Below are 144,179 nucleotides of genomic sequence, written 5' to 3' on the forward strand. Positions count from 1 at the left end.
AGGTCATGAGGCCATTGAGGAAAGAAAACATTTTCAAATAAGGCATCTCAGAGGTCTGAAATGTATTTTTGACTTTTAATTATCCATGTATTAATACATAGAGTAAAAGAAGAAGATATAATTTTCAAAATCCTGTACAAGCAGAAAAAATTAAAATATGACTATAAATTAATAGGCGCAATACAGTTGCACAAATCAGAAATACTATCTGAGGTTAAAAAAATCTAAAGAGTTATTATTGTTATGATCATCTACCTTTCTATGATTGCAAGATCTCACAAGTAATTTTAGTCATTTATTTATGCTTCTTTTCATATATCATAAGCCTTTCTTTATTGTTTGCTGAGGGAAAATAGCAAAAGGATTGTACAGCATAAGCTTCTACATGATATTGACTTAATCTTTACACTGGTGGGGGCTGTAATTATGACCTAATTATTTTTAGTGAAGAACTTTTTCATAATTGAATTGCAAATTATACATATACTTAGTGGGTTTGATTTTCTCATTTAGAATAAAGTCATTTTAATAGATGACATAATTAAGCTAAGACATTCAGAGGTTTAAGAATAGATGCTGGCTCATAGATGTTTGTTACATGAATCTATTAATTTTATGTTTTAAGTCATAAATTTGAAGAATAAAACTTATCCAAAGATATATTTGAAAACATGTAAAAATAAAAATGATTGTCTCATCGCTTTCTTTTGCTGTTTTGTTGTTTTTCTGAAGACATGCCTCACTTCTGTTTTTTTTAAAGTACTGTGATTACCAATGAACAGTCAATAGTAAATCTGGCAAAATTTCTCTTATCAGTTTTAGAACTTTAATTGCTTTATAATTTTTTATATCCAGCCTATAACCAGACTTGCATACTCTTTTATTTACAATTAATAAGATTATATTATAATTGAGATCATATCTCATTTTTCACATATTTTAAAATTTGCTACTATATGCTTTTTATACCAATATAGCATGATTGTATATGTATAATGTGTGTGTTTTTGTTTTTTAAAAAATATTTTAAGTTGTAGATGAGCACAATACCTTTATTTTATTTATATGTAGTTCTGAGGATTGAACCCAGTGCCTTACATGTGCTAGGCAGACACTCTACCACTGAGTTACAACTCCAGCCCATGTGTGTGATTTTTTATCTTGCCATTTCTAAATTAAAACAAGTTAGAAGCATATAAAAATATAAAATGAAAACAAGGGTGACAAATTAGAAAATAAGTTATCATATTACTAATAAAATGGAGCTACATTTGACAAAATATATGTTTTTCCTTTAAACAGTCACAAATCCCCATTATATATTAAAGATGAGATTCATAGAAGTTAAAAGACTTGTTCATGGTAATTTGGGAATGGTATTGTGAAACCAAGACTAAATATTTAATCTAAAATACTATTGATAAATTATAACAAATAGGTGTTTCCAGAACATTCCATCCAACAGATGGAGAATACACATTCTTCTTAACTTTATATGAATACTCTCTGGAATGAGTTCTATGTTAATGTTATGCCAATAAATAAGTCTTAAGACATTTTTTAAAAATGAAAATAATATGGTATCTTTTCTGACCACAATGAAATGAATGTGGAAATCAGTATCAGGAGGAAGTCTGGAAACATAAATACATGGAAATTAAAATATATACTCCTGAACAACCACTGGGTCATTGAAGTAATTAAAAGAGAAATAGAAAAGCTTATGGAGATAAATGAAAATGGAAACACAACATACTAAAACTTATGGAATACAGTAAAAGCAGTTGAAAGAAGAAAGATATACAAAGCAATAAATCGCTATCTTAAGGAAGTAGAATGATCTCAAATGAACAACCCAACATTTACCTAAAGAAAATAGAAAAATAACAAACATAACCCCAAATTGGCAAAAGAAAAGAAAGAATAAAGATCACATCATAAATAAATAAATGGCTGCTAAAGAACAACACAACATATTGTTGGAACAGAGTTGGTCTTTTGAAAAATCAAACAAAATTAGCAAACTTTTAGCAAAAATAAGAGAGGACTCAAACAATGAAATCAGAGATGAAAGTTGAGACACTACAACTGATACCACAGAATACAAATAACTGTATGCCAAGGAACAAGATAATTCATAAGAAAAGGTGAATCCAACAAAACTGAATAAAAAAAAAATAGAAAACCTGAACAGACCAATAATGAGCAATGAGCCTGAATCAGTAATACAAAGTCTTCCATCAAGGAAAAGCCTAGGACCTGATAATGTCACTGTGAAACTGACTACCAAATACATAAAGAAGAATTAATACCAATTTTTCTTTAATTATTCAAAAAACTTAAAAAAAGAGAATGAAGTTCTTTCAAATACTTTCTGAGGCAAGCATTACCCTGACATCAAAACCAGTTAAAGTCCTGCCATCCCATGAAAGAAAATGATTTATTGCTCACTATCCCTGATAAACATAAAAAAAAAAAAATTCTAAACAAAATACTACCAAACCAAAGTTAACAACATATTAAAAAGAATCATTCACTCTGATCAAGTGGGATTCATCACTGAAATGCAAGGGTGATTCTGTATATGCAAATCAACTCAAGTGATATGCCACCTTAGTAGAATTAATAATAAGAAATAAACTTAACCAAACAGGTGAAAGACATCTGCAATGAAAACTACAACACAATGATGAAAGAAATTCTGGAGTATACAAATAAATGGAAAGATGTTTCATGTTCATGAATTAGAAAAATTATTATTATTAAAATGCCATATTACCTAAAACAATGAAGAGATCAAATACAATATACAAATTCAATTTTTCACAGACATAAAAAAACAACTGTAAAGTTCATACATAAAAACAAAAGACTCCAAATAGCCAAAGCAATTCTGAGCAAAAGGATCAAAGTAAGAGGCATTACACTATTTTATTAAAAATATAAAAAGGCGCTAATAATCAAAACAGTATGGTATTGACATAAAAAGACAAAGACCAATAGAACTGAAAAAAGACCCCAAAAGTAATTACACACATTTACACCCCACATATTATTGATAAAGGAGCCAAGAACCCACAATGAAGAAAGAACAATGTCTTCAAAAGAAAAAAAAAATTTTCTGGGAAAACTGATATCCTTGTGCAAAAGAATGAAACCAGATCCCTATCTCTCATAGTTCTAGTCAGTTTTCCTGCCACTGTGATCAAAAGACCTGATAAGGACAATTTAGAGGAGGAAAATTTAACTTGTGACTCATGATTCCAGAAGTCTCAGGGCATTGATGGCTCACTCCATTTTTCTGAGCTGGAGGTGAGGCAGAACATCATGCAGAAAGGTATGGTAAAATAAAGTAGCTCAGAACATGGGCATCAAGGAAGCACAGAGAGCTCTGCTACCAGAGAAAAAATATATTTTCCAGAGGCATGCCCTCAGTGACCTACCTCATCTATCCACACTCTACCTGCCTACAGTCACTACCCAGTTAGTCCATTCAAGTAGATTGATGCACTAATTAGGTCAAGGTTTTTATAAGCATTACCCTGATACCAATCATTTCACCTCTGAATGTTCTTGTATTGTCTCACACATGAACTTTTGGGGCTCACTTCATAACTAAACCATAACTCATAACTAAACCATAACATTTACAAATATCAACTCAAATAGATCAAAGACAAAAATGTAAGAACTAAAATTTAAACTGCCAGAAGAAAACATAGGAAAAATAATTCAGGACATTTTTCCAGGGATATATGAGATATATACATATATATATATAAATATATTTTTTTGATGTGACCCTAAATGCACAAGCAACAATACCAAAAGTTGACAATGGGATTAGAGCAAACTAAAAAGATTCTGTACAACAAAGACAGCCAACAAAGACACAATCTATAGAATTATGGAAAATATTTGTAAACTACATATCTGTTAATATCTAGTATATATAAGGAACACAAACAACTCAATAGCAAAACAATAAATAAGCCAATTTACAAATGGGCTAAATATATTAACAGACATTTCTCAAAAAAAAACATACAGATGAAAAAGTTCAATATCTTTATTTACTAAGGAAATGCAAATCAAAACCAGAATGAAATATCACCTGACTCCAGGAAGAATGCCTATTTTCAAAAAGATAATAAATAAATAAATAAATAGCAAGTGCTGGCAAGGATGTGGATAAATACAAATACTTGCACACTGATGATAGAAACATGATATGGAAAACAGCATTGGAGCTTTCTGAAATAACTAAATAGCATTGCCATATGATCTATCAATCCCAACATATGATCTATCAATCCCAATGTGTGTGTGTGTGTGTGTGTGTGTGTGCATGTCCAAAAAACATAAAATCAATATGTTGAAAAGACTCATGCACTTATATATCTATTGAAGTCATATTCACAGTAGCCAGCAGGTTATGGATTCATTTGAAGTGCTCATCATTAGATGGATAAAGAAAATGTTGTGTACATAAACATATACACACACGAAGGAATAAAATTCAGACATAAAAGCATGAAATCCTGTGATTTGTGGGAAATTTGTGGGACCCTACTGCTTCCCATTGCCAGAGATGCAAAATAAAATTTCTCTTGTATAATGACTCAACAAAAAAACTGAAAGAAGTATGAGGGAAAGGTTTCATAGGTTAAAGATGTTAATTTTTACTCAGGTAGCCTTTTGCTGCCCTTAAGGAATTGTAACTACCATTCCTGTGATGTCACCCAATCTTCAGCAAAAGGTAATTCTGTTAAGGGAGCTCATGACATTTGGCTTCCAATATATAAAGCACTGGCATAGACATAACAGCCTGATTTGAACCTAAAATAGAGTTCTTTTGTATTTTACTCATATATATTAGAAATCTAAAGCCCCAAGATCACTGTTGAAAGCCATACTATAAGAATCTTACACTGGATTTGTGCTACACTAATACTGGAACAATTAATTCATATAATTTTATCAGATTTAACATCACCATTTCTAACTATTCTGCTGGAATACAGTAGCCTTTTTTGTTTTTTAGCATTGATATCTTTCATTATTCATACATTGAAGGTCTTAAATTGCTGTTGTTGGGTAGTTTAGTTAAATGCTATAATTTTGCTTACATACTATGAATCATGAGTTAAATTATTCTAAATATTTTGAAATACAGGATTATAATCACATTGAATCATGATAGTTACATAAGAGAAAAAACTATCTTAATAATCAGACACTTTAATAGAGGGAAGGGAACAGGGCAGGAAGTGGGGGAAGGAAAAGAGATGTACTGGGATCTGAATTATAGCAAATTATATTCTGATTTTAAATTATGTCAAAATGAATCCTAATATTATATATAACTAAAAAGAACCAATAAAAAATAAAATATTTTAATATTCTACATGCTATACAACTGAGCAATCAACTCATTTGTTATAGTACTTCAAAAAATTTCTTCAGTTAAAATATTGGTGTATCAAAAAAGTCAGACACTTGATTATTAATATTCTTTTTCTCCTCTAGATTTTAGAACAGAGAGCCAAAGCTTGGCTCCTTCACTTCACAGCAGCTGCATATTATCACCTGTCTGCTCTTAGAATTCAAAGAGCATATAAAGTTCACATGGCTATGAAGAATGCTAACAAATGGGTTAATTCAGCCATTTGTATTCAGGTCAGTTTGTCTTTTGCAGAAAAACTATGAGATGTAACTTTCCTCTTAGAAATTTTTGACATATATTGAACAATTCTCAGATTCCTTATGGAAAGATCATATAATATGTAACACTTTCAGCATATAGCTATCAGAATGACTGTAAGTTTGGAAATCTTCTTTATGGAACAGCAATAAAGCTGTGAATTACTCTCTGATGTAATTTTACTCATTTATTATACTCCCACTAGTAAAGTTGGAGGGTACCTGTTCCTCTAAATCCTTCACAACAGTGGCATCAGAAGACACCCTGATTTTTGCCATTCCAGTGAATTGGAAATGGTATCTCATTTTGTTTTTCATTTACTTGATTGCCAGCAGTTCTGAAATTTTTACATTTATTATTCAAGTTCTTATCTGTGTATCATGTGCTCTTTCTAATCTTTCTTTTTAGGCACTTTGTCCCTTTTTTCTACTTGATGTTCTTTTTGATTATGGTTTATAGGAATTCTATATTCTGGATAATGTTCTTATTTGTATAATTAACATGCATGTACCAATAAAATATTTAGTGAAAAAATAATTTTCAGAATGTTGTATAGTTTGATAGAATTTATATAAATTATAAAATAAAGGTATTACTCTGCAGGATTAAATACATACGTCCACATATACACACATCCAGTGTGGACTGGATGAGTCTCTACGAAGTAGAAGGGGGAAATGATACTAGAGGTTTGAAAGGCGTTTTGACCTTCTATTTCTTTCTCCTTTAGAGTTTAGCATTGACAGCCAGTTTGGCTTCCCCCTTCACTTCATAGCAGCTTCATATTATCTGCTTTTATAATTCAAGGAGCATGTAAACTTCACATGGCTATGAAGAATGCTAACGTATATAAAATATGTATATAAATGTATGTACGTTTTTGTCTACTTTTAAAAATGTGTGTATTAAAAGTGAAAAAATCTTCACATTTTAAACAGAGATGGTTTCGAGCAAAATTAGAACGAAAGAGATTTATTGAGAAATATTATAGCATCATAAAATTGAGCATGAAGTTCAAGAATGTATGAACCAGAAAAATAGGGCTGCATCAGTAATACAGAAAGCAGTACGTCTCTTTCTCCTTCTCATAAGACAGGAAAAATTTAATGGTAGAATAACTAAACTTCAGATAAGTGAAAACTATGGTTTTTGATACAGGAATAAAACCAAAATTGAGGTTTTAGTTGAAATGTATCTGTTCATATCATATAAATTTACTGAAAATATTTATTTTGTAGAAATAAATGTATATATAAATTCAAAACAATACGGGCTGTAATCTTAAAATCATTCTTTTATCTCTTTAAGGCATTATGGAGAGGCTACTCTTGGAGGAAGAAACATGATTGTACAAAAATTAAAGCTATACGGTTAAGTCTTCAGATGGTTAATAGGGATATTAGAGAAGAAGATAAACTCTACAAAAGAACCACACTTGCACTTCATTATCTTTTAACGTATAAGCACCTTTCTGCCATTCTTGAGACCCTAAAACACCTCGGTTAGTTTGTTATAACAATATCTTGCATAAGATTAGGAATGCATTTTTTATCTTTGAATATTTAAAGAACATTGTGATTACACAGTATTAACTAAGACTTCATTTTTTCTTGGAGCATTGTAGTGGGGTTCATTTTGACATAAATGCAAATAACTTCATATGCTCCATTTCTTTTGGGGGGGCAGAGAGGTACCAGGGATTGAACCCAGGGGTGTTCAACCACTGAGCCACATCCCCAGTCTGTTTTTTATTTTTATTTTTTCACTTAGAGACAGGATCTTGCTAAGTTGTATAGGGCTTGGCTAAGTTACTGAGGCTGGCTTTGAACTTGGGAATCATCCTGCTTCCACCTCTAAAGCCTCTGAGATTATGGGCATGCGCCACCACACCCGGCCAGTTTGCTCCATTTCAATCCTTTGTACTTCTTCTTCTCCCAGTCCCTCCCCTGTCCTCTTTCTCTATTCAATTGGTCTTCTGTTTATTTATTTTTCTACTTATTACATTATAGTTATATATAAAATTGGAATGCATTGTTGTTACTGGAAATTAACGTGTCTTTTTCTCTTTCAGAGGTTGTTACCAGAATATCTCCACGTTGTTGTGAGAACATGGCTGAGAGTGGAGCAATTTCTAAAATATTTGTTTTAATCTGAAGTCGTAATCGTAGTGTTCCTTGTATGGAGGTCATCAGATATCCTGTACAAGTTTTGCTTAATGTAGCTAAGGTAGTTTTCCATTTTAATAATGAAATATTCATTGTTCAAAAAATGTAACTCTGCAAATTATTAGATAGATAGAATTAATAGAATTTATATAAATTGTAAAATAAAGGTATTACTCTGCAGGATTAAATACATACGTCCACATATACACACATCCAGTGTGGACTGGATGAGTCTCTATGAAGTAGAGTAGAAATGCTCTAAATTAGAAATTAGGCTGGGAATGGTGCTGCATGCCTAATCCCAATAGCTCAGGAAGGAGTCAGAAGGATTGCAGGTTCTAAGCCAGCCTCAGCAGCTTAGACTATAAGCAACCTAGTGAGACATTGTCTCAAAATAAATATTAGAAAAAAAAAGCTGGGGATTTGGCTCAGTGGTTAAGCACTACCCTTGGTCTCAATCCATGGCACCAAAAAAGGAAAAAAAAACAAAGTTTGAAATTAGGCCTCTATATTAAAATTCATGTATATGAAGAGTCTTGATGGGGAAAAATATTTAATTTATGAAGATAACTATAGATATGAATGCTATTTTGTTGTTTTATTTCTATTACTTTTATAATATGAATAATAATATGAATAATAGTATTATTGAGAACTTGTCAGTATTTTTGTACATTATTTAATTTAATCCTTATAATAATCCTGTAAAGTAACTCATATATTTCCCATTTTATAGAAAAGGAATGATAATGCTTACAGAAGTTGCATACAATCAGTGGTATTAAGATGAGACATTTACCTTCCTTGCCCACCCTCACAACCATGACTGTAATGTACCCAATATATTGAGGAATAGTGGTTAAGAACATAGACCCAAACTACTGAATTTGAATCCCAGTTCTGCAAGCTGTTATGCATTATTTGGCCTCTCTTTGCTTTACTTTCTTCCACAGTAAAATGGGTATAGAAAAAAATAATACTCATCTCAAAATGTTACTGTGAAGATTAAATGAGTTAATATACTTAAAAGTTCTTGATACATAAACATACCATGCAAGTGTTAGCTATTAATGGTTTCTTATTTTTATGTTAGAATGATTATTTTTTGAAATCATGCAAATTTCAGTATGAATGTAATAGTATCATTAAATAAAGCATGAAAAACTAATCCTAGAATGTAATAGTATCATTAAATAAAGCATGAAAAACTAATCCTAGATTTTTAGTATCAAATTTGTTTTATTCTAAAGTACATCTTCCTCTCAAGAAGGATGTAAAATAGTATAATTAGATCTTGCCTTACTCATTATCTTACCCTATGACTAACTGTAACAGATAAGTTCTCTTTCATGAGAGAGTCTTGCTAAAATGGTCTTCTCTTTAGAAGCTTGCTTTTATTTACTTCAAGATATTCTTTTTTATATATTTTAGCTTTAATTTGTTTTATGTGGAACTTTTGAAGTGGTTAGGAACTTTTGAAGATTAATATGCATATAAGATTCAAATATGATAGGAGTAACAAAAAATTATCTCATGAAGTCCTTTGTACCTGTGGCAGATGCTTCAAAGATTTGGCTCTAAGCTGTCCTTACGGTTGGGCAGTTTTAAATGTGTATGCTTATTACAACTTTTAATTTCATTCTGTTCTCTTCAAGTATGAGAAAACTACTTCAGCAGTTTATGATGTAGAAAACTGTATACACACATTGTTGGAGCTTTTGCAGATGTACCGAGAAAAGCCTGGTGACAAAGTTGCAGACAAGGGTGGAAGCATTTTCACAAAAACTTGTTGTTTGTTGGCTGTTTTGTTGAAGACAACAAACAGAGCCTCTGTAAGTATTGATCAGTTACTTTTCTTTGAGCTTATTTTCTGTGTTCTTTTATGTATAGATTTTATGTTTTTCCTTTAGTAACCATTACACTAAATAGGATTTTGCATGTGATCAAACTTGGGTTTTTTTTTTTTTGTTGTTGTTGTTGTTTTTTGCCTAGTATCAGTGTGTGTGTGTGTGTGTGTGTGTGTGTATTCATTGTTTCATTTTGATATTAAAGAAACTGAATTCTGAAAATAGAATTTATTTCAGTCATGTAAATAAGAATTTCCTACTTACTAGAGAATATAACAAATTACCTTAGCAGGGTAGGAAATAAGACACGTATAATTCTCTATCCACCTATCATAACCATAAATATGTCTCAAGCTTTTCTGTGCCGAGACATCTGAGTTATTCTCTCCAGGTATCACAATCAACATAAGAGTAACCAGAGCCCTGCCTTTACCCTGATAACTGTGGAAACCACTGAAGCATTTTAAGCAAGAGAATAATATTTTCCTATTTAAGTTTTAGCATCACCCTGGCTACTGACTGAAGAATGAATTTGGGAGAGCATGTATAGATATGGGGAGACCATTAAAGGAGGCAAATGTAGATGTGTAGTGGCTAGACAAGAGATTGTGCTTCACCTAGGGTTGTGTCAATGAGAGGTAAGTGGATGATTCTAGAAAGTTGGAAGAGGTAAAATTCATAGGACTTAGTATCTAGATATGACAGGTTATATTGAGTATAGTTCCTTTTTGCATTCAGTATCGAATTAAATTTACAATTTTTGAATATTTCTCCTCTTTATAATTGTCTTACATATTATTTCACAATTTAAAATAATTTGCCTGCTATACTTAGAGAGCCATGCTCTTGATTGTTAAAAGCTTGAAAGCCTACTGCATAGTATTCAAATGATTGATTTTGTTATTCTAGGAGAGATTGAATTTTTATTAGGTTTTAGTAAATGTACACTTTCTTTTTTAGGATGTACGAAGTAGTCCCAAAGTTGTGGACCACATTTATAGCATCTACAAACTTACAGCTCGTAAACATAAAATAAATGCTGAAAGAATACTTAATAATCAAAAGAAGAATTCTTCCATAGGTATTCCCTTTATTCCAGAAACACCAATAAGGACCAGAATAGTTTCAAGGTAAGCAGTTAATTGTATTCTATAATTTCATGTCACCATTCATTCATTTAAATATATATTTGTTAACACTATCATAAACAAGATATTGTTCTTAACCATAGAGAAAAAACATTTGAATAAGAATAGACTATTCCAAAAAAAAAGAAAAAGAATAGACTATTCAGTAAATCTAAAGGAATCAATTTCACTATAATGAAATAATACTGATGTAGCTTTGGGTATTTAGTAGCTATTCAACAAATTCCTTATGTTAAATAGTTCAGACCTAATGCTAAGAACCTTGTTATATCAGTTTTATTTTCCATGTTAATCTCTATTTTTATGTGGTGCTGAGGATTGAACCCGGGCCTCGTATGTGCTAAGCAAGTGCTCTACCACTGAGCCACAACCCCAGCCCAATCCAGGATGATTTTATATCAAGATCTTTTACTTAAGTATATCAGTAAAAAAGAAAGAAAAAACCTGTTTTCCTTTTTTCTAAATAATGTAACATCACAGATTCTGTGACTAGACATAGATATATCTTTCAGGGTCACCATTTAGCCTGTTATAGACCCATAAAGATAATTGTGGTTTACCTAGTTTATGTTACTTTTTTTTAAGGTGTGTTTGTTTATGTGGTTACTCCCCATGATCAGGGAGTACAAATCATATAGAGCTGCATCTTGAACTACAAAGTGCTTCAATTTGGTTGTGCAGCGTAAAGCTATGTGGTTCAGGAAGAATGACAATGAGCAAACAGATTAATGAGTGAAATAATAAAGATAGTGACAACTACTAAGATAAAGAGAATGGCCGAGAAATCATCATGTGATTTTTAAGTCCTGTAGGGTGAGTTGAGGAGAGGATAGCACAGAGTGGGCAGGAGTGTTGCATCATGGCATGGCTTTTGTTTTGAATAAACTTGAGAAACCTACAGCATAAATAAGAGGAAAATATAAATAAGCCATTGGAAAATCATGCCTATGGTTGAACAGAAGAACATTTTTTTAGATAAAAATTGGAGTACTGTTGGTTTGAGGATGTAGATAGCACTTAAGGCCAAAAGATGAATGAATATGATCATGGATTGAAATTTCACTCCTTTCTATCACTCCTTTCCATCGTATGGATACATACCGCATTTTGACCACTAACCAATGGTGAGGCATTTAGATTTTTATCAAGAAAGAATAAGAAGATGGAAGTGTACATAGTAGGGATTTGTGTGAGAAGATACATGAAACTCTCCCCTGATTGATACCGTTTTCTCAATGTGGTGTGATATTTTAAACTCAACAACTCAGAAGTAGCTTAGAGAGTATGGAAGGGATATTTGAAAAGAGGAAAGAAATAAAATAGTCATCTGGGAGAGCAGAAGCATACTAGGCAATTCAAATGCCCATTTGACATAAAATAAAAATGTATAGTTTCTTTAGCAATATCTGTATAGGAATGGAGAAAGAAGATATTTCTATTTAATTTGGAACCCAAACAGAATTTTCTAGACAAGTTTGAAAAGAGAAAGAAACAGAATGGAATAATATTGAGATAACTAAACTAGTTAGGGAGGAAAGTGAGAATAACATTCTAATGAACAATAGGTATGTGTTGAGGTCAAGTGAACTAGAGATCTCAGCAGGGTGGAGGAATTGGTTCAGTGACTGTATTAAAGCAGATAACATGGATAAATCAGAAGTGGTGATAAAGTCTAGAATGTAAACTATGTGAGAAAGGGTTGGTTAAGAAAGAATGGAAGGAAAGGGTTGCAAAAACTGAGAATGCTGTTGGTTTTTTAGCCATATGGATGTTGATATTAATGAGAATGGTAGCAGGAGTTGGGGGAAGTCCAAGAGCAGGTTCGTAATTAGGAGATGGTCAATGAGCAAAAGATGGTAGCAAAATAAGTAGTATAAGCTTCAAAGAAGCCAGTATCATAAGGAAATATTTTAGAACTTATAATTGGCAATAATATGAAGTTCTTCCACCTCTTTGAAAAGGTTGTAAGAGAAATGATGTGTCATGAATTAGTTAACACATAAAGATAAAAATTAACTCTTTTAAGAAATTAACTCTTTTAAGAAATATACTGTTTTAATACCATATTTTTATTTGTATTTTTTAAAACAGACTTAAACAGGATTGGGTTTTAAGAAGAGATAGTATAGAAGAAATCACCAATTCTCTGCAAGCTATTCAAATGGTGATGGATACACTTGGCATTCCTTATCAGTAAATATAAACATTTTCAGTGTGTACAGTATAAAGAAATATTAAAGCTAATTATGAATATGTAAAGTGCTTTTTGCTTTCTATGTACAATTTCTAAAATCTGACTTTGTATTAAAAATATGTATATTACAAATAACTAAGCTGTTTATTAAATTCTTCATTGTTTTTTATTTAATATAGCTGTATGCATATAACAAATAAATATGTCATAAGATGATTATAATACTGTTACTCATGTCTATTAAAGTGTTATATTAGTTTGAATGTAGTCATATTCCTAAAAGGAAAGGAATCAATTATTACCTGTTTTATTGATAAGCAAAAGCATTTTACTAAAACACATGTTGAAAGTCAAAGATTCTGTCTATTCACTTAGAAAATGAGAAGAGCATAAAATATTCCCACACATGTGTATGGATAATGTACTAATTTGTATCCTTCACTGGCTAAAGCATCCAGAGAGTTAAATGAGCTTCTCTAGGGAAATTATAAGAATATAACCAGTAAGTGTATATATACTAAAACCCCTTAACTTTGAACTGATTTTAATTTGTATTATAATTTATTGTGGGAAGAGAATAGTATTGCTTTAAAAGAAACTTGTTGTTCATTTACATACTACAAATTGGAAAGTTATTTAGTTTGAAAGTTACTTATTTTGTAAACTTTAGGCTATTGACATCTGTATCTATGTGGCTCCAGGGCCACAGAAGTCTGATAGGACCTCAAAGTTTTCCATGCATGGACACTATAAAAATGTTATCTGTTTGAAATAGTAAGTAAATCCTAACTAGCCTAAAATTGTCTGCCTATGTTATAGTTTGCATCTCAGGTGTCCAAAAGCTCTTGTGTTGATGCTGTAATGTTCAGAGGTGAAATGATTAGACTATGAGAGCTAATCAATACATCCTAGTTTGAATAGACTCACTCAGTGGTAACTGTAGGCAGTTGAGGCAGGCCTGAAGGAAGTGAGTCACTTCCCTGAAACCCCTTCTCTCTCTCTGCTTTCTGGATGCCATGAATGGAGCAGTGCTTCTCTACCACACCATTCTGCCATGATCTTTGCCCTCACCTTGGGCCCAGAGAAATGGAATTGGCTGTTTTTAGACTAAGACCTCTGAAACCATGAGAGCCAAATAAACCTTTCCTCTTCCAAGTTGTTCTTGTTGGATATTTTGGTCACAGTGATCCAAAGCTAACACAACTTATAATTTGGTTAAGATAGATCTAAACATATTGATGTGTTCAAAAGTATATTCAAATATAATGGAGATTTTTGTTTCCCACTCTTTATTTTTCCTCAATGAAGTGTCAGTACTAAGTGTTTTTCAAACCTTGTAATTTTTATTGACTTTCTCATTGTTTTGTTTTCCTTCATTCAACAGAGCTTTACTATAAATAATCTATTTACTTTGGTAAATTATATATACTTTTAGGATTTAATTGGCCAGCATATAAACGTTAATGGTGCTAATTTCTTATAAATATAACTATAACCAACTAGTAATTGCACAATAAATATTATGCATGCAAGAAAATGACTTCCTGATGTTTAAATAGTTTTTTTTTCTTTGTTGAATATTACACAAAACCAAAAATCTTTTGAAGGACATTTAACAGTATTACTGAGCCAGGGAGCGGTAAGCGGTAAGTGGTAAGCAGTCCTACCAGGACTTCCCCTTTGCCCATTCCCAGGGAGAGGTGTTAGATTTAACAAGTAAGGAATTATAGAGCTGTTCCTGCACAACCCTGTTTTACTATGTGGGGTGAAGTTGCAGCCTACTCTGCAATTTCCTTTATGGTTTATACACTGTCAAATTTAATGATAAGGATATTGTGTCTTGTGCATTACACAGAAGTACAATTCCTATCTTAGAACAGCTAGATAGGGTGAGATTTAAAAAAAAATAATTGTTGGTTCCATACTTTAGGTATTGTGAATTGAACTGCTATAAACATTGATGTGGCTATATCTCTGAATTATGCTGATTTTCAGTTCTTTGGGTATAAGCGAAGGAGTGCAACAGCTGGGTCAAATGGTAGTTCCATTCCAAGTTTTCTGAGGAATCTCCACACTGCTTTCCAAAGTGGTTACACCAATTTTCAGTCCCACCAGCAATGTATGAGTGTACCTTTTCCCCCACATCTTTAATAACACACTTATTATTGCTTTTATTCTTGATAATTGCCATTTGACTAGAATGAGATGAAATTTTAGAGTAGTTTTGATTTGCATTTCTCCAATTGCTAGAGATGCTGAACATTTTTTCATATATTTGTTGATCGATTGTATTTCTTCTGTGAAGTGCCTGTTCTGTTCCTTTGCCCATTTATTGATTGGGTTATTTGTTTCTTGAGTTCTTTATATATCAACAGATGAATGGATAAAGAAAATATGGTGTATATACACAATGGAACATTACTCAGCCTTAAAGAAGAATGAAATTATGGCATTTTCAGGTAAATCGATGGAGCTGGAGAATATCATGCTAAGCGAAGTAAGGCAAACCCCAAAAAACAAAGGCCGAATGTTTTCTCTGATAAGTGGATACTGATCCATAATGTGGTGGGTGTGGTAGGGAAGAATGGAGTAACTTTGACTTGGGCAGAAGGCAGTGAGAGGAGGGGATAGAAAGGATAGTAGAATGAGTCAGACATTATTACCCTATGTCCATATATGATTATATAATCTGTATAATTACATCATATACAACCAAAAGAAAGGAGTTATATGCCATTTATGAATGCTGTGTCAAAATGCATTCTACTGTCATGTGTAACTAATTAGAATAAATTAAAAATAAATTGTAAGGTGAAAAAATATAAAAAGCAGTGTAGTTGGGGCTGGTGTTGTAGCTCAATTGTAGAGCACTTGCCTAGCACATATGAGACACTGGATTCAATCCTCAGCACCACATAAAAATAAATAAAGTATACAATTTAATGTTTTAAAAGAAATACCCAATACTTAAAAAAAAAGCAGTGTAGTTGCATCACTACCCTGTAATTGCGTTGCATTCCTTGTTTTCACTTACCAGTCCTGCATGCCCTTCCAGTGGAGTCTCCTCATTCATACTCAGGTGTGAACATTTCATTTAATTAACTTGGCCAGCTTCCCATTTTATCCATCTCTTTTATGTCCATTTCAGTTTTCGGTAAGACTCATTTAAATAATGCAATATGTTTTTTGCATATTTATTTACATCAACAGCATCCTGAAGAGCACTTTTGCTATGGTCATGCATAGTTTTAAACACTCGAAATGACTAGTGCTATTTCATTGTGGTTTTAATTTCCATTTCCCTAACAATAATGATATTGAGTATTTTGGGGGGGGTTTCATCATTGAAAAAATTGTTCTAAGTTGTGAGAGATCTTTAAATCTTTTTGAACACAAGTCCTTTATAGGATATGAGAAGTACAGAAGTTTTTAGTTTTTATGAAATCCAATTTGTCTTTTTTCATTTACTGATTATGCTTTCGGTGATATAAAATCTCTGCTTAACCCAAAGACATAAAGATTTTCTATTACATTTGTACTGTTTAGTTCATTGATCCATTTCAAGTTAATTCATTTAAAAAGACTATTCTTTCTCCATTGAAATGTATTTTTTTATGATCTGGCTTCTTTGGTTTGCAAAATGTTCTTTGGACCACATGGCTATTGTTCCACATACATATAAAAAAAATATCCTGCTGTTGTGTAGAGTGTTTGACAAGCCCATTTCAGGCAAATTAGGTGATAGTGCTATTCAAGACTTCTGTCTACTTACTACCTGTCTTTTCTTTTACCAGTTATTGATAGAGGGTTGTAGTAATTGCAGATTTGTCTATGTCCCCTTGAATCAAAAACCAATTAACTGAATTTATTTTGGAGCTCTCTTATTCTGTAATCTTCAAGGTTGTTATGTTGTCTTAATATGTCTACTAATCTAATTATGGAATGATCTAATTTCTTAGTAACTTTTTTGTTGTAAAATTTTGCGTGATATTTATATAGCAACTCCAGTTCCTGCTCCCTTTTTCTCTCTGTCTCTGGCCACCACCCCCCCATTCCTATGCTTAAAATGTTTTAATTGTGGTAAAACACATGTAACATTTTAACCATTTTTAAGTGTGTGCAGTTTATTGGTATGACATGCATTCACATTTTGGGTATTCTAATTCTGGTTTGCATAAGCATGTGTATTAATTTCTGAGGGCTACTATTACAAATGATCACAAATTTATTGGCCTAAAACAGCAGAAACTTATTCTGTTTGGGAGATCATTGGTCTGAAATGAAGATGTTGGCAGGGCTGCAGCCCTCAGTGTTCAGGAGTGACTGTCCCTTGCCTCTTCAAACTTTGTTGATTCCTGGTATATTTCTGGGCTTCTGGCTACATCACTACAGTTTCTGTCTATAGTCTATTGCTTCTTTCTCTTTTCTTTATTTAATCTCCTTCTGCCCTACTTTTCAAACATATGTCATTGAGTTTTGGGTACACAATGGTAATCCAAGGTATTTTCATCTCAAGATTCTCAACTTATATCTACAAAGACCCTTTCTCGAAATAAGATGACATTCAAAGGTTCTAGGATTTGAACATTGAAATCTCTTTTGGAGGTCCCCACCCAATCTAATATAATATAGTATACCCATCCACATTTTACTTTTAACCTATCTGTGTTTAAGAGGTGTCTTGCAGAAGATATATGATTTGGACTTTATTGTTTAATTTACTCTAACAATTGTCCATTTAATTGGGGCATTTAGACTTATTATAGTTATTATGATTATTAGTATGGATGGTTTAATTCTTCTCCCTGTTCTTTGTTTCCTTTTTATCCCATCTGTTCCTTTTTTCTGTTTTTTTTTTCCTCTTTTGGATTGATTGAATAGTTTTTGTGATCACAATTTATCTACTTTGTTGGCTATTAATATTTGTCATGTTATTCTGTTATTCTGTGGCTGCTTCAAGGTTTTTAGTAAACATCTTTAACTTAACACACTATCTCTAATAATATTATACAACTTTATATACATTATTAAAGATTTTCCAATTTAGGGCTGGGGCTATAGCTCAGTTGGTAGAGTGCTTGCCTTTCATGCACAAGGCCCTGGGTTCAATCCCCAGCACCACACACACACAAAGAAAGATTTTCCAATTTATTAAATTTATTCTTCCCCTGCCTTTGGATTGTTATCAATAGTTTACTTCTAGTGTATTAAATAAATTATCGTTTCATCATTTTTACTTTAAATAATCATTAATTTTAAAGAGACTTAAATTTTAAAAATATATTTGTTTATATAGGTGCTATATTTGTTAATCTTCAGTCAATTAGTTAGTTGCATATTTCTATCTGGTGTCATTTTCCTTCTGCCTAAAGGACATTCTTTCAACATGATTCATAATGTAAACCAACTGATCAGGAATTCTTTCAAGTTATGCATGTCTAAAAGAACCTTTTCTTACTATTATTATTGTTATTATTTACTTTTTTGGCCTTCATTTTTGAAACATTTTAATTGATTATACAGTTATAGATTGGGAGTTTTTTTGTATTTTGTCTTGTTTTTATGAAACTTAGGATTTTATTTCTAAAACCACTTCTAATTTGTGTGTGTGTGTGTGTGTTTAAAGATCAAACTTTAGAATACTAAATTATCTCAGTACTATGTCTAAAATATACCTCAAGATTGCTACTATTTTAAAGTTTTATTTTTGAGATCAAGAGTTTTAAGTGTAAAACAAGTAGTGCTTTTCCAAACTCACAATCTGGATATTGAGATTATGAATTAGCTGAGCGACTCCAGTCTTTACTCCAGTATTACATTAATAATAAATAAGCAAACAAAACTAGTCAGAAAATTTTTGAAAAGATGACTTGAAGTGTGAAAACTAGATTCACATTATCTATCATAGTGAGAGTAGTGAAAATATGATACTAAAAAATCTAAAATAAATGATGAAATAGTTAGAAAAATCTAAAAATAGACCTAAAATATGTACATGAATTTAGTAAATTACCATGATGGAAATTCAGAACAGTGCAAAAACAGTGAATTATTTGATAAATAATTGGAATAAATTGGCAATTCTGATGGGGAAAAACAGTTACTTCTCTGATAACTATCCACAAAAGTTTTATGTTTAGTAGATTCTGCCTGGCCTCCCAGGCCTTCCTTGAAACATAAGTGGAAACCTCCATGATTCACTGAATCCATCATCGTGCATTCCTGCAGAAATAGCACCACTTGAATGCCATGGTCTACTGCCATCTTAACCAGTACCTGGGCCTCCTGGGACTACAGCTGCAGGAGTTCTGAGTGACTGGGCAGCTGAGCACAGTGAAACAACTGTGTGTGTAGGGTGCCCAGGAACTCCTCTCAAAAGAATTTTTCCTTTTACACACTTGAGCGTATGATGTAATGTGATCTTGTCAATTCCTGCCATGCCTTCAAGTCATCAGGTCTTGTGCCAATACTTAGCATCTCTTTAGTAGCTATAATGTCTTTAATAAAACAACCACAACTTTCTTTTTTTATAATTTTTTTTAGTTGTAGATGGACACAACACCTTTATTTTATTTATTTATTTTTATATGGTTCTAAGTTACACCACTGTACTACAACTCCAGCCCACAACCACACTTTTCTTTCTTTCTTTTTTTGGAGGGGGTAGGTGGGTACAGGGGCTTAAACTTAGTGGCAGTCAACCAGTGATCCTCATCCTCAGCCCTTTTTTTTGTATTTTGTTTAGAGACAGAAACTCACTGAGTTGCTTAGCACCTCGATTTTGCTGAGGCTAGCTTTGAATCCATCCTCCTGCCTCAGTCTCCCTAGCCACTGGGATTACAGGCATGTGCCACCATGCTCCCGACACAACCACATCTTTCTTGACCCCAGTTTTGAAAGCATTTTTCTGGCCAAATTGCAAATTTTTACAATGTTTTTGATCTAGTTTTGCTCTTAATTTTTAGAATAAACCTGGCTCAAAACTGCCAGAAATATCCATGCCATGGACTGAATGATGTCCTGCCTTGAAATTTCCTCCACCAGATTAATTGGTCTTTCACTTTTAAATTCAGCCTCACACAAAGTCTCAGGACATGAGTAAAATGTAGCCAAATTATTTCTCAGAATATAACACAAACATGCTGACCAATTTCCAATTGAGTCCCCATTCCCCTCTGAAACTTTACATGATAATTTTCCTTAATTCAGAACTTTTATTTATTAACATCTATATTTATACATATTTGGACAAATATATACTTGTGACTCTTCATGTATGCAGACATTCTCATTCACTCTCTAACACAAACCCTATTACAATAGGACTTTTAGTCCAAATGCTAAACTCATTCTTCTGCCTAAATGACACTGCTAACATACCTACTGTCCCTGTTTCACTGGATGTTGTCTTTTACACTGAAGTAACTGAGGTACGGGATCCTCTGCTATGGGGTATTGATGTCTACAGTACTTCTGTGCAGAACCTAATTCAACACTATGTATCAAAATCACAGGCCCAATGCCCTTCTATGTTTCAGATCTTACCTAGTTATAAATTTTCATCTGTACACTTCACCTATACATTCTTACAAATACTCCAATTTCTCAAAACAAATTTTCACCCAACAGAATGACTCCTAACCAAAATCGACCATGATATTAACCCTAACCATACTCTGCTCCCTCAATCTAATTTCACATAAGAGTAGGATCCCTGGAGAAGATGTAGGAAGCTATGTAAAACCTGAGAAACATAATGTAATCTTGCATGACAAATACCCTGGGATAAGCCTGAATAAGCCTCTCTCTTCTCAATGCAGGGAAGATGGACCCAATCAGGCCTGTGTGGATAGCTGATCCCGGGCTCCTATGATATGTATACATTTATAGATTTTGAAAATGTCACAGGAAGATGGGGCAGCCTCCATCTCATGGGACCCTTGGAAACAACTATTAGGACAAAGTGGTTGCAAAGGAAATGACCTCATTCACTTCTCTGAAGGAAGTGACCTCACCTCACTTCCTTGGTGATGAAAATCTCTTAACTTGGGATTCAGGTAGTGGGGCACCCAGAGCCAGTCCCAGTCCAAGTGGGTTCACTTGATTGGAGGTACAAAGGTCAGAGTCATTCTTTCTTGGCACCTTGTGATGTGTGGATAGACAAATTCCAGAAAGGTCTGAAGAGGGGCCTTTCCTGAGAAAGAAGTTACTGGCTCATCAGAAATGGCCAAGGAGACCAGAGCTGAGACAGGACAGGCCACTGCTGGGGAATATAGTTACAACCACCAGTCAGAGGATAGATGCAGGCCAACTCCAGAGGGGGTTTATGTGTCTTAGTGGATGTGTGTTTAAATTTGTGGTTTTGTCTCATGTTCTGAGAACATGGAGGAAAAAGGGTATCTTGGGTTTGAAACAGACTGTTTACTAGTGAGTCCTTTTGCTAATGGTGAGTGTTTCTATATCAATGGATCCCACTGGGTTTGTGGTTAAAGAGAGTAGAGAGAAGAATGCAGCAGTGAATGTGTCCTGTGTAGTGAAAAGCTTTCCAGCACTCCTCATGGCCAATTTATGAATAGACTGTTGCTTGCCTTGCAGATGGGCAACACCTACCATGTTTCTAAGTTCCTGTATTGTTCCTGAATGTTGGTCACTCTCTGAAGGGGCTTGGGGTTTTGCATCAAAGATGTTTACCACCTCCAAGCTCTGTGATGTGGCCATGGACTGCATTGCTGAAGGGAATCCAAGCATCTCAGAGAACTCAAAAAATAGTGGGACTGGTTAGGCTCTCTCTGGAGAATCTCTGCTTGGATAGATAGCAACCCAAGTAGCATGATCAGGAGCTGTCAGTGCCATAGTGTTCATCTTGTGGAAAAGTCTGTCCCCAGGCTTTTTTCTTACCTATGGTTCTGTTCCCCAGAATGTTAGGAAATTCTTTGGTTTAGGCCACCCCCTCTGTGAAACCTCAAGAAAACAGTTTCAAATGGAAATGAAGAGGCCTCATCTGTGGCTGTTATGTAAAGGGCTTTGTAAAAGACGTGTTTGAAACAGCCTCTTGGCCCTGTTTGAGGTTGTGGATTAGATTCTCAGCTCTCCAGGAGATTAAACAAATATGCCATGTGTCCATCGAAAACTAAAAGGTTAAAAACAAGAGTAATTTTGGATGAAGTCTCTTGCCTTCCTCTGCTCAGGCTCCTGATCCCTATGAAGTCAGAACAGGGATCCTCTGGGTCAAATGAGTTGTTGCAAGCCCTCCAGTAACTAGCACACAGGTGGTTGGATTTTTTCATGAGTCCAGTACACATAAAGAATCTCCCCCTTGCAGGCAGTAGGTCTCTAATTTGAGAAGCAGAGAAGTATTAACTATAGGCCCATTTTATCTATCCTGTTTCTCAGGAAGGGTTTCCAGGCCACCATCACTTTAGGCAAATGAGGGGCATGAGAGCTTACTTTGAATACCATCTTAGAGTGCTCCCCCTATGGAAAACCAGAGCCAGAATGTTATGATGAGTGTCTATATGGAAGAAGATGAGGGCCATGTGGAAGTTTTCTTTGCTTGGAATCATGGTCTTTTGTGTGGTGGTTGGAAAAGATGACTGGGTCTACTTTAGCTTGAACTCTAGTGTAATGCTCATTAGAGACTGAGTTCTGAAACTGTCCTCAGAGACTAGTGCCATGAATTGTATTGGGATGTTAGGAGACCAAGCATGAGAGGAACCTTTGGAAACTGAGATCTAGGCCCGGGTGGCTTTGTCCACATTCCTGGGAATCTCAGGAAGGATTTCACATCATTTTCTTGTAAAAGCCTTTTCAGGTATAGTTGAGAGCAAAAACAAACATGAACCTCACAATTTAGACCCCAATGGACCTGGATTCCTGTGACCTTGGCCACTCTTTGGAAGCCTTGCCTGCGTGAGATCTCCAGAGCTTATATTAAAAGGACATTTCTCACCAATTTATGGCTCCTAAATGAATCAAAACGCACAGTGCCAACTTCTTTATTCTTGAAATATGGCTAGGCCAATACCATGAAATATTTGAGATTCCCATGATCAGAAATCACTGGAGAACTTAGAGATCTCCTGTTGCTCATCATGACTGAACCAGACAGTGCCTTTTTTGACTGACTGGAATTCATGACCATAGTGAACAGAGATGCCAATGAGTTGGAGCCCTCTGTGAACTGGGCCTGTAGCAGTGGATTGCAGGTATGTGATCAAACATCTGTGGTGGGGCCCTGTGATTCTGTCATAGGCTTCCAAATGACATGTGATTGACATGGTGCAGCCATCAGACCCTAAAATTTAAAGGCATGTTATTGTGGGGAGAGGTTGTTGGGAGAGCTTTTGGGGTGATGCTCAGAATCAGGTTGCTATACTCAAGTGGGAAGTATATACGGGATAGCAGCCCAGTTGGTGTTTTCTTTTGCAGACCTTCACTCACCCCAAGTGACAGAACTCTCTCCAGCAGTGTATCCCAGTTGACTTTCTTGTATTTCATGGACAAACACCATGAAAGGGAAGCTGCAAGAAATGCCATGAAAACTGGAGGATGACCCAATATCTTCACAATCCACACAGGGAGACATTCAGATCCGAGTCACCACAGTTTTCTACTAAGAAAGGAATCTTCTCTGCTGCCTCATGTTTGTATTGGAAATATGAAACTACGTCCTCCTGTTCACATAAATGCAGACCCAGCATGGATGGTCTCACTACAAAGGAAGTTAATGCTGCTGACACCAACCTATATTTCAAGAGCACAAAGCTCATAGGCAGGTTTTCAAGAAGCCATTAGGCCAGCACAGCTCTATGTTTGTGGAATGTTGACCCTGTCCCCTACTTTTGGTATCTCTTCTGCCACCACCCAAGGTTGTGAGCTCCTGAGAATTTTCCATTCTAGATATATATTCACAAATTTCCTTCCACTTCTCCTATAATAGTATCTTATTTGGGATGATAGTAATGTCAAGGCATTGTTCTGGATGACAGTAGGAAGATTTTTATGTAGCATATGTTCCCACATATATTAGACTCATTTTCTTTTTTGTCATTTGAAACATTGAATCTCTGACATTAACCCATACCCTACTAGACTCTGACTACTTATACTAACATGGATAAAAATCATTCTAAAAGAAGAGAAGTACAGGCAGTTCATAGGAGGCTTGGTGTATACTGGGAATTGCCTTTTGCTTATCAAGGTTACGTTTTATAAAACCCGCCATGTTTTCCTTGTAATACTTCTCTATGCATTTTCAAGGTTAACAAATGTGTAACTTCCTGACTCCTTGTCTCTATTGCCTGGGACATAATATATATTTTATATTCATATATATTGTCTTATCTGCTATAACAGGTACATTCTTGAGAGTACTCTGACTTTGGCATAAACAAATTCCGTGAAGAGATCACACCCCCAAACACTGAGGGAACTGAAAATTCAAACTACGGTGAGCTTCATGCTTCAACAAGATTATACATAAAACCATGTAGAACAAAATGAATATTTTTGGGATATGTGAATAATATATATCCCCTTATGAATTTCCAATGGAATATGTACTGCTACTATTTAATGTATTGAATATATAATATATGTATTTTCCACGGTTTTGCAAACATGAAAAATATGTGTCATATATAAACTACCTTGATTCTTTCACGTTTATCTGTGTGGATTTATAATCAACTTTTAAGAAGATATTTCTCAGAAATATTTATTTTCCTGACATACATATTCTTTATGAATACTCAAAACTAACCTCAGTGAATATTTAGTGCTAACCGTACGATTTCTACAGTAACTAACCCAGTTTAATATCAATGCAAGTATATTCATATGGAACATGATGTGTATTTTCAAGTTAATTTTCATTCATGATTGTTATATTCCTATTTATTCAGTATATATACATCATACCATGTATGTTTTCATCCACAAATTTACAAATTTATATGCATATGATTCAGTTTCAATCACTTCCTGCATTAGAACACTTGTATTCCTCCATGTTTCTTTACTTGCTTTTTCATGAGAGTTCTTTTATAAAACATTACTTTTGATTTCCATTATCATGTTCGAAGGAAAACTCAAACACAATTTGTTATAAATAGTAACCCTAATATTACCACTAGATGTATAACTACTTGGATTGAATGTATCTATGTGAATACCAGATTCAATGTGTATATATTAAAATACCAATTCAATCCATTATTTAAAATAGTAATGTGTTACATTTTTTATTCACCATATGGTCTATTCAGGCATCATCTCTATATACACCTATTTTTATCCCCAAACACTAAATGATGGGGTTTTCAAACAAGCTCCCAGATAAGGTGAAAGAAATATGCATGCCACCTGCTCTATATATTCCTTTCATCACGTAATATTCTGGACACAAAATGCAAAACTTACACTTATGATTCTTCCAAAGCCTAATTTTAATGAGAGCATGGATACTTAAGTCATCCATGTCTACATTGCCTATTGTTTTCATATTTCAATCCTATTGGTGAGTATACATTTGTTTCTTCCTAAGGTAATGTATTCAACTGTCCCCCTGTTGAAAATATCCCTCATCTTATCAATCATTTTGTACTTTGCCTGATCTTCTAACTTTTATATTGATATCTATTTTCCCATGTTCCTTGTTGTGGCTGACACTTCATGTGTGCTGATATTCACATTGACACTCTAACAGAAATTCTGTCACAAAAGGCCTTTTGTATCAATCCTAAACTCACTCTTCTTCCTAAACCTATACTGCAATCTTACCTACTATCTCTATTTCACTGGAAGTTCTCTTTTATATTCAGTAGACCAGGTAGAAGATCTTATGCCATTGTATATTGATTTATAGGATTCAACTGTGCAGAACCTATTTCAAAACTATGTATCCAAATCAAGGGCCCAATGCCCTTGTGTGCTTCATATCTTACCTAGTTTTCTGTTTTCACACTTAACATTTCACCTTACATTCTTATAAATATCCCAGTTGCTCAATACCAGTATTCATCCAGCAGAATGACTCCTAACCCAAATCGATCATGATATGAACCTTAAGCATCCTCTGTTCCTTCAATCTATTTTCACATAACAGCAGGTCCAGAGTTGATGTTGCCATACAGGGATGTAGGGAATCCTACAGCTGCTCAGAACCACAAAGGTAGATGCAGAAATAATTCCTGGAGAAAATGTAGGAAGCTGGGTTGGACCTGTGAGATCTAAAGTCATCTTCCATGAAAAACAACCCTGTCAGGATGAAGGGATGTGGCTGAATCAGACTCTTTCTTCTCAATGCAAAGAAGAAGGACCCTCCCAGGCCTGTGTGGATAGCTGATCACGGGCTTATATGATATGTATATGTTTATAATTTGTGAAAACGTCAAGATGGGGCAGCTTCCATCTCATGGAATACTTGGAAACAACTGTTAGGACAAAGTGGTTGCCAAGGAAGTGACCTCATTCACTTCTCTAAAGGAAGTGACCTCACTTCACATCCTTGGTGATGGAATTCTCTGAACTTGGGTTCCAGGTAGTGAGGCACCCAGTGACAGTCCCAGTCCCAATGGGCTCACTTGTTTGGATGTACCAAGGCCAGAGTCATTCTTTCTGGGCACCTAATGATGTGTGGATAGCCAAATGCCAGGAAAAGTCTGAAGAGGGGCCTTTCCTGAGAAAGAAGTTACAGGCTCATTGCTGGCTCCTGACAACTACACACAGATGGCCAAGGAGACCAGAGCTGAGACAGGACAGGCCACTGCTGGGGAATATAGTTTCACCCACCAGTCAGAGGACACTGTGGATAGACAAAGACCAACTCCAGAGGGGGTTTGTGTGTCTTAGTGGATGTGTGTTTAAATTTGTGGTTTTGTCTCATGTTCTGATATCATGCAGGAAAAAGGCCTTCTTGGGTTTGAAATGGATTGTTTACTAGTGAGTCCTTTTGCTAATGGTGAGTGTTTCTATGTCAGTGGATCCCACTGGGTTTGTGGTTAAAGACAGTAGAGAGAAGAATGCAGCAGTGTATGTGTCCTGTCTAGTGGAAAGCTTTCTAGCACTCCTCATGGACAATTTATGAATGGACCGCTGCTTGCTTTGCAGATGGGCAACACCTACCATGTTCCTAAGTTCCTGTATTCTTCCTGAATTTGGCCACTTTCTAAAGGGGCTCAGGGTTTTGTGTTAAAGATGTGTACCACCTCCAAGCTCTGTGATATGGCCATGGAATGGATTGTTAAAGGGAATGCCAAGCATCTCAGAAAACTCAGAAATTAGTGCGACCAGTAAGGTTCTCTCTGGAGAATCCCTGCTAGCATAGATAGCAACCCAAGTAGCATGATCAGGAGCTGTCAGTGCCATAGTGTTCATCTTGTGGAAAAGTCTTTCCACAGGATTTTTTCTTACTGATGGTCTGTTCCCCTGAATGTCAGGAAGGTCTTTGCCTTAGGCCACCCCTTTTTTAAACCTCAAGAAAACAGTTTCAAATGGAAATGAAGAGGCCTCATCTGTGGCTTTTAGGTAAAGTGCTTTGTAAAAGATGTGTCCGAATTAGCCTCTTGGCCCTGGGTGAGGCTGTGGATTAGATTCTCAGCTCCCCAGGAAATTAAATAAAGATCCCATGTGTCCATCCAAAACTAAAAGCATAAAAAGAAGAGTAATTTTGGATGAAGTCTCTTGCCTTCCTCTGCTCAGGCTCCTGACCCCTATGAAGTAAGAATAGGGATCCTCTGTGTCAAATGAGTTGTTGCAAGCCCTGAAGTAACTAGCACACAGGTGGTTGGATTTTTTCATGAGTCCAGTACACATAAAGAATATCCCCCATGCAGGCAGTAGGCCTCTAATTTGAGAAGCAGAGAAGTATTATCTATAGGCCTATTTTATCTATCCTGTATCTCAGGAAGTGTGTGCAGGCCACCATGATTTAGGCAAATGAGGGGCATGAGAGCTTACTTTGGACACCATCTTAGAGTGCTCCCCCTATGGAAACCCACAGCCAGAATGTTATGATGAGTGTCTATATGGAAGAAGATGAGTGCCATGTGGGAGAGTTATTGTTGGAATAGTGGACTTTGTGTGGTTGTTGGAAATGATGAATAGGTCTACTTTCACTTGAACTCCAGTGTAATGCCCAGTGGAGACTGTGTCGTGGAACTGACCTCAGAGAACTATTGCCATGAATTGTGTTGGAATATTAGGGGGCCAGGCATGAGAGGAACCTTTGGAAACTGAGATCTAGGCCCGGGTGGCTTTGTCCACAGCCCTGGGAATCTCAGGCAGGATTTTGTATCATTTTCTTGTAAAAGCCTTTTCAGGTATAGTTGAGAGCAAAAACAAACATGAAACTCACATTTTAGACCCCAATGGGCCTGGATTCCTGTGATCTTTGGCAACTCTTTGGAGGCCTTGCCTTCAAGAGATCTCCTGAGTTTATATTGAAAGGAGATTCCACACTACTTAATGGCTCCTAATAGAATCAAAACCCACAGTGCCATCTTCTTCATTTTTGAAATATGGCTAGGCCAACACCATGAAACATTTGAGATTCCCATGACCAGAAATCACTGGAAAACCTAGAGATATCCTGTTCCTCATCATGACTGAAGCAGACAGTGCCTTTTTTGACTGACTGGAGTTCATGACAATGGTGAAGAACAGAGATGCCAGTGATTTGGAGCCCTCTGGGAACTGGGCCTGTGGCAGTGGAGTGCATGTGTGTGTTCCAAAATCTTGTGGTTCAGCCATTTGCTTTTAAATGACAAGTGACTGACATGATGTGGGAAGCAGACCCTAAAACATAAAGGCATCTTGTTGCAGGAAGAGGTTTTGGGATGATGCTTAGAATCAGATTGCTACGCTCAAGTGGAAAGATATATGGGATGGCATCCCAGTTAGTGTTTTCTCTTGCAGACCCTGACTCTTCCCACATGACAGAACTCCCCCATCACTGTGTCCCAGTTGACCTTCTTTTATTTTATCAAGGAAACAATAATTTCCCAGGGAATCTGCAAGAAACACCATGAAAACTGGGGGATGACCCAATGTCTTCAAAATCCACACAGGAAGACATTCATACCCCAGTTGCCACAGTTACTTACAAAAGGAGGATACAGCCCTCCTGCCTCATGTTTGTATTGGAAAATATGAAACCATATCCTCCTGTTCACAAAGACGTAGACCAAGCTTTGATGGTCTCACTACAATTAAGCTAATGTTCCTGACACCAACCTATATTTCAAGTGCCCAAAGCTCAGAGGCAGGTTGTCAAGAAGTCATTAGGCCAGCACAGCTCCATGTTTGTGGAATGTTTAACGTGTCCCCTACATTTGGGATTTCCTCTGCCACCCCCAAGGTTGTGAGCTCCTAAGAATTTTCCATTCCAGATATGTATTCACAGATTTTCTTCCTCTCCTCCTCTCATTGTTTCTTACTTGGGGTGATAGTCATGTCAAGGAATAATTCTGATTGAGAGCTGGAAGATTATTGTGTAGCACATGTTGGCATACTTTTTAGACTCATTTTCCATTTTTCTGTTTGAAATATTGAATCTCTGATACTAATCCATACCCTATTAGACTCTGACTACTTATACTAAATTGGATAAAAATAATCCTAAAAGAATAGAAGTATCGGCAGTTCATTGGAGGCATGGTGTATATTTGGACTTGCCTTTTGCTTTGTCAAGGATACGTATTATAAAACCAGTCACATTTTCCTTGTAATACTTCTTAATGAATTTTCAATGTTAACAAATATGTAACTTCCTGACTGCCTGTCTCTGTCGCCTGGGTCACATTATATATTTTTTTATACATATATAAAATCCTACTTGCTATCACAGGTACATTCTTGAGAATACTCTGACTTTGGCAAATAAAAATTCTGTGAAGAAATCACTCCCCCAGAACACTGATTGTACTGAAAATTCAAAATATGGTGAGCTTCATACTTCAACAAGTTTATATATAAAACCATGCATGTGTCTACTTTATCTTAAAATAGATTCTCAGATTCTTGCTCATGGCTTCCCCAGTAGTGCTGTGAATACGCTAAGAGACTGTGTTCTGGCATGATTGCTGACTTCCCTTTATATCTTGGATAATATTTTCTCAGCCATGGTTTTAACTATTCCTGAAGTCTTATGTGATATCCCAGCAGTGCAGTCCTCTAGGGTTCCTTTTGTGGCAGTATGGTTTGCTTGTGAGATGTGCCCAAAAGCTGGTGAGTGAGACCATGCAAGGCATAGAGGTGAAATAATTGGGTTATGAGAACTTAACCCAAACTGTGTATTTTTCCCTGATGGTGTTTAATGGGATGGTAACTGCAGGCAGGTAGAATAATGGCTTGAGGAGGTGGGTCAATGATGCATGTATTTGGGGTATGTATTTTTGATCTGGTGAGTGAGTCTCTCTCTCTCTTGTTTCTTGGGGCCATGTCCTGAGCTGCCTTCCTCTACCACAGTCTCCTGCTGTGATATTCTTTCTCACTTGGGGCCCTGAGTAATGGATCCAGCTGTCTATGGACTGCAATCTCACCATGAGCCCCCAAAATAAACTCTTCTTTCTAAAATTGTTCTTGTTGGGTCTTTTGGTCACAGAAGTTACAAAGCTGAGTAAACCAAGGGGCCCCTGGATTCCTGGCATTCTTGGGGACAATAAGCAGCATACTCTTAGTAATCTCACTGACTTCTTTTGAATTACTTTAAATACATGATTACATATGGCCCTTAGGATAAAAGAATTTTTAGGATGAAAACAAGTTATTAGAAGAAAAACAGATTCTTAAATGAACATTTCACTTTTTAAAACCTGAAATGAGAGAAGCGGGTTCAAATTCTTTCTGTGATAGTCTGTAGTGACTACCAATGGCTTCTATAAGAACTGCCTGATATTATTCCAATAAATGAGAAAATCATGGAATTTGACTTAACTCCATCTCAGAAGTGAGTCTTGTCCAGGGTGGCTGGAGCAGCAAGACCATGTCTCCCTGACTGAACTGGGTCTGGATTCGAGGTATGAGCACAGGTCTTATGTTTGAGAGACCAAGCAGGAGATAATGTCAATTTACTGCTGCATCTTTGCTGACCTGATGGAAGGGAAGGAGGCCCTCACCCTATATGAACACAAGGAGACACCAATGGGAAATGTCCATTCCAAAACTCCCAACTACTTCAGGAAGAGCATGCACTGGAAGTCTTTGAGCATCTCACTCAGGGTTCCCACACATTCCATAGCAAAGACATGACCTTTTAAAAATGCCTGCTTCCTGGAGAATGAAGGGCCAATGACCTTCATGTTCTCAGGTAGTGTGGCCACACCAAGCCTCTGGGGAGCCCTTCCACCAGGTGGTCAATGCCTTCAGGAAATATTGATCATGCATATGAGACCATCAAAAGCAAAGACTTTTTAAAGTAAGCCAAGTTATAGGATTAGCTCTGTAACATTCTTGTAGTTAGCTGTCCAATGGTGCTCTCCACCTTCAAGATGAAAGCCACTTTCTGTCCTGTGACAGATGTTTTTCTCCTAACCTCAATCCAAGTCAGTTTTTCTTACCATTATATTTGGCTGCAGTTCTTCTGTGTAGTTAAGGTATGCATCATTCATTCAAAGCCTTTTAGTGTAGTTTTTGAATCTCTGACATCAACAGAGATATCTGAAGTCTTTTGGTCACAGAAGAAACAAAGATGAGTAAAACAAGTGGCCCCCAGCCTTCTGTCATTCTTGGGGACAATGAGATAGAGAAAATTTAAAGTCTGAGGTCATTCTTGTTGCAAGGTTTAAAATTATATCTGTCATCTCAATTTGCTTAAAAGTATTTAAAGCTGGAAGTATTTGTAACAAAAACCTATGAAATTACTCTGAATTGAGGATTCAATAATTTGAAAGTATAGTTCTAATACTGAAACTTAGATAGTGCCACAGAGTACATGGATTTTATGCAGTGAGAATATATTGTGCTTCGTGGAATTTTCCAAAGATAGAAATAACTACTGCTTATTTTTTGAAGAAAGGAAGGATTTTGAAAAGTTCATGCAATTACCAAACTAAGAAGTTCAATGCACACACTGGGTTATGCCCTCCTGTGCTACTGGGCTCTTAAAGAGGCACAGAATGATCCCAAGAAGTAAGAGGATGATGTGACAATTTCACAGAAGCCTACAACTTCCTGCCACTGCTGTCACCAGGGGGCCCAAATTCCCAACCCTAAGGCCAACTGGCTTACAGAGCCCAGGATGGGGCACATCTCAGTGTGTCATGGCTGCAATGCACTAGTTTGGATGGATCCCAAGCTTCCATGAGAGGAACTTCTAGAGGCCTCAAGGGCATCTGCATCATGGTCCTCCTTGATGACTGTCATTGATTTGTGCTAAACCAGCAGGACCTGAGCTTCAGTCAGAGACTTCAAGTGTCTCATACAGTTTCTTCTCTGCATTTTCTTTTTACCCACATTAGTATAAATGCTATTTGCAAAAATGAGACTGGAGGGTTTTCCCCCCAGGGCTGCAAACACCCCAGCTACAGCATGTTGTTTCCCAGTCCCATGAGAGAGCTGGAGGTCTCTGTGAAGGCTTTGGGCACTTCACTACTTCTGTGGTGGGGAGGGACACATAGAGGGCAGCCCATGCCAATGAGCTGGGGAAAGACAGAGGACAGGCCACCTGCCCACTGCACAGGAGTATCCCTCAGATGTGTCACAAGGGTATTTCTTTACTCTTCAACCTGGGTGACTCTGGATTCTCTGGTGCCATCCCCAAGGCCAGATACTCTTGCTCCTGTGGGTATTGAGGATGGAACCAAGAGCCTTGCACATACAAGGTGAGTACTCTACCACTGAACCACAACCCCAGCCCAATGTTTTGTTCTTTAATTGAAACTCACCCCTGTTATTTTTGTGAAACTGTGACAGTAATCTTCAGATAGAAAATTCTGGTTTTATTTTTGGAGCTTCTTATGCATATGCTATTTTTGTAAAAATTAGTGTATACTTGCATTTGGAAACATGGTTAAATATGTTTTACCTCAGAATAAGGGTAAATAGAAAGATGGTATGATAATCTCCATATTAAGAAGGGAAAATGATTCATTCACCAATTGGATTTAAAACATTCTGGTGTATGACATGATTGATTGCATTTAAGAATAAATACAGCATTCCATTTAAAATAGAGATGATTATTCTTCAATAATAAAATAAAGGATTGTGTCCAACTACAACTAAAAGACAAATATTAAAAAAGAACAAAACATTGGAATATAAACCTGTTCTTGTTAGGGTCTGTAAACAAGTCAGGATGGTGCCTGGCATTTTGCAGAGGGAGTGGTTTGTGAAGTAACGCCAGCGAGCCATTAAGTATGGGATTCCTTATTGGTTGACTGTTGTATCTAGTTTATGTTAATTAAGATAAGCTGTGTGGAATATATATATATATATATATATATATCCCTCCTGTCCTACAATAAACGGCTCGGCACTCCTGCTGTATCAATGTACACAAGTTGTTTGTCACCCCCGGTTATTTTGCTGCAGCCTGACTGCGCCATGTTTTTAAATTATTTTGCAAATCAGTCCAAGACATAATAAAAAAATTTAAGGATACACGTAGCCAGACATGGTGGTGCACACCTGTAACCCTAGAGTCTCTGGAGGCTGAGGCAGGAGGATCTTGAGTTCAAAGCCAGCCTCAGTAAATTAGTGAGGCCCTCAGCAACTTAATGAGACCCTATCCATAAATAAATATTTCAAAAAGTGCTGTGAATGTGGCTTAGTGTTCAAGTACCTTAGGTTCAGTTGCCTGGAGAGAGAGAGAGAGAGAGAGAGAGAGAGAGAGAGAGAGAGAGAGAAATGTAAAAGGGACATATAATAAAATATGTAAACTGCCTAGCACCAGATCCATTTGTGTCACAGCCATTTGAATCTTCTGAATTAAGTTCTAATTGTTGGGTTTGCTATAACTTGTTTTATTCCCCTATTTTAGCAACAGTACATTTAACTTTATCTAATAATTATAATATGTGTGTGTGTGTTTTTTGTTAAGATATAAGCATCACTGAAGGCACTCAAAGCTTTTAAAATACAATGTAATTTGAATTTTTAAAGTAGCCTTATTGGAGTATAACTTACATATCATGAAATTCACCTGGTATAAAAATTCAATGTAAAGTGTAAAATTCAATATTTTTGGTAAGTTTTCAGAGTTGTGCAAATAATACCATACTAGTTTTAGAAAATTTCCACATTTCCTCAAAGATTTTCCAAATCCATGTACTCTCAGTTCCCATACTGCAGATTTTATAATGTATTAAGTTTTGCTTTTTATTCAAGAATGTTAGGTGTGAGGTGGAGAAGAGATGTAAGGGATCTAAGCACAGAGGCTAGAATCTCTTTTATTTCCTCCCTACTTTTATGTATCAAGTTTATATTTTTTTAACACTCAGTTTGTACCATATTTCCAACTGTCCTCTGCCAGTTCAATGTCACTCATTAAAAGGGCTGTCATCTATAGTGTGCTAATGGAGTTAAGTAGTTTAGTGGTTAAAACACCTAAGATTTATTTTAGTCTATAGGACACATTTCTGAAATGTTTTTATGTATAATTTAAAATTTAAACACATGGAAGAGAAAAACATTTAACAAACACAAGTAATATCACCTTATTTTACATGGTGCCCAACTAATTAATAAGTACTTTAGTGTCCTTGATTTAATTAATTTACTATTTTTTATGTCTACCTTACAAGAAGAAATTTTAGACAAAGCAATAGTTTGTTAACAGCAAAACTAGGATTCAAAACTAAGTATATAAAGTCACATATGGGAGAATACTGATAACTAACAGTGAAGGTAGTGAAGGTGTAGGTTGTAGAGATAGAGAACAGAGACAAATACACAGGTGCACAGAGATTCCATATGATCACAGAGATCACATGCTAGAATCATATAAAGAAGCTTCCAGTTCTTCCTCACACTCAGGAATAACTTCTCAGCTCTTTTGTATCCTAACATATTTCCCTGAAGGATATTTGATATATAGTGTCTTAAGTTTGCTCAACTATAGGCATAATGGTATCATCCTTGAAAATAGTCTTGCAAGTGAAGCATGGAGGCTCATAGAGATATTTAACTGGGTCTAATTGTGATAGTAAATATGATAGTATATGTGACTCCATTTTGTTTTGTGACTCCATTCTGTAAAACAAACATTCCAAGTACATGAGTAATGACTGGGGCAAGATGTTCTTTTCCTTTTGCTACAGAAACATTTAAGAACATGGACCTAATGGGGTATTGTTTCTGTAACTAGGGTAATGGGGCCCTGTTTCTGTAACTGGGGTGATTGGGTTAATGTGATTGGTTAGGCTTCCCTCTACCTGACTGCATTCTCCCACTCTGTAACCTGGCTTGCTTGCATTGACTAGACCCCCATATGTCTCTTTTGCAGTTTTCAGGCTTATAAGGAGTGCCATTGCAATTGTTCAGAACTGATCAGTAGAACATCTTTATGTTCTGGTCAGTCACCACCGGTGTGCTTCAATAAAGGTTTGATTCAATTATATGTGAGTGGTCTAGAAGTCAGTTTATGAAACCCGGGACAAAGCTTTAACCATAACACAGGCATTTATAAGAAACTTAGTAACTTATGCCTTGTGGGGGTATCAGGCAGAAAGCAGCTGTTTACTTGAACAAACAGGTATGGTCACTCTACCTCAGCACATAAACTCAAAATGGAGAAGCTCACAGCAAACTACTGCTTTGCAGAATGGAGTAAGAAAGGTTTAGGCACAGACTGAGACAGGTGTTCTATACACCATGGAGTCATTAAGGCAGGCACAGACTGACAGCTGCTGTTCTACACTCCATGGAGTAACTCAGAGAAGTCACAGCATGAGAACTACTGTTGTGTACACCATGGAGTCACTCAGGGTAGGCACAGCCTAAGAACTGCTATTGTGTGCACGATAGAGTCACTCAGGGCAGGTGCAGCCTGAGGACTACTGTTCTACACACCATGGAGTCACGAGAAAAGGCACAGCCTGAGAACTACTTTTTTACACATCATGGAGTCACTCAGTGCAGGTACAGCCTGAGAACTAATATTTTGTACACCATGGAGTCACCCAGGGCATGCACAGCCTGAGAACTGCTGTTGTGTACACCATGGAGGCACCCAGGGCAGGTACAGCCTGAGCACTGCTTTTCTACACACTATGGAGTCACTAGGGCAGGTACAGTCTGAAAATTAATAATTGATTATTACCCAAATTAAGAAGTGAATTACAACTCTGAATAGGGAACACTTGGAATTTAGTCCTTGAGTGACTCCTTTAAGCACATGTTGGTGGCCCTAATGGGGAGAATCACAGCCTCTGGAACAGGAGTCCACTATATTTTTCCTTTGCTAGCAAAGCAAAAACTTATTTTTCCTTTTTCTCAAAACCATGTTCTCATCATTGGATTGGAATCAGGGATCAGGACTGAGTTTTCAATAATAAAATGCCACTAGACAACTGAACTCCAAAAAGGGGGGATATGGCTGTTTATTTTCAGAAGTATCTTTGCTTTGTTAGTATAAAAAAGGATATTTTAACCTTATCACTAAAAGCTACCCCACTGAATTAATGTTTTAGTGCACTTTACTACCTAAGAATATACCTACTCTAGTTCTTCCTTGGAAACTACATCAAGTGCCTGAACTAGAAAGAAAGTTCCCTTTAATTCTGGTGAAGTGCTCAGATATGCCCAAGAAATTATTGCTACATTTATATATATATATATATATATATATATATATATATATATATATATATATATATATATATAGTTGTAGATAATTTTATTTTATTTATTTTTTCTATGTGATGCTGAGGATCAAACCCAGTGCCTTAAAATTAATGTTTTCTAATGCATATATTTGTTTTACTACTCATTTGGGTGTGAACAATCTATTAATCATACATAATTTTTGAGAAACCTATAGGATCACTTAATAAAAACCCAAACAAACTCATTATGCAATACTAAACCTAACATTACCACCAGAATTGGAGCTATTTCCAATCCATGCCTGTATATTAATATGAGACTACATGTACACTTAAAACATAATTCATTTTTTTTAAATTTGTAAGAAATATATTATGTATAAGTCCTGAGTTATATTCATGAATCAACTGGAAAAAAATTAGTAAACATATATATTTCCCTATCAAAACACCATAGTTATCAAAGTTTTTAAGAGGTGTAGTGAAAAAAATGCATGTTATCTGATATTCATATTCATTTCATAACAGTAATGTGACTGACAGATAATTCAATATGAATCCTCAACTTATGTTAATACCAAAATTGAATTTGTAGGACATTTCAGTATACCTATGAACTCCTATGTGTTTCTTGAGTAAAACATTGAATATTCAATGCCAATGGTGACTGTAGATTTTGTGTCTTCTTCATCTTCTATATTCTGCCATTCTCCATTTAAAAATACTAATAATCATATAACATATGAGATATATTTCTATATCTCAGAACTTATATATTTTTATCAAATTTCATACATATTTTCCAATGTACCTGCTTATGGATTCTCATGGGGGCTGACATTATCCTTTCACTACATCACTCAAAACCTACTGTGAGTGATAATTCATTATTAAGCCTAAACTCTTTGTTCTCCCCAATAAACCTACATACTGTGCACATTTAAGTGGATGTTGACTAAGACATTACATTATTAATGGTACACTTACTGTGTCATCATTTATTGACTTATAGGATACATCATTGCATCACAGAATTTATATATATATATATACACACACTCTCACACACACATACTATGTATCCAAATTCCCCACCTAATGTCCTTCTGTGATTCAGATCATACATGATGTTATGTTTTGGTCTAATTTTTTCACTGATACATTCTTATGTATATTCATGTTTCCCAATACTGATATTTTTCCTCTAGAATGACTCCTCACCCAACTCAAAATTTTATGTTAACTCTAAGTTTATTCTATTAACTCAATTGAATTTCACAGTATATATAGAGTCGATGTTGCACGATCTCTTGGCAAAACCCAAACAACCTTATTGTACAATACTAAACCTAATATTACCTCAAGACTTAGAGCTATTTTGAATCCATGCCTCTACATGAATATCAGTTTCCATGTGTATTTAAAACATAACTTAAATTTTCCTGTTTAAATTTGCATGAAATATATTATGTATTCGTCCTGGGATACATTCAGAAAATCCTTACAATATGTCCCCATTGAGTCATGTGCTAGTACCAATTTTCAGCAGCTAGCAAGAGCCAACCTTTAACTTTTCATGAGTTTTACAAATCAGTGTTAAAATATAGTCATTGGGCTGGGGATGTGGCTCAAGCATTAGCCCGCTCGCCCGGCATGCATGCGGCCGAGTTCGATCCTCAGCACCACATACAAAAAAAGATGTTGTGTCCACCGAAAAATAAAATAAATAAATAAATAAATATTAAAAGAATGCACTGCCTGATACCCTTCATCTTTAAAAAAAATAAAAATAAAAAATAGAATATAGTTATTATTTGAAATTAAATTATGACTCCAACATTTGTGGCTGATGAGCAAGCACGTTTGGCACAGTGTTTGCTGCAAGCTGACCTACCTCTGGAGCACAGGCTTGGACTTATCTGGCTTGGGATCAGATGTCCTGACTTGGTGCTTCTGAATGCCCTGGAAACCCAGTGCCCAGACCTTCCCGCAGGGTTTTGAGGACTCAGCCCCACCCCCACCAGCGCATCTCCCACCTAACTGCAGGGCAGCATCTTTACAGCTCCATCACACTGCGGTCCCACACTGGAGTCCTGAATACCAGCAGCCACCCTACTTTCCACCGCCCTAGCAGCAGTTGGCTTACACTCAGTCCGTGGATCCCTACTCACATTTGAGTAAAGCCTATGCTGCAGCCATTAGCCCCCTGCACCAGCCTGTGGCCGCCAACAGTCAGCAATGGTCCTGGCCTGGCCGCCAGAGTCAGGAGGGGGCCGCCCTGCCTTTACAACTAGGGCGCCTGGCCCGCCTGCTTCCTCAACTCTCTGGGATAGAGGAAGTGCTGTGGGTGTCCTCGGGGATGCCTACAGCCACTCAGATCTGCTGTTGCCCCACATGCACACCCTGAATGCTACAGGCCTGGCAAAGAACCTGAGGCTCCACAACATGGTTCACCAGATAGAAGAGGGGAAGAATGTCAACCCAAACCTGCCTGGGCATGATCAGACGGTAATCTGCAAAGGTCCCATTTTCCATGGCTTAAAACCCCCTGAGTCTCCCCTGTCAGAAGGAGCTGGTGATAGCCCTGATAAATCCTATGAAGTCTTCTGCTTGGTTCTGGGAAGATTGTCTCTCTTCAGCTCCACATCCAAATGTAAGTGACTGTGGCTGAAGTGCAGAGGTGATTGTCATTTTCTGAATGCTTAAAGGCCTCTCTGCTGGGAGGTGTTTTCAAAAAACAAAGCCCAAAACTGGCTGATAGTTGTGGGAAAAGTTGGACAAGACTGGCCTGAAACTTCCAGCTGGGAGACAGAAAGCTGCTCTTGTGATCCTCCTGACATTCTTGGTGGAAGGAAAAGCTGTTCACTTGGCTTGGGGCTTTGCATATGGCTGTAAAGTGGAGTTTTCTAGTAAGCCAGTGGCCAAATATTTAACCAGACCTTACCTAGGAGAGTAAACCAAGATGGCAACAAGAAAGAATAACACTGTGGAAGGCTCAGCAAGTTTGTAAAGAATTCACGGACCTTCTCAATCAAGACCAAACACACAATGGCAACAAAAGGCACTCCCTGGTCTTAGAAACCTACAAACAGAACTGCTTGTCTTATTTTAGCCTGATTACCCACGGGTTTGGCAGCCATGTCATCTGTACTCCTGTGTCTGGGGTGCAGAACTACATCAAAGAAGCCCTGATTCTCATAGACAAATCCTATATTAACCCCAGAGACCAGAGTCCAGCAGATTCTAATAAGACTCTGGAGAAAATTGAGAAGCAGAGGGAGTAAAACGGAGGTGAGCACAGGGCCAGAGGGGAAAGGACAGAGGAATCCATCTCCACTGGGACAGACTGGAGGCACCCTTGCTGGGGGAGGAGATTCCAACCCCTCTTATCCAACTATCCAAAGTCCTCTGTCACTTGAGGCATGCAGGATCTTGACCTGCCCTCTGGGATCCCTGCGGATTCTCTAGCACTGCAGTGTCTGTCCTTGAACACATTATCCCAAGGTGACAAGTGTTGGTTTTTGTTTTGTTTTTAATTGTTCAGCCTTTATTTTTTGGAACCCCATCCCTCCTTCCTCTGAAAGTGGTGCTACAGAGTTTTAGAACCTTCTCATAAGTTCCCCAGGGCTGACAAGAAATCATACACCTAGCTGTTGAAAGTTTAGATTAATGATATTCAGATTATCTACCTACCTAGGTGATGGTGCACTCCAGGAGGAGGCAAAGGTACCATGTGCTCTGCTGCCAGTGAGCAGGTGCTACATTGGGGCAAACCCGGTGCACAGAGGGGCCTTCTTGTTGTAGGAAACTTGTAGGAACAATTTCTACTGACATTTCATTTTTATTTTGTCTGTTTTTTTTTTTAACTTTGAAAGTTAACTCTTTAAATGGGTGACTCTTTGGAGTGACACATTCCTGTAAGGAACTAAAAGTTTTATTTGCATATTTATTTCAGATCTTGATTTTTCAAGTAAACTTGAAACGGGTGAGAACTAAGCATTTGCTGCTGCCTGTCACCCCTCAAACCCCTGTGGAGGCTCTGTATTTTGGGAAACAGTGTGTTGAGTGTACAGACTTATTTATGCATAGTTTAATGGCATCTGTAAATACTGGTGCACTACTTACAAGTTTTTGAGAAATAGGATTCGATTTTAATATTAACTTTTAATTAATAAAAGTTAATATTATTATTTTAATGGTGGTGGGGTAATTTATAACATGTCTTTAAATTTTATTAATCTGTACACAGGGTATGAAGAAGCAAGAGGATACACAGTTTTGTTCTTGGTTTGGAAGATTCTGTTTAATCAGGGATCTCTGTTCAGAAAGCAATAACTTCATATCTTGTTCTTGTGAGGCTCATTCACTGTAAGGTGAATGTGTGTTATACTTGATATGGATAAAATGGAGGTTTAGAATTGAACTCCCTGCATGTAAATATTCCTCAAAGCAAAGTGTGCATATGATACCTGTATAATAAAAGTATTCTTGATAGAATCTGTGCAAAAATAAAAAAGTATAATTAAATTATGTAAATGTGAAACTAATCAAATAATATTAAAAATACAGGTAATCAATTATCAAAACTCACCACTTTTGCTTTTTTATGGTGTCTTGCTATGCTCCCTGAACTTGAGGCTGTTTATGTGTCTTCTGTGTGTGTGGGATAGAAGTGTTCCATGGTGTGTGATTGTGTGCCTTCCAGTCACATCACACTGACTTGGCCATGATGGGAATAGTTATAATAAAATAATTACAAAGACTGGAAACTAGGGCTTTTATTTTCCTTATTAGTCTATTGTCAGGCAAAGACTAATAGGCTTATGACCAAGATGGTTCAAATTCTAACCTCTTAACTAAAAAAGAAATGAGAGAAGGAAGGAAGAGGAGAAAGGAGAGCTTCTCCCAGTGTGCTAACCTTCATATGTTGCTTTTCTCTGCAGACATCTATGATGCTCTGCTGGCCTCTGCCTTGCCTTGGGTGTCCTTCAGCAGCTCTTCAGAGATGCCCAGTAGCCATGGCCTTGGCTTTGCAAGTCTAAATCAGCGAATGGTGAGTCAGCTGTTGTCTCTGCTCCTTCCTCAGAGAGAGCTTACATGTTTATTTCTGTTCCTATAGCTCAAAAATTAATTATTTGATATTTAATGGAATTGAAGAAATTGGAAATTTCATGTTTTTATTTATTTTAAATTTATTTTTATTTTATTTGGATAAATTTCTTCCTAATTGGTTGCCAGTAAATACTCATAAAGTAAATTTAGTCAGAATGGAATTATTGGAGCTATTCATTATTTCCAGTTCTACCAAATCTTTTTAGTTTGAGAATAGACTATGAAAAGGTTACTATTCCAGTGAGCTAATCATGAAAAACTAAAATATATAAATAAGTAAAAGAGCAAATGTCAGAGCCAATGGGATTAGTCAGCAGGCCACCACACAGTATCTCTGTGATGAAAAGAGTCCATGGCTGCCTGATGGGCAATGAGCACCATCCTGGGACATCATATGAGAGGAAGCCAGGGGAAGGTTGTTCTGATAGTAGGGATTTCCTTCCCAGGTAGTATGAAGGAAGCTGTGAACTTGCTTTTTGGAGATGTATCATTCCATCTTAGGACTCCAGTATCATTGAGTAAATTACTTTTTTCTGTTGCACAAATAGTAGTTCAGAGGATTAAATAAGTTAATACAATTAAAGATAAATCTTTCTACAAAATTCTAAAGAGGTAGACTGATTTTTCTGTGAAAGGTGAGTTAATTCATTCAGGAAGTACAATTTAATATAAGCTCTACCCCTTCTAAGTACATCATTGTAAGTATTGGTGATGTAGCCTGCAGTTGAGTATTTTCTCCCTTTATGTAATATTCCAAAGATCTGGGTGAAAGTACAGCCTTGAGTTTCTTCATCCCTTTAAAATCAAGCATGATGCTTAGTTATCAGATACATTGATAGGAAACAGTCGATACAAGAGGAAAACCCAGAACGTGATATTTAAATATAAAATATCTAAATTGCCCATGATTGTCCTCTCATTTTTTAAATGTGCAGGAGCATTCTGTGGCCTGAGAGTTAGACTTCAAATCTCATTCAATATATTGTAAAATATACTGTCATTGAAACCAGAGTTCATCTATTATTTACATTATCAAATTAACATTTTTTGGTCTGGTGATTAATCCAATACCATATTAACACCTAAATTTTTCAGTGGTTGCAAAGATTATAATAACTAAATAAACACTCAATTTTTTATTTTCTTTTAAAAATTTTTTAAATTTATTTTTTAAATAATGATAGCAGAAAACATTACAATTTTTATTGCACATATACAGCACAATTTTTCATCTCAAGTTGTATATAAAATATGTTCACCCTAATTTGTGTCTTCATACATGTACTTTGGATAATGATTTCCATCACATTCCACCATCCTTGATAACCTCCTGCCTCTTCCCTTCTCCTCCTACCCCACTGTCCTATCTAGAGTTCATCTATTCCTCCCATGCTCCCCCTCCCTACCCAACTATGAATCAGCCTCCTTATATTAGAGAAAATATTTGGCATTTGTTTGGGGGGATTAGCTAACTTCACTTAGCATTATCTTCTCCAATACCATCCATTCACCTGCAAATGCTATGATTTTATTCTCTTATTGCTGAGTAATATTCCATTGTGTATGTATGCCACATTTCTGGTCCATTCATTTACTGAAGGGTCAATTCAATTATTTTAAAAAAGCCCAATGATCTTGCATGTTGTGTTTCTGATCTGCAGAGACAAAAACCTGTTATGATTCAGGTTTCCCTGCAGTAGGTACTTTGGAGGTCATAAAGATATAGACGAAAAAGTCTTCTAGTTTCAAATCTACTTATTTCCATTACTAATAATTCTAAAAAGTTAACATCTCAGAATATGATAAGTAGTCATTACAAAATGGTAGTACTAAATTCACCATGTATATTTAGATTACTTTCACTGCATATTTAAGTTAATTTTTCCTAAGAGAGTAGCATTCAGCTGATTAGGTTTAGTGTTTATAGTTGCAACTCTAATTGCATGTAATGTGTGTTTCAATGAATATTCCTTGATATTGCTACCAAACTTCATGCTCATTCCTGAAGTGTGATTTACAAAGCTTAATGTATCAATACTTCTTCTTAAAGATTATTTATGTGTTTTCTGTTTTATGTGTATGATTTTTCTTTTATACTAATGCATTTTATTTATTTCTGTATTTGTGTTGTTTTCTATTGATTTTTTAAAAGTAATAAAGTATTTTTTAGGAACACTTTTATGACAAATAAAGGAAAGGGGTCTTATGAACTGTACTGGGAAGGCTGAGTATCAATGTCTGGGCAGGTTCAGGTGTTTACAGTGACCAAAGACAGAGAGGAAGTTCCCAAGGGGCTGAGCATCAAAGCAAGTGATCTTGTGGCCATATTTGAGTCAGTGATTTTTTTGAGTTTCTTACTGGAAGAGAAAAAGTATTGTAGCGATAGTAATGGATTTGTATTATCATTCAACATAGAATTAAATGTTCTTAAAGTTTATTTTTTTTATTTATACATGACAGTAGAATATATTTTAACATATAAAAGCAGAATACAATTTCCCAATCTTTTGGTTGTACATGATGTGGATTTACATTGGTCGTGTATTCATCTTTGAACATAGGAAAGTGATGTCAGATTCATTCTAGAATCTTCCCTATTCCCATTCCCCCTCCCTTCCCTTCATTCCCCTTTATCTAATCCAAAGTACTTCTATTCTCCCCCTACCCTAATGTGAGTTAGCATCCACATATCAGAGAGAACATTTGCCCTTTGTTTTTTTTTTTTTTTTTTGGGGGGGGGGAGACTGGCTTATTTCACTTAGCATGATAATCTCTAGTTTCATCCATATATTGGCTAATGCCATAATTTCATTTCTCTTTATGGCTTAGTAATATTCCATTGTGTATATATAATACATTTTAAGAGTTTATTTTTAAAAGCTCTGCTTGTGGTGATTCTTCTGGAATTCCCATTTAAAGCCTGAGGGTAGGTTCCAGGTATACATTTAATAGAGTGGCCCTGATATGATATGCCTTACATTTTTATTTCAAGAAACATAAACTGTTTAAAAGTTAACATCTCACAATGCCTCCCCTAAAGTTTTTTAAATTGATAGATTTTTAAAATACCTTCATTTTGTTTATTTATATTTATGTGGTGCTGAGGACTGAACACAGTGCCTCACACAGGTGAGGCAAGCGCTCTACCACTGAGCCACAACCCCAGCCCCAAAATTGATAGATTTTAAGAAGTACAACTTATTCCCAATTAAGAAAATTCATGTCATTAGATACAGGTAAAATTCCTTTATTTAAAGAGACACTTTTTATTGTTGTTTACTTTCAGGACAAGTTTAACTGTAATTAAATATCCGTTCAATTTTAATGCCTTGATCATGACTATCTTTTTGCACCAAAATATTTTCCTCTTTAATTAGGGGTTATAAGTTTACTTATTTGGATTCCCCATTAAAGAAGTACTCTCAATTATAGCTTTTGACCAGAAATGCATATCTAAGGCATTGTTACTGAGATGTATTTGGACTGACATGGTCCAACAAGAATCATATTCTTGCAATTTTTAAAATTATCTATTATTTTTTATTAGTTTCTCATGACAATGCAATGATCTTGACATATCATACATTTTAATCAAATGGGGTATAATTTCTCATTTTTTCCAAGTGTACAGGTTGCAGAATCACATGAGTTATACGGCCAGGTATATACATACAGCAACACTAGTGACTATTTTATTCTTCTGCCTTTCCTATCCTCCCTTCCCTTCCTCTCTCCTCCCATCACCTCTCTCTACACAATCAAATGTGATACATTTCTCTTCCCCCCTCACATCATCATACATGTATTTTGTATAATGATGAGGGTCTTCTTCCACCTTTCGTGCAATTGATACAGGTGAAATTTCTAACAAAATTGAATTTGACTGTTTACTTTGTTGCCATCAAAATTAAATTTGTATTTTCTAAAATTAAGAGTTAGTATGTTTCATATAAAAGCAGATTGCTGAATATGCATTCTAAATAAAAAACATGCTATAATATTAATTTTCACTTTTTCTTTTCAAAATCGTTCTTAAGAAACTTTTTACTCCACATTTATCCAGTTAAATGTTAAAAAGTAAAAAATAAAAAAAAAAAAACAACACAAAAAACTATCTCTATATAAGCTCTCACTCCACATTTTGCTTGTTCATGGACTCTAGGGACCATAGATAAAGCTGACTTATAGCATTCAGATGCTGGTGACTTCCAGCCTCATTGGCACCTTCTCATTCTGTCAGTCATGGGGGCTGTAGGTGCAGACCTAGATATCAGAGCCATGATCTTGGCAGAGGTGGTTGAAATTGACTAGAAAATCATACCAGTGTTTTTTTTTCTTTTCTAATTCCCCAAGTGCTTGCATAAATGCTCTTTTCCAGGAAAGGACTGCTTTGTTCATAACTCAGATGCTGAAATTGTGAGCTCTAAAGCTGAAAGTGGCCACGTGCATTTGTGATCCCATTGGAGACACTGGAAATTGTAAACTTCTTTGATTGCAACTGAATCAAAAGTGGCATTGAGAATGCAGTATCAATTTTTGTTTTTGCAAAACAAAAGTAGATAGAGACATATGGAACTGATTTGATTGTTCCTCTTTTCCTTGTAATTCTCAGCCTTACCAATGCCATTGAATATGTGTCCACAGAACATGGACTGCACTCATCTGCCTTCATTTCCCTTTATCTAATCCAAAGTACTTCTATTCTCCCCTTACCCCATTGTGAGTTAGCATAAGCTAATCTGTGTTATGCATTCTGTAGAAACTGTACTTTGAATTTTGTATTTTAACATTTTTACCCCATATGTTTGCGGATCCAGGAAAATATTTGCCTAATACTTCCAATACTAGTCATTGCCAAGCATTTTATAAACTCTTGTTAACACTAAGATACTTATTTCTCACTTCCATACAGTTAGTAGTATATACATTTATGTTATGGGCATCAGGAAGATAAATAAGAAAATAAAAATGATTAGATAAGGGAAAATATTTAAATTTGTCCGTAAGATACTAAATAGCTTTTTACAACATGAATATTTACAATTTCAATTCTGAAATTTCCCAAATAGTGTATGATATAAAATTTATTGGCTTTTAATTCAAGAAATGTTTTTTAAAAACTTAAAAGAGTAAATGATAATTTAAAATATCTGAAAGTATGTCAATCTCTGATACAAATCAGAATATTACTAAATATTCAATGTGAATCTTACCCTCATATTTTTTCCATAGAACCTAGGTTTGTTTTCTGTTTTGTTATGTTTTGTTTTTTTTTTATTTTCATCATTATGCACAGGCAGATGCTTAATGGAATTGGCCTATGTTCCATCAAGTAGGTCAATTCAAATCACAGCAAAGGGACTTGCAAACTAGATTTCTATAAGATGAATGAAATACAGGGATGATTTTGCCTTTGCACATCAGATATTTAATTCTATTTACTTTTTAAAAAATTTTAGACCTATGAAGGCAAAGAAATTTTTTATTTTTAAGCTAACATTATGTTTTGTCCTGAGATAAAAAGGGTTTTTTTTTGTTTGTTTGTTTTTAACCCTGCAAGATGCACTATGTGTATGAAGTGCTGTGGACAGGCCAAAGATAAAAATGTGTGTTTTCAATATGTTCATGTGCTAGCACAGAGCCCTTTCTTGGCAGTTACATAGCTTTATTTAGTCAGCTTTTACAAACTGCAAAATGGTAGCATGGGGAAGCACCTTGAACCAACAAGGTTTGTACAGAATCTTCCCTGGAGTAATTATATGGAAGGTAAACATTCATCTGCTCTTGTTCTTCTATGCTCCTCCTCTAGTTTAAGAGCCTCCATATTCTCCATAGAGCTTAAGTTACCAGATGAGATAAACAGAATAAACCGGCCAGGTTTGTGTAGTCAGCAGCCTTCAGAGAGGCAGTGTTAGGTGTGACTTTGTCTTCAACTATGTCAAATTATAGAAGTACCCTCGGAATCTGGACTCTGCTGGACTCAGTTGCCTGTTTTGGATGGTTGAACACTTTCCAGGAATGCTTTGATTTATTAGTGCTGTTCCTTCCTTGCAAAATGGTATTTGGATGCACAGGACAGTCTCTTGCTTTTGTGGAACTGTATGATAGGAGGAGACATCATGGTATACATCAACTCCTCATGCTGGTCCTTGGCTCTTGCTTGTGCTGAGGAAGTTTGCCTGGCCTTAACCCTGAAGACTAATTAATTACATCTTCTCCTGAAGCCTGTGGTGGACTTTCTAAGTGTTCCCAGGGAGCAGTCATCATCCTGTGCTGAATGTGTCCCATGTCATTTGGCTTTTTGCTGATGGTGTGGCCTCCCTGAAGTCTGTGAGTTTCATTTATGGCCTGAGCAGAAAGTCAGGGCCTGTATTATGTTTACTTTGTCACTGTCATGTTGACCTTCTGTTTAGATTCTGTTAGACTCAGCTTACTTCTTTGCCTCCTTTTGATGACCTTTTGATGGAAATTCTGAGTCACTCTGAGCCAGTGGAAAAAAGTACTGATTGGTTTGTCCTGGCAAGTTAGGCTCAGAACTGACCTATCAGCTCAGCTGCAACAACTAGTCACTTTGTCCAGTGAAACCACAGAGTGCATGGAAAATGAAAGCTTTACATGACCAGGGAGTGTAAAACCAGGAACTGCAGACTGTCTCTGACTTGGCATGGTCCAACATGTGATTTTTCAGCTTTACTATGGTGTGATAGTGATTTGCATTCTGTAGAAACTGTACTTTGAATTTTATATTTTAACATTTCTTTGGCCACATGATCTTATATTAAGTTTGAACAACCTGTCCTCTATAGCATATTGTGGTATTTGATAGGTTAGGTGTACTTAATGCATTTTTCCATTTATAATGTTTTTAGATGATGAGTTCACCACTTTGCAATGCCATGTTAAGTGAAGGAATATTAGTATTTGGAAAAGGGTGGTAATGGCTGATGACCACTTTGCCCCTACAAGATCATATCCCTAAATTCCATAGGGAAACAAAGCAAAAGCAAAAGCCTGCCTGTAAGCTTCTCATATTTCTCTGACTTTTATGATCTCCTGGGCCTTTGTTACTGAGCAAGGAGTGTGGATTACTTTCCCACCATGTGTTAGGCATTTCTTTCTCCTGAGCAGCACAAAGTCATCACATCCTACTTTCCTCTTTTCTGAATTTTTTATACTCTCCCTGGATTATCTGGGACTTAATAGTACAATGATCCCTGGCAAACAGCAATAACTAAAAGTGAGGAATGACAATTAGAGCAGCTTATTTCAAAATTATTTCTGTGTATATGATCTGTGTGATTAGTATATCATGGTGACCACAATTTTTCCTTGAAAGTTTTCCAATCATCTTAGAGTAAGTAAGTAGTACCTAAGGCTCACTTGGTACCTTCCCAAATGTTGCTGGGAGGCCTTCTTGGGACCAACCACATTCTAACCTAGTTGGGTAGCAAATTCTATTTCTTTTCTTTTTCAAAATAACTATTCTTATTTTTTTTAGCTTCTTATATTATTCCTGATACACTGCAGTGCATTGAGAATATTAGTGTGTGCTCTCTTTATAACCAAGGTGTCTTTGTTTACTTAACCTGTTTATGAATGAAATGCTTGTCCCTTTGGAGGTGTATTTTGCCCATGGCTTGCCATACTTTCAATGGCTCCTCATTCATGCACAAACAACTGCTTTGCCTCTTCTGGGGAATGAGAGATTCCCCTTTTCCCCATTCAGGGATCCTGGTAAAAGGCCTACCAACAAGGAGGGCCTTCATTCCTGCCCAAAGGCTGAGGTTGAATTAGTGACCTTTCATGAGGCAATTTGGATCACTACAGTGCATGAATCCTTTTTAAATCAAAGCACATGGGATTCCTAAATAGCAGGTCTAATTTGTAGCATAGCAATTGCTCCAGACTAATGGAATGTCTCATTTTGCTGAAAGTTAGTGGAGACCTTCCTGAGTAGGGGTTGACTATATTACTGTTTCTGGGACTCCCTCATCTCTCTTCCCCATAATCATTGGAGTTTAACTCCTATGATGTTGCTCCATGGAAATAAGGTCAAATATCACACTACGGGGACACATGCCCCCTCTTGGAATGTTCTTTTTCAGTGGAATTCACCATTTGTGAAACTTGGACTTCCTCTATTTTGCATGTGTATTAGAGCAATATATATCCTATGACAGGGAATCTACTTGTGCCTCTTCTCTCCCAAGACCCTCACAGCACATTTACAAATTGCAGGTAATTAACCTATCATAGTATCCTTAAAGAAAATGTTTTTTCCATCAATGGGATTTCTTTCCCAGAATCATTTGGCAGACCATACCAATAAATAGAGCATTTAGTTCTCATGAAATTATTTCTGAGGGCCTCACCCTTGAATTTCCTGCCATGGATGTATACTACATTTAATTTTTGAAAAAAAAATAGTGACTAACTAACTTCATTAGAAAAAGTAACAGAGAGCTTTCAGCATTTGGGGTATCTGGCCTCCTGCTTTGCTGGGCAGACTACTAATTGTTATAAGGACAACAAAGGGACATGCTACTGTTCTGATCTCCTGTGTGGCAATATGAAGTCTTATGTATTGAGGTAACTCAGAGGACCTCTGGAAGATGCACACAGATGCTTTCATTGACCCTGATCAGATCTCTGAATAACACCTCACAAATGTGAGGATTTTACATGATAAAATCAGCTTGGTGGCATAACTTATTCATGCATAAATTACATACTGTATATATTCAGATTGTCTATAGGCTTTCTAAGCAATTCTAACTTTATTTTTAATGTGAAAAGTTAGCAGAACTGTTCTAGAATTTGTCAGTAAAGAACTTCCAACAACTAAGACCTGAAAGCAACAGATCAAAACAGATCTTCAAAATGTCATGGTGCCTCTCTGGCCTCTTTCCTTTCAACTTGTCCAGGAGACTGTGCACATGAAAAAACAGAGTAACATACAATAGTGGTAAATTTTTTTATGAGAGCTACATAAGTGCATATCAAATGCCAAAAGGCACTGGAAGCTGTCGCTGGGGATTGTACCCACAAAACTTCTGGAAGCTAGTGGTGACCTCTCAAGCTGAGTTCCCAAACCAGGCTCCTTTGCCCACCATACAGCATGCCAGTCCGTGAAATGAGTTTTGTAAAGGAGCAAGAGTTTATCCACAAGGTAGCCAAACATGAAGATGGGAAGCCTAAGTCTCATATTGACCTCCTGAGAACAGGGTTTGAGGACATTCATGGGATATGGAAACAGGGTATTTAAGGCATGGGCATGATTGGAGGTGAGGTAATCAGTGGTTTTTATAGGTGTAATTAACATTCATGGCTCTTCCTGGGTTGTGTGTTCAGAAAATGTCAGCATTAGCATGATATGAGGGTGGAGCTTTGGCCTTTTAACATCAATAGGACACCCATTACATACCTGAACAGGCCCATGGAAAGAGTCCTTTTTAAAAAAACAAACAAAAAACAAAACAAAATAAAAAACAGCCTTCTCATGCCTGAAAAGAAACCTAGGTAATGATTATCATTATAAAGCCTGTGCCAGAGGTACTGGCTACAGCAAGGCTAGTAGGAGACTAATATTATTTTGCTAAACTGAGTGACCTTCAGAGTTAGTGATTTTTAAAGAAAATGAAAAGAAGTAACTAAGCAAGGAGAATAGGGTCTCAGAGTCAGAGAAGTACAAAGGCTTGATTAGTTTAAGTGAGAGTAGGCTAGCTGTGTTTGCTATAGGCAAGTAATTGTCAAATTTAGGGTTCTTTCTTCCCTTGAAGACTTGGGAGAAAAATTCTTCTTATGATTAAGTTCTTGAGAATGACCTGAGTGGGGAATAGGAGGTTGACCTTGATGGAGCCTTTGTGCTTCAGAAGACACATATTTTCCATTGTAGGTCGTTCTTTTACTACATGCCCAAGGGATGATTGTGGCCCATATAGCAAGGGTTGGATTTTAAATATACTTTAATTGCCTCAGTATTACTGACATTTAATGAACATCTCAGATTGACCAATATAAACATATTTTCAATTTATTTTTGAGTTGCTTATTTGCACAGCCACTATAGAGTATGTATGCATTTCATTAGAAACTGTTTTACCATTAGGTTTCTGAGTGTGATTTTTTTTTAATTATGGATGCACTTTTTGGGAAATTGCACACCAGCTCAGGCTTCTGAAAAATTTCAATAAGCATGGGGAAAGGAGTCAGAGCATACCTCGATGGCTCTAGAGATAAGACTGCATTTTCTTCACCCTGGTAGCTAGAAAACTTGCATATAGATAACTGGAATTGTTCACTGAGGAATCAAAGCTAAAGTAAATAGTTTTGTAAATTCCAGGGTTATGTTCAAAATCTCAGGTGTAAATCCCAGAGATCTCTGAGAGAGTGAGCAAGTAGCATGCATCCAGCTGCCTGCATCTTCATGTGAATACTGCTTATTCTCTGCCCTCCAACTCACACTAATTATCTAGAAACACAAAAGAGACACCTGTGAATTCAGATGCAGTTAAGTGAGGAAAGAAACAGAGCTGGTTCCTATGCCATTAGAAAAAATGTTAACAGTGATTTGGGGGATAACTTACCTTGGCTACAGTTCCAATTTAGCATTTATTTGAGTGACATTGGGATGCCCTGAAGTTGGGCAAATCTTTTAATTTATCTGTGCTCTCATGCTTGTTAGTGCTTGCTTTGCAGGCACAAGGCCCTGGATTCAATCCCAGTACCACACACACACACACACAAATGAGAAAGCATTCACTTATTTTCACCTTTTATCTCTGAGTTTTTTTTTTCTCTTGAAAAAGCTGACACTCCAACAGTCTTTAGGGCAGTGTATTCACAGGGGCCACCACAGCATTGATCAGTGTAATCATCTTTGGCCCGAATAATGAAGGCAGGGCAAGTCCTGAGCTTTTCACATGATTGTTGCTAGTTTAGTTTTCTTCATCATCTCATCTTCTTCTGCAAATTATTCAGTATTTTTTAGTTACCTCCTGAGGAACCTGTAGTAAAGCTGGCAATGACTGATGACTAAGTCATGGAATTGCTGCAAATTGCAGCACTTGGTGTGACCTCTTGATGTAATTGCCATGAGGGCAGCAATATCTAGTGCAGGCAGCCTGACTTTCTTTCATCAGGTGGTTGTACCTGGAGGGGAATTATTAGGCACTTCACACATCTTCTTATTGTATCTTCACACAATCCTAAAATAAACTTATCCTAATTTCTTATAGGGGGAACAATGTTTCTGTGGAAGATGGATTCTCAGACTTTTGAAGCTTGCTCTGTGCATTTGGGGCCCTGTGGACATGTTTTTATTTCTATAAATAGATTTTTGTTGTTGATGCTTTTGTTTTGTTTATTCTGCCAAGCTTTCTTTGAAGAGACTGAAGATGGTGAAGAGGAGGCAAGAGACAAGTAGCTAATGCTGTGGGCAGTGGGAGAGCTGTGGTGACAGAAATAGGTAGTTAACAATATTTTAAAAAAAGCTGTGTTAATAAGATGTTCATTTCCTCTCACCCATGAAGAAATGCAAGATACAACAGTGTGCTACACAAAACATTTTCCAGAACCCTTGCATAGAACAGTATTTTTCCAAAGGTACCATAGTAAAAACTGCTTTTCATTTTAAATTTGTGCATCTTGTTTGAAATTTCAGATTAAAATGTAAATAGCATATGAGATCGATGATATCACAGCATAGCAAGAGCATAAAACTAAAGAAAGAGAATTATGAAAGAAACAAAAGAAATTAACATAGCTGAATGCCTGGGGGATGCCAGAACCCATGCTCTGTGCTTTTTGCACATTTATTCACCAAATCCTCACATGGGCCCTGCTATGTAAGAATAAAGAAATTGTGTGAAAGATGACACCAGTTGTACAGTGTAACACAGATCATTATGAAGTCACAGGCCATCAGCTGCAGGATCCACACCAAAACTGCCTTGTCAGAGCCAGCATGGGGGATTCAGGTCAGAAATGCAATTGTGACTGTGAAGTTAAGATGATTCAGCATGGGGATCCTCTTCCTCATTGCACAGGGGAAGCAGTTTCTCTCAATGTAGGCAGGGGCATAAAATGACTAAACCCTTTCAGGGATGTTTCTATGAAATTAAGTCAGTGTCTAAATGCATTTACTGTATTTCAGTTCTCCAAGAAATGACAATGCAAAAGGATTTTTTGCAGGGCTATGGGCCTGTACAGGGCCTTGTGCATGCTAGGCAAGTACTGTACCACTGAGCTCTACTTCCAGCCCAGGATCAGTGCTTTAAGTTCCCTAAAGATACCATCTACACCACATGACACACCCACTGTTTTGAAATTAATCACAAGGAGATACTCACAGAGGTGAACAGATGGTGTGTGCAAACTACTTATTGACTCATTCTTTATTTAAAATATTTTTTAGTTGTTGATGGACCTTTAATTTATTTATTTGTATGTGGTGCTCAGGATTGAACCCACATGCTAGTCAAGTGCTCTGTCATTGAGCCACAACCGCAGCCACCCACCCCATTGCCTCATTCTTTACAATCATCATTCAGCTCATGTAAATAGATGAGCACATGACACATCACTACACCTTCGTTTTATGGAATACTAGAATATACAGGCCTTTTCTGTTAAAAGAATGAAGTAAATATACTTATTGATAAACAAGCTTTAAGAAACTTTTGGTAAAGCACAGAAAAACAATGTACTACTGTTGGGAGCTGCCACATAGGAAATGAGCACCCCTTAGCCTTGAGTGATGAGAATGTGGAAATGTGGCAAGCCAGCCATAGGCTGTGTGTATGTGAACTATGGACATCGAACACACAAAGTGGACTGAACTGTTGTTGTCCCTCTGTTCTTTGTTCTTTTCACTTGCTCTGCCATAATCCCCACACTCATAAGATGGGTGTGGCCTCCCTAGATGTGAGTCAACCTGCTGACAGCAGAAATCATGAGGCTAGATTCAACCCCCTGAACCCTGACCCTTTGCTTTATTTGAATGTCTTCTCTCCAATAAAAGGGTTCATATCTCTCTCTCTCTCTCTCTCTCTCTCTCTCTCTCTCTCTCTCTCTCTTTCTTTCTCTCTATCTCCCTCTCTCTCTCTCTTTCTCTCTCTCTAATTTCATGGACCCCTAAGGTCAGAGGAACCATCACAGGATCCAAATAAAAAGGTATTTGTCTATCTCTGTGTGGTTATTTCATGCAACCCAGTTCACCTGGAGTGACCTTGAGTGTTTAGTTGTGAGATACATCATACTACATTGTGCAACGATTTGAAATTCTTGGGATTAACATATATACTTTTGTGAACATAAATGTATGGAGTATTTCTGGAAAAATATTTAAGAAATTATTAATGGAATTTTTTTTCTGGATATAGAAGTAGAGGTAAAGGACATAAAATTATTTCCAGTTTTAAATAACATGCATGCATTGCTATTCAATTAAATACAAGGATTTGAAATGAACAGAGAAAAAAAATACTTTAGAGAATTTTAAAAAATTATGGCATTCAATTTTCCATTTTAACCTTTTTTAAAGTATGTAGTTCAGTTGTGTTAAAAATGCTTACACTGTTAGGCTACAGAACTCTGGAACTTTTTTATCTTGCAAAACTAAAATTCTGTACCACTGAATAAAAATTTCATCCCTTTGTCTTTTGGAAGCAAACTTTCTTCTTTGTTTTTATGATTTTGAATATTTTAAATACTTTATACCAAGTGAAATTATACAGTGTATATCCTCTTATTAGAGACTTATTTTGCTTAGCATATTGTCTTTAAGGTTTATCCATGTTACGGCATGTGATTAGTTTTCCATTTTTTTTATAAAGCTGCCTGTATCTACTATATGTACATTCCACATTTTCTTTATCCATTAATGTGTTCATAAATATTTTGGTTGTTTCTACTTCTTGGCTACTGCAAATAATGCTTTGGTGAATATGGGTATACAACTATTTCTTTGATATCTGACTTTCAATGTTTTTGGGATATATACTCAGAAGTAGTATTGCTGGGTTAGAATGTAGTTCTTTATTAAATTTTTTTGGAGAAACTTTCATGTTTTCCATAGTGGCTGCATTATTTTGCTTTTTTATCAACCACACATATGGATTGTAATTTATGTGCACTCTTCCCATAAAATTGTTTTAATTCATTTCCTTTACCCATTGAAATATAGTAAGTAGTTCTTTCTTATCCATGTTTCTCTTTCTGTGTCTTGTTACTATGGTCAACCATTTCTTAAAAACACTAACATTTGTTTTTATTCTTTGAAGAGAGAGATACCACAATCACATACATAACATTTATTATATATTTATAATTGTTCTATTTTATTATTAGTTGTTGATAATTTCTTACTGTTTCTAATTTATAAATTTAACTTTATCAAAATTGTGTATGTATAGGCAAAATCTATATTATTGGGCATCCTCTGGGGTGTCCAAACTTGGCTCACTTTGGGATGAGGGGACAATTGTACCCTTAAGATGTGTAGGGAGAAGAAGTCTTCCATGGACCCTGATTTATTGTTGCATTTTCTTGTTGGATTTCCCAGAAACACAAGGCTCTGGCTGCAGCTTATCCAGGCAAGGTGTATTTGAAACAATAATCCTGAGAAGTGAGGTGCTGTTGCCCCTCAGATGAAAGTCAGGCCTTCTGCTGCTGTCCTTCCTGTGACTCAGGATTCCTCTGCTGTGGAGCACCCTGCTGTGTGCATCAGCACACATGCTGCACTCTGGGTCATTACTTAGGGAGCCCCAGGGAACCCACATGATCTTCACTGAGCCTACTCTCCTCTGTTGTGGGATGTTCTCTAAAATCCTGCCACTGTCTAGAGAGTTTCCTGGATTGGCAGAACTACAGCTTCCTGCCTAAGCTTTCCTTTATGCATCTAAAGCACTTTCAGTTGTTTTCTTTTCTCTGGGTCTTCCACGTTGATCTCTTCCTTCAAATTACACCATTTGCGTAAATTCTGTCACATATAGCATGTATATGATAATGGCTAGAAGACATTATTTCTACACTTTTTGCAAAATTTAATGAATTAAAATTAATTTGATATATTTAAAAAACTCATTGCTTTTATAAATTATTGGTTAAGTGATGATTTAGTCTTGAGTTTCCTTCATATCAATATAATCTAAATCATTTATCTATGCAGTGAATATATTCCTAATACAAGCTCTTTGACAAAAAATAAAAATAAATACCACTGCATGTAAAAATAAATGTTTTTGTTATAGTACCAGGGATTGAACTCAGGGGCACTCTAGCACTGTGTCACATCTCAGCACTATTTTGTATTTTATTTTGAGACAGTGTCTTTCAGAGTTGCTTAGCACCTCCCTTTTGCTGAGGCTGGCTTTGAATTTGCAATCCTACTGCCTCAGCCTCCTGATCTGCTAGAATTAAAGGTGTGTGCCACTGTGCCCAGCTACCTTTTTAAAAATTAAATTCATACATTATCATTATAAATAATATTGGGGTTCATTTTGACATAATTATACAAGCATGAGTATAATTTGCTCCAATTCAAGCCCCAGTACTCCTCCTTTTTTTCTTCTCTTTGCTCCCATTTCTTTTTTTCTACTGTTTTTTTCTACTTATTTATCATTTTGTTAAAAATAGTCTTAACAGATATAAATAAAATATATTTCTACTTGAAAGATAAAATAACAAGTCCTCTAGGGATGTATCTAGCTATTAAGTCTGATATGGTGTCTTTATAAATACCGACAAGGACAGCTCCAGGACAGCAGCATGTAGCTCACCTTCTGTTCATATCATAAGTACCCTCTGCTCCCTGATTTATGATTGGCAAGAATTCCTTTCATTTTTTTTAAGAAAGAATACAGGTCTTCCCTCGCTAAGAACTGAGGGAGAGCACAGTTTTAAAAAAAATATTAAAAAATCAGGGCACATTTCTAAAACTAAGCTGCAAGCAAAGAAGAAGGGAAGACAGAAGAAATGCCAGAACTTGTCCTCAAAATATGTCTGCAACACACTGAGCAATGCTCAAAATAAATCACATTTTCTGTGCATCAGGCAAATGAAAGTTTTTTGGGTTTGAGCACTTGTCTTCTATTTTATATTTGTTTGTTCTTTTTGGAAGTTTGAATTTTAAAAATTCTATACAATTCTGTATTGCAAAAAAGTTTTAGAGCTATCAAAAAGATTCTAAGACATGAATACAGGGACTGGGGTTATGGCTCAGCAGTAGTGTGTTCACCTAGCACAAGTGAGGTGCTGGGTTTGATCTTCAGCACCATATAAAAATAAACAAAAATAAAGGTATTGCGTACAACTAAAAAACAAATATTTTATAAAAAGAAGTGAATACAAAATTTCTGTGGTAATATTTTTTAATCTGTACATCCCTAAGTAATGAACAAAAGAGTTAATTAGCTCTATCTTCTTGAAGTAGATCAATAAGTGTGTACAATCAATTAGCTTTCAGCAATATCCAGACTTTATTGATACACCTGCCTGTCAGTCAGAGAAATGAATCTTAAAACTGAAAAGAAAGAGTTTTGTCTCAGTTTCCTAGGGGTCCTGTACCAAAGTACCAGAAACTGGGTGGTGTGAAATGACAAAAATTTATTCTCTCATAGTTCTTGAGGTTAGATTCCAAAGACAATGTGCAGGAAGGGATGTGTTCCTCTGAAGGTTCTAGGGAAATATCTGTTCTTAGTTTCTGATACTGTCAGCAATTGTTGGTGTTCCTTGGTTTGCAGATGCATCACTCCAATCTGTTATCATGTGGCATTCTATTTCTGTTACATCATTGTTTTAGTCAATGGTGCTTCACTGTGACCAAACAACCTTACAAAAACAACTTAAAAGAGGAACAGTTCATTTTGGCTCATGGATTTAAAAGCTCAGTTCATGGTCAGATAACTCCATAGCTCTGGATCTGAGGTGAGTTGAACAATATGGTACAAAGCTGTGGCAGAGGAAGTCAACTCAGGACACAGAAATAAGGAAGAAGTGGGAGAGGTCTAGTCACCAGGGGGAAAATATGAACTCCAAAGGCACATCCTCCAGTGACCTACTTCTTCCAGCCACATCTTGCTGTGCCTAGAGTTATCACTCAGTAAATCCATACCAATGGATTAAACCACTGATTAAGATAAAACTCTCACAATCTAATAATTTTATATCTCAATATTCTTGTATTGTCTCACAAATGAGCTTTTGACTTCATGTCTAAAACATAACATTCAGCCCAAACCCCTAAAAGCTCATGTCTATTTCACAGTGCAAAATAGACTTAAGTCTATTTTAAAGAGACCCATAGTCTTAACAGTTTTAGCATTATCCAAAAGTCTAAGTCCAAACCCTCATCTGAGATTCAAAGCAAACTCGTGAAAGTTTTTTTCCCTGTAAAGATCAAAAGTAAGTCACATATAACCTATATAAATTTGCATAGAGTAAATATTTTATTTCCATAAGAGAGAAATAGGGACACAGATAGAAGGGATGGAACCAAACAAGAACAAAATCCACCTGGGCAAACAAGTTCTGAAGCTCCATGTCCAATATCTGGAACACATGGCACCACAATTTTTCCCAAAGGGCTTGTATAACTTCACATCTGGACTTGCTGCTTGTAGCCCACATGGCCTTCCTCTTTGCTTTTTTTCTGATCTGTTTCTACAGTTTTCCTCAGCAGATGATCCATGTTACTAACACCCTTGAGGATCTCCAGTGCAGCTTTGGCTTCCTTCTCAAATATTCCTGTATCATGTCTCAGGGCTAGCCCACTAACTTCAAACCTACTGCACTTTGCTGGTCTCCCAGATCTTTCTTAGAAATCCCAGTGGAAGCCTTCATGACCCTAACTTTATCATCCTATATTCCTTCATTAAAAAAGCACCACATGCTTGAAGCCAAGGTCTGCCATCATCTTGAGCAGTACACAAACCTCTTACACTATTGGCTACAGCAGCCTCTGAGTGCCTGGGCAATTGAGCATGATGAAACAACTTCTTAGACCCCCCACCCTGTGCAAGAAGAATCCCCCCATGGCTTCTTATCAATGAAATTTTTTTGTTTTACATCCTTGAATCTGAAATGGGTATGCTCTTTCCAATTTCCAGGATGCTCTCAGTCAATCTTCCTGTTTTCTGTATGCCAATTACTTAGCATCTCTTTAGTGACTATAAACTCTAACAATCACAACTACCTTAGTCCCAGTTTTATTCACACCTTTCTGGCCAAAGTCCAAGATTTTCAAATCTGTGTGCTTTGCTTTCTGTTTCTGATTATCATGATAAATTGGCTAAAATCCACCAGCAATATCCATGCCACCACCTGAATGCTGTACTTCCTTGAGATCTCCACCACCAGATTAATTTAATCACATTTAAGTTAAGTGTCACAGAAAGTCTAAAGGCATGGGCAAAATATAGCCAAGTTATTTGCCAAACTATAACACTAATGGCCCCTAGTAAAATTTCCAATAAAATCCTCCTCTACTGAAACTTCATGAGCCCAGTCTTTATTTTTCACAGTTCTATCAGCATTCTGGTGTTTTAAACTCCCAGGAGAATCACAAATTAAATTCTGTTTACAGTATTCTAAAGCTTTTCCAGTTTATGCTTCTAAACTTTTCAAAATACTTCCCCAGAAAACCAGCTTTGTAAACCACAGGTTCACAGCAATGCCCCACTCTCATTACTGATTTCTCTTTTAGTCAGCTTTGTTTCACTGTGATCAAAAGATCTGACAAGAACTACTTAAAGTAGGAAAAGCTAATTTTGACTCATGGATTCAGAGATTCAGCCCATCATTGGACAACTCCATAGCTCTGGGCAACAGTGAGTTCTTGCTCTCATGAGATTGGATTAGTCAAAGGTGAGGAAGAGGTGAGGCCAGAGATGAGGCAGAACATTATGGTGGACAGGCATGGGAAAGGAAAGCAACTCATATCATGACAACCAGAAAAGGGAGGGATAGAGGGGGTTGGTATTTCTGATTTTTTTCCCAAGGGACAAAATATAAATCCCAAAGGCACACCCCCAGTGTTTCCTTCAGTCACGTACTACCTGTCTACATTTACCATCTAGTTAACTCCTATCAGTGGATTAATTCACTGATTGAGATAAGACTTTCATAATCTAATTGTTTCCCCTCTGAACTTTCTTTATTGTCTCACACATGAGCTTTTCGGGGACACCCCATACCTAAACCATAAGAATTCTTTTCTATTTTTGTTTTTCCTCTTCTTATAAGTGCATTTGTTATACTGTATTAGAGCTCCCCCCAGTCACCTCACCTTGATTATATCTGCAAAGACAATTTTTTTTTCAAATAAAGTGAAATTTAAAGATTCCTGGAGTTGCTAGGGTTTGAAAATATTTTGTCCTCACCAAAACTCTTGTTGAGACTTGATCCTCAGTGTGGTGGCTTAAGGCCTAAAAAGTGATTAAATCCTTAGGAGTAATTGATGCTTGTCTTGCAATAGTGAGTTCTTGCTCTCATGAGATTGTATTAGTCAGTGAGAGAGGGTTTATTCTAAACCAAGTGTTTTGCCTCTTTGCATGTACCCACTCATCACTCTCCCAAATGATGCCATCCTGCATGTTATAATGTAGCATAACTTTATTTTGTACTTTCTAACCTTCAGAATTATGAGTCAAAATGAATATCTTTTCTCTATGAATTATGTGGTCTTTGACTTCTGTCATAGCAATAAAAAGAATAGATTAAGGCAAATTCTTAACAACATGACAACACTTCAACATGATAGTGGTCACTGTAATGGTTAATTTTATGTGTTAAGTTGACTAGGATAAGGAATGCCCAGATAGTTGTCAAAATATTATTTAAGTATATCTTGGAGGTTGTTTTTGAAAGAGATTAGCACTTGAATTGGTAGACTGAATAAAGAGGATTGCCCTCAACCTCATCCAATCCATTTAGGTCCTGATCAGAATAAAAACTTGTAGGAATAGCAAGTTTCCTTCCTGTTTGAGCTGAGATATTGGTATCCTCCTGCCCTTTGACATTGAGGCTGGTTCTGAGGCCTTTCAGACTCAGATTGGACTTAAACCTTTGGCTTCTTGCTTCTTAGACCTTCAGGCTTAGATCTTGCACACAGCAGACTGTGAGACTTCTTGGCTTTCATAATGTTGTATGCCATTTACTAGAATAAACCTCCATATATCTTCATCTGTTTTATCTGTTTTATGTATCTGTAATCTGTCTGAATCTCCTGTTGATTCTTTCTCTGATTAGTCTTGGAAAATATAGCCAGAAAAGACAAAGGTGGTATAAGTGATAGTTTTCTAAAAGAAGAGGTATTTTCTCATTTTGTTTGATTTGTTTTTCAGAAGGGACGAAGAACTAAGATCTGAGGTTTAATAAGAAAGTTATTACAAAATGCTTTTGGACTCTTCATCAAACAGAATGTGTGTGCATGAAAGAACAGCAACTCTGAGGGCTATGTGGCATTAGATCCAGAAAGAAAGCCCAAGTTTGAGTCAAGATGAAGAACAGTGGCATATAATATTCTGTGTATCAGGCTTTGTTTTAATCATTTAAATAGTGCCCAAGAATGAGGACAGTGGCCAGAGGTGTCCCGGTGCATTGCTCGTGTGAGGATGCTGAGTTATGTCATTTTTATGGGCTCCTGTTCATAGATGCCTGTCACCTTTGTTCAAGTTTTCACATAGAAGCAAAGATCCCAAACTGTGCAGTGCCTATATGGTTTCTGTCTTCCTAGCAAGGGTGAGACAGAGAACAGGCATGGTTTCCTAAGTTCAAAAGGCAGCATTGAGGAAGCATTCAGTGTTGGGAAAAATGCTTTCTTTGTGATTGATGCAGGCAAAGAATCAACAAGGCAAAGGGAGAAAGGATGAATTGAGGATACAGGTGAGAAGTTGGAGGGGTATGACCCACCTTCAGAAGAGGAGGGAGTCCACCTGATTTCTGCAGCCTTATTTCACTTGGCCTCCTAGCTGGTGGTCAAAGAATATGCCCACACTGATTCTTATCTATTTATAATTTATTATATAATTCTCAAATGCCTTTTAAAATTTATGTTCTCATGTAAGGTTAATTTGCAGTTGAGCTTGCTTGGTTTTTGCTTTCTGCTTTGTTTTCTTTCTCCTGATTTTAGCTTTATTATTCCAAGTTATTTTTTTATTCAGGTACCATTTTACTGATTAACACCATTTTATTCTGCATGCCAGAGGCTGATTTTGTAGTCTTCATATCTATTTCATCTATTTGGCAGCCCCATTTTGTTCCCAAGGGATCCAGTCTAAAGGTCACCTGGGAAACTCTGCTCTCAGTGTTCTATTAACTGGATGATTTCAGTTGTAGGTGCTTTCCATCAAAACCAACTGACTGTAGTTAGTTGGTGTAACATCCAAATCATAGGTTAGGAGGCTGTAGATCCTTACTTTTCCTCTCAGTGGAATCCTGGGTGTGAAGATTTCTGGGTTTTGTTTGTTTGTTTTGTTTTTTGGTACCAGGGTAATTTCACCACTGCGTTACATCCTTATCCTTGTTTATATTTTATTTTGAGACAGGGCCTCAATAGGTTACTGAGGCTAGCTTTGAACTTGTGAACCTCCTGCCTTAGCCTCCTGAACCACTGGGATTTCAGGGGTGTGCCACTGTACCCAGTGATTTCTGTCTTTTATTATTCATTAGTTTAAGATGGAAATATTTTAGTAATGGCAATATGTAGATGAAATAGTGGGACTCTTACGGTGTGAAATTTTGATAGGTAGAGAAAATCTTGTTTACATCGCCTTGTGGGTAAGTAGGATGAATACCTTTGTTCCACCACTGGGTGGCTTCATATGAAGTGTAATGGCAAGTGTCTCGATGGCCTGCAAATGGGGATGAGGACAGATGGCAGAGGCCCAGAGTGCACAAGAATTCTCTACTTGTGTGAACAGGTGGATGGGGTCCCATCACCACAGGAAGTTTATATGCCAGAAGCTCTAAAATTCTTTCCATATCACTAATCACTGTGGGCTTTACTGGCAATCTTCACATTAATGAAGATGTTCCTTTATTTGTTTACTTTTTTATGGTGGTCAAATACACATAATTGACCATTTAAAATCAATTTTCAGTGAATAGTTCATTGGCATTAAATACATTCTTTTTGCTGTTTCATCATCATCATTATCTATCTTCAGAATTATTTGTTTTCCCAAAGGGAAAATGCATAGCCATTCAATACTGACCTTTCTTTTCTGAGCTCCTGTGAGTCCCATCATTCTTTCTGTCTCTATGAATTTGGCTACTCTTGATACCGCATAAAAGTAGAATCACATGGTATATGTCATATCATGATTGGCTTATTTCACTCAGCATAATATCTCTCATGTTAGAGAGAGAGAGGGAAAATATATATTTATCTATTCACTTTATTTTAATTAATTTTTTCAGCTCTTGGTTTAATTTGTTCTTTGTCCAGGCACATTTGGTATAAAATTTTGGCATGATATCTTTTTATTTTCATCAATCTCATTATATTTCTTTTGCAATTTCTTCCTTGGCTCATTGGTAATTTATTTCAAGGTATGTTGTTTTATTTCCACATATTTGTACATTTTCCAGTTTTCTATCAATCACTACTTTGTTTTTTTCCATTGTGATAAAGATACTTTGTATGATACAGACACTTTGAATTTTACAAAATTCATTAATTATTCTCTTATGATTTATGGTGTTGGAAAATGCTGCATGTGCATTTGAGAAAAATGTATATGCTTATTTTTAGGCCGAGTGTTTTCTATATCTTGTTAGGTCTAATTGGTTAATGATATTGGCTAAGTTCTTTTAATTCATTTTGATCTTATTCTATTCTGTCCAGTATTGAAATTGTGCTACTGAAGTCTCTGACCATTCTTTTGGGTATATCTAATTTATGTTCAATTTTTGTTCTTTTCATATTTTCATTTTATGTTCAGTGTCAATGATTTCTATTTAATTGAAGGGATTTAATGTTTGCTACATATATTTTTATTATGATTTTTACATCATTTTGGTCATTAGATCATGTTACTATGTTATTTGCCTCTTGAAACAATTTTTGGCATCCTCTGTTTTTGACTGCTGTTACTAATAACCATGCCTGGCTCTCCTCCAAATTTCATAAACTATCTTGTATACTTGAGTCTTAAGTGAGTTCCTTGTAGGGCATTTAGATCAATCCTGTTGTTTTTTTTTATTTAAACCATTACAATAACGTGTACCTTTGGATTGGATAATTGAACCCTATTTTATTTAAAGTAGTGACTTCTACTGATGGCCTTACAATTGTGTGTGAGGATACCGGGGATTGAACTCATGGACACTCAACCATTGAGGCACATCCTGAGTCCTGTTTTATATTTTATTTAGAGATGGGGTCTCATTGAATTGCTTAGTGCCTCAGTTGCCATTTGGTAATTTGTTTTCTCTGTTTTACATTTGTTTTGTTTGGTGGCTTTCTTTGAGTTTCTGTTGTTCAGAGTTTTTTAGACACTTCTATTTTTCCTTAGTGTAATTTCTGTAATTTTTTTGTAATTATTATAGATTTCACATGTAACATCCAAAAGGTAAAACAATCAACTTTAAATTGATACCAGCTTAATATCATCACATACAAAAATCTTTAGTACTGCTTCCTTCATTTTTATTATTGGTGTTACAAATTACATCTTTATGTATTTTTTTTACCCATCAGCATATATTTATATCTATTTTATGGCTTTCGCTTTCAAATATTATAGGGAAATGAATTTTAGCTATAACTAAAATTTCAGTAATTACTGGTCTTAAATTTATCCATGTCCAATTTATCTACAGCCCAAGTGTGCCAGAGTAGTAGGGTGGGTTACAGACAGACCAAAGAAAGTGACTGAGTACAGTTTGGAAGACATGTGGTTCACTGGAGAAAGCTTGTGAGAGATTAGTGACTGCTATAAGAATAGTTCAGTGCTGACAGGCTGACAGCAATTCTGCCCCTCACAGTACTTTGCTAGCTAAAAGCTCTTTTCTCTCAGTGTTTTGTTCACTGGTGGCTGGCTGGACAAGTGATATATATCTTTTCCACAAAGTTCTCTGATCCATGTCTGTCCCCACTCAGAGAAGGGTTTTTATTTTCTATTTTTTTGATATGTTAGGCTGCAGAAGCAGTGAGGTCATCAGCATTAGCAGGCTTAGCCTGAATAGATCCTGAGGAGCAACTCTCCTGATGTATATGCAAGAAAGTAGCTTTCTACACATAGAACTTTTGTTCTTCAGTTTCCAGTGTGCAAAAAAGAATGCCAGTGTCCTTTGAGACAGAATGCATCCAGACTTTCCAGTTTAGTCTTAATTTCATTATTCCCTTAACTTGCTGAGGTATTTTGGGAACAGAGAGGGGACATTCAGGGACATAATGTATCATTGAACTTCTTTGCTCTAGGGACAATGCACCACTTACTTACATTTACTGGAGAACTTGATACTCTGATATGGCTTTGAGTTACTTGTTAGTATTCTTTTATTTCAACTTGAAGAACTCTGTTTAGCATTTTTTTGTAGGGCAGGTATAATGAAAATGGACTCTTTTAGCCACTGTTTATGTGAGAGAATGATTCAGAAGAATTGCAAGTTCAAGTCTATCCTGGTAAACTTAGTGATGACATGTGACTCAAAATAAATTCCAAAAGGACTGGGCATGTTAGAATACTTTGTTAGATAACTGGCCTAGCATGAATGACGACCTGTGCCCCATCCTCAGTACAGCAAAAAAGGAAGTAAAAACAACTTTTTCTAGTAAGTCCAAAACCTATGATTTCAGGAGATTTATTTTGTTCTTTTGAGTAGACCAAGTTTTATTGTTTCTTTGCTTGTTGAAAATTGAGCATTAAAGAAAACAGCCACCACACTAGTTCTGTTCATGAGTAGACCTCACTAGCCAGCCTCCTTGAAGGCTTGTGCCTTCTGAGAATTCTTATGCAATATCTTCCCTACCTGTTTCTCTCTCTTGCCTCCTTTGCATGCCTGTTTGTGCTTCCACCCTGTTTGAATTTCCCTGGGAGTCTACACCATCTTTTTTATAGGGACTTTATAGGGATATGCCCTATCATATTTCTCAGTCAGTGGTCTCCTGCTTTAGGCATCTGTAGTTTCTATAAGAATGTTTTCCATGAATTCTACATATTACTTTCAATGGTTTCTCCTATTCTGAGCCACTTCTGGCTCTTTGAGCACTTAAGTTTTGTGCTTCAGGAACCAATTGCTCAGGCAGAGTTACAAATCATTGTCTGCTGTCTCTAGGTTGTGGAAGTAACTGAGTATCCAGCTGCTGAACCCCCTAAACTGCAAAGTAGGGCAGGGGCAAGTAAGAATAAAAAAATTCTTACCATTTTAAATTCAGCTTCTTTTAAAATTTCTATTATTCTCCTATAAAGTTCTTTTAGTGTTTCCCATTGTTCAATGTTTCTGTTAGAGATAAGGGCCTGGAGTTTACTTGTCCACTGTCTCATTGCCATTATTTTTCTTTATTTTTAAAATCATAGTTTTAGTAGCAAATCTGTTGCAAAAAGTGCACTGTATATATTTTAGTAATCTATATTTTTTATTTGCCTTTTTTCATGGTTTTAAACTAGAAACAAAAATATAGATTCCAGTCAGTAATGAATGAAGAGCATTTTTGTTTTGCCCAACTATCATGTACAAAGAAGGCTTTTGGGGCTGCATGTGGTTAATATCACTTTTACAGAGAATTAGTAGGCTGTCCTTAACTGAACATGCTTCCTCCAGACAGCTCTGCTCACCAATGAGAGACAGCTCAATTCCTCCAGATTCTGCTAGAGACAGAACATGTTACCATTGAGAATTCAAGGGCACTGAAGATGCTCAGTTACCCAACCCTGAAACCCTTCTCTTCCCCATCTGTGCTCATTTTCTTGTCTTTCACTTACATTTTTTGTCCAACTTTCCCTGAGGGGTTTATGGTTGTGAATTTCACTCAGGGCTAAGTGAGGCCACTTCATGAACTCACTGAATAAACTGTATCTTTTTCTAAAATTTCCATTTTATTATTTATTTATTTTTTAACTTCAGTATTGAGAGTGGAAGTAACTGAGGGTCCAGCTCCAGTGCTAGGACTCTAGTGTTTCACCACTGCTACATCCCCAGCCCTTTTCATTTTAAGAAAGTCATGCTAAATTGCCCAGACTGATTGTAAACTTGTAATCCTTCTGCCACAGCTACATGATCACTTTTGCCGGGCAATGTTGTCAAACCCCAGTGCCACTAACAAGCCTCAGGTTGAGGCTTCTGGCAACTGTAGTTAAGATTGAGGGGCCCTGTTTGGGGTGGCTTCTCAGGTCTTGGTCCACATCTCTTCCCAGCAGATACCTGGAGTGGGAAAGGCATGCTCTCCTGAGCAGAAGAGCCTGACTTACCCCTCTGACAGGTTGTTGAAGGACAAGGGGCTCAGGGACCTGGACAGGCTTTGCAGGGCCCAGGTGATGAATCCAGTTGACACATGAGGCAGAAAGAAGGCTGGCCTACATCCTGCCCCAGGAGGAAGAGTGGTAAACACCATTTTGATATATTTTTTAGGAAAGAAGATAACACAAAAACACAAAATGCACTTGTGCTCCAGGAACTCAACTTGGAACTGAAGAAGCTTCACAGAATTGTATTCCAAATGAAAGGGTCTCTGTTGCCACCCATTCTTGATTGTTCATTATCTCATCTTCTGATACAATAATCAAAAGCAGCGTCCTATTCTCTTTTTATAAAACACCCCTCACTCTGCCTTGCTCCCTGCAAGCCCTTCCTTCAGTCCCCACCTCTGCAGGACCCCTTCATGAGTACCAATTCTACCTTTGTCCATAAAGCCTGAAAGACTCCCATAGCTCTGCATTGCTGTGGGATATGGACTATCATTCTTATTTTGGTATTAAAGAGTTGCCATAGTGTGGCCCTAATTCACCTCCTGGACTCAACTTTCTCTTCTCTCACTTTCCTAAATAACAGTGAAAATCCATATTTAATTCACAAAAGACTGAAAAGTGGTGACTAGATAAGCATATGATTAATTTTGTAGCTCCTAAGAGCATATGGATCACTTATATCTATTTTAAGCAGGTTTGCATTTAAGCTTCACACATACTGTCTACATAGTGGGACAATCATGCCCCGAAAAAGATGTTTCTGGCAGCGATGGACCATGTATACTATCATGGTTCCATAAAATTATAAGGAATCTGAAAAATTCCTACTCACCTAACAATGTGGTAGCTGGAGTACTGCAATGCATTACTTACATGTCAGTGGTGTTGCTGTTGTAAACAAAGCTACTGCTCTGACAGTCTATAAAAATGTGGCATATACAAGTATACAGAAAGCATAATGCTTAAGAATGATAATCACTGTGTTACTGGATTATGGAATTACTATACTATACTTTTATTATTATTTTAATGTGTGCACCTTTTGCTTGTATTTTAAAAAGTTTACTGTATGACCTGTTAGGTCGGCAGCAGCCTCATACAGCTCCTGCTTACCATTTTTCTTGATTGTATCAAGTGGTCACATCAAAGAGTTTTTCTATATCATCCATTTGTGTAAATGCACTCTGTGATGTTGGAACAATGATGGAATACTCTGTGACACATTTCTCAGTACATGTCCCCATCATGTACTGACACAGGTCTGTGTTATGATATACCATAGTATTGTAGTTAATCGAATTTAGTAAATTGAGACTTAAAAACATTATATAAGTATGTGTTGAGCAAAGGTAAACATAAATCTCTTCATAGTAATAGAAAAGTGATGATAGAAAGTCTGATTGTCTTTTTAATAAAATACACCAAAATTATATAAATGAAATTACATTCACTTGGGGGAAAAATGTCTTTTAGTAAATTGTAAACACCAAAAGACATAAGGGAGGCATGTGCACAGTTTTAGTTTTATATTCACTTATGTATGAGTGAATATCTTCAACACATCTTTTATAAAATTATTTTGTGTTTTAAAAGAATGTAGCAAAAAGATTCCTTCTGCTTAAATTACTTGATGTGTCAATTCCTCATTTAGTGCTTTTTTTTCTTTACTCAGTAGGATTTTAGTAGCCATAAACTGTAGCTGATCATCATGAGCACCAAGGCAAATGTGGGATTGTAAGTAAAGGTGGCAGAGAGAACCTGAGTCATGGGGAGCCAATGCCCAGGAGACTGCTTCCTGATTGATACCTTACTTGATATCTGAGAATCAGAATAATCTTCTAGAAAGACTATCTAAGAAAACATCTAGCCTTCCCAAACTGCATTTATTTGGAATTAGAAAACTCATTTCCTGTCAATATCAGTTTTTTTCTTTCTTTGTTTTTAGTCTCCACCTTATTTTTCTTGCACAGACCAAGAGGTATTAAACCTTACTCCCTTATTACTCAGCACAGTTCCAAAACATACCCACCTTAGTTCCTGTAAATTAGGGAGGTAAACTGTTTTCTGTTAGCTGATGGTGAACCCAGCACTCTACTGAGGTCCCTAGGTGTCCACCACCAGCATGTGGAAATTCAGGCCTTGGAGTACCCAGCTTCTGGTGCTTTAAAAACTCATGTGTATTTATTACTGTTACAGAAGATGACACTTCTCTTTCTGCTGTTGTTTCTTCTTTCACAATGTTCCTCCTTTGCCTTATTACATGAGTCCTAGACAATGGTAGTCATGTGTAAAACACTATCTCATCTTCCCTGGTGGTGGGGAAAGGAGATGGGTGTCAAGGAAATCATGGTCATATCTATTTCACCCAAGAAAGAGATTAAGAGATTAATACAAAGTTAGAGTTACAACAGGTCAGGAACACTTAGATCTTCTGGCTTAAAATATAAAACATATATGTGTATATAATATATAAATTGTGTATATAAAACATATATGTGTATATTATATAACTATATAACTATATATATATAAAACTTGACTACTTATGAATTTGCATGAAATAAGCTGACATAAATAGAAACAACTTATATTATAAAATGTAAACATTTTTTGCTCCAGGAACTATTTGTCAATATATGAAAATAATATAAAATAATATATATCAAAACTATTATAGGAATGCTATATTCACATCCATTTTAAGTGATTTTTTTATAATTCTTGTACAAATCATGGCTTTTACATCGATGACATTTAGTCTCTGGGACTCTCTTACTTACCTATCCTCTCAGTCTTAGTGTCCCCATTCCAAAAAAGAAATGATTACTTTTTCTCTTTATTTTCTCTTTCATCATGATGAAAATGGTTGAATAATTCAGACACAATATATTATTATTGTTGTTGTCATTATATCTCTAATTAACAAACCAAAGTATGATTTCTTTTATTCTCTCCCCACTAACCCCTTCAAACTTTATTCACTTTCATCCACATTCCAAAATATTTCATCTTTGTTTTGAAATCCATTTGTTAACTTAATTAGGTTGGAGAATGATGTGTTAAAATCAGCCATATATAGGTTAAAATCCATGGAATATGAATTATGTGTTCCATAAATGATATTTATTATTACATAATTTATTAATTGGTGAGACATATATGAAATAATTACCTAGTAGATTATACCATACTGTGGTAGGATTGTAGAAAGAAATATGACAAGTCCTTGCTTCAATAGTCTTTCTACCTAGTGGACACAACAGGGATGTGAGCAGGATATTGCCATGTAATCCATGTTATATAAGAGGATGGTTCAGGAACACAACATGTTTGTTGAGGTTTTTTTAGTGGTGACTACATATGCTGACATTTCTCCTTCACACATCTGACTAGCTTAATTCCTTTAACATTGTTTTCCCTCTAATTTGAAATTTGCTTATTTTTAAGTGAATTGTCCTGTTCCTGCCTGCATTTATACACTCTCTCACAAACTGTGTTAGTTAGCTTTCTGTCACTGTTACAAAATACCAGAGAAAAACAACTTAAGGAATGAAAGGTTTATACATTGTTTCTGGATCTGTGTTAAATAAGAGCATCATGGTGAGAGGTGGAGCAAAGCTGCTTTCCTCATGGCAGCCAGAAAGAAAGAAAGGGAGGGTAGGGGGAGAAACAGAGAATGAGCACATAAGAGAACACAGAAGAGGGAGGGGCTTGATACAAAATATATCATTTGAAAGCCTTCCCCAGTGAATTACTTCCTCCAATTAGGCCCCACTTCCTAAAGGTTGTTCCACCTCCTTATAGGACCATAGGTTGGCAAACAAGCCTTTAGCAAATGGCCTTTGCACAACATTTCATATCTAACTCTTAAGAGGCCTAATCAAACCTATATCACTTTGTATCCTCTATGAGTGTCCTCCTTTTTATTCATGGCATTTTTCAGACTACTGCCTCCATCTCACAGTGTGAGGCAACCTCTAAATTCCCATATCCCTTGCAAACCAAAGCATACTTTTATCTTAACATGTGTAACAAATTGTGAAAAATGAATAGAGAAGCACTAACTTATTTACCCAAAAACAAAACAAGTATTTAACAGTTGAAGGTAGTAAATAAAGCCTGATACCCAGAAGTTTCTCCATCTAAAATGTAGAATTGCTATATCCAAATCGTTCTCCTTTGTAGGAATGGACAATGTGAAACTAAACTCATGGCTTTCAGATATGTTGAGCAATTTATAGATAATACTGACCACAGGTCACATCTGGTTTCTTTCCCTTGGCTGTCTTAACAGCTTAATCTCACTGAAGAATAATTGTGCACATAAGTTTAGTTTCACTATTACTTTGATCCCTGGATTACAACCTCAAGTTAGAGTTCTTTGAGGTAAACATCAATTTTGTTGGTGCTCTAAGGGAGTCATGGTTGGGTTTTGGTGGTGCTCAAGGAAAAAGGCAGAGTTGTTAATCACCCTAGGGAGTAAAAATCTGCTGCTATAATAGAGCTTTCATATGTTTAGTACCTTGTTAACATATTGGCAATATGGAAGAACAGGCTTGCTCCAGAGAGCAGTAGACCACTAACTTTTCCAATTACTTCACAGATGACTTAAGCCATAAATTAAAACCCTTGGGTGAGGCAGAAAGAGAGTTTATTTTGAATTTGAAAAAAAAAAACAGAATGTAAAGAAAGATGTTTTGAATATGATGGAAAAAATCAATGCCTGGGTTTTACACTGCTATATGACTCAGACAGAAGAACTCAAATACTCCAGAGACCAAGCGTCTCTCAAAAAGTACTTCCCCATCTAGGTGGTTAATGAAGCCTTGCTGAACATCTACCAGGAATTGTGGTCACCTTCCTTTGAGCAAGTGACAAATGTTCATGTTTGGAATAAAATTGTTACACTTTACACTGTGAAGGGTAAAGCTAATGGAGAAGTGTTGTGACAGTTCTGCTTGTACCGCTATCCAAGTTTCTGAGGATCATATTGCTGGAAAGGACTTAAGGGATTAGATTCAGCTACTACACAGTTAAGACTTCTCCCTTCCACATTTCCCATGAGTGATTCTTAGTGGAGGTGTTAAAAATGCAGGCTCTGAAGCCAGAATGTCCTGGTTTCATCATTTCTGGGCAAGTAGCTTAATTTTTCTGTGCTTCAGTTTTCTTAACTATATTATAGATCTGATAAAATGGAAATTATTGTCGCATATCTTTGCAGGGTTATTGCAAAAATCAAGCTGACCAGTTACCTCCAAAGCATTTAGAAGACTTCCCAGCATATAACAAGAGGTTTTACATATATTGGGGACTGCCATCATCTATTGTGTGATCCACATTTGTTTAATTCAAAATTAACCCCAGAGATGTTTATTATTTGGATAATTTGTTTGCCAGTGCTCTTAAATCTATGACCAATCCCTTCAGTATAGCTAGGAGGTGGCACAAAAATAGTAGTAATAGCAAAATATTTGTAGTCAATTAAACTTGAGTTTGAATGCTTGAATGACATAAACTTATTGACACTGTTTGCTTCTAGTAGAGAACTGATAATCCCTTTACAGAGTTGATTGTCATTAAAGACAACATATGCAAATTACGCAGCCCAGCTGTCAATCACTGATTAGAATTTCTGTAACATGTGGCAAATGGACTCCATCATTTTTCATCTAAAACACAAAGGTTTTTGATCTCTTTCTCCCTAGCTGAATTTATAAAACAAAGCCAAAATGTCACAATTACTAATTCACTTTACTAAATAGACCAAAGGAAATTGTAGCATCACTTTTATTCACTAACATGTAACTTTGTAGTCCACTGACTGGAAGGGGCTGTGTACATGAGCCATCCAGTTGACAAGCACCCTTTTGTGTCCAGATTATCCCACAGCTTTATGAATTAGGACTGAATAAAAAAGGCAGGAAGTGAAGTGCAGTTGAACTTAAAAGCTCCATTATGCTGCTACTTAGAACAATAAAGTGTCTGACAAAATAGCCACAATCACACTTAAGATTCTAGACTGCTGTTTAAATAGTAAATACTGCTGCAGAGCTTAAGAAAGACACATCATTTTTGTTTTTGTTTTCCCAAAGCAAATTAAATCTAGCTCCAGATCCTCATCCCTAGACTTTTCAGTAAGTGCCATATCACTGTTTACAAATCCACTTTTTTAAATAAAATCTATACAAAGCTTGTAATTGAGGCAATAATTTTGCCATGTGCCTTTTTGTAGTCTGTATTGGAACATTTACAAGATCTCCTGAAAATCTTTGTGCTCCAGGACCTAGATGTCTCCAGTATGGTAGCCACATGTGGGTGTTGAGCCCTCAATATGAGGCTGGAACAGCTGAAGAACTGAATTGAAATATATATATTTAAATTATACTAATAAATTATATATTATATATAATTGAATTATACATATATATATTATATAACTGAACTATACTAATATATATATATATATATATATATATATATATATATAATTGAATTATACTAATATATTAGAATATTTCAGTTTTCAGCACCACATATTAAAAACATAAATAAAATAAAAAGGCTCATCTACAATTATAAAAAAGATTCTTAAAAAACTGACTTCACTTATTTTTTTTTAAGTTTTAAAAACGTAGTTAGCAGAAAATTAAAGTTATATACATTTATCTCATATTTCTATTTGACAGTACTATTCTAGAGTTTATGAGATGAAAACTTTATCTAACTTATTTCTTTCTGACTTAGGTCCAGGCTGATGTTAGATGATAGCCTGTGTACAACTAATAAGTTGCAAGTAATTTCTATGCATAACTAAAATGCAAACCAAAAAGTTTCAATTGTCTGGTTCTGTAGGGTATTATATAGTTTTGCAGCTAAATTTGTAGATATTATTCATGTTTTAATTTCCTAACAATTTAACTAAATTATCTGATGGTTGTACTAAGCAGAATTTTGTTATAAGTCAAAATTTTGATTATTTATTCTCTTCCAGTTTTCTAGCTTATACTGGAAAAAATAATTAGTCCTACCCCAAGCCTGGTGGCTCACACTGTAATCCCAGTAATTTTAAAGACTGAGACAGGAGAATCACAAATTTGAGGCCATTCTCAGCAATTTAGTGAGGCTCTATCTCAAAACAAAATATAAAAAGTGCTGGGGATGTGGCTCAGTACAAAAAAAATTAGTCCTACTGATCAAATTATACAATTGATGTAAACTGAAGTGTTACTCTGTGAACTATTTATGTGTGTATCTGGAAATAAGTTTCATTGAATTGTCTTGCCTTGCTTCCCTAAAATCACAGTTTCAGGAACTGAAAGTACTGATGATGAGTAAAAACTGTTTTCTTTTTATATTATCTGCTCATGTGTTTATGTTAATAAAGGCAAAGGAACTGTAATATTTTTTTTAAATTCCATCCCTAAAGAAAACTTTGCAAAGGTCCTCATACCAGTGCTGACCCCAGAATTGCCTTACTGTGGACAATGTGATATATTGTTCTCTCTACCACATTGTCTAAGGAAGAGTCTTGCATGTTTTATTTGTGATATTTTATGAGCTAAAAAAAAAACCCTGAAGCCATTTCATAGATGTGTTACTATTTCCAGGTATGCAGAACTCCATATTGGTAGCCTTGTGGAACACTTGCTTTGCTAACTTTCCCTCCCTTTTTTGTACAATACTGGGGGATTGAAACTAGGGACCCTCAATAACTAAGTTGTATCCCCAGTTCTTTTAATTTTTACTGTGAAACAAGGTCTTGCCAAGTTGCTGAGGCTGGCCTGGCACTTGCAATTCTCCTGCCTCAGCCTCCTGATTTTATATCTTGTATTAAAATCTAAATTTCATTTCAGCACACAACAATTTTGGCATAGTTGACAAATGGAACATAAAGTAAGTTCAGGCTGTGTGTGTGTGTGTGTGTGTGTGTGCGCGCGCGCACGTGCACGCACGCAAGCACACATGTATGCAGACTGGGATTAAACCCAGGGGCACTCTACAACTTAACAAACCTTTTATTTTATAATGTGAGACAGGGACTTCTTAAGTCACAAAGGCTGAACTCAAACTTGTAGTCCTCCTGCCTCAGTCTCCTGAGTAACTGAATTTAATGCCATGTTCCTCCTGACCAGCTAGGCATCTTTTGTAGGGGTGGATACTGTTCCTTTCATTTTTGTATTCACTTGTCTAGAGAAATATTTAAGTGAATATTTACTTCATGATACATTTCCAATTATTCCAGTAATTATCTGAAGCATGGACTAGGCTCAATAGCAAATACTCTCATTTATTTAGAGGAAATGCATAATTCCAAAAATATTTTGGAGATATATTTAACAACAAACATATGTCCTCAAAAGGGACTTGCATACATTAAGCTGCTTCCTTGGGCTCAGCTGGCACCCCATGTCCCCATGGTAGCATCTCACACTCCCTACTAGCACTCGCTTGGGGCTGGTATAGGCCTCCTGGGCATGCATATGCATGGTCCATGGCTGTTACTCTATTTTGGGCCATTGAAGAAGGCAACACATTGTGGCTTCTTAAATTTCAATACATTTGACATTGATAAATACAAACACTATGAAATAGCAAAAAATTGAGATTTAAAATGGAAAATATCAGAAAACCTTCTGCAGAATTTATGCAAGATACACAACATTCTCCTGATAGTAAGACTCAAAATGTTACTATAGGTATTTTCTGAGTAAAAGGATATATGTTGCTAAACTCTTCGATCACCATGGTTTTTTCCTTGTGGATGATAGCACCCCAATGGATGCCATTGTAAAATAACTTCTGGGTATGTATGAAAATGTGGAAGGTGCCATTTCCATCAACTGTAAAGTCTGCCTTGATCTAATGTCCACTCAAATAGGCCACATCATAAAGCATTATGGGAGGAGAGCAGCTGAGACTATTTCCTGGGTCCAAATCTGTAGACCCAGCTCAGAGATCAGGCCTCAGCAGAAGGATTTGGTCATGAAACAAACCAGTGTCTGGCTGGATAGGGACCATATTCAGCAAAAGATAGGGAGGCAGAAGAATGGAGCACACTAAGCAGCATCAATCTTCACCAGACTTCTCTTAGGTGGTATTTCAACAAGCAGTGTGGAAAATCAAGACAATCAGAAACCTGAACAAGGTAGTGATGGTGACATAATAAATGGGGTTCCACATGGTGATAGAATTGGGGCCTTGAAAAGCTGAATACAATCAAACATTATATCACCCATAGTAATTCTTCATTACACACTTCACAGTTTTAAACATTTGAATGTAACTTTATTAAAACAACCAAGTAATCTGCTTTGAGGGAAAGCAGTTTTAGCAGTCCCTCTTTAACAAGGACTAATATTTTTGCATGAAATAAAAAGTTGTGATCAGAACTGAAGAAAGAATCTGGGAATAGAAAACTCTGAAAAGATTTAGAAAAATTTCTTTCAGAACTGCCGCAGTCTGGCTGGACAAGAATAACTGAGCCACCACAAAGCCTTGTAGGTTCAAACAGCAACTACTTTATTTCAACTCTCACTGGCACTGCACTCACGTTTTTCTGCCAACGCCACCCACGCAGCCCTTCCAGAAACCCCCCACACCAGAAATCCTGCCTCCGGCAATTCCCCAACCAATGGGAACTCTCCTGGAATCCCCACAAGAACTCCAAAGTAGCCGGTGCCCCGAGGCATCAAGAGCCGCCCCATTGCCTGATGGTAAAGGTAAAATATACAATACAATCAAGCCAGCATCACAGCAATTATATATAGCTTAACTCAAATCATCATCTAAATTGTTCACTGGCTTCACCTTTCAAACATTCCCTCAGGCAAATGCTAGGCATCATTATGACTGACCTGGCTCTCAACACAGAACAAAACAAAATTTCAGATGCTTTAGTTGCTTTCCCCCTTAGAATTTTATCTGAACAAGAAAAGATCCACTAGAGTTTCAGTAACTCAGAGTCTGAGGTTTGAGCAGTGACATGAAGGGCCTGATTCACTTTTCTCTGAATTAAACCACAAAAACACTGTTATCAACTTACTTTCAGGTGAAAGTAGCACACATTTCACCATCCGGAGTGTTGCCCAGTCTGTGTGGTGCATTTTGTCCTTCTGCTGATAATTATATTCACTGATGGCCCTCAGAAGTGTATCTAATGAGAGATTTTGATGTTCTTATTTTTTATTTACACTGTAATCTCAGCAGATGCTCCTGCCATGGATCTTTCCAAATGGGATACTATTCATTTTAACCATTCTGCCTTTTCTCTTTGAAATATTGTTGTGAATTTCACTATATGAAGTACTCAACTGATTTCCTTTCAAAAAAGCATGATTTACAAGAGAGAACCTTTGAAAATGACATTTAAACTCTGTTTCATATTGTAACACCAAGTAGTACATTGCCAGGGAACTTTTATGGATACTTTAAAAAACTTAGGAGGCAGAACTGTTTTCTAAGTTGGAAGATGATTGCTACTGCTTACTCAGGGTTGTTTTCCACTTAGTTTTTGTGCATACTAGTCTCAGTGGCATTCCCAGTGTTCTCATGTAGCCCTATTGTCTGCTTTGGGGCTTGATGCAGACATGCAGGCCACACAGACTGCAAATTTTCTGGAAGCCTTGTGCCAAGGAACTTCCTTTTTGATATTACTTAGGGACCAAAGTATCGGAAGGCGATGCATTACTGGGTATCCCAGTCAGTAAAATTAAAGTTTTGTTTTCTTCCATGTATGAACAAACACACACACACACACACACACACACACACACACACACCACAACACACACACACATACACACTCACACATACACACTCACTGTTGGGCTTTGCCTCTGCAAAGAGCAATCCCACATTATGGTGGCTTTAAAAAAATAATATCAATAGTTTTCATGGTCTCCCAGTACCAATTAGGATTATTATTTCTGTGTAATCACACTGAAGACATTCCAGTGAAAGTCGTTAATTTTGAGCTACAGTTGTTGGCAGTGACAGCACTTAATTGTTGAGTGCCTTCTTCCTTAACCTTCCTGGAACACAGCCAGGTGTGTGATGCACAATTGTCAGAGAAATTATTCATATGCTGCTAAAAAAAACTGGTTTTTGTAATTAAAGAATATTTTGCAACCACATTGGTTACTTCCCTAAGAAGTGAACACTATCCATCCATCTTAACCATGCTGTCCTCTCCTAGTCTGAATCCTGGACGGAGGTCCTTTTGGAAGGCAACACCAGGCAATACTTTTCTCTTTTTTTATTGTTGGTTGTTCAAAACATTACATAGTTCTTGATATATCATATTTCACGCTTTGATTCAAGTGGGATATGAACTCCCATTTTTACCCCGTATACAGATTGCAGAATCACATCAGTTACACATCCATTGATTTACATATTGCCATACTAGTGTCTGTTGTATTCTGCTGCCTTTCCTATCATCTACTATCTAGGGTGTAGAGAGAGAAGAGGGAGGGGGAGGGAGGGAGGGGGGATAGCAGGCAATGCTTTTCTTCAAAGACAAGGTGAATGTGTGAGGAAGCCTGAATGCACAGAGCTGCCTTTATTCAAAGTTGAGGCAAGACAGGATAAATTGTCCTTGGATTGAAACATGACATGAATGGGAACTAAGGCACAAGTCAGATGGCCATATCTTTATGGGCAATTCTTTCTGCAGTAGACTCTGAGCCGGCAGGATCTTGCCAGTTTCTTAAACCTGGGGACTAGATCAAGGAAAGCAGTGTATTCTTGTCCCTGAGGCAAAAAAGGCTAAGAGCTGGGTGGAAGGAGGACCATTCCATGTGCTGTTTCATGCTGAGAAAATGCTTGAGCTGTGCCCAGGACTTAACTGCTGTGACTCAGGGTGAAACTTGTAAAGGTCAAGTCCTCCATAACTAATCTCAGTGGATGCCAATCCATATGCCCATCTGCAGCAGATGGTTGTGTCCTGCAGCAGAATGAGTAGATGTTCTTTACACCTTGGCTCATGCCATATTCTGGCCCCTCGTAGTGCACAGCCATCTGGGGACTTGGTCAAAACTTTTGATAACCACAGTGCTTTTCTATAAGTTGCTTTTTTGGGGTGGCTTCTCAACTTTCCAGCTAAAATCACTGTCATAATCACTGTATGTAAGTAGTTCACTAAATTAGTCAGAGGACACTTTGGATTTGTTGAAGGCACATTCCTTCAGATTCCCAGATGACTAGTGCTATTACATCAAAAGAATTTTATAGCAACAAGATTAAGCTTACTGGGGACATGTGTATGAACCAGAAAATTTCTGGGTCTGACACATGGAAAGTTCCTTCTGCAACAAATAAGTGCAAACTCCATCCAACAGGAAACCACAAAATGCACAAATCTTCAAGGATTGTAACTTGGAGTCCAGTTAGAGACCTTCCTTCTATAGAAAATGAAGGAGTACATTTCAGATAGAGTGATTCTGCTAACTTGTGGGCCTGAAATACCTTAAAATATACACCACAAGCACTTCCACTAGGATTAAAATTAGAAATAAATATTCATAGGTGCACTTCACTCAAATCATCAACCATCAGGAAGAGTCCCAGAGCTGAGTGTCTAAAAAGTATGCTTCTCTAGCATAGAGAAAATCATGGTGTATAAAAGACACTAGAACACTGTTCTCAACAACAGAGAGGGTTGATGGTAAGCCATGCTTCATTCACAGGCACCCTTGCCTGTGCTGAGTGGTGGCTTTAATTTTCTGTAGAATTTTCCAGTTATAAGCTTAAGCCTTTCAACTCCCCCATTTGCCCCAAACTCACCTTGCTACTGCTTACTAAGGGTTGTTTTCCACTTAGATTTTGTGCAGACTAGTCTCAGAAGCATTCCCAGTGTTCCCATGAAGTCCTATTGTCTACTTTGGGGGCTTGAAGCAGACAAGAAGGCAACACAGACTGTAAATTTTCTGGAAGCCTTGTGCCAAGAGTACCTTGAGTCTTTGCTTTTAATGAATTGCCATCCATGACAGATGAGCAGTGCACTCTTTTGGTGTTTTCTAGAAGGAACCACCTGCTTCTTTTCTTTTTCTTATTTTTATAGCATTTAAAAAGTAATGATTACCAAACTTCCCCCACCCCCCCCAAAAAAAAATTAATGAGTAGTTCTTGTCAACTAAAATGTTCTAGTGAAGCTCACTGCTGCTCTTCCATTTCTTCTTAATTTGAATGAACAATATCTCTACGTGCAATTACTATGGGGTGTGTTTAAAACATGGGACAATTTGCCCATACTCTGAAGGAAGTTACCTCCTTATCACATGGAAGAACTGTCATAGAAGAGTAATGCAGTATTATATTAATAATTTGCAGACTAATTATCTGCAATTATGAACAAATTATTAGTTTTAAAAAATAAATGGTAAATCAGTCTTTGATCATTGTTTTGATTTTTTTTGTTGCTGTTGTTTAAATGTTTCTTATCATACTTTTAAAGCTGACAGAACTGATTAAATGTTGATTATCTTGAAAGTATTTTGAAGATAGCTTTACAATGGCCTGTAAATTGTGCATATATATGTAGATTGATACATATTCTTGATTTGAAAATATGGTATATTATTACTGGTTTTATACAAAATACTGAATAGTAAAATTGTATAATTACATAATTAAAAGTATTACGCCCCAAAATGGTAGTGGCATAAGTTGAGGAGTCTTCTAAAATGTTATTCAAAAACATAACCTGATTTTATTTTAAATAATAATCATTTATTTGTTATAATCATTAAGAAAATTTTTTACCTTTTCTCTCTCCAAAAAATTTCCATTCCTTCTTAAAAAGTAAATTTTCATTTTTATAGTTTTTATACCTTCCCTTATTATTGGGTAGTGATAAATAATTTATTCCCTGCTCCACTGAATATTTTAGGGTTTGATGAGAATACATTCTTGAAAGAAATGAAAATATCAAGTTATTCCACTTACTACACTGTGATGAATATGCTCCACAAATATATGAAATTTTACCAAGCTGGGGAAAATAGCCATAAGCAGTATGAAACAATTTCTGATAAATTAGAAAAGTGAGGAGAAAAACATATCAAATGTTAGAACATTAATTAAAATAGTCAAGATAAACATTTAAATTCAAAATTTTAAAATTCCTCAAGAAAAAAAAAATTGGATAGGACCAAGAAAAATAAATGAGTCATTTGTATAGATACTTCTCTTTGGTTAAAAGTTAAATTCTTATCAGATGTTTTCCAGAAAGGAATTGGAGGCAAATACACATTATATCACCAAGACCCTGAAACTTGGCTCATCACCTATCAGCAAAATTCATTGTAGTCTAACATTTTTGGAATAGTTAAAGAAATTTGCCTACAGTGAAAAATTTGCTAAAATGTAAAATTTGTTTAATGCAACTACAGACTTGTTATTCCCATGTCACTAGTGTTCTCTTTGATTCACGTGCTTACATTAACAAGAAAAAATGAAGTTTTAAAACTCATTTAAAACAGTATATTCTGTCTGGGTATGGTGGTGCATACCTGTAATCCCAACAGCTTGGGAGGCTGAGACAGGAGGATCACAAATTCAAAGCCAGCCTCAGCAATAGCGAGGTGCTAAGAAACTCAGTGAGACCCTCTCTCTAAAAAAATACAAAACCAATATATTCCATCTTACTCCATTTTTTCTAATTATTGAGAAAGTGGATATAGCATTTTAATATAACTCTGGATCTTTATGAAAATTACTAGATATTTTACTTGTGTTGTTTCACCCAGTACATTTGTGAAAACTGCAATTTAAGAATAAACATTGAGGGCTGGAGATGTGGCTCAAGCGGTAGCGCGCTTAAGCGCGCGGCCCGGGTTCTATCCTTAGCACCACATACAAATAAAGATGTCATGTCCGCTGAAAAATAAAAAAATAAATATTAGAAAATTCTCTCTCTCTCTCTCTCTCTCTCTCTCTCTCTCTCTATCTATCTATCTCTATCTCTCTCTCTCTCTGTCTCTCTCTCTCTTTAAAAAAAGAATAAACATTGATGTTCAATTTTCTAAAGCTATCTTAAAACAAAGAGTATTGTGCTGATAGAAGTATGAGAATTTTCTCAGGGTTCATGGAGAGACTTACTAGGCAAGATATATTAGCTTTCTGATCTCCAAAAGACCCCAGGATTCATCAAAATTAATTTCAGTCAGCCACACTGGTTTATGTCTGAAATTGCAATAACTCTGGGGTGAGGCATTACTATTGCAAGTTCAAAGCAATGTTCAGCAACTTATTGAGGCTCTGAGCAACTTAGAAAGACCGTGTATCCAAATAAAAAGTAAAAAAATTGGCTGAATATGTGGTTCAGTGCCTAAGTGCCCCTGGGTTCAATGCCTGTTACCAAAAAAAAAAATCAGTTTAAAACAACACTTAAGACACAACTATCTTCATCATTTCATCATAATTATTTTCTTAACAAAAAAACCTAACAAGTGATAACTATTTTTATTGTCCCACAGGAAATACTTGGCAGGAATTCCTCAGGAAAGAAAGGTCCTTAAAATGTTGCAAAAAATCCTTTGATACAACATAGTTCCCCTCATAGAAGACAGGTAGAATTGTTTTATGTGTGACCAGAAAGCAATTGTTGAAGTGTCCCTTCCCACGATATACATTATAGAAAGAAAAAACTTTAAATGGTTAAAAACACCCTTTTGAAACTTTCTTTCTGTTATACAGCGCACTTAATGTTTTTCAAGCTTTAAATGTAAATAGGAGAAATCTTTTTTTGTGTGTGTCCTGCATTTTATAAGAAATTCTTTTAATACGATAATGATCTTACTTTATGGAAGGTAAAAATGTAATCGAAGACATCAAACATATCTCTATTTCCTTCACTGAAGTGTATAAACAAAAAAAAATAGGGGGTGACAGATTCAATCTGATGTAAGGCATAGTTCACTATGCCTTGCATCTGGCACTTGTAAGTGTTTCTGTTTTACTATTATTGTAATTGTCTCTGGATATCTTTTTTATTGCCACCAAAATAAAACAAATAAATAAAAACAAAAACCCATAATACACTCCCACATACAAACACAAAGACCAAAAAAAATTACCAAAAATTCTAATAAATTTAGGAAAGAAGTTGGATAAGAATAAACCAAAAGGTGAATGAAAGGAGAAAACCATAAAATAAGCAGAAGACTGGGGGTAGGACGTGACAGGGTAAGATTGGGAAAGGGACATAAATGTGCACTTGAGACACCTAAATGTCAATACCTGCTAAAACTGGGGATCCAAATATGGGCTCTCTGTGCTTCTGAAACAACCATGTATTGCTACTTGGTGAAGGAGCAGAGCCTAAAGTTCTCTGTAGTAACTACTCAGTCCTGATTGAGTGGTACAACAGCAGGCAGAAACAATACATGAAATAAGGGGTAGGACTTGTTCCAGAAGAAGTTCATTTCCAAACAGAGGCTTTATTTCCACACTGGCTGGACCTGCAAGCAGCAGCATGGCAACCCAATCCACATTTTTAGTAGTTGAATAATTGCTCACTCTAGAACTCCCTCAGCTTCTCTGTAAATTTTAACATTTACATGGTAAAAGTTGGAAAAATATGTCTTTGAATTATCCAACAATTTTAACTATTATGCAAAGTTTATATACTAAAAGGTCATACATTGTAAAAGAAATTCATATTCTTGAATATGGTGAAGACAGATACCTACAGAGAATAGAAACCACCAAGCACTGGCCCATGGCTTCCCAAGTTTCTGAACTCTCTCACTTTCTGTACTCGCTTTCCTGGGGATCAACAGTTCAACAGAGTGAGGGCAGTCCATGGACAGTGCTTTGAGCTGTGTTTATACTGTTTTCTTTCCTAATGTCTGTGATATTATGAGATTAATATTTTTAAGAGGATAAAATTATATTTATAGTGTATGTTATATGTGTATGTCCAAGGCCCTGTGTTAAATCTCTGTCATCAAAAATGTAAAATAAAAACAGAAGAGAGATGGGCTTGGTGGTACACACCTGTCATACCAGCATCTAAGAGGCTGAGGCAGGAGGATCATGAGTTCAAGGCCAGCCTCAGGAACTTATCGAGGCCCTAACCAATTCAGTGAGACCCTGCCCTGAATAAAATATTAAAAATGGCTGTGGATGAATCCTGAAACCTAGAAGTCACAAAGTTAATCTGCAGAAATGCTAAACCCAGGGGCTAAATGTTTGTAGACTATGTAACTCAGGAGGTGCCTGAGGACCCAAGGTAGATCTGATAGGGATCCATGCCAGGGCTTAGGACAGGGAGTAGGACACTGTGCTGCTTCCAAGGAGCTTTCAGTTAGTGCAGAGTGCTTCAGCCCTGGCACTATTGATATTCTGGGCTGTCCCAGCTGTAAGGCATGGCATGTGCATTGCAGGAGGTTTAGCAGTGTCCCTGTTATCTACTCACTTGATGGTAGTAGCACCTCTGCATAATTGTGACAAGCAAAACATTGCCATGTGTCTCCCCACAGACAAATCAACTCTATCATGAATGACTGGCATAAGACAAAATATTAATAATCACTATTAACAAGAACTATAATATGCCAAGTAGTGAGGAACTTTAAAATTCTCATGGAAAGATAACATCCATGGAAATTTCTATATCCTGACAGGCACAGTGGTTTACACCTGTATTCCCAGCAGTTTGGGAGTCTGAGGGAGGAGGATTGAAAGTTTGAAGCCAGCTTCATCAACTTAGTGAGACCCTAAGAAATTTAGCAATACCCTGTCTCTAAATAAAATATATAAAAGGACTGGAGATGTGGATCAGTGGATAAAATACGCCCTGGGTTCATTTCCTGGTACAAAAAAATAACTTGTGTTTCTTGCTGGTCACAGTGGCACATACCTATAATCTTAGCATCTTGAGAGGCAAAGGCAATAGGGTGACACATTTCAGGCCAGCCTCAACAACTTGGGAAGACCCTGTCTCAAAATAATAATAATAAGAAGAAGAAGAAGGAGAATCAGAATAGGCTGGGGATGCATCTCAGTGGTAGAGCACTTGCCTAGCATATGCAAGGCCCTGGGTTCCACCCTCAATACTGAAAATAAAATTACATATCCTAGGTGATACTTATAATCAGAAGGAAAATGATAAGCGATATCTATACTGTTCCATGACTGTGAAACTGCTCCCAATTGTATTGGGATTCAAAAATGACCAAAATCTATCCAGCAGGATATTTTATTGAATGCTCACAATAGTCTTCCAAATAGTTATTATAGTATGTACTGAGTGGAAAATAAACCAGAATACCCAGAAACATTATTCCTTTCAATATTAAGATGCTGAGGTTGATGCTTAATGTCTCCAAGGCTCACGTCACCATCACCACCACCCACATCCACCAAAATAATACTATCTATGCAGGGGACACACATATGTATCAACTACCTACTCTTCTAAGGTCATCAAATTATTTAATGCTCATAAATCTCTATGGTATCATTCCATTTTACAGAAGGATAAGAGAAATTGGAGATTTAGCCAAAGCTAAAGTGTTATAAATTGGTAGGTGAGGAATTTTTCACTGCATCACAAAAGTGGTTCCTCTTTCCAGCTGCACACACAGGGAGAGAGACATTCAATCCTCATCATTAATAGTTTCTATCTGTGCAAATTTTCCTACCCACCAGATTTAATTTGTAACCTCAAAAATCAATGCTCTTGACACTTTCATGGTCCTTTTTGAATACACACAGAACCATGAAAACTTTTAGCCACCAAGTGTGCATGTACCCACCTAGATCATGCCCCACCTTCTTATTATTTCATGGTCACTATCAACATCAAGCAGCATTGATGGTGCAGGACTGAGTTATGCAAAACACATAAGACAGGCTACAATTGGGGGCATGCGAGATGACCATCAATAGATAAAGCTGCCTGGGCATCACTGATGTGAGGCTAAAATACTGACATGACAGTCACGTTACCCAGAGTGAGAAAGATGTCAAACCCTTTCCAGCAGCTCTTTTTTTTTTTTTTTTTTTGGAGGGACCAGGGTAACCCGGGATTGAACTCAGGGGCACTTGACCACTGAGCCACATCCTCAGCACTATTTTGTATTTTTTTAGAGACAGGGTCTCACTGGGATGCTTGGCACCTCACTAAGTTTCTGAGGTTGGCTTTGAACTTGTGATCCTCCTGCTTCAGCCTCCTTAGATGCTGGGATGACAGGCATGCACCACTGTGCCTGGTCTACCATGTACACTTCAGGGTAAGAAACTATCACAGGTGAATCTGTAGGCAGCTATGCAACCTTCAGAGGTGTAATAGCTCTACCCTTTGCTTCAGGCCACTATAACGGTCCACCATTAGGTAGAGATAAGCCCTGGACACCACTGCCCTTTTCTTCCTGACCATGTCTATCCTCCGTAGTGTATGCCAGATGGATAACACAACCCAGATTGATGTGGCAGAAATATCTACAATGATCCCACTGAGAGAACAAAATATCAACAAAGAATGTGTCCTACATTGCAGCGTCCTGATGGTTCACAGTGAGAAGAAATGCCATTTCTTTGCCTAGAATGACCAAAGGGAAAAATAATCTTCAAATTAAGACCTTTTCATTTTAAAGGCACTGATCTACATTATTTGGTGACAAAAGGATTACTCCTATGAAGAAGAGGGCCCTAGGGGGTAGCTTGAAAAATAACTCAAAAGTGTACAGTTGGGGTGGAGTATGAGTGTCTGAGTGATGGAGGGGGCTGGGAATGTGCTAGGGGTGGTGGTGCATACCTGTAATTCCAGCAGCTCAGCGGGCTGAGGGAGGAAGATGTCAACTTTAAGGCTAGTATCAGCAATATAGTGAGGCTTTAGGCAACTCAGCGAGTCCCTATCTCAAAATAAAATACAAGAAAAGGGCTGGGGATGTGGCTCAGTTGTTAAACACCATTGGGTTCAATCCCTGGTACAAGAATAAAATAAAATAAAATGGCTTGTATAGTGTAAACAATGTGATAAAGGCAAGTGTTTGGTTCCTCAGAATTCCACAGTGGCTGATTCCAGGGAGAAAATTAGCCATAAGGTAACACTTAAATATGCTTTTGGAGGCCCTTGTAGACTCCTGTATGAAGAGAGTGATGTATGCTTGGCTCATTCTGGGGAAAGAGGGATGCCTGTGGGAGAGAAGACACAGCCAGGAGGAGTGTGTGGCTTTCAAGGGGTAATTCTGGACACTCAAAGGGAGTAACGAACCTATTTCCCCGACCTACAGCTGCACCTGCTTGCAAATGGGACAGAGCAAGAGGATTTAGTCAAGTTTAGCTCTGATTTAGACTGTGCTCTTGTGTGACTTTTTCTAACTTAAGGAAACTTCAGATTAGCAATGTTGAAATTTTGCTGAGAGGTGACAGTATAGTTTTGAGTCCACAGCATGAACCCTGAAGCCAGGCTGTGTGGTTCCCCTGGAAATTCTGTCACTAACAACTCATGTAACCTTGGGCTAGCTTCTTGAACTCTATGAACTTCAGTTTTCTCCTTTCAAAAGAGGTTCTATGCCAGGCATGGTGACACACCAGTAATCCCAGCAACTCTGGAGGCTTAGGCAGGAAGACTGCAAGTTCAAACAAGCTCAGCAACTTAGCAAGGCCCTAATCAACTCACTTATCAAGACCCTGTTTTTAAATAAAATATAAAAAAGAGCTGGGGATGTGGCTCTGGTTATAAAAAAAGAGCTGGGGATGTGGCTCTGTAGTTAAGTTCCCCAGGGTTCAATCCCTGGTACCAAAAAAAAAAAAAAAGTTACAGTGATGTTTAAATGAACAAATATACCTAAACCACTTAGCACAGTACCCATCACACAAGGGTTATTAATTAGTTGTGTGAGTTTATAAGTTTGTACTGGCTGCAAAGAGTCGTATGCTAACATGTCTACCCAATTCCAAACTGAGTGTTATCAGTCATTACAGCAATAATTTGTTATACATTTATCAGCATATGGCACATCAAGAATTTTAATATGTAACTAACACAGACTAGTTTATGTCAATTCTTTGCTTTTCTATAGATGACATAAACATTTAGAGGTTGTCCCCTAATCCTCAACCCACTAACCAATACTCGTGCTCTTCAATCTACAATAAAAGGATGCCCACAGGAAGTTAAAAACATTGTATTAAAATGCATTCAATACACTTAACCCACCAAATATCAAATCTCAGCCTAGCTTGCCTTAAACAAACTCCAGTGGTGTGAGTCTGCTGCAGAGCAAAATCACTGATGCCATACCTCTTTTTGTTGTGAGGGGGTACTGGAGATTGAACTCAGGGACGCTCAACCACTGAGGAACATCTCATCCCTATTTTGTATTTTATTTGGAGACAGAGTTGCGCTGAGTTGCTTAGAGCCTCGCCATATTGCTAAAGCTGAACTCGAACTTGTGATATTCCTGCTTCAGCCTCCCAAACTGTTGGGATTACAGGTGCAGGCCTGCACCCCTGTGCCCAGCACAGAGCTCAATTTATAACACAGTGTTGTAAAGCTCATGGAATTCAATGAATATTGAACTCAAAGTGAAAAAAAAAAAACAGAGTGGTTGCCAAGATCTGCTCTCACATCATTGTAAAATTGAAATATTTTAAGTCAACCCATCATAAGGTGGGGGCCATCTCTATTTATGGAGTGCTATCAATCTGTCTAGCACAGACTCGCTCATTATGGGGTACAGAAATATCCTGAAGGTCCAAATAACAATCTCCCTAACCTATTTCACAAAGATAAAGCCATGAGGAAGAATCAAACTCACGCCCACTCCCTGCCCATCAACCTCTGCTCATCTCTTAGCTTAAAGGAAGAGCAAGCAGGAATCTGTCACCAGCTAGCTGGGGAGCATTGCTTTCTCTGGAATCATGCTTAGTACCACCAAACTTTATCAGCTACTGTTTGTTTCCTCCCCCAGGAACCTCAGGTCTTTTCCCAGATAATGTGGATAAATACCGCCTGGCCCTGAGGCTGTATCATCTGCTGCTCTACCTGTACTCCTACTATATACAAACCTAGCAAAACCATCATGGACCATAGGAGGGGCACACAGAACCCCATTCACAATCTGAGTAAGAATGTATCAGGACTCCAGAGTAAAAATGTATCAGGACTCCAGAATGTGTCAAATTGCTTTTTCTACCACTTTCTACACTAGGGGATATTCATTTCACCCTTTTTAGCTGTGTCTTATGATGTAAGCTACTTGAAATTGTGCATGATACATTAATCACAATATCTAAGGATTATAGAGAATATATTCTTCTAAGCACTTTTTCTAACTCCTCTTTGCAACCCTGTGAAGTATGTTGGTAATACTGCACTTGACAGGAGGAAAATCTGAGCTTTAATACATTAATTTGTGGGCTGGCATTGTGGCTCAGTGGTAGAGTGCTTGCCTAGCACAAGTGAGGCACTGGGTTCAATCCTCAGCACCACATAAAAATACATAAACCAGATAATGATATTGAGTTCATCTCTAACTTAAAAACTATTTTAAAAAATGTCTCTAGTAAGACTCTAACTCACACAAATATGCACATCAAATGTCTCTGTGACTTAAAACTGCTTCCTAGCTGGGAATGCCTGTAATCCCAGCAGCTCAGGAGGCTGAGGCAGGAAGTTGGCAAGTTCAAAGCCAGCCTCAATAACTTAGCAAGGCCCTAAGCAAGTCAGGGAAAACCTGTCTCTAAATAAAATAAAAAAGGGATGGGGCTGGGATGTGGCTCAGTAGTTGAGTGCCACTGAGTTCAATCCCAGGTACAAAAAAAAAAAAAAAAAGAAAGAAAGAAAAAGGAAAAAAAAAAAAAGAAAAAAGCTGTTTTCCAACTCCCTTCCTCTTAGGTAGTGAAAAATTTCACATGTATTAGAGATAACTTTTTTCCCACTTGAAAAGTGGCTGCAGCATCCTTCAGAGCAAAAGTACTTCACCTCCCCAAAAATGTGCAGCCATAAACCTGATTCACTAGGAATCTGTGCCTCAATGAAACCTGAGGGGGAATGTGATCATACTTTCCAATTCACAAAATGTTTTTATGTCATCTGCACAGTCAAATGCAAAGAAAAAAACTGAGGGTTATCCACACAACAGACAGCAGGCTTTAGTGTGAAAATCCCAGCTCCTATCCCTGCCCCCCCCAATAAAAATTTATGGCAAGAACTTACATCAGAAACTGCAAGATTCTTGCTGAAACTGTATATGCTAACCATGGACAAACTGTGAAAAGTGATGACATGTCTAACCATTTGCTTGAAAAGTCACCAATCTTGTTTGTGTTTACCAGTGGCTAATCTGCAGGTTACATCAGTTGAGGTCACATTGACTTTATACACCCATGTGTAGAAGTGGAATTAAAAAGTTACATTTAGCTGGGTGCAGTGGTGCACCCCTGTAATCTCAGCAGCTCTGAAGGCTGAGGTAAGTGGATTGCAAGTTCAAAGCCAGCCTCAGCAACTTAGTGAGATCCTGTCTCTAAATAAAATAGAAAAGGGGATGGGGATATAGCTCAGTGGTTAACTGCCCTTGGGTTCAATTTCAGGTATAAAACAAAACAGAAAAAAACTTGTTTAAATATGTGGATTGATAAAATAAAAACAACAATCATTCTTCATCTTTGAAGAGGGGAGAATCCTTGTAAAAATGCTAAGCAGAGTGTTTGTGAGGGGTGAATAAGAGGGGATTTTCTGGCTTATCAGACAACAGTACAATTCTGCTCAGAAATTCATTTTACGAATTAATTAAGAGATGCTCAGATATTGTGAAAACAATTTCCTAGAAATGGATATCAGAGAAAACAGGTTTGTAGCTGTAACTCCATTCCACTTCTTTGAGGCACAAAATTCTGGTACATTTTCTCCAGGACAAGCACTACCTAGCATTCCAGCTTTTAAAAAAATGATTCCAATTCTCTTTATGACTATGGAATTATAGAAGAAGGGAATCAATAAATCTTAAGTAATATGCCAACAGGTCATGATCAAGTATAATAAGTTCCTGTCTTCTATTTCAGTCTCAATTTATGTTAGGTTCTTAAAAAGTGTTTACAAATATTTGTTTCCAAGCCAAAGGGACATGACATAAGCCCCCCACCCCCAGCTCCATCAGTTGGTGGTAGACAGAGTCTTAGTTCTGTGGCAGGCTTGAAAGTTTCTTTCTTTATAGGATTCATGATATTCTGATTGATATATTTCATTCAGGGTACCCTCCCCTTGCATCCCTTCAACTCTCCCTCTGACCCCTTTGTCTATACTACAGTTATGGTATATGCAGTTTCAAATATACCACAACAAAACCCACTATTCTATATAATTAGCATACACAAAAAATCCCCCCTTTAGAGGGGATTGAGCCCAGGGACACTTAACCACTGACCCACATCCCCAGTCCTTTTCATATTTTATTTAGCAACAGGGTCTCACTGAGTTGCTTAGGGCCTTGCTTTTGCTGAGGCTGGCTTTGAACTTGCAATCCTCCTGCCTCAGCCTTTAGAGCCACTAGGATTACAGGTATGCACAACCACGCCTGACTCGGAACTATAGTTTTTAGGAGAGGGGTCAAGGTACTAGAGTGCATGTTACAAGAGCAGCCCCTTGTTCATCTTTTGATGACATACTTCAGTGTGCTCTCATTTCTAGCAGCCCTTACTTGCAAGGCTTTATGGAATCAGCCAGGTTTTGACGAAGCCGTTACCTAAAGTCACCACCAAAAGGGAAAGGAAAAAAAATTCCAGTGTGCTCTTTGCATTCCCAGGATTATCCCTTGCTCTGTTCCATGTGTTCTCTGGCTGAAAGGCTGCCCACAGAGCAACCTGTTTTATAATTCAGAGACTGGGGAGGCTTCAAGTTGCAAGTCACATATTAACAAAGAAGATTTATCTCATCACTGCAGCCCAACAGATGCAGAAAAACTTCATACATACTGCAGATGCTATAAGTGTGCTCCCAATTTGCTTTTTTGCTATTGGTGCCTAATGGAGAGTAGAAATAATGCCACCAATATTCTAGGGTCACACTACCTAAGGATTCAAGCAGGCTGCTGGGCTCCATCTACAATGATAAAAGGATGGGAAATAAGGAGGAGAGAAATATTCTGAGCCTGTGCTGTCTGATCTCTGCCACAAAACTTCAACCCTGCCATCAGCTGCAAACACGTATGGGCACTGGAGATCCAGTGAGATACTGTGATATTCATTTACTTGTGTGTGGGAAGGGTGGATGAAAAGCTACACATATTTAGAGTTTCAACAATAATTTAAAAAGTGGCATGACATCCTTGGAAAAAGAACTCCTTGCCTCTAAACTTAAAAGACATGGGAAGACAATTGCTTAGAATAAATCAATTTGGATGGGTACAGCCACTCTGGAAAGCAATATGGAGATTCCTCAGAAAGCTTGGAATGCAACCACCATTTGACCCAATTAAACCACATGGTATCTCATCAAATAGTGTGCCCCCAGGCCTTCCCAACCCCCATCAGGATCAGCAAGCTCTCTCTTCCCTTCTATGGCACTTACTGGATTATGCCATGATGAAGTACTATGGGACTCCCCCCAAACATACCCATGTACTTGAGCTTAAACACAGGGACACTCTATGAGCTGCATTCCCAGTCCCTTTTCAAACTTTATTTACATACAAGTTCTTACTACGTTGCAAGGGCTGGCCTTCAATTTGTAATACTTCTGCCTCAGCCTCCTGAGTGACTTGGAAGACAAGTGCCAGGGCTCCTTGCTGGTGGCTAGGGGCTTCTGTCCTCTACTGAAAGAAGCTTCCGGAGGATGAGGATCAAGATTTCCCACAGGGTATCATCCTTCTCTGCATCTACTTATGACATTACCATATTCCTTGTCCACTAGATCTTCTGGGAGGCACCAGCTGAGAAGAAGATCGAGTGTTCTGAGAAAGGGAAGAGCAACCATGTGGATGCTCAGGCACTGCTGGCCTCCTGAGCCTCACAGGGCACTCTTCCCTGGAGTACTGTCATAGGAGGGAAGACCTCTCTTTAGCCTCGGCACCAGTGGCCCTCACCTAGGGGTCTCACTGACTGATCCCTTTATCCCCAAGATGGAGTGTTTCAACTGCATCTGCTTCCTGCAGCCTTACAACACCTCCCATCTGTATGTCTGTGGTACCTACGCCTTTTAGCCCAAGTGCACCTATATTGTGATTGCTGCCCTACCCTGGCTGCCTGCCACCCTGGCCTCCAGTATGGCGTCCTGCCCTCATGCTTATCCTACTGACTGGCTCCCTCTGCCTCTAGAACATGCTCACCTTCACGTTGGAGCATGAAGATTTTGATGATGGGAAGGGGAATTGTACCTATGACCCAGCTAAGGGCCACACTGGCCTTCTTGTAGGTGAGTGGATGTGCCTGTTTTGGGTGAGTCCCTTGGAACTTGACACACTCTGGGGTGTCTACACCTTGTTTATGGCCTGACTATCCTTCCATTTCCCACAGATGGTGAGTTGTACTCAGCCACCCTCAATAACTTCCTGGGCACCCAGCCTGTCATCCTCCAGAACATGGGGCCCTATCACCCCATGAAGGCAGAGTACGAGGCCTTATGGCTCAACAGTGAGCAGGGAGAAGGACTGAGGAAGCCCAGGGTGGGAAACCTGTGAGGTACTTGTCACCTTATGACTGAACCTCCTTGCCTTGCTGCAGGGCCCCACTTCATTGCCTCTGCCTATGTCCCTGAGAGTGTGGGGAGCATCACAGGGGATGACGACAAGGTGTACTTTTTCAGTGAGAGGGTGGTGGAATACGACTGCTGTACCAAGCAGCTGCAGGCCCAAGTTGCCCGTGTCTGCAAGGTATTGAGCCCCCAGCATGAGCCCTGGGAACCCTGTGGGCTGGGCATCGGCTGACCCACTGCATCTCCTTGATATCTGCCAGAGTGACATAGCCAGTGCACACACACTGCAGAAGAAGTGGACCAAATTTGTGAAGTCACAGCTGGGGTGCTCAGTGCCCAACCAGCAGCTCTATTTCAACCAGCTGCAGGCTGTGCACACCCTGCAGGGTGCCTCCTGGCACAAGACCACCTTCTTTGGTGTATTTCATATGTGATGGTGAGTTGGCCAGGAATGCTGGGGTGGGGATGAGCAGGTGTTCACGTCAAGGGCAGTATGTGGGTGGGAGGGCCTGAACCATGCTGTCCTATAGGGACATCCAAGTGGTCAGTGTCTGGAACACTGAGTACTTGCCCCTTTTAAAGGCCCCTGGGGAAAGAAGGCAAGGCCCTGCCTGGTGGCACCTTAGATCTGCCTGCTGGTATATTCTTCTGCCCATGAGCATTTTCTGCTGATCCCTACATTCCTGCAATCTCTGGAGCTGGGGTGAGATGTTAAGGTGGGCATCGGACCTGACCCTTGAGATCCCTCTCTCATTGCAACAGGGGTAATGTGGACCTTTCCTCAGTCTGTGAGTACCAGTTGGAAGAGATCCAGTGGGTGTTCCAAGGTCCCTACAAAGAGGAGGACATGGTTGGGAACCAGCAGGTCAGGACCAGAGCACCACTGGGGACTAGGCAGAAACCAACCCTGGGTTGTTTGAGGAAGTGCAGAAGTGGGGTCAATACACTGACCCAGTACCCAGCCCCCAGCCTAGTTCAGTGAGTCTTTTGGGCAGGAAGTGTTCCCTGTCAGTTCCAGTGGCCTCCCAACAGCTGATAGCTCCCCTGTCCATACCCCTACCCCCACAAGTGCATCAACAAATGGCACCATCACCATGGTCACACCAGTTCTCTGGAGCTGGCTGACAGAACCCTCATCTTCATCAAGAAGCACCCACTGATGGACGAGCAGGTAGAGCCTTCATGGGGCCAACCCCTGCTCATGAAAACACCAACTTCACCCACCTGGTGGCTGACCAATTTACAGGATTTGACAATGCCACCTATACACTGCTCTTCTTTGGCACAGGTAGGTAAGCTCTTGGGTGTGTCTGGGGCTGGGAGACACCCAAGAGCCTCATTCCCTGTCATTGACACTCCCTTCTCCAGACTTTTCCAGGAGATGGCTGGCTGCTCAAGGCTGTAATCCTGAGGCCTGGGGTCCACCTGATTGAGGAACTGCAAGTGTTTGATAAGGAAACTGTGGAAAGCCTTGTGCTGTCACCAAGCAAGGTAGCTAATTAGACTCCATGCACTGCCATTGCACCCACTCCACCATCCCCAAATCAGGTTGGCATGGTTGGCCAGTTCAGCACACCTAAGTCAGCTCAGGGCAAGCCTGGGAAGTCAGGGTGTGTGCTGACAGGATTGGCACTCCACAGGAGCATTATGTATTCCCTGGTCCCTGCAGGGCTGCATTTCCAGAATTAGTCCTGGAGAAAACTCATGTTTTTTTTTAGACACCTCTATGTGGGTCCAGGACTCTGCTTACAGCCTCCTCTCTTATCCTCTCCATACTCGCCAGACTTCCCCAGCTTTGACATGTTTATGGTGCCCTCCCAGCTTTGGTTTCTGCCTAGTCCCCAGTGGTGCTCTGGGCCTGACCCGCTGATTCCCCACCATGTCCCCTGAAGTGTTGTCTTTTTCCTTAACCCTCATACACATTTGCAGCATCCTCTGGATGATGATTTGTTTGCCTTTTGCAGCTATTGTCACTTACAATTGTTTCCCAGCACATGGAGTAATAGCAGAAAGAATATGGGGTTGTGTAAACACTCAGATTGGCAGTTACCATTCAAACAGAGAACACCTTATGCTGTGCTGGTGCTATTGTGAGAGCCAAGGGCACTGAAGGAAAATGTTTCATGCCTTCTGTGTGTATAGCTTCCCTGTTTTCTTGAGACTTGCACCTTCCTTTGCATTGCTGTCTTCTGCCTCTTCTTCATGTGGGCACCTCTCCTGCTTGTGCTCCTTGGGGTCTGAGCAGCCCTGGAATGCATGTGGCCCTACCAACCCTCTCACTCCTCTTCTCCCACAGAAGCTGCTCTTTGCTGGCTCCCGCTCTCAGTTGGACCAGCTGCCCCTGGCAGACTCTGTGAAGTACCACATCTGTGCAGAGTGTGTCCTTGCACGGGACTCCTACTCTGACTGGAGCATCAACACTAGTCACTGTTTGTCTGTGGCCAGCTACTCTGGGTGAGCTGGGTTCTGCAAGGGCTGAGACCAGGAAGGTGTGTGGATATGGTGGTTGGAACCACGCTTCTGATACCCCTTTCCTCTGCCAGATCTCTACTTGTTCAGAACATGGGGATCTCAGATACCATATGCTTTTGTGACCTTCATGGCACTAAGAAAGGTGAGCTTTTTGTGTTCCCCTCCACTCCAGATGGGCTGTGGTCCTTAGGTGGATTTTCCACATCACACCTCCCTGGCCCTTGGTCTCTTGCACTGACTCTGCTACCTTCTCTCTCTGTTGCTACAGTCAGGTGAATGCTGAAAAACATCACAATGGTAGTGGGCACAGACTTGGTACTTCCCTGTCCCTCTCCTCCAAGTTGGCCTATGCTCGCTGGATCTTTGAGGGCCAGGACCTACCTGCAGACGAGCCAGGCTCCATCCACTATGATGCCCATCTCCAAGCCCTGGTGGTGATGACTGCCCAATATCACCATGCTGGGGCCTACAACTGCTTTTCAGAGGAGTAGGGGACATGGCTGGCTGTTGAGGGGTATCTTGTGGCTGTGATAGTGGGCCCCTCAGTGACCTGGAGGTTCAGGCCCCCATGGAATGCCTATGGCTTATGTGGCTGGCTGTGGTTGCCCTGGGGGCTCTGTGCCTGGTGTTACTGGTTCTTCTGGTTTGGTTGCTTTGCCAGCGGCTTCAGGAAAATCTGGAAAAAGATATCAAGGCAGCAGAGAGGACCCTGTTGTACCCGCTGGAGTTGCTCAAAGAATACATCAGTCCCCTTTCCAGCTCAGAAACAGAAGAGTAATTTTGAGATCCTGTTGGATACTAGTACAATTACTAGTATCCAATCTAGATGGTCCCCTCTAGATTGTGCCTGGACACGCTGGGGCCAGCTTGGAATTGGGTTCCTATCTGCACCTCTTGGCATCTCAGGCCTGCCCCTGCCTACTTGAACACTTCTTTCTAGGGCCCTCAGGAACGGGCCTAAGGGCCTGTGATTTTGTTTAGAGACACTTTTGGTTGTTAAAATGGCAGGTGTTGTCTACATCCTTTCATGCCCAGGTCACCTCCCACCCTAAGGACTGTTCAGGCACAGAAGTTCAGTTGTGCTGATGTTGAGAAAGAAAACTTGCCCTGTCCAAAGCAGAGCCCTTCCCCTCCAGGTTGCTCTGACACACCTCTCATCTTGCTCTCCTCAGAACACTGTTGTCACCTGACTCCATTTTGTTTCTTTGTTTATGTATTTTCTAATTCCACAATGATAAAGATCTTTTTCAATTGTATTGTGTGAATTATTCCTCCTTCAAATGATACCTTTTCTCTGGGGTCATTTTGCTTTATTCAGATGTATTATTTTTTGTACTGGGCACTGAATCCAGGGTTGCCACATCCCAAGCCCTTTTTTTTTATATTTTACTTACAGACAGCATCTCCCTGAATTCCTTAAAGCCTCACTAAGTTGCTGAGATTGTCCTTGAACTTGCGATCCTCTGCTATCAGCCTCCAGAGCTGCTTGGATTACTGGTGTGCACCAAAATATGTGGTTTAATTGTTTAATAACAGCTTAATAGTTTTTTTTCAGGGAGAAAGCTGTCCTTTCCTGCCCCTACTCTAGTTATAGTTTAACTAGTCATAAATCTCTATAATGACAGGTTGTTGTTGTTGTTGTTGTTCAGTCCTTTGGAAATCTCTTTTATCTGCTTGTGTCTGCAGCAGTTGTTAAATCTTCTGTTAATCTGATTATTGATCTTTGATGCATAATGTTCTTTTGGGTTTCTTTTAGATGTTCTCTTTTTTATATATATTTTAATTATTGTTATTTTATTTTTGGTTTTTGGTACTGGGGATTGAACCCAGGGACACTCTAACCCTGAGCTACATTTCCAGAATTTTTATTTTTTATATGGAGTCAGGTTCTCACTAGGTTGGTTAGGGCCTTACTAAGCTGCTGAAGCAGGCTTTGATCTCCAGATCTTCTTGCCTCACTCTGAGTCATTGGGATTACAGGCATTCACCACCACACTCAACTTAGATTATAACTTTTAAAAATTGGTATATTGTAAATATACATAATCATATAATTCATTATGCCACATCTGTACATGCCCATAATTTGGTCAATCTTGTATATAATATCCTTAACTTGGGATTTTTTTCTCCCTGGGTTTAATGTAGATTTCAGTCCTATAACTCCAAGTTGATAAGTCAGTGTGTCTGATTTTGTGAGGGAGTTTCTGCTGCTTTTATTGTCTTTGTACATCTATTCAAATGGTCCCTTTTCTCACTTTTATGTTTTGTTCATTTGTTACCTTATCAGGGAGGCCATCCCTGCCCACTGCATTATAGCCCTTCACTGACTTCAGAGCACTTAGCACCACCATTATATGTACATACACACACACACACAGTTTATGCACACAGATATATTTCAGACTAAGCATATATTTATGTATAAGATACACACATATGCATTATTCTTACCTTTCCATAAGCTCCATGTAAGATCCATATAGTATCATGCTGGCCTGTAATCTCAGTGACTCCTGAGTCTCAGTGGGAAGATTGCATGCTCCAGGACAACTTGGACAACTTAGTGAGGCCCTGTCTCACAAAACAAAAAGGGCTGAGGAGTAGTTCAGTAGAAGCACACCCCTGAGTTCATTACATTAAACAAGTTTCTTTAATTTTTCAAATTATTATTTGCCCAAATCTACGAGTTGGAGGTAAATATTGATATTTAGTATTTTATACTAATTTGGGAAGATAATTCTTGACTCTTATTTTATAAGTCAGAAGAAAGAAACCAAGCTTAGCTTTTCAAAAATGGGTTACCCTGACAAAAATGAAATTCTAAACTTGCACTTGCTTCCATTCCCCGAATAATATAAAAGAATTGATTTTACAAGAACTACAAGAAACCTGAAATTCCTTGAAGCACCAGTTTAACAAATTGATCCCCACAATAATTCTGAAAATATTAATTTAATTAAGGCAAATAATTGTGTCTTGTCAAATGGGAATATTGGACCTCTGTTTGTTTATTGTTTTATATTCCAAGGGGCTTCCCAGAAATGTACCAATTTAAAATCTTGTTAATTAGCCATTATTTAATGAGATTAACTATCATTATTTTGGAATACTAAGTATAGTGAAAATAATAGCTGAAGAATATAACTATGCTAAGCAATCAATAACTTGGTTTATTTATCCTAACAACAATGCAAATTTTATAAAGAAAGACAAGAATTTAAAAAAAAAAACAACAATGTTTGTCTGTTTGTTTTCCACAGATACATCACCATGTATCTGTGGAACATAATGCTGGTTAATGTTCAAAACATTTATTGAATGATTGATTGATGGATATAAAACCAATCTAATCATATGGAGGACCTATTTCCTCAACATTATTGTTAATTTCCTCCAGGTTCCATTGGGAACATAGATGCTGCTCATTATTCCTAAAGAAATTGAGATAGAGAACTGGTTAGAAGAGGATATTCATATCTTCTGAATTTACTGCAAAATAGTTTCACTGATTTACAATAGCTATATAGTGAATGAATAAAGGTATTGAAAGAAATGTTACTTGCTGAGAATGAATAACTCAAGGTGCCTTTCTTTGTTTGGGGCCAAGCTCCAGATAAGACATTTACTTTCCTCAACTAAAAGTACCATGATTTTTTTTTCCAAAAATATAATTTATGAAGTGAATAACTTCAAATTTATCAGAGTTCATATTTATCTCAAATATATATATATATATATATATATATAATAAGGAGTTTGGTCAAGGTCAATTTGGACAACCAAGGAAAGAAGTACCACCATTGACAAGATGTGAACATACACTTTTATCCAAACCCATTAGAGTTGCCAGCAACACTGTACTTTTTTATCACTTTTGATATATTTCTTCCACTGTATGCCCCAAATATGGCTTTACTTATATATAAGGAAAAAGCTATGTCTTTGGATGCTATCTAGGTTAGTGAAAGTTGAATCTTCCCTCTGATAAAATGACTTAAGCCTGAACATTGGTTGATTCACATTAAGCTATAACCACGGGTCAATAACATCAAGAGAGTCTCCCTATCACATGTTTCTATGCTTTTGGTTACTCATCAGCATCTAATAGGATATCATTACAGGGAGAGAAGTCCTGTTAGTTTGAACATATTTTGATCACTATACCTGAAAAAAAGATATGATCACTTGTTTCTTCTACATCACAGGACATGATTTTTCTTCCAAGCTACCTAAACATGTCCACATTTGCTTATGGTTTCCTTATTCCTGAAATGTGTGATTCTAGAATTTAGCTGTGCCTAGTAATGGGACACACTACCAATGGAAAGAAAACATAGCAAGGCCCACTCAGTGAAATAAATCAAGGTGCCTTTCTTTGTTTGGGGCCAAGCTCCAGATAAGACATTTAAATTCCTCAACTAAAAGTACCATGAGGTTTTTTCCAAAAATATAATTTATGAAGTGAATAACTTAAAATTTATCAGAGTTCATTTTTATCTTAAATATATATTCAAATTTACTTTAGTCCAATCAGTATAAAACAACTAAAACTTCCACTAATTATGTGCAGATAAAATAGCCAACTAGTTGATATTTTTAATCAATAAACTCCTTGGGGATAGTTACCTATTCTTTGTAAATTTTTATTTCAATGAAAAAATTATCATTTCAAATAATAATTTCAATAAAATAATTTACCAAAAAAGTACATACAGATCCGAAATCACTTATACTAAATAAACATTGGAAACAAGATATACTCCATAACTTTGTGTCAAAACACAAGTGATACCAAATTGACCTGAAGCAATTTACAGTTTATAACTCATTTTCAACCCCCAGCCCTATGTTGCAGCTCTGCCTACAGGAGTGTGTCTTCCCCACCACACTGGGTAGGAGCTAGTACTGACAGTTAGGGCACCATCATATTTGCAGAATGCTTTATACCTGATCTGCCTCCACTCATGTGTTTCATGCCTTGTCCCTGTCCCCACAGAAACTGCAGGTCAGGGAAGAGTATAGAGCCACCTTCAGTGAGATCAGTAAATCAGAGTACTGGCTGCTGTCAGAGATGGAACTGCAGGTGTTACTCATCATTACCAAGTCCTTTGAGGACATGAAGGTGGCTGCTTAAGCTGTGGATGCCAAGAATGTGGGTGCCTGAGTAGGCCAATGAGTGGGCACTGTGGAAATCTCCCAAACTAGGTAGGGCCTTGCCCCTGACTGCCCACCCACTGTTCCTTCCCCCAGGACACCCAGATTCTCATAGAGGTACACAAGTCAGGTTATGCCTGCCCTGGTGATGTAGAATTTGAGGACTTCAGCCAGCCTGTGATCTGTGCACACTCAGAAAATGGCCTGGACACCTGCTCAGATGGAGAGCCTAAGTTCCAGGGCCCTGGCCATAGTTGTGCCAAGTGCTGGCCTTTTGGCAGAAAGAGCAAGGTGGGGGCCCAGAATGTTGTGTGAGAAGACAGTGAGTGGGGACAGCTGAGGCCCTAATGAGTTGAGCCCAGCCACAGGAACGCTGAGTCCTGGACCATACTTTTCCTCTTTGCTACGTTCCTGGGATGGAGGGAAGGAAGGCAAGTCAGTAGCACATTGGCCTGGGAGTCCCCTGAGACTGAGGAGGGCAGGATGTTGTCCTGTGGCATCTGTCTGCTGATGCTCGGGATGCTGGGAGAAGATATGCTGGTGGAATTCGTGCTGGACTGACAGGTTGTGTTCCTGTCTTTTAGGAGTGCCCCTAACCCCAGATCTCTATCCATCTGATGGATCCTTATGCTCTATAGTTTTGGTATTTTTTGTTTGTTTGTGTGTTTTCAGCATCAGACGTACACCCTTACACCCCCGGTTTATATCTTGGACAGCTCCTGACTCCCTAGTATGCCTTAGATACCTCCCACTGGCACCAGCCATTCTGGTCTTCAGTCCTCTCCTCCTAAGCTGTAACCCCTGACCTTTCCTGCCTTCCACAGACCTCTATGAGTGGCATGCCACTTTGGCCTGTGTCTGAAGACTTTCTTTATGCAAATGCTTCCTGTACCTCCTTCTAAACTGAGTCCAGAAAGCCCAGTGGACTATAGCATCCTTGTTCCAGCCCCTAGACCTAATAGTCAAGGGATGTAGGAGATGGGGTAGAGAGAGGTGTGACCTCTTTCTCTGAGTCTAATGTCCTCCTTGTTACCTATCAGATTTTGTGTTGCCCTTACATGTATTTTCTGTGTGATTATGCATCTTGATTTGGGATATTATTACTATTTTTTATTTCTTTTTTGCTTTTACTTCTCTGCATCCATACTTATGTTCATCCTTCTGTCCATCTTCATTTTCTGCCCTTTCCTCCTCCTTGTCTGTCCCCTCCTGGACCCAGCTGGTAGTCACGCCCCCCCAACCCTCTTCCCCCTAGAGGGTGTCATGTCCTTGGCCTTGCCTAATGGTTTCCCTTACCAGCTATGTCTATGATCCCTTGGTCTTATTGAGTGAGATCAGTAAGTCAGTCAATCTGTGGCTATCATCCTTCCAGATCCTTCCAGGAGGCCATGGGGGTAAGTGAGGACTGTGGGAGGAGGGATGGCACTGGCCCCCCCATCAGCAAGGTGGTGGACCGTAGGCTTGCTTTCTGCAGCCAGCTGGGTCCCACTCCTTCTTCACTCTGTCTATGACCTTGCTCCCAAGATATTTGGAAGGGGAGGAAGGTGGACTTGAATCTTCAGGAGTGTGCAGCGCCTGGAAGCTTCAGCTTCAAAATCCCAGACTCAACCCTCTCTTTCCTTTGCAGACTGTGGCTTCAGAGGATTTTAGCCACTTGCCCCTGGAGCAGCAGAGAAAGCGGCTATAGTATCAGTTAGAAGAACACAATCAGGAGCTGCAGAAGAGGTGAATCAGAGGTAGGGCCTGGCAGAGGGGCCAGGCAGGGGACTGAAGAGTGCCATTGGGTTATATTTAAAAGAATGGTGTGCTCAGCAGTAGAGTGCTTGCCTAGCAAAGAAAAAAAGTAACCATAAAATATTTACACTCAAATGCACCCAAAAATGTCACAGAGACACCAGCAGGGAGGTTTTATAGGTGATTCTTCATGCGCCTGGAGGAAACTGTTGCTTTCGCTCCCATGCAAGGATTTCTAGCAAACAGAGTGAAAGCTGGCAGCTTATTTAGAAGGCTGGGAAACCTGGCTTCCCAAATCAGTGAGCAAGAATTCAATGAAATTATGGTTTCATTTTTCCTCACTTCTGCTTTTAGATACAAAATCCTGACAAGAAAATTTAATGAGGTACTACAAAACAATACATGGCATGGTGGTGTTAGTTGGGTGCCACAGAACTGTATGCTTCATAGTAATCACAAGAGGAAATTTTGTGTTATGTCTCCTTCACCAGAATAGGAAAAGGTTATTTTTTAAAGAAAAAAATACATAATCAATTGGGCATTATCCCAACAATGCAAACATGGTTCAATATCAAGAAGTCTTACAGTCTAATCCATCACATTAGAGAGCTAAAAGGAAATAAAAGCATATGGCTAACTATTTAATAATTCAAACATTTAAATATTAAAAATAAAAATCTGCCAGGTTAAAAAGAAAATCAATCTATTTTGGATATTGAAAAACTATCTATTTAGATAGAAAAACTATCTATTTTGGATATTGATTATATCAGTATAATTTCAAGGAGTATAACACACACACACTCATAACAAATACTAATATATTATTAGTGGCACAGAATGTTAACTTGAGGCAGCCCTGCTCATGTGGGGCAAGGAGTATATAAAAGTCTCTGTAACTTCCCTCAATTTTTCTATGAATCTAATTTTTTCTCTTAAAATTAAAAAGAGAGATCCATATATCTCAAGACATAAAATAAATAGTATCTACATCTTGCTCAGAAATTCTTTAAATATATGAATACTCTAAATTTATGTATACAAAATTAATACTTAAATATAAATTTAGATCATTGAATTATTCTGACTATAAATGAAGTTAAATGTAATATATCCTTTGTTCCAGTTATTTTACTCATAGATTTAAGTTTAGAGCAATTCTTGAAAAAGTTTGGAAAAAAACATAGACATGATTGCTTTATTTTGGCATTGTTCACAGAAATGCCAGAATTAGAGATAATCAGGAGAAGTTGGAGACAATGTTAAGATAATTATACTGGATTTGTACAATTTTAAATGTATAAAATTGAATTATAGCTGTAGTAATTAAGCACAGAAGACTTATTTAGTGAGACATATTTATATTTATCCATGTACATACATAAAACTCATTAGAAATCTGCATAAACAGAGAAGTGGGCATTAGGGATGAAGGATAAGAAAAAGGTGAGTTAGGAGAATAGCATGAGACAAAATGCAGAAAATCATGAGATGACTCCTGTGCACCTGAGATGAACACAAAAGAGAAACAACTACAAATTTATTTACCTAAATAAAAATAATTTCACCATTTATTAATCATTTTATCCTATTAGGAAAATAAAGTATATACATTTATTTGTTTATTATTATTGTTGTACTTAAGATGGAGAAAGAAAAGAATAAAAAGACTCTTTCTCAAGGCAACTCAGAGAGTGGAAAAGCATAAATAAAGCAATGATCATGGGTGACTTCTTGAGTAATGGTTCATCACCATTTTCTCTCATTAGAGTAAATACAAGAGGAAAAATGTTAGGAAATTAATAAAAGTATAAAATCACCCCAGAGGAATAATACACAGTGAAAATAATTCTTCTGTTTATCTCTAGTGGCAAATGTCAAGGAATTATTTTACAAAGAAGAAAAAAGGAGGAGAAATATCTGAATTTTCTTTGACGGATTTATTTTTCTATTTTAACTTGATTATGCAGCAGAAATGGATTTCTCATTTTGAAACCAACAAAGGGTGGCATTTTGGCCTTCTCACTCTGACCTTGTGTGGATTTTCTATTTGCATATTTCATCTCAACTGCAGAATTTTTCAGTATCAAGGACTAGATACACAGCAGAGCTGTGCTGCTAAATGTATCATCTGTTCACAATGGTTTTGCATAATGGCTCTATGTTGCTTGGAGATGTGCACTTAATTGCAGCAATCCATACAATACTCTGTAATGCTCCACACCTTAATTAGCATATTAAGGGGATGCAAGGAGAGGGAAAATTTATCTAGATGTTAAAGAAGAATTCACATAGTTTTTCCTCAACTGATATGTCATAAAATATTAAATGACATTTTCTTTACTCTTAAGAACTTTTTGAAGAGTAAAGTATGAATAAATTCTACACATCTTTTGCCACAGTGGGAGGGGAATAGTTTATTTAAAATAAGGGCAAACTGAGGAAAATTTATCCTATCCTAATGTCAAATTTAATGCATGTGCTCTTTACCTTGGCTTTCAAAATCAAAAATTAGCATAGATATCTGGACATACTATCTTAATAAGAACATCATTAATTATAATATTCTTTAAAGATCACTGTAGAGCCACAGTTGGTTTTAATTTCATATTTAGAAATATCAATTTTAGCTGTTTAATTTGATAAGGTAAAACATATAGAGAAAAAAAACTATGATGATAACACAGAAATTTTTATTAAAAATTTCAAATTTATTAAAATTTGTCTATGCTCAATCTTTGTCAGTGCTAGATTTTTTTCTATTTTATAAAAATAAATTTTAAAACATATTTCTGATAGGATTTAAAATGCAAACAAGTAATATTAAAGATACACCAAGATATTATTGACATATAGTGTTAGCATCTCTTTGAGGCACTATATATTCTAAATAATTTTTTATTTTATCCAAGTCTCAGAACTACTTTATGATGTAAATATTTTTAAGCAAAATTCATAGAAGGAATCTATGACCTCAAAAAGGTTAAGAAACTTGATAGGACATAAATACTAAATGGCACAAATACTAAATCTGGCACTGACAAAGACTGAGCAGAGATATTTAGTTTGATTCTGAGTACTGAAAGGAGAATAGCAATAAGGATGGTCATAATCGAGAAGGACATGGATAAGTTTATATAACTTCCTGTTTTACACTAAAGTGCATACTTCAAGTGAACTTCTCAAGTACATTTAGTTTGAAATATATGTTAGAACTTCATACATGTCCATTGATAAATGAAATTGATAACTGAATTATAACAGAATAAAAGGTTCAGAAAAAAATGAAAAAAATAGCAGAAAAAAAGTATTCAGACCATTCTTTTAGTTATTTTCCTGACATCAAATTTCTTTGTATATCATGAAGTTATGATATGATTATGATTAAATTATGATATGACTCAATTTGTTATACTAACCAAGATATAATTGCATGGATTTTATGACCTATATAAAAAGAATTAAACTTTAATCATTTATTTCATCATGACAACAATCTTTATTATAACTTATAAAAATAGAATAAATATACTTTTGGTTTATAAGTGTGATGATTATTGGGTGTTCATGTGGCTGGTGTGGGAGATGTGCCTTGCTCTACATCTTGTCACTACATCTGCACATTACTTATCTGTTGTCAAAAAAAGGCTAAGGAAGGTATTTTATTAGGTAAATTTAAACTCCTTCCTTCTCTCTTGAGTTCTTATTTCTTTTTAATAAGTGATATAATTCCACTTTACTCTGATCTCTCCTCCTGGGGCCCATGAGCCACCCTAGAAATTGTCTAAAAAGAACAAAAAGAATTATCTTTCTTATTACCTTTGAATACATATCACATACAGTCCTGTTCAATTTTCAATTTAACATACTGTCTTGTTCAATTTTCAATTTTTTTATTTTTTATTTTTTTTTACAATTCTATAGCAACTAAAGGATGAAGTCTAATTCTAAATAATGACAGATCTGAACTTTCTTGATCTCTTTACCCTCTTCACATAATTCCAGTATATTATATTTTCACTTCCCTGAACACAGTTGCTTCAAAATATGTTCAGGCCTCATCTCCTGGATGAAAATTTACAGAATAGCCCTGAAAAACTACCCTAAATTGTTTAATTATTGTATTTTGCACATAAAAGTGAACACAAATTTTTCATTATGTGGATTCACCATTTTCAGAATGTTAATAGTATTTGTATGAAAGTCAATGTTATTTTTCTCTTACAAGCATAAATACCAAAAGAAATTGATAAAAAATTCTTTAAAATTATTAAGATACCAACTAATTATAACAAAACTAATGTTTCATTTACACTATTTTTATTAAACAGATGGAAGTCTGATGGCTTTGACAAATAGATAACATAGAAATCAAGATTCAGTGAGGGAAGGAGAGAAAGAGAGAATCATACAGGCAACTTCACATAAAAAGTAGCTTTGAAGGCTGGGATTTGCTCACCTAGTATGGGTGGGACCTGGGTTCGATCCTCAGCACCACATAAAAATAAAGGCATTGTGTTCTGTCAATGTACACCTAAAAAGTATATATTAAAAAAAGAGTAGCTTTAAGTACTAAAAAGTTAATTTTTAACCAATAAATCTCTAAGACAACATGGATCTGAAAGTTTTTATAATTCTTACACTTTTTTTAAAAATTCTAAGTCAAGAACTTTCACACACACAAAAATAATTCTGAGCTAGAACAACAACAACAAAAAAAAAATTTAAAAAAATGTTTAGGAAAACTGAGAGCTACCAAAGTTTTATATTGCACCAGAGCCAGTAAAAATGTGTTTAGGACAGCAAATATTTTAGTATATGAGAAGATAAATCTATGCATAACATACAGAATGAACTTCAGTTTCACATAATTCACATATTGTTATTGTTTGTTGTGAAGCTTTTAAGAAATACAAATATCTTAAAAGAAACAACTGAACCTTACCAATATAGTAAGAATTCTTGCCAAAAATGAACCTATGTAGTTCTAACTCTTTAAGTATATTCTTTGCCAAAAAGAAAAGATGTATACTAAATAAGATTTATTTAAGATTTCTAAAGTTAAATAGCAAAAATGCAATTGAATAAGTGATATTCTAAAATTGCTGGATCTTGAAATATGCATCTTTTTTAACAAATTGAATTAGGAATAATGAGATTTTAGAAAAATCTTATCAATTTTAAGGAAGCTTGCTACTTTAATTTAAGTACCTTTTAACTCAAAAACTTGACAACTCAGAGATGTCACATGACTCAATTATATGCATGTTAAAGAACTGTATCAATTCAACACACACTCATTCAAATGCACATTTTACTGAGCACTATACCAATATCAATGGAGGTCATAAAAGCATTAAAATACTGTTGCTATTATGGAGGATTTAATAGTCTAGTTGGAAATTCAAGACCCTAGAAATAACAGCAAACAAAAGGAAGTGCATAAAATTGTAGCTTAAAAGAGAGTCACAATATTGGTGGGTGCTTAAACAACATTTTTGGCTATGAATTAGCTTGAGTATGGCTTCATTATTGCATTAGCATTCTTCAAATATAATACCATGCATAAAAAGAGCATAATTTCATTTGGAAAAACAACAACAATAACAAAATAATGGAAAATAACTTTATTCCCAGAGAGTGTTATTAAGGTCAAAACACTGAATAAATGAATCTATACAAAGTATTCTTTCATGTAAATGCTAAAATTAATTAAAACGAAAAGGTCATGTTTAGTAAGGGGAAAGACACCAATAAGTTGTAAAAACATTAAAACTAACATGAATAGAGAAAATCATCAAAGAGCAGCATTTGTTTTGATAAAAAAAAAACAGTTTCTCCAATGAATAATTATTTTGAGTTTTGGTGAGTGGGGAAAAGTTCCAAATATCAGAGCTAAGGAGGAACTTTTTGATAGCGTCATCATTAGAGAGAAATGAGGAAATCACAATATGCGACTCTTTCGTTAGAAAGGCCTGGGGACTCATCCAACCTGAAGGCAATGGAGGAGCCTCTGCCCTGCTAAATGAAACTCTCACAGCATTCAGATCTCACAGATCTTCTCTTTTCATTTTCATCCATTTTGCATCTTCTTTTTCTTTCTAATCTCATTTCTACTAGAATTTTAGCTTTTCCAATGAATTGTCTTACTCTTTCCATCTTACATATATGGTTTGGTTTCTTCACTGGAATTTTGGTTTTGCTTTTATTCTAAGATGCATTTCACTCAAATTTATTTCTTAGCTCTAAATACTACTCTCAGATTTTAAGCCCAGTTGAGCTAATTTTCTTTTTCTTTTTTCGCTTTTGATTTCTATATCTCCTATCAATATATTTCTTCTGAATTTAAGGTCAGAAAAGTTAGGGGGTAGCCTCCATTCTGCTTAGTCTGAAATATTGACATTTCCTCTTGCAAGCTTGTGTTTTTCTAGTGATCAATACAAAAGAGAAAAAACAGCAGAAATAATAAATTGATAACTCATTGCTATAAAATTTAAGTTCAGTCTTAAAACCAGTTCCAAAATAAAAATATAGTGACATAAATATGTACAAAAGATTTGATTTTATTATCATATTTTAACTGACTCATGTTTTCATCTAAAATATTTTGAGAGGTTTCCAAAAAAATCAATCAAAGTATACATTTATATTAACATCAGAAAACTCTTTCTCTCTATTTAAAAAGATGTCATCCACTCAAACTCATTTCTACCTCTAGTGTGGTGCCTTAAGGCCATCATATTCTATAGTCCTAAGAATAAATTTGGGATGCTTTCTTGAGAACTTTTAAATACTAGAGATATATAGAAATAATTTTGGCTTTGAGCAAAGAAGCCTATTCTTTATTTTACTCTTTAGAGAGTACAATTAGTCTACATTGCTTTTCCCCTAGGATACTATAATTTTGGCAACTCTTCCATTCATTGTTCTTACCCAAGGTACACGTGGGCCACAGACTTTGAAATAGAAACACATGCTCCATTTGAAGGACAAAGGTATGTCCTAGTCTAGTCTCAGTGAAACTTACAAATATGGGGGCTGCATCAAGAAAATTGGGCAAAAAACTTGAAAGAAAATAAAAACCATTCTCAGCTCACTAATGGAATGAAGAAATATATTTTTGTGTTTTATTTTTAAAATGGGGACTATCTCATAATCTCTGAAAACCAGCACAATGTCAGAAAAAAATTATTGCTTAATAAAGCCACAGCAACAATCACAGCTTACCAACAATAACTCTGAGGTTTATTTTTACCCTTCTGTAATCCAAAGAGTCTCTCTTATTTTTGGAGCATAGTGCTGTCTCTGGCTAAAACAAGTTTCCCTAGCCAGTGTCTCTCACAGGCAGATAGAATCTAAGAATGGCAGAAGGCATGAAGAAGGCATGAAGGAATGAGGAGGAGGAGGAGGAGGAGGAGAGGGGTATCGGGAGAAGAGGGGATACAGCTTTAGTTTTAGGCATTTGCTGAGATTGATAATTCTAAAATCTGCAGAGCACTCCTGTGGGCTAGAAAAGAAATGATGATGTAGTTTCAGTCTAAAGGAAGTCTGGCAGCAGAATCATGCTTCTTTAGAAGAACTCAGTCTTTTCTCATAAAGCCTTCAGATGATTGGATCAAATTATGACAGGCATTTTGTCTTACTGAAAATCTATTTAAATATCAGCCACATCTAAAGAAATCTTCATAGCAACCTCTGTAAGGGAATTTCATCCAAATTTTGAGACTTATTCAAGCCAAGTTGACACATAATGTCAAGCATCACACTTCAATGTAGCAAGCAGTAACCACATTTCAAGGCAAATGCAATCAATATATTCTATACTCTTGTATAGCAGAAAGTATATTCAATTTTCTCAAAAGTAGGTGGGAAAATTCAAATCATTGGATAATGAAACCACCTTATCTTAATGTAACTAAATTTGATTAAACATTTTTATTGAACATTTTGGTAGATATTCCCCTCCTAAAATTAATTGGTGCATCCTTTATTACCAGAAAATAGGAGGAAGTATGTGTTACAATAGTTTTCCTTATTTCTGTAATAAGCTTTCTTTATCTTAACAGAATCAGATAAAGTTTGGGAAGTCAGGAAATGTCTCACTCAGAAGATCCTATTTAAGATTGGGAATCACATAGGGCTATATGTTCATTACACTTTGGAGGTGGGTTGACAGAAACTAATATCCTAGTAAAGAAAAAGCTTATATACATAGAATCTGAGGCAATTGTGAGCCAGCAGGAGATGGGGATAAAGAGAAAAAAAGAGCCTTTCCACCACTCCAATATTAAGAAAAGGAGTCAGAGCAGTGGAAGGTGCTCTGGGAAAAGCTACAAAAACCTGGATTTTCGTGAGGTTTTCTACTTTGAGGAACCAAATGTCTTTTAGGACCTGTATGCTTTGAGCACCACTTCAGTGACTTGAGATCATTACCCCTGCCCCAGGGTTTACAATTGTTACCTGCAGGTAATATCATTACTAGAATTATAATGAACAACGTTCCTTTTTTTTGAGAGAGAGAGAGAGAGAGAATTGAGAGAATTTTTAATATTTATTTTGAGATTTTGGTAGACATAACATCTTTATTTTATTTTTATGTGGTGCTGAGGATCAAACCCAGCACCCTGTGCATGCCAGGGGAGTGCTCTACCACTTGAGCCACATCCCCAGCCCACCAATATTCTTTTTTTACATTTTTTAATATAAAATGTTTAAATAATTGGAAAAGTAGGAATAATATGACTACAAATACCTGTGTTCCTGCTTCTTGGCATTTAGGATCTTAAAATTTAGGACAACATTGCTTCTAAGCCCTTTCATTAGGCAGAACAAGGATATACATTTGAAAAGTCATGAATTCTTAGAATGTCAATTCAAATTTATGTTTTTTATATTTTTATTTTGTCTCTAACAATGAAATCTGGGTTTCTAATAACAATAACATGTAACATGATATATTCCAACAGGTTTGACTTTGATTCTGTTTCTTTAAATTTATTCTCTGTTCCATTATAGGTAATAGTTTATATTTATTTTGTTTTTTTATCATTACTTCTTTTTTAATATGATTACAATATACATGTATTCCTACTTACTTTTACTTTTTAAAAAAAATGTTAAAATATAGCTGTGACCCCTGCTTGTAAATATAATTATGGATATTTTCAAAATATGGAGATAAAAGGCATGCCTGCATATCATTGAAAATGACTTACTTATTGCTGCTTATACAATTTAGTATTTACCTTTGGTCTAACAATTTAAGACAAAATTACTTGTTAAGAATTTGTTTGCTCACTTATATTAAAAGTAGTTATCATGATTGTAAGGTTTATAATTTTATGGTTCTACTTTTAAATTATGCATTGTTTATCTGTCTTTTAAAAATTTTACAGATTGTAAATCCAGGTTGCTTCTGGATTATCATTAAACAAAGTGAATTGGACTATCCATAATAAAATACTGCAGTGAAAGACTTTTATAACAGCTTGTGTCTAGATACAGAAATAAAGCCATGCATACTGGAAGAGGGGCAGTTATGTTCTATATGTGCTTTATTCACTATGTCTTGGAACACTACTCACAATGTAGAATACTTTGTCACCTAAGGTGTTAGGATTTTCAGCACAAGGTAGAAGATAGCCATACAAAGACTAGTTGTGTAAGATCAATGTTGGGAAATTGGAAATGGCAAAACATCCAAATCCAGGCATTAGAGTCATAGTCTAGGGTATTGGAATGAGAAAATTATATTAAATCCTCAGCCAGTGTAGACATTTCAGCAGAGGGCTTGGAGTTCTCAGTCTAGTGCTGACACCTCCCTTTTGGTTGCTTTAGACTTAGGCCCAATGCATGCTTCTGTATTTTGCTTACACCATGTTATGGCCTGCCTCTTTTTTGACTTCTTGCAATATCAGTGCCCATTGTCCACTGTGTGATGCGAAAACCAGCATAGCCAAACTAGTAGGTTCCAGTGAGGGACAAAGAGGGATGAGAAAAATAAACATACACACACACACACACACACACACACACACACACACACATGATTTTTAGGCTTTGGATTATCTGTTGAGTATGATGATCCTGTGTTTCAGTCAGGATGTTGAGGAATGTCACTTAAGTGGAAGTGGTTCCCCTTAAGAGTAGCTGCAAGTATTTATTCATTCAGCCCCTCAATAAGTAGTTTTTGAAGACTTACTATGTGCCAGACACTGTGGTGTGTCCTGGAAATATGGCAGGAAGCAAAACAAATAAAAATACACATCTTCATAGAGCCAAAATCCATTTGTGACAGGATGTAAAAAAACTTAGAGGGTGGAAAAAGCCGTGCAAGTGAATGGAGAGGATAACCGTGTGGTTGCAGTTTTATATCAGTCTCACACATGACATGACTGACAATCATTTGTTAACTTTCTGATTTCAGAAGTAAAAGCAATGCATTTTTAAATTTTTACTTTCTAAAAATTTTCCTTAGTTAAGGAGTCACAATGATTTTATAGTACTCCCCCTAACCTGAGGGTGATATGTTCTAAAACCCCAAGTGAAAACCTCTGAATATAGGTTGGGTTTTTCCATGTACATTAATATTTATGATACTTTAGAGATTAGTCACAGTAAAAGATTAATAATAATATGTAAAATAATAATAATAATAATAATACACTTTAATAGTTTGCACTTTGGGGCCATTAATGGTTACTTGAACATAAGCACCTGCAATACCAATTCTGTAATGGATATGGTTACTGAGTGACTAATGGGTAGGTGGCACATGCAGCATGGGTATACTATACAAAGGAATACTTCATGTTCTGGTCTTGATGGAACGAGATGGAAGGAGATGGTGAGATTTCATCAAAATACTCAGAATGGAGTATAACGTAAAACTTGTGAATTGTTTATTTCTGGAATTTCCTATTAATATGTTCAAGTTTTATTTAACCAGTGAGCACTGAAACTGTGGATGAGGGGACTACTGTAGTAAGAAAAACAGTGGAACAGAATCTGGGAGACCTGTATTCCTCCTGAAATTCTTTAACTTGGAGACTGTGTTTAGCTTAGCAGGTCCAGAGGGTGACATCTCTCCTCTTCTGTAAGGTAAAATGTAGGCTGAGATGGTTTCTAGAGGGAACTTTTGGTCCAATTATGTGACTAGAGATTCTTGACATCAAACATAAAAACCAAATCTTTCTTTTCTTTTGTAGGTTTGTGTGGTATATTCCCAGGAGCCAAAGTGGTGGTGCAGGGCAGCCTCTCTCTTCTCCACCTTCCTTCCTGGAAAGGGCATATGGGTTTGGGCACTTTGCTTTGCATCTCCTGGAGCCTTCACCAGCTGTTCTCTGTTGCATTCCCTCAGTTTGCTCCTGTGATGGAGCAAGTCCATTTGGGAAGGGTGGCTGCAAGAAAGACAGTAACAAGAGTAGAGAGGAACACTTATCTTCCCAGAAGGGTAGGTTGCTGGTCCGGCCTCAGGTTGCAGAGATCAGATTGTGTGCTCAAGTGTGTGTTCCTTATTCTCCTGCTTATCAAAGTGGCTTCAGGTGGAGAGAGAGATCGTAATGAGCTGGTGACTGGGTGGTGACTGGGCAGTCTTCACTGACTCTGGGGCCACATGTCACATTTACTAGAAAACATGAGCAACAAGTCAGTCTCAGCATTTTGTGATAATGTTTCTAGTTTCCTTCTCAGAGTAAGAGATTGTCAGTTTAATAAATAACTATGAGTACTCTTCTATTGAAGGAGGAGCAATACCAAGTAACCTTCAGTTGCAATAGGAGGGTTCTCCTGAATAGAAAGAACAATGTGACAGCAGGAATTTCCAGATATTGGGGATTTATAGGTACTTAAGAAAAAAGTAGATCCTTCTCAAGCTTGCAATTTTGCATGTTTATAACCACAATTGTTATTAAAATAACTTGTTTTGAGCTCTTGGGGACTTTCTTTTTGTATTTGGTATTTTGATCTAGGTGTATTGAGACAGGAGAATAAGATGATGAAATTAGGCAATCACCTTTTCCTAAACTTTATGAGACAAAAGATGATGTACATATAGGCATGATGAGGATACAGGGAAGAGACTAGTTCACATTGAAATAATCTGGTAAAGTGGGCTGTCATTTGCCTTAATCTGAAGAAAAAAACATTGTACTTTTTTGGTACTGGTTTTGTTTTGTAGTATTGAACCCATACATGCTATCCTCACCCATGCATGCACTCTATCACTGAGCTGCATACCCACCCTCAGCCTGATATTGAACTTATTATCCAATCTCAGTATTTTATTTCTTCGTGCAAAATTGGAAAATACTAATTATTGCAAAATCCATCTATTTACAGAAACTTTCATGTAATTCTGGTCTTATACCAATGTTGATATTTAAAGATCATAAATAGAATTTTTTCACAGATTTGTTCATTATGTCTCAACCACCAAATCCTCATTGAAACACTTTTTTAAAAAAATTTTTGGGCTTCTTTGTTGAAATTTTTATACCAACATATGCTCACCATCAATTTATGTACTATATGTATATTTATATTTGTGCTTTTTACATAAAAATAAAGATTTTTTTTTTGTCATTCTTCAAGAAAGAGCTTTTGCCTTGCCTGTAGTAGTGCCATTAGAAAAAATTTTGTATGTGTTTTGTTTTACATTAAGCATAATAATTATATAGGTATGTTTTAAATGAGTATATTATTCAAAATTTTTGTTTGTAATGGAACTATCTCTGTTTCACTTTTAAGAATCCTGGTTGATGTAGAATATTTTATGCAGCTTCCCTATAGAGCAAAATAATTCAGACAGTATTGCACAAAACTATTCTGTGAAAACAATGCTGAAATTGTGTAAGTACAGCTTCTTCAATAGTTTGAATCATTAAAAAGTCTTAAATTAAGTGTTTATTTGAAATCTATTTCTTGTCAGGAATGCTAAGAAATTCAGAGGTCTCTGTTCTGCAAAAAGTGGCTTCTGAGTCACTGCCAAATCTGGCTGTGCAGGGGAGTCCCCTGGGCTGCCCCATCTCCAGAGGCTTTAGTTGGGGTCAGGGAATGAAGAGAGGGCCTATGCTGCTTGCCCTTTCTAGTATTTTTTAACTTATAAAAAGTAAGAAGTTATCTATGAAGAAAATATACAACACAATCATGGCCATTAAAGGTTTATTAACCAGGCATGGTGCTGCATGCCTGTTGTTCCAGCTGCTTGGGAGGCTGAGGTAAAAGGATCAGTTGAGCCCATGAGTTCAAGGCCAGCCTGGGCAACATAAATCTTGTCTCAACTAAGCAAAAACCAAATATTTATGGTATTCCTCTCCAGACCTGTGTCCTTCCTCCTATGAGGACTTGTGGTCTATTAAGCATCTCAGTAAAAAGATTTATAATTTTCTTCTAGATCAATAAAAATTTTTAATGTATTATAAATTTGCTGTAGCTATTATGAAGGCAATGTTTTTACCTATATGTTTTTTCCTAACTGGTTATGATTAATACATACATAAAAAACATTTATTTCTCTTTGTTTATTTCTTATTCAGCTACTTATTAGTGCTTCTGTTTATCACTTGCTTGCTGACTGGAAATTTCTAGTCCTGCCTAAAGCCCACAGGTCCTACATGTTAATGTTTTAATTTCTCTAATTGTCTAGCTTACATGATTATCAGCAAGTCACTAAGTTGTAGGTTTTATGCTTATATTCTTCTTGGATGGACCAGGAAGCTGCTGTCGTCCTACAGAGGTTGAGTCTCTATGGTGGGTGACAGTCCCTGGCAAGGTAAATAAAACTCTCTTTTGATTCCAAATTCAAACTTACAGTGTTTCCTGGAGTGCCTCTCCATAACACTTCCATTCCAGCAAATGCCATAATTTCATTCTTCTTTATGGCTGAGTATTAAGGAATATATATTTTTGTTACAATGTATTTTTACACATTAGTTTATACAGCTTCATACATGTTCTTTTAAAATCCCAACATGATTTGTTTAAAAATTGAGCACTTTGTGTAAAAATTATAAAGTTTTTAGATTAATAAAATTGTAAAAATATATAAGAAGTAAGAATAACAGAAGTTCAGAGTAGACTAGAAGTTACCAAAAGCTGCAGAAAGAAGGGGGGAGAGATGGGAAAGGTTGGGAAAAAATAAAATAATAAACATCCCCAAGTCATTTTTAAATGAAGAAACTTCACCAAGTGAAGCAAAGCAATTTATTGAATAACTTTTTTTTTAAAAAAAAGAACAATTCACAATCCAACAGCACAAAAGTAGAAAAATAGGGCCACAGGATCAGGAGGCATTTACAAACAGAAAAGAGATGTGAGGTACAAAAACAACTCAACTGGTTACAAAGTCAGCTTTTCAGGTTGCAAATGGTGTTTGTCTCATTTGGTCACTTCAGACCTCCCTACTATGGTTGGCTGGAACTCTCTGTTAAAAAACAATACTCTTAGTTTCATTTCAATCCTCTAAATACTAAAATAGATTGCAAATGAAGGTTCATTTCACAGTAGCTTTGGGGGTAGGAGAGCAAGAGAAGGATGATGTGTACACAGAAGACATGGAGCCACACTATCCCTCCAAGACTCTCTTTTTCCACATGGAATTGTAACCAACAGATGCATATATGGCTGGTTCTTGTTGTGGTTCCCTGCTTAGATTTTGGGGAATCTCCAAACTGTTTTCCAGAGTTATTGTACTAGTATGTAGTCCCACCAGCAGTGTTACAAGTGTGCCCTTCCCCAACATTCTTACCAGTATGTATCACTGTTTGTATTCTTGATTATTACCATTATGCTGGAGTAAGATAAAGTCTTAGTGTAGTTATTATTGTTATTAACATAATGGCTAGAGATGTAGAAGAGTTTTTCATATATATTTTGGATATTTGTATTTCTTTCAAGAAATTTCTGTTTAGTTCTTTTGCCCAGTTATTGACTTGGTGTTTTTTGTTTGTTTTTGTTTGTTTTGTTTTGTTGTTGTTTCTTTGTTTTTTTTAATATTTATATTTTAGTTGTAGCTGGACATGATAACTTTATTTTATTTATGTTATGTGGTTCTATGGATCAACCCCAGGGCCTCACATGTGCTAGGTGAATGCTCTACTGTTGAGCTACAACCCCAGCTTGGTGTTGATTTTTTTGAGTTGGTTATTTCTGTTTGTTAACCCCTATCAGTGAATTAGCTGTCATTTTTTTCTCCAATTGTGTAAGAATAATATATTTTTGTATTGAGATTTCTGACATGTAAGATAAATATCTTTCATTTTATAATAAGAAAAGACACAGGGACCGATTATATATATATATATATATATATATATATATATATATATATATATATATATATATATGTAGTTTACTCTGAGTCTCTCAGTTTTAAGCAGGAATGCCTGACATTGGTATCTGGGATTCTGATTCCATAAATAGAAAAGAATCAAGAGGACTTGTATAACATGGAGGAAACTTTCATGTCATTGGAAAGCTCTCGAACAGAACTCTATTCCTTCTACTTGAATTCTTCACATGTGAATATCTACTGTGAGAAATCAATGTAAAATAGGTGTTAAGCAATGGTAAAGCTATTTCTGTAATACTGGACATACAATGCACAATTCTGTACCTGTTATCTGAGTAAAACAAGAAATCTTTCTGATGAGGGCTGGTATTTCTGGAAGAGTAGACATTTTTTTTTAAAAATGATTGATTTGCCATACTAGTGAGTTGAAAATTTAGCTTGTTAATTAAATATAATACTTACATCCTTTACTAATATGTGTTAGGTAATGGGGCTAATGAGATAGAAGGTATAGTTCATGTCCTCTAGACATGCTTGGTGAAGGTAGGTGCAGATTACTTAATTCCAAGATGCCATGATGAATGCTGTGTCAGAGGCAAAGATCTGTGGAAACAGTAAATGTTTGAAGCAGTTTTAGAAATGATTGGAGTTCATGTGTCCAGTCTAGAAGCATTTCAGAGTGAAAGAGCAGCACATATGGAAGCAGAATGGAAAGAGAAGGGAGTGGCTACTCTTAATTTGCATTAATATTATATGCTTTCATTCATACAGTATTTTGTAAGGTTAAGTTCAGTTGGGAAGTAGTAATTTTGTGAATAAACTATTTTTGTTGTTTTTCAGAGTGGCCAAAAACCACTTTTACTCTCCATAAAGAAAAACAGACACATAATGGTAGAATTTTTAATTAAGAATAAAGCAAACATACAAGCAGTTGATGATAAGGGAAGGTATAGTACTATATTTTTTAAAAAGAAAATATTAATAATGTAGTAAAAATTACTCAATTTAAAAATAGTAAATGAGAATGATATAATCACTGGAATAGAGTGAAATATATGAACATGAACTACAATTAGGGAGAAAAAAAGCTATTCATACTGAGCAAAAAATGAGGGTGTGCAGTATAATTCACATGCCCTTACAATTATTGGCTGATGTTTATTAATTATTATATAATTTTGTCTAGCCCAGAAGTAGCGATGAAAATTTGATTTGGCAAAGAGGAGGGAAGGGAGAGCAGAGAGCATGGTGTCAGGAAACATGGTGAAATGAGATAGACATTATTACCTTGGTACATGTATGACTGCACATATGGTGCAATGGTACATCGTGTACAATCAGAAATGAAAAGTTGTGCTGCAATTTTGTGCCAGGCATCAAAATGCATTCTGATGTCATACATACACAATTAAAATGAATTTTATCGATCATATGATCTTGTGTTAGCTAGAGTTTTCATATTAGTTTTGCAAAATTTGCACTTTTAGTATTCTTTTTTATTCAGTTCACTTTAAAAGTTCAGTTTTAAAACTTTCTGTTATATTTTATCTTCGCCTGGTGTAGTTTTCTTTTAGAAATATTGTATGGGGCATAAATAGACATTGAAAATAATTTTGTTCTTTGGATGACTGTTTTCTTTAAATTACTTTCTTTGTAGAATGTTTATTTTAGATTTTTTGTATGTTACGGTTAATTGCTATTGACAGTTTTTATCCATTTCTAATGAAAAAGAGAATAACATATTATTAAAGGCTGTTGGCAAGATAATACACATGGAATTGATTTTAATGCCTGGCAAAAGCTTCTCAGAGTGAATTACTGAAGCAACAATGAATATTATTATCACCAGTTATTATGTTATGGCTGCAAATAGCTATTTTACTTCTTGACCTTTGGGTGACTGTGAGTCACAATATATTACATTGCCGTAGGAAGAAAATGGAATTTTATTCATTGAAATCTTTGCAATCTCCAGATGAATGACCTCATTGTAGTTACTGTTCATTGAAGGATTTTAATTTGGTAACTCTCCCCTTTTGGGACAAGACATTTCTTTTTTTTCCTTTTAGACTTAAAATGATTTACAAAGATGAAGATTTGATCTTCTAAAATGTTTATGTCTGTTAGTGTATGTAAAGCTAGATATCAAATTGGTAAAATGTAATAAATTGGCTGTTTAGATAAATTTATTAAAATACCTAAGTTTGAAGTTATCTCTTTTATTTTAGAACAGCCCTCATGTTTGCTGTGGAACATAAATCAACACAAATAGTATAGCTGCTTCTTCAATGTGGTTTTAATGTGTCTGCTTCAGATAAGTGTGGACAGATTCCTCATGCCACTGCTAGTGGTAATACTGCATGAGTATTTACATTACAGTACTAATCAACATTAGATTTAGAGCCACAATAGATATACATGTTGCATTTTAAAAATGATGTAAGATTTTATATTACAAATATATATATAGAACAGTAGTGAGTTAGGAAAGTTCATAAGTCAGAAACCCTTCAAAAGTCTAGCCCAGAAGTAGAGATGAAAGTTTGATTGGGTAAAGAGGAGGGAAGGGAGGGCAGGGGACATGGTGTCAGGAAACATAGTAAAATGAGATAGACATTATTACCTTGGAACATGTATGAATGCATATATGGTGCAATACTACATTGCGTACAATCAGAAATGAAAAGTTGTGCTGCAATTTTGTACAAGGAATCAAAATTCATTCTGATGTCATAATACACAATTAAAATAAACTAATTTTAAAAGTAGTGATGTGTGCATGAGTCACCTCCAAGATTTGTTCTCTCTTCTCTTCTCCCCTCTCCTTTCCTTTTCTTCTCAAGCATGCTAGGAGATTTTTCTACCCCTGAGATATATCACTAACCAATATCTTATAACTTTATAAACTTTATCCTTAGGGTTTTCAGCATTATCCATTTTATTTCTAGCATAACCCCTACTCGCAGGTATAAATAATGTCACACCTATGATTTTTTTAATTTGATATTTGAATGTTAAAATTCCCAGTTTAGCAGAATTTAGCTATTTTACCATTTTCTTTTAATTTATCAAGACCTAATAATATCCTTGAAGCCCCAGGAAGATAATTCTAGTGAGATGGAGGGGGATAAATAGATTTTAAATTGTTCCTTTTTCTCTTGTCTGTTCTGTTCATGTTTTTTTTTTCTGCCAGAACTGGCCTAGAAGTCTTGGTAGTGAATAGCTTTTATTACAACATGTCCTGACTAATCCCAATCCCTGAGTCTTCATGTACCATGATTATTCAATATTTACAACACTCTTTTTAGTTCTAATGCACTCATGCTTGTTTATTCACCAGTTGTTCCCAAGAAGCAGCACTCTGCTTTGACAGCTTGGCCTCTAGCTTTGGTCAACAAATATGAAGCATTCTGACCCTGTCCCCTTTTAGGAACCTTATGTGAAATTCCCATATTAGCCTCACCCTTTATGGTGCATTATCCTTTGAGGATTTTGTCTTTTCTGCCATAAAATTAAAATCAGTCAAAGCTATTAGAGAGCTTCAAGTAAAGTCACTGGAAGATATCAAAGTTTTCTGTCATCGTGACTAACAGATCTGTGCCCTGAATCTTTCCATCCCTTGAAATAGGTTTCCTTTGACTGCAGGAGGCCCCCTGTTGTCCAGGGTGGGTGCCAACTTTTGATTGGCACTTCTAGTGCTTTTTCTGAGTAATAAAAAATTTGCAAGCTGTTGGAATCATTGCCTACAGTTTTCAGCATTTATCATTTCTACCTCAAAAGGAAGAGATTAAGCAGATTTATTGAATATAAGAGAGCTAAGCCCCCTCATGACTCCTCAGTATTCATTGTGTAAAAGAGGATTTTGAGTTCCATGTCAGTTGGAGATCAACATGGAAATGTAGCTACTCTTACAAAGGTCTGCTGATTCTGTTCAACTAGGTAGAGAAGAAATAGTAGTAGTAAAAACAAGTTTGGGGCATTTGTTAATTTCTTGCTTTGTTTTTATTGTCTCACAGAAGGGATGATTATATTCTCTAATTTAAGGAGATATTTATAAAATAGAAGTTATAAATTAATTGCTGATTTGCTCTGAGTTATAAAGCACAAGAAGAGCCCAAATTATAATAGGACTTGATCATTTTTAAAATAATTTTAACATTTGAATAATAGAACCTGTGAAAATTACACTTTAGTTCTAGTTGAGATTATAAGTAACTTGGGATCATGAGACAGGACAATTGCTTGAATTCAGGAATTTAAGATCAGCCTGGCCATTATCATGAAATGCCATCTCAAAAACAGAACAGAACAAACATTGTTCAAATAATTTTCAAGTTAATAAAATGTTTATTGGGTATACAAATTTGGAGAGTATATGAAGAAGTTCTGATACAAGATCTAAAACATTATTAAGTATGGAATTATATTTTATCAGTGTTTTTATATGAGTATGAAAATACCAATTTCATTACATTTTTTTTCAAACATAGCAACAGGAATCTAATTCTTCGATAAATGAAAGCACAATCTAGAACATCAGTAAATTGCAGTCCAGGTAATACTTACAAAAATGAGTTACTCTTGGTGTTCATGCCCTGTGTAAATAAGAGTAAGAAGGTTTAATCACAAAAGAACAGTGGAAAAAAATAAATGTTCAAATTCCATTCATATTTTTCTTAATGTCTTTCTTGATCATATAGAATACAAGCTAACTTAGTAATTAATTACAGGAAATTTATCATCTAAATTATATTGTTTGAAGAAATTTTATATTAATTTTGAACCTGAAATTTTATGTCTTTGCAGAAGTAAGAATAATATTTTTAAATTAGTACATTGTGTTTCGTATATGGTCACATGATAGCAAATTGGACTTGTTATAAAAACAGGTGTTCTTGTCAACTATTAATATCAACTCCTATTGTGTGCCCAAATTAGTGAATTTCACAGTGTTATTTCTATGCACTCATATAAAATACTTGAATCCTGACCACTCTGCTTACTTTCATTTCTCTCCTCCTCTCTCTTTTTCATCCCCAGTTACCTTCCCTCTTCTTTAATATTCCCTCCATCATTTTGTAGTAATTCTTATTTTCTTCCCAGATTCCACATATTAGGGAAAGAATGTGATAAATTTATTTTTGTTTCTGATTTTTTCATGTTAACATAATGACCACCCTTTCCATTCATTTCACAGATTTTTGTCTTTGCTTTTTTTTAACCTTTTTATTTGGGGTTTTAAATATACCATTTCCTACTATATTGGGCCTTAAAATTTCTACTCAAAATCTAATATTTTTCTGATGTGTTTATGATTGCTTTGGCCTTTATTATGGATTTCAGTTTGCCTTTGGTAATTTAATATACTATGATTTGGGACAGGTTCTTTTCTGGCCATGTCCATTTGGTATTCTAAAATCTTATACCTGGATGCCCATAACTTTCACAAGACATAAGAAATTGTTTTTTTTATTCACTGAGAAAGCTTGCATTGCCTGTAGCCTGTACCTCTTCTCCACTGTGTGTACCAGTGATTCATATAAGATGAATTGTGTCTAGTGGGTTTGGAAGTTGTTTACAATCATTTTAATTTTTGTTGATAGTGTCTAAATGTGATATTTCACCATCAACTTAAAGCTCTGATATTTTTTCTTTCACTTGATCTAGTCTATCGGTCTGACTTCAACTGGATATTTTTATTTGAGGAATTGGGCTCTTTATTTTCAAGATTTCTAATTGATTCTTTTCCAGAATACGTACTGAATTGTTCTTTCATGCCCTGCTTTCTTTTCCTTAATTTACTCAGTTTTTCTTTGCTTTATCTTTGAATTAATTCACTATTTTAACGATTTTTTAAAATTTTTTTCTGGCATTTTTGTCTATTGCATTATCTTTGCAAACAGTTTCTAGAGTTATAAACTATGAAACAGTCATGCTACATTGCTTTTTATATTTTTTATATTTCTATATTGAAATTTGTACATCTTCTGGGATATATATCTTTTCCACATTTATGTGAGTGACTGCTTAGGAAATAGGTTTCCCTGGATGTTGTGTCCTATGCTATTGGCTAAATGTATAATGTTGAATTCTTTTCCAATTGTAGTTTCCTATTTCTTATCTGTGATTCATGAGTTGTGATAGTTTGCACTGTCAAGTAACAACTTTCTGTGTCAGTGTTGTGAGAGTAAAGTCATGTTGGTAGAATAATAAATAGGGATATAGGCAGAATAGTATTTGAAATGCATTTCCTGTGGTGGTTCCTCCAAACTTGTCCATAATGTGCTGTCTGTAAATATGTCTCTAAAAATAAAGGCTTTTTATCTCTGTTCATATTTTTAATTTTTTTCAGCACCAGGTTTTCTTTTTTCTTTTTTAATTTTTTTTAATTAGTTACACATGATAGTACAATGATCTTGACATATCATACATTTGAATCAGATGGGACATAATTTCTCAATGTAATGGCAGAATTACATTGGTTGTGCAGTCATGTATGTACCCCCGGCAATATTATTGTCTATTTTATTCTGCTGTCCTTCATTGCCCCTTCCCCTCCCATTTCCTTTCATCACTTCTCTCTCCCCAAACTAATGTGACCCACTTCGTCTTCTTTTTTCCCCCTCACATCGTCATACTTGTATTCTGTATAACAAAGGGGGTGTCCTTCCCTCTTCTATGCAATTCCCATTTTTCCTCCTTTTCCCTCCCATCTCTCTTTCCTATCTAGTGGTAATTTTCTTCTCATACTCTTCCTCCCTACCCCATTTTGAATCACCTCCCTTATATCAGAGAATGGAATTTGTTTATTGGGAATTGGCTAACTTCACTTAGCATAAATTGCTCTAATGCCATCCATTTCCCTGCAAATGCCATGATCTTGTTATTTTTTAGTGCCGAGTAATATTACACTGAGTATAAATGCCACTTTTTTTTACTTATTCTTTTTTTATTATTATTAGTTGTTCAAAACATTACAAAGCTCTTGACATATCATATTTCATACATTTGATTCAAGCAGATTATGAACTCCCATTTTTACCCTTTTTACATATTGCAGATTCACATTGGTTACACATTCACTTCTTTACATACTGCCATACTAGTGTTTGTTGTATTCTGCTCCCCTTCCTATCCTCTACTACCCCCACTCCCCTTTTCTCCCCTCCCCTCCCATCTTCTATCTCTACCCCATCTACTGTAATTCATTTAGCTCTCTTGTTTTTTTCCCTTTTTCCCTCACTTCCTCTTATGTGTAGTTTTGTATAACAATGAGGGTCTCCTTTCTTTACCATGCAATTTCCCTTCTCTCTCTCTTTCCCTCCCCCCTTCTGGACCCTGTTTAAAGTATTATAGTGTACTATGATACTGTGCAGTCTCCCAGGCATCAAGACTATGAAGAGTTAACTTTTTCTTATCATTAGGGTTACATTTACTAAATTACTTTTCCTCAGGAGATGGAACCTTCTCAGAATGAAAATGTTAATGCTCTCTCTTCCCTCCAAAATGAGTCATTTGCTCTTCTTGCCTATTGGTAGGATTAGGTACATTATAGAATTCAGAAAATTTTAAACATCTGTTATGAATTTAAACTGGCTTAATAATATAAGGGAATGTTTTGAATGACTTTGTATGTCATTTATGCTGGCATTTATTTATAATTAGTCCCACAATTTTTCTGAATAATTAAAAAGTAATTTTGTTGGATCTTCCTTTTTATTTCATTAAATATATGTAAAGATCAAGCAATATAAGAAAAGAAATCTCCATATTGCAAGCCATGGACTCCATAAGACCTGTAAATCTTTCATTAAATGTTCTGTATAGATTGATTGTCACCGAATTTAAAAGTTATCTTTTGAGTAATTGAAAGCAGAACAGGATTCACAATGGTGCTTGCTGCTTTTTGAATCCATTAATCTCTTGAGTGACATTAACATATATCCAGGAATTATATTAACTACTTCATCTACATTTGAATACAGGATTACTTGAATTGGTGATAGAAAGCATTTTTTAGTAGGTAAGAGTGAGGTGATTATTCCTTTTACAGTTTAGTCTAATTGAGTTTAATGTTACACTTTTGTTTAATTCTTTTATTTATAGCTATGTTTCCTAGGGGCCAAATCTAAGAAGTTACTGCCCCATGGCTAGCTAATCATATATTATGGGATTTTTTTAAATCTGTGCACATTGGTGTAACCAATTTAAAATAATCACAGTGACAAAGAAAATTGGGCATTTCTGAATTATTTGAGTGAACTTCTTACCCTCTTTGAAACACTTTTATAATGCATTCAATATATAAATTCTGAGTACTTCTCGTTAAAAATCCAACCAGTAAAAACTATACAATTAAACTCAGATGTTTTAAAATAGTATTTGAAATCATAGTTGTATGTGTATATAATATAAAATATTGGTAACAATAGCTAAATCTTTTAATATTTTTTAAAAATAGACCATATGTTTAATTTTAAAATGAATCACTTTTATGATTTACTTTTTTTTTACAGAGAAGTCATTTTTTAAGCTTTAACTATCCAACTATTTACATTTTTATTTTAAGAGAAAAGGGTCAAATATGTTTACAAGGCATCAATATCTGCTCCGTTAAAACGTAATTTAGGTACTCTGGCCTTCAGATGATAGAGGGTTCAAGGTGAAGCAGCAGACTGTGGCTTGCTTCTCTAAAGATTCAGATCTCAAGAGATTTTAACAGTTGTCAGTTATATCAAGCTCACCTCTACCTCAAAGTGTTGTTAAGACGTCCTAAGAGGCACGTGTTGATGAATAATAGTCCTACCCAGACTGATCAAATGATAGAACAGATATTTTTCCAGAACAGGGGAAAAATAAGTGTTGGTTGTAAAGTCCTCAGTAATTCTCTCTGTGCTTCAGCTATTTCCAGAACACATTTTAAAGCCTGTTGTTGTTTGGAAGCATAATAATGAGTAGCTTTCTTGAACCTGAGAAAGGGCTTCAACAATGAGGTTCGGAGCTCTAGAAATAGTTTCAAGTGAAGCTGCTCAGTAGTAAATCTTATTGTTCTCTTGATATGTGAAGGTGAATCACATAACATTCAGAGCCTTAGTGTCATCATCTAGAATACGGAGGTGTAGGAACTTCTTTCTTAGGCACTTGGTTCAGGTGAGATTCAAATGACATTTCTAAAATGCTGTAGAATGTGATTAGGATTGTGCATACATAAAGTTGAAAGGGAGTGATCAGGAAGAACAAATAGCTCAAGCATTCTTCTCTCAATCATTGAAATATAGTTCTGATACTGTAAAAAGGAAATAGACCTTAGTCATTGGTGGGTTAAGAAAATGAGGAATTCAGGTTCATTTACCTTAAAGACAAAAATTACATACTTATAACCGAGCAAGCTTATTATTATTTTTATTCTGAATATGAGGCCTTTTCTGACAAGTAAGACTTCAGAAAACAAGTGAAACTGGTTTTGCTATGAGGAAGAGAAGACAGAAGAAAGCAATTATGATTGGCATTTATTGAGTTTTTCTGTGCATCTGAGCACTTTATATACAGTATCTCTTATAATCCTCATGACAACTCAAGGAAGTAGTAACTTTTGCATGCCTATAATCCCAACAACTCAGGAGGATCACAAATTTGAGGCCAGCCTCAGCAACTTACCAAGGCCTTACACAACTTAGCAAGATCTTGTCACACACACAAAAAAAAAAAAACTAAAAGGGCTGGGGATGTGGCTCAATGGTAAAGCATTCCTGGGTCCAATCCCAAGTACCAAAGAAAAAAAATGAAATAAATTCATATTTCTTTTACATGTATATAAGTTAAGGCAATACCTTTTGAGTGAGGAGTTAAATTTCAAACTCAGAAACCAAACTCTTACTCACTAAACAGAGGACACTTTCTTACCCTCCTCTTAATATCTTTTGTCCTGTCAAAGAATAGAAGTGAGAGGAAAGCTGAAAGCACTTTGTTTGTAGGGATCTTCTTTTAAATATTTATGTATCCTATGTGGAAAATGTTCACAACTCAATAATTGGCTGTAGTGTCTAGTTTAAGAGTTTTATCACTTTCTGGCACTCAAGTACATTATTACCAAATTGCATAATCTGACTCAGCAGTTGTAGAAGAAAGAGGATGGATTGACATCTTAGTGAGATCTAAATGGCTAGATAGCCCTGCTACAAATATCCTATGCTTAAAATTTAGCTATAAGTTGAGGTGGGATTATTGGAAGTTACTGAGTCACCCCTGAAAGGTCATTTTCATTTTGCTCAAGAAGTATTCATTCTGCATCCAACTGAGGTCCATTTTTTATGAAAAAGCTTTATTTACTTGATTTTAAAAAGTACAGCACTATGCAGATGATGAATTTTATTTTTATACTTCATTAAGCATCATGTAATCTCAGATATGGCTCATACACCCTTCATTTATGTTCTCCTAATATTTGTGCATGAATTCATTCATGTAACAAATAGTACTGAAACTGATTACTATATTATCATTAATTTTCCCTCCTTTTTGGAATTTACAAAATGTGATAGTTAAAACATCTGGGAAATATTCTCACTATATGCAAAAGTAATTGTGCCATTTATTAGTCAAAAAGTCTATGAAATGTATCATTGTGAGAGGTTTACAGGTATTCTCCAGATTGTACTTGATTGATTTTTATCAGTGACTTTTGAGAGAAAAATATTACTCTCCAGGATTAATTAAATTAAACAAATTCTAATGGAAAAGTTAAGCCTGTATCCTTAGACACTGTATTTTCCACTGAGAGAGATTATGCAAAAGAGCATTTTAAATGCACTAAAATCTGACATTTAAAAGAATTTGTTATGGACCATTATTTCCTCTAACAATGAAAACGTGGAGGCAGCAGACATGAATAAATCAATAAATGTTCTTTTGATACAGCAGCCATGTTTTTGGTTTATTCAGCTCTGCAGTTAATGCAATGAGAAAGAAACAATATCATTTTGAGTGATTTATAAAAATGTGTTTCTGATTGTATCATTTCATTGTTTATAGCTTTTACCATCTCTAACATAGTGATTCTGGTATTTTGAAAACAAATACATCTTTCCACCTGATATTGCCTGTTTGTTCTGATATTCACCATCTCTGAATAAATGCATTATTATTCCCAGGTGGGAAAGGTGGAAAAAAGAAGAAAAATAAAAACTCCTCTAAACCACAGAAAAACAATGGATCGACCTGGGCCAATGTCCCTCTACCTCCTCCCCCAGTTCAGCCCCTTCCTGGCACAGAGCTGGAACACTATGCAGTGGAACAGCAAGGGAATGGGTAAATGTTATTTTATATACCAACAAAATGGCCCAGGCTGCATTCCACTCTCTATTGTTCTCTTTTGCCCTGAGTTCTTGTTCTTTCTTAGCTCCCCTCCCACCCTGTTCATTACATTTTCCCTCTTTCCTGTTTGCACTGTCCGTGTATTTTTAGCTGATAAACACAAAACAGCACATATTGAGGACTGTGAATCCTTGGGCTTCAAGTGCCTCAGATTGTCTGCAATCATGATAATGCAGCCTACATTTATAATATTGCTTGTTAGTTTGAAAGCAAGTGTCCACAGCTCTGTGAACTAAAGAGCCACTCCTGAGAAGGGCTGAAAAGGGAATTAAAATAACTTTCTTCATCATCCCTTGCAGTTCTCTAATGACATGATGTCTGGCCATAGCAGGGTGCCACGGTAGAGCGCCATCACAATGGGATAATTGTAGGGACCTGGGCAGTGGGTAGAACTTTAATCATCAGCTCTGATGGGAATTTAGGGGCAGGGACAATAAAAGAGGTTCAAGCCAATGCACACTCTGTAACAAAACCTTTTTAAGTTAGAAAATTTCCTTTGAGGACCTTTAAATGTGATCAGTTTTCTGATTCTTTCTTTTGAAACATCTAGCAAGAGTTAGTGTCCTCTGTAAGCTTAAGTGTTAGTTGATTTTGAACACAGACACAGATAATTTTTATTTGAAAGAAAAAAAAACAGGTCAAAAGAATATATTCTCTTTTTCTGTATGAATAAATCCTATGTCTTCCTTATAATTCCTAGGTCACTGTTTATTTTGACTAGACCTTTATGTAACCTAAAATAGAGAATACAGACAGTTTTTCTTTGCATAAATTTTCTTTACTTAGCCTGTGTGAGGCCCTGGGTTCAATCCCCAGCACTGCAAAAGAAAAGGAAAAGCAAAGATACATATTCCATAAGAAAAGATTATCACACAGAATTTTACAGTCTGCATTTTTAACAGAATCATCACAAAATGAGGGAATGAAATTTAAAAGATGAATATGAAGAGAAAGCAGTGCTATTAAAACTTTATAAGCATAAAATTGCAAACACAGATCACACAAAAATTATGGGTAATTTGGAATTCTTTCTATTTTCTTTTTTTGTTGAGTCTACTTTGAAATATATATACAATATAATAAGGCCAGTTACTCATTAAAATAAAACTAATTCCATCAAAGTGAGTACTAAACTTATCACTTGTTTTTGTTTTATCTAGCAGTAGAATTGGAAATACTAATTTGATAATGAAATAACACATGCTATTGCAGACTGTAATCTTTTGACAAAATCATTTTCAGAATATCAAGATATAAAGCAAAAACTTATTTCTTAAGGGGATTTTAATTTGTTTAAATATTCATCCAAAATGCATGATATTAAAAAATCCCTTTTTAAAGATTTCTATAATATCAACTTGATTTTTTAAATAGGTAAATTATATTTGTTGACCATATACATGTATATGTATATATCTATGTGCATGTGTATATGTATTCATATGTATATTTGAAGTCTATTTAGGATGTATTTTAGTCCTTATTTACCTTTGAATTTTTATCACTTTACCTAGTATTTGCTGAAAAAAAGTCATTCTTGCTCAAAGTAATGGTTAGGTCTTAAACAGTTAATAATACTAACCGCAGAATTAGATTTACTTCTATTTTAGGTTTGTTTTTTTTTTCAAAGAATATTGTAAGTTTTATTTCAATTGTTTGTGATGAAAACATATTTAAAGTCAATGCAAAAAGAACAAATTAAACTTACTAAGCTGAGGCTGATATTGTTCCTTTGCATATAATCTTTACATTTTGGTGTTTTCTAATATGCAAACCTCACACTACCAAAAAGGAAATATTATTAGACTCAGGTTGTAGTCTGCTATTCATGAAATTAACATTGACTATTTCACAGATGAGAACTTCTATAGAATCTTTTTATATTTTAGTGTGAAAACTTCATAATTTAGGCTTGAGGTTTTCTTCATATTCAAAGTACAGAAACTTTAGAATTAATTTTTTTGCTTTTGATAATTTTTACTTCTATCCATCAAGGATTCTGCAGTTATACTACTTACAGAGATATACAGATTATGACACTTTTATTTCTAGCAACATAATAGATAATTTAATCCACAAATATTTCTATCAAGTATAATAAGTGCTAAGCATTGTACTTGGAAGAGACATAGGAGACACAAGATAAATGTACAATTACTAGGGAAAACTGACCTGTGACCCAGAGGGGAAGATAGAAAGCACATTCTAGATAGTAACCCCCTTCACAACACTTATGCATCTCCATCTCTCTGTCTCTCTGTCTCTGTCTTTTTCTCTCTGACATGCACGATTTTGTACAGTGAGCTCTTAGGGAATGTTGTATACAAAAAATAATTTGTCTACCCCAAGGAATAATCATAGATGCCAGGTAAGCAGCTAAGTCTTCAAAAAGCTGATAGCTGGAGAATATTGCCATGAATCTTGAATCATTTCTTCATAAAGAACATTGCCAAGTTGGGTGGTTGTTAGATTCCAGATATAGAGCAAAAAGTAAGGACAAAGGAGAACAAGAAATAAGTCTCTGATCTAATGGATCTTATGTACTAGAAATAGGTCATTAATCAATAGCTGCATTGAAACAATACTAGTTCACTATTTGAACAAATGGAAAGAAATTTCTGTGGGGAAGACAAAATTAAAATTAATACTATGTGTGATGAGAAAATGAGAGTAGAAATTGCTCCATTGGTCTTCCTTTGGAAACCCTGCCTTATTCTAGCTAGAGGTATCTGCTTTTCTCTTAGTTGCCCCTATTCAGTACCACCCGCTTCCATGCCCTACCCTCAGCACTTTATTTTAATTACTTGTCTGCATCCTTCAGCAATTGGTGGCTTCTGTATGTGGTTTTATGAGCTTTAACCTACATTTTGTATGACAACATCTGACATGGAGTCTTAGTTTTCATCTTGAATCCTTAATGCCATAGGAAATTTCTGATTTTTGAATACAGATGATGGATTGGAGAACATGATGCTGAAGGACATGAGACTGCAGGTGGATCACATACAAGATATCATAGCATATGATCTAGAAATCATATGATATAAAAATGCTAAGGCAGTAAAATAAGACGATGAAAGTGGGTAGGTGAGAAAGGAGTAGATTTAGGCACAATTCCTAACTGATAAAAACTGTGATCTGGAAAATATAGTCTCTAGTTTTGTTACAATTTTTAGTATAATTTCTAAGTGTTTAGAAATCAGCAATTTTCTTTTTAAGCATTTCTTGGACCAGTCTTTCCTTACAATACTAAATACCAAAAGTTATCAAAGCATTGTCCAAATAACAAAATATTTAATTGTTAATTCAATAATATGGTAACAATGCTAAATGTTCTCTCTCATCAATACACATCTTTAGTTAGACAAAATAGTGTTAAAATGTATTAGTTCTTCACTATAATTATATACATTTTATTATAGTCATGATGCTAGGAAGCAATGAATAGTAATTAAGTATAAAACTGGTGCTTTGCTTTGTTATTGCAATTAGAGATTGACAAGCTTTTGCTAGTGTAGAACTTTATTGTATTTTTTATTAGTAATTTGATATTTGTATTTGGCCTTTAACAAGTTAGTTCACATGCGGCATTGATTTGCCGTCATCTTTATCATTATTCATCAGGCAAGACATACATGACGCCTCATATTTCACTGACAGAATGTCAAAAGAACAAGCACTTCCCTAGGAAAGGTTGGCCAGAAGAACTATGGTTTGGCATTAGGAGAATTTTCATTCATTTTAATGTTACACAAGAAAAAGATAAAATTCTATCTCTCAAATAAGATGTGTATTATAAAATGTGAAGAAAACTATCAAAACAGATGTACATTTTTATAAACTTCATAGGCACATCTGTAGTCTTTTCATCCTTCCTTAGTAGCTGCATGAACTAAGCCTAAAATATATGTTCCTTTGGAATGGATCAAGACTTGACTATTTCAGAGATGATGAACAATTCTTCGCCATTTTGATTTGCACTATATCCCAGCTTCCTTTCCTCTATTCTTTCATATTTTTCTTCTTTGGATATTCTTTCCTTCTTTGTTTATTTATCTAATGTTGGTACAAATCACTTTGAATCCATGGACTTTTCCCAGCTTTGCTTATATACTGCATGTAGACTTATATACAGAGTTGGTATATTAAAGTTCTAGAGTAACTTTGAAAAAGGACGTAGAAGAATTGGTGATAAAATGTAGAGTATGTTAATGAGATAGGTGATGAAATATGTTTTAGTCATTTAATACACAATGCAATGCATTTACATAGTATTAAAAATAATGTTTTAGTGTTTAGACACTTCTTTGCCTGATATTATTTGAATAATAAAAATGAATCTAATACAACTTACTACCATGTTTTTTTCTGTTACCTTAACACATGTGATGCATATACCATACACTTTTCCTTTCTCTTATGTTCATTTTGTGTTTTCATTCCATAGGTATATCTCTAGTAGATTATTGAAAATAAGAACAGTTTACTATTTATGGACTACACAAATTTTAGGAGATAACTGGCTAATTTCATTTGAAAGATTAAATATATAGTTTTCTATTTAAAAGTATAATATATCTGGGAATAAACCAATGTAAGTAAAGAAAGTGCAATTATGACTTTCTGACACAAAAATAAATGTGCTCTTTTCTACTGAATTTTACAAAGTAAATGTAAATTTAATTGATGAAGTACAATGGTAAACACATTCTATACTGAAAAAGGACAATTATTTTATGATTAGCTTTCTAGTATATTTTTTTTGTTTGAGTTAATAATATGACATTTAAAGTTAAGTAAGAAAATAAACCTAAGCATTTTTATTAATTAATCAATTTGTGTGTTTTCATTTCAAATCAGTAAATATGCTTATAACCTACTATTTTTAAGGTATACTGTTAGGGGCAACAGAACAAGAACAGTTCCGTGTTGTAACTCTAAGGTAGCTTAAATCCACTTGAGAAAAAGATACCATAAACATGTGAAAAGTAAATACAAAAATAATTTAAAGTGTTAAAGAGTCCAACATTGGAAAGAACATTAGACGGTTCATAATCAATTTTCAAATAAATGTAGAAAAATATTGTCAGCACCACTTAAGAAGAGTAGTTTAGCAATGCTAGTTGGCCTCATCAAGGAAATCTTTATAAAGATATGAGATTTCACCTATAGCTTGAGGATTTATCAGAGTAAGATAGGTATATTTGGAGGCATCCAGTTTATTTGAATAACTTGGATTCTATAAACAAACCTACCAGAAAAGTACGTAGACAAGAGGAGACAAACCAATTTAGTTTGAGCAGAAGATTCATGTTGAGAAACTATAAAACTTATCCTAAAGGTAGACTAAAGATTAAATATATTTAATAAACAGAATAGATAAGAGAAATAAAATTGGTAGACCATTCTCATATTTTCATAGAAAAAAAAATGTAAGTGGTGCTCTGTTTCACCTGTGCCCATTTTTTTTCTTTCTTTGGAAGATATTGCCATGTAAGGAACTATCTGAATTGTTCCAATACCATTTTCCTTCCACATATGTCACTTAAAATTTTCTCTTTTCAGTGATCACTGTAGCCTTGACCAACCCCAAAACAATATTAGGCCTTCCAAATCAATTCTATAGTACCCTGTATTTTTAATAATTTACTTAATATCAATCTACTGAATTGTATGCTATATGAAATAAAGTCAGGACCCTAACACATAACTGTTGGGAAAAAAGGATGATAAATTTGGGGTTACTTTAAAAAGAGATTTTAGTTTTATAGACCAGTTTTTGGTTCACAAGAAAATGAAGAAAAGCATAGTGATTTATCCCAACTTTCACATATGCATAATCTCCTATCATCTCTCACCAAGCTGGTGCACTTATTCTAGTTGATGAACTTGCATTGGCACATCATTATCTCCCAGAATGCATCATTTTCCACAGGGTTTACTTATCATGTGGTACATTCTGTGGTTTGGACAGATTCAGGTTGACATGTATCTACCATTATTGTATCATACAAAATATCTTCACTGTTCCAAAATCCACTTTGCTTTTTGCCCATCTCTCACTCCCCAGAGTCTGGCACTACTGATGTTTTTACTCTTTTCATGGTTTTGCCATTTCTAGAATGTTCTGGAATTGGAAATATACTATATCCCTTGCTTGCCCACAAATTCATTTCTATAAATGTCCTCTTATATAAATATATCATATCACAGATTCCTTTACATTTTTGTCAACCCATCTGCTTCCAAAATTGTTAAAAAGTAAGGAGAATTTTGTTAAGATAAACATCATTAAAGTGATAAAATATTGAGTGTGTGGAAAATGGAAAAGGATCTCCATTGTTTTTAGAAACAATTTAGAAAAGTACCTATTCTAAATATCAGTAAATATTTTATTTTGTCCCTGATTCCTTAACCATGATAGATTAGAAGATAATGTTGCTAATTTATAAATTAGGATCGAAATATGTCATACTGGATGAGAACATGTTTCATCTTCTCAGCATTATACCTCTGGATATTTAGATCTGTTTTATGGAAAGTCATCCTCTATGTTAATTAGAAATATTTAATTCTCATCTCTTTCTTTAAGCATTTCCATGGATTTAAATATATAATGATCTTCATACTTTTGTAGTTTACCACTTACAGGATTTACTGTTATATGGAGAAATGCTTTTCATTGTTAAAATGAAGTCCAGGGCTCTAGGGTACAAGGAATGCCCTGTAACTAATAACCCTGGATCACCAGGCAACAAGAACTGAAGTGACTTGAAGGAATGTCAGAGGCTGATAAGCTGGGGAGTTTGGGCAGTTGTCAGTCAGCGATCAGATAAGCAAAAGCCATCAAGAGAACATCCATAACAGTGAGCAGAAAAATAGAGTGCCCAAGTTCAGCTAAATTATCTGACATTACTGGCAGGCAGGAAAAGGTAATTGTTGAGAACCATATAGAAAGGATAAGAAAGAAGGGTGTTTGACAATGGGGAGGGAATTGAAGGTGGACTTGACACAGAGCCAGCTTCCTGTCTTGGCCTCCACTGCCTTCATATTACTCTCACTTGGTTGAGATTCAGTCCTAACTGAACCTAGCATGCAGGTAAGCCCTTGATAACTACAAACAGGTGGTTTTCTGTCTGAGTAGCAGACATTTAATCTACATGTGTTGGCAAGGAGGCTGGACATATTTCTCCAGCATAGGCTGTTCCCTGACAGTGATACTGGTGACCATGCTCTCTGCTTTCATGGTTTTATAAGCTTTGATCACAGCTGCTTCATCTTTCATATAGCCTATTTGCAGGCGGGGTGATCCCTTAACCTTTCCACATGTGGAAGCCCTTCTTTCCCCTCCAAAAGTTAACTTTATTATTCTCCAGACCAGCTTCAAACCCTCTTCCTTGAGGTAAATCAAGAACATCTGATTTTTAGATATAGATTCTCAACAATTCAACCAATAAAAGAGGGATTATGAATATAGTGATTCTTCGGATGTAACGTCTATGAGAACTACTGGGGTCCTTGTTAAAGTTTAATTGCCAATTCAGTAGATCAGGGGTGTGACCCCAAACTTGAATTACTAGGAATTTCCTAGATGCTGCTGCTGGTGTGTAAACTAAACTCTCAGTAGTGATGGATTAGCATGCAATAGTTAGATGCTTTCTGTGTGTCAGAAAAAAAGTTCTGAGTAAAGTGTGGAAATTTTCAACCATTCTACAATCCCCCCTGCCAACACACACACTTTCTATTTTTCCAACCAACAAACACACTTTCTATTTTTCCAAATTGGTTTACAATTATTGATTTTCATATGCAAATAAACACATAGGAATCTCACGGAGATTTATTTACATAAATCTAAAATTAATAAAAATTGAGTTCATTATTTTAAATTAGTTATATATTCTTTAATTTAATCTTAAAACTTTTCATCAAGGCATGTGTGTGTGTTTAGTTGTGTTATCTGTCTTTGCTGTTACTGTGGGTGTCAGCAGAGTGATATATATATATATATATATATATATATATATATATATATATATATATATATATAATTAAATTGGCAAAGAAGAATCGGAATGATGCCTAATAGGAAATATACTAAAGACAAGGCTATTTGATGCAATAGTTCAATCTAAATGATAGAGACCAAAAAAATTTAACTATATTTAGTCATAGCTCTATCGAAAGATAGAAACAGGGCTTAAAACTTCTGTGATAGTCTCATTTATGAATAAATGAATAGAAATTTTGTTTATACTTGAAAACCCAATTCTGTAAGATGACTAAGATATAAGAGTCATTATTGCATTAAAAACTCAAAACTAGAGACTTAAGAGAAAACAAATTCGTTATAAAGTCTCCTCTTGGGATGAAAGAACAGGGAGAAAATGTACAACTCACTCAAAGATAGACCTAATTGGGAGAAAAAAAATAAATCTTTGTCTAAGTTATTTTAGTAAACTGCACACTTACTTTCCTAGATCAGTTTAAGAGATAATAACAAAAATCAGGTATGCCTGCCTGTATAGATTTTTCCAAAAAATCACTTGTGGGGACTTGGGTCCAGTACACACAGGGGATGCCAAAGATTATCCAGATGTTAGGATATTTATATTCCTTTATTGAATTTTTTTGTTACATCCTCTTGTGCCTTTTAAAAAAATCTGAACTGCATTCATGCATATTTCTTGTGCATGGGATTAGTGAATACTCACTCTGGACAGAAGAACATTTATTTGATTTTCCTCAAAGTTTCTTGCACACTGTGGGGGGAGCTCCACTAGTTAACAATGCTACCCTCCCCACTTCCTCATCACTATAAATATTGCAAAAAACTGGGTGTGGGAAACCTGCCCCTTTATCCTTTATAGAACCTTCTTGTTTTTGGAAGTCAGATGCTCTTGGTCATGTGATCAACTTGGAAGCTAGGGTTTTGTCTGTGCGGAGGCTCCTGGTGGTCCAGGGACTCTCTGATAACTGAGATTAGTGAAGTGTAACATCAGCATGTGGGTGCAACCTATATAGATACTCCCACAATGGGAGTGGAAGCCCATCTTAGGTGGTGTGGTTTTCCATAAGCACTGTTGATTTTGACTCTTGAAAAAGATTCTGATACTGGCTATTCCAAATGTAGTGAAGGACTCTGTTCAGACACTGATGAAGTTCCTGGTGTTTCATGTGGATAGGTGAGAGCTGGGATAAGAGCTTGCTGTGTTTGGCACTCACAACACTCTAGTGTTGTAAGTAGGGTGTGATCTGACTGTGTGTGAGAGCAGCTGATTCTGAGGAACCTCATTGATTCAGGATCCACATAGTTATGTTATCTGTCTTTGCTGTTACTGTGGGTGTGACTATCGAGGAGAAGGACATCAGACCCCATATGCTGTGCTGACTTGGGGACATGTCAGTCATTGGCCGGGGGCTTTTGTCTCTCTTATTCTCTAAATTGAAGTATCCATCAAGGTTCAAGAAGTCCTGAGTCATGGCTGCAACTACTTGCAATTAGTCTTCTCTGTGCTGGGAGCAGAGTTCAGTGGCAGAGCACGTGCCTGCTGTGCATGAATGGGCTTGATCTACAGACCAGCAAGAAAACAGCAAAACCACAGCTGCAACCACAACGGAAAAGAAAGGGCAAAAGAATAGAAAAAGACAATAAAGGAAGGAAGACAAAAGTGAAAATTAATAAGAGGAAAAGAAGGAGAAAAATTTAAAAGTCGCAAAATAAAAAAAGAGAAAAGAAAAAAGAAGAAAATAATAACAGCATAAAAAAAAAGAGTGGATGCTGAGGATTGTTCGTGTACCCAATTCTTTCCGAATGGTGCTCACCAGGTGACAAGCGGGAGTTATTTGATGCTGTAGTTAGTTAGGGTACCTTTCTGCTGCTTTTTCCATTAGAATAGGCTAGTGTGGAGTTGGAACTTACGAGGTAATAACTCTCTTCATAGTTTCTTGGGTTGTATGCTTCAAGGGCATGACCAGTGCTGGTGCCGCTGCATGTTAATGAGCCAGTTGCAGAATGTGGATCTCACTAGGCTAAGACTCTCTAAGGGGCTATGTACTCTGAGGGTTGGGACAAGCTGCCTCTGTGACCTGTTTACTATCAAATATTGATTGCATATCTTATTTATTTTATTTTATTTTTTTAGTTGTAGTTGAACAGAATACCTTTATTTTATTTATCTTTTTGTGGTGCTGAGGATCGAACCCAGGGTCTTGCCATGCTAGGCAAGTGTTCTATCACTGAGCCACATCCCCAGCCCCTGGAATGCGTAACTTATTAAGCCAAGATTCTCTCTGGAGCTCCCTGGGCTACACTCAGAATGGGGCAAGTGCTGATGCATATTCCAGTTGCTTCTGTAGGTGGAGGGAGGCCACAAAGTTGCAAAGATTTGTGCTGAGACAGGGATGGCAGTTTCCATGACACTCACAGTCCCAAATCTCAAAGCCCACAAATTTGGATCCTATATTAAATGAAAATTCACTGTTCACACGGCTGTATAAAAATAGCAGATTTCCCAAATTGCCAATTTTAGAGGGAAGTCCTTTTCCATCTCACCACACCACAGTGTATGTTTCCCACCATGTAGAATTCTCAATGGATTTGTGTTAGAGTCACTGTCTTGAGACCAAACCATGGCACAAGGTGGCCACTTGCTTGATCAGTATAGAGGAGAGGTCATTGAGTCCTGGAGATAGAAAATGCAGGGACTTCTGATCCTCAGAGCAGGGTCCTTCTCAAATGGCTCCTGCTTTAGCACCATGTGAACATATTGGGTAATGCAGAAAACTTCTTCCTCAACACTTCCTTGCTATATAGATAACAGAACTCTTATTTCCAGAGACTACATGTTTGCAAAATGCTATATTCTATACTTGTGGAGTATGCTGTGACTCTGTCTCCTTCACCTATATCCAACCAAGGGGTACTTTCTTGCTGAGGGTCAAATGCTTGATGCTGGGGCACTCTTTTTCTCTGAACTATTCTAATATCCAAAATCTCTAGGCTTCACCTGGCCACTGACTCTTCTCTTGAACTGCCTCACTCTCCTATAACCACTTACCTCAACATGCAGCTATACAACTGATGTTTGGTTGTATTTTGTAGAGATGCACCAAGTGATGGGTGCCTCCCATCTGCCATACTTCTCATGAACATTGCTCTTAGTTGTATTTAAATTGCTGCTCTTGATAGAAAGCTGAAGTTAAAACAATTTCTGCTTTCTAGAAAGAGTATTACCCTTTATTTATTGGGTCAGATTTTTATTCATACTGCAACACACCTTTTGTTCTAAGGTAATGTTTTGCTATATACATTAATAATGGATTATTTTTATATGAAATTCTGAAAGTATTTTCTTGTTATATAAAGCTATTTAACAGTGAATTATGTTTATGTCACTCAGGTAGTCTTTTTTTTAACAATGTAAATATCACTTAGTATTATTGTTATACATCTTGATATTTATTAATTTTAGTTATATGCAGTTTCAAGTAACATTTGTCAGCCTATTTCAGTGTAAGCACCTTTAAAATATCAACCAAACAGATGTTCTACTATAAACATAAGTAAAAATGATGGCATAGTAAGACTAAATATAGAAAATTTTATTATGGGAATATCACCTAAGATTCAGTAGTGATTAAATTGTATATGAGTAATGATGATGATAAAAAGAACTTCCAAGTTTATAGGATTCAAAAAGTTTTAATGCTTTCACCTTTTCAAATCAAAAAGGAGATTTATTGATTTTCTAAGTAATAAGATTATAAGTCTAAAGTTAGGCAGATATGTCTTATAGCATTATTCTGAGGATTTCTGTTTCTGCTTCTAGTGTTCTGATAATGACAAATTTCAGTACCAATTCTAATTTCATATTCAAGTGGATATCGTATTTTGATAATATATATGAATATATATGTATATGTGAAATAAATATATAAATATATTCAAGAAAGATGCATTCCAAGAGAGAACCAGTGGATGCCTGGAACTGCAGATAGTACTGAATCCTACAATATATTAAGAGGTTTTTTTCCCCCCACAGGTGCATATGAATGATAAATTTTAATTTATAAATTTGGCATGGTAAGAAACTGGCAACAATCACAAATGGTAGAATCAAACAGCTATATGCATACAAATATACTGAAATAAAATTTATGTGTGTAGAGAATCAGATGTGACTGTGTTACTATTACTGTCCTTGATGGAGTCTGCCTGCAAACGGGATATTCAGTCAGGGTATAGACAGGTAACAGCGGACATGCCTGCTCGCAAACGAGAGGCTCCTTCAAGGTTTAGATAAGGTAACAGCGGACATGCTTGAATAACGAGGTGTTTGCTGTCCTTGGGAGGACTTGCCTGCAAACGGGATATTCTGCCAAGTGGGCTAGGAGGGCGCTGAGAAAAATTTTATTATCTGTTCTTAACAAAGAGCAGAGCTCAACATACTCCGGGCCGAAAGTACATTAGCCATGAGAAGCGGGTCACTTCTGATTAGAAAGTAAAACTTCTGTATGCTATGTTTAATTAGCTGAAAGACCTGATTTATTGACGTTGGAAGGCTGCCTTCTTTGTTCACAATACTATACAAAGATTGCTTGTACACAATAAAGGACTTTTTTTTTTCTGCTGCTGCTTTGCTTGCTATGCTTCTTCTTCTTCTCTCTTTTCCCATGCTGACCTGCAAGTGAATTACTGTTACAATGTGAATGTTATCTCTGTTTATTTTTGTGATTTTATTCATTTAATGTTTTGAACGGTAGTTGACTATGGGTAATTGAAACATGGAAAGTGTGTGTGTGTGTGTGTGTGTGTGTGTGTGTGTACAAAACAACTCATAATAAAAGATTATATATGTGTGTGTATATCTTGTTTAACATATTTATTTTTAATTGGAACAAAATTGTTAGCAATAAAATTAATTTAAAACACATTTTCTCTAATCCAAGGTAGGAAATACATAACAGTGCTCATCTAGAAATATATCTCTTGTAATGCTAGATGTAAGGGAAATTCAGAAGTGTAAAGCAAACAACTCTGAGATTATTAATAACATACAGTCTCCTGAATATTCATTATGAGCTAAACATAGCCTTTGTATACATGATGGGAATTTCTTTAAGTTAAAGAAAATGTACATACATGGAAAGAAAACAAATTGATTC

General features: G+C 36.3%; 3 pseudogenes; all 3 read left to right on the forward strand.

The window, feature by feature from the left end:
* The first annotated feature begins 4,735 nt into the window (after positions 1-4,735).
* On the forward strand, positions 4,736-13,061 carry LOC143389799 (abnormal spindle-like microcephaly-associated protein homolog; annotated as a pseudogene).
* A 26,000-nt stretch (positions 13,062-39,061) lies between these two features.
* On the forward strand, positions 39,062-98,237 carry LOC143389800 (semaphorin-4C-like; annotated as a pseudogene).
* Positions 98,238-107,878: 9,641 nt separating this feature from the next.
* LOC143640830 (small nucleolar RNA U13) lies at positions 107,879-107,987 on the forward strand (annotated as a pseudogene).
* Positions 107,988-144,179: the final 36,192 nt, after the last annotated feature.

The sequence above is a fragment of the Callospermophilus lateralis genome, unplaced genomic scaffold (genome assembly GCF_048772815.1).
Source record: "Callospermophilus lateralis isolate mCalLat2 unplaced genomic scaffold, mCalLat2.hap1 Scaffold_65, whole genome shotgun sequence".
Classification (NCBI taxonomy): domain Eukaryota; kingdom Metazoa; phylum Chordata; class Mammalia; order Rodentia; family Sciuridae; genus Callospermophilus; species Callospermophilus lateralis.